The following is a 133,117-nucleotide window of genomic DNA, read 5'->3' as shown; positions in this document are numbered from 1 at the left end:
CAATTCCTGGATATCCTTGTTAACTTTCTGTCTTGTTGAGGTGTCTAATGTTGACAGTGGGGTGTTAAAGTCTCCCATTATTATTGTGTGGGAGTCTAAGTCTCTTTGTAAGTCTCTAAGGACTTGCTTTATGAATCTCGGTGCTCCTGTACTGGGTGCATATATATTTAGGATCATTAGCTCTTCTTGTTGAATTGATCCCTTTACCATTATGTAATGGCCTTCTTTGTCTCTTTTGATTTTTGTTGGTTTAAAGTCTGTTTTATCAGAGACTAGGATTGCAATCCCTGCCTTTTTTTGTTTTCCATTTGCTTGGTAGATCTTCCTCCATCCCTTTATTTTGAGCCTATGTGTGTCTCTGCATGTGAGATGGGTCTCCTGAATACAGAAACTGATGGGTCTTCACTCTTTATCCAATTTGCCAGTCTGTGTCTTTTAATTGGAGCATTTAGCCCATTTACATTTAAGGTTAATATTGTTACGTGTGAACTTGATCCTGTCATTATGATGTTAGCTGGTTATTTTGCTCATTAGTTGATGCAGTTTCTTCTTACATCGATGGTCTTTACATTTTGGCATGTTTTTGCAGTGGCTGGTACCGGTTGCTCCTTTCCACGTTTAGTGCTTCCTTCAGGAGTTCTTGTAGGGCAAGTCTGGTGGTGACAGAATCTCTCAGCATTTGCTTGTCTGTAAAGGATTTTATTTCTCCTTCATTTATGATACTTAGTTTGCCTGAATATGAAATTCTGGGTTGAAAATTCTTTTCTTTAAGAGTGTTGAATATTGGCCCCAACTCTCTTCTGGTTTGTAGAATTTCTGCCGAGAGATCCGCTGTTAGTCTGATGGTCTTCCCTTTGTGGGTAACCTGACCTTCCTCTCTGGCTGCCCTTAACATTTTTTCCTTCATTTCAACTTTGGTGAATCTGACAATGATGTGTCTTGGAGTTGCTCTTCTCGAGGAGTATCTTTGTGGCGTTCTCTGTATTTCCTGAATTTGAATGTTGGCCTGCCTTGCTAGGTTGGGGAAGTTCTCCTGGATAATATCCTGCAGAGTGTTTTCCAACTTGGTTCCATTCTCCCCATCACTTTCAGGTACACCAATGAGACATAGATTTGGTCTTTTCACATAATCCCATATTTCTTGGAGGCTTTATTAATTTCTTTTTACTCTTTTTTCTCTAAACTTCTCTTCTCGCTTCATTTCATTCCTTTGATCTTCAATCACTGATACTCTTTCTTCCAGTTGATTGAGTCGGTTACTGAAGCTTGTGCATTTGTCACATAGTTCTTGTGTCATGGTTTTCAGCTCTATCAGGTCATTTAAGGGCTTCTCTACATTGGTTATTCTAGTTAGCCATTCGTCAAATCTTTTTTTCAAGGTTTTTAGCTTCTTTGCGATGGGTTCGAACTTCCTCCTTTAGCTCAGAGAAGTTTGATTGTCTGAAGCCTTCTTTTCTCAACTCGTCAAAGTCATTCTCTGTCCAGCTTTGTTCCATTGCTGGCGAGGAGCTGCGTTCCTTTGGACAGGGAGAGGTGCTCTGATTTTTAGAATTTTCAGCTTTTCTGCACTGCTTTTCCCCCATCTTTGTGGTTTTCTCTACCTTTGGTCTTTGATGATGGGACGTACAGATGGGATTTTGGTGTGGATGTCCTTTCTATTTGTTAGTTTTCCTTTTAACAGGAGCCTCAGCTGCAGGTCTGTTGGAGTTTGCTCAAGGTCCACTCCAGACCCTGTTTGCCTGGGTATCAGCAGCGGAGGCTGCAGAAGAGTGAATATTGCTGAACAGCAATTGTTGCTGCCTGATCATTCCTCTGGAAGCTTTGTCTCAGAGGGGTACCCGGCCATGTGAGGTGTGAGGTGTCAGTCTGCCCCTAGTGGGGGGTGTCTCCCAGTTAGGCTACTCAGGGGTAAGGGACCCACTTGAGCAGGCAGTCTGTCCGTTCTCAGATCTCAAACTCTGTGCTGGGAGAACCACTACTCTCTTCAAAGCTGTCAGACAGGTACATTTAAATCTCCAGAGGTTTCTGCTGCTGTTTGTTTGGCTATGCCCTGTCTGCAGAAGTGGTCTACAGAGGCAGGTGGCTGCCTCCTTGAGCTGCCATGGGCAGCTTCCTGGCTGCTTTGTTTACCTACTTAAGCCTCAGCAATGGTGGGCACCCCTCCCCCAGCCTCTCTGCCACCTTGCAGTTAGATCTCAGACTGCTGTGCTAGCAATGAGGGAGGCTTCGTGGGCATGGGACCCTCCGATCCAGGCACAGGATATAATCTCCTGGTGTGCCATTTGCTAAGACCCTTGGTAAAGTGCAGTATTAGGGTGGGAGTGACCCGATTTTCCAGGTGTTGTGTGTCACGGTTTCCCTTGGCCTTTGCACTTCCCCTTTGCACTTCCCCTCCCCTTTGCACTTCCCGGGTGAGGCAATGCCTCACCCTGCTTTGGCTCTCACTCGGTGGGTGGCACCCACTGTACTGCACCCACTGTCCAACACGCCCCAGTTAGATGAACCCAGTACCTCAGTTAGAAATGCAGAAATCACCTGTTTTCTGTGTCACTCACGCTGGGAGCTGGAGGCTGGAGCTGTTCCTATTCAGCCATCTTGGAACAGCCCCTAACATTTTATACTGTAGAATATTATACACATAAGTATATTAAGTATAAATGTACAATTCAATGAATTATGACAAAACAATCTACCCACCATGAATTCAAGAAGTAGAACATTGCCACAGTCATAGAAACCTCCCTCATGCCCCTCCCCATTACTAAAACTTCTCTCCTTCCCAAATTTAACCACTTTTATAACTCACAATATGATAGTCTAGTTTTGCCTGTTTTTGAAATTATTGGTTATATATTCTTTTGCGTTTTAGTTTTTCACTCAATGAAATGTTTGTACTGTTCATCCATGATGTTGTGATTACTATGGTTCATTTATGTTTATTGGTGTATGTATATTGGATATGTTTGTGTATATGTGTGGTATTGTTTCCAGTTTGGGACTACTATGAATAATGCTGTTACGACACATCTTAAACATGTCTCTTGGTGCATGTGTGAGTGCATTTCTGTTGAGTATGTGCGTAGGAGTGTAATTTCTGGGTTAGATGATATGTAGGTATTCAACTTTAGTATGTCAAAATATCTTCAAAATGAATACACAAATGCCAAAATATCTTCAACATGAATACACAAGTTTACACTTCCACCAGCAATGTATGAGAGCTTCTATTGTTCCATATTCTGGCCAATACTTAGTATCATCAGTCTTTTTAACTTTAGTCATTTTGGTGAGGGTATTGTAGAATCATGTTGTAGCTTTAATTTTCATTGCCTTGATGACTAATGAGATTAAGTACATTTTAATATATTTGCTGGAGATATCCTCTTCTGTGAAGTATCTGTTTAAGTCTTTTGCCCATTTCTCTATTCGGTGTGTCTATTTATTGTTTACATGTAGAAGTTTTGTGTACATATTTTGGTACAAATCTTTTGTCTGCTGTATAAATTGGTAATTTATTTTCTTCTCTATGGCTTGCTGTTTCACTCTTTTAATGGCGTTTTCAATGAAAATGAGTACTTTTAATGTAGTTTAATTTATCAATTTTTTTAATGGTTAGGGCTACTTTACTATGTAATGTCTTTCTATAAGAGGACATTACTGAGGTCTTCCACTTCTGTCTGGGAGGTAGAAAGCTGCAGGTGAATGTTGTTCCCATTCTTAAAACAATAACAACAAGCTCAGGCAGCCTGCAAAGGCATAACTTTTCATAAATCCATCAGAGAGTTGAGGTTGCATGGCAACCCAGAAACACACAAACTATTTTACCTTTAGCGAAACACAGGAAGAAGAGGAGGCCACCATCTAAGTGGGTAAAAAGAAATCAGCTAATATTTTCATAAATTCCTAAAAGCTCAGTTTGGTCTAACATATCAGTCGGGAATAACTGAGAGTTCCAGATACGAATTTGCACACACTCACGAGATTCTCCATGGTTCTTCCCTGGGTGCTCATTAGAAAGATGTGGCAGAACAAGAGATCAGAGAAGCCTCCCTTGGGTGGTGCAGACATGCAGAAGGTGATTGGCTATGGCTGAAACACCAGCTATTCCCCTCATCTCCTATCTTATACAAACCAAAAGCCTGAAAACGTTGGGATGAGGCAGCAAGCCTTCACACCCCTGTGCTATTAGAGGAGGAGTAGGAACATGTCCTAGAACAAAGCACGCTCTAGACCTGCCTTGTAAATGCCTAAAATCAAGCCCTAATGAGATGCTTAGAGGGAACAGAATTTGGAGGTTGAGACCCAATAAATTAGAAGGACTTGACAAATATCTGGGATTTTTATAGATTTTTCCTGACAAAGTATATAAAACCAAGCCTACATAGGTTCAAGGTGGTCAGCTAATAAGTGAACCACCTACTAGAACAAAAATCACCATTCTTTAGATGATGATAGCAGAATCTGGAGTCTCTACAGGATAACATTCATAATATCCAACAGACACTAAAAAAAAACTAGAATAGCAAAGGAAAAGGAAAATGTGACCCAAAGTCCAGAAATAAAAGTAATCAAGTGAAATTGACCATGAGATGGCCCAGATGTTGGATTTAGCAGACAGAAAATTTAAAGTAGCTATTATAAATAAGGAATTATAAATTAAAAATAAGGAATTAAAGGAAAATATATTCAAACAACTAAATGAGAATATTATTTTAATGAGTGAATAGTTCAGGAATCTCAGCAGTGAAATGGAAGTTATTAAAAAAGGATCAAATTGTATTTCTGTAAGTGAAAAATATGAAAACTGAAATTTAAAAAATCACTGGATGGTCATAAGAGCGGGTTAACAGAAGATGACAGAGCAATAGAAATTATCCAGTCTGAGGACCACAGAGGGAAAAAAATGAAGGAAAATGAACAAGACCTGTGGAATGTATCAAATGGTCCAATATGGTTAATCACAGTTCTAGAAGGAGATGAGACTAAATACGGGCTAGAAAAAAATATTTCAAGATATAAGGCTGAAACTTTCTCAACTGAAAAATAACTCAGTGAATCCCAAGCAAGATAAAATAGCCCAGTGAACTATAAATATAAATAAATACATAGAGATAAACATAAATAAAAGATAAATATAAGAGAATATAAATAAAAGCACACTTAGGGACATCATGTCAAACTGTTGGAAATCAAAGATAAAGAGAAAATACTGAAAGCTGCTAGAAAACAAAAGATAACAAGACACATTGCATACAGAGATCAGTGACATAAATGGACTGCTAACTTCTTAGCATAAATAATGGAATGACATTTTTAAAGTGCAAAGGAGAAAAACTGCCAACCCAGATCTTTATATTTATATCCAGTAAACAACATCTGTCAAAAATAAGTTAAAGTCATTTTCAGGTTAACAAAAGCTGAGACAATTTGTCACCATGAGAACTGTGGTGCAAGAAATTCTAAAGGATGTTCTTCAGGCTAAAGATAAAGGATTCCAGGTAGAAACTTGGATCTATGGAAAGTAATGAAGAAGGCCAAAAGTGGGAAGTAGTAATCCAACTCTAAGTTTAGTAACTTTGGTAAATAGTTTAATATTTCTTTTATAGTCAAATATATACTCACCATATGATCCAGCAATTCCACATCTAGGTATTTACCCAAGAGGAATGAGAACATGTCTTTAAAAGGACACTAACACAAATGTTCATAATGGCCCCCAAACTGGAAGCAACCCAAATGTCCATCAGCAAGTCAAAGGTCGAAACATGTAGATATATGGTATTTATACAATGGAAAACTACTGAGTAAAATGAACTTGGCACCAAAAACAGAATTCATAAGAGGAAAAATTAATAAATTGGATCTCATAAAAATGAAACTTTTTGCTTTGTGAAAGTTCAGGTGAAGAGGATGAAAAAATGAACTATAGACTGGGCGAAATAATTTGCCAATCACATATCTAACAAAGGACTAATATTTACAGAGCATAAAGAACTCTCAAAACACAACAGTTAAAAAACAATGTAATTAGAAAATGGGCAAAAGATGTGAACAGACATTTTACCAAAGAGGATATACAGATGGTAAATAAGCACATGAAAGATGTTCAACACCATCAGGGCAATGCAAATTAAAACCACAATGAAATGTTACTACATATCTATCAGAATCACTAAACTAAAAGGGTAACAATATCAAATGATGGCAAGAACACAGAGAAACTGGATCACTCATGCATTACTGGTGAGAATGTAAACTGGTATTGCCACTCTGGAAAACATTAGCAATTCCTTAAAATATTAAACATGCAATTATCATATGACTCAGCAGTTACACTCTTGGATATTTATCCCTAAGAAATAAAAACTTTTCTTCCCACAAATACCTACGTACAAATAGTCTGTTTTATTCATTATTAGCCCCAAACTCGAATCAGCCAGATGTCCTTCAAGAAAAGAATGGTTAACATAATTCTCAGCAAACTAATATAAGAACAGAAAACCAAACACTGCATGTTCTCACTCATAAGTGGGAATTGAACAATGAGAACACATGGACACAGGGAGGGGATCATCACACTCCGGGGCCTGTCAGGGAATGCGAGGGTTAGGGAAGGGATAGCATTAGGAGAAATACCTAAAGTAGATGATGGGTTGATGGGTGCAGCAAACCACCATGGCACATGTAAGAAACCTCCACGTTCTGCACATGTACCCCAGAACTTAAAGTATATATATAGAAAAAGAAGTGAATGGTTAAACAAACTGTGGTACATCCATACCATAGAATACTACTCAGTAATAAAAAAGAACAAACTACTAATACATGCAACAATTTGAATGACTGTCCAGTGAATTATTTTGATATTGAGTGAAAAAAATACATACCATATGATTATATATACCATCTATTATGTATACCACTATATATACTATATGGTCTCCTCATTACCATACATCTTCTCCCCAGGGAACCACTGATCTGGTGTCTATCACTGTAGATTAGTTTTGCCTGTTCTAGAATGTAATGTAAGTGGAATCTTAAGTATGTCCTCTCACCTTAAGCCTTCTGGGTGAGATTCATCCATGTTTTGTGTGTGTGTGTGTGTGTGTGTGTGTGTGTGTGTACATTCTAGAACGTACCTTCTAGAAAGGAATTTTAGAAAAAAAGGACACATTTTAGAAATGAAGGATAGGTTAGTTACATTTTAGAAATGAAGGATAGATTAGTGTGATTGCCAGGGGCTAGAGATGGGGTGGAAGGGGGCAAGAGGAAGGGAGGTGAGTGTGTTTATAAAAGGGCAACAGGAGGCTGGGCGCAGTGGCTCATGCCTATAATCCCAGCACTTTGGAAAGCTGAGGTGAAGCCTGGCCAACATGGTGAAACCCTGTCTCTACCAAAAACACAAACATTAGCCAGGTGCGGTGGTGGGCGCCTGTAATCCCAGCAACTCGGGAGGCTGAGGCAGGAGAATTGACCCTGGGGGACAGAAGTTGCAGTGAGCTGTGATCAAGTCACTGCACTCCAGCCTGGGCAACAGAGTGAAACTCTGTCTCAAAAAAAAAAAAAAAAAAAAAAAGGCAACAGGAGAGATTCTTATGGTGATGGAACTCTTCAGTATCTCCACTGTGGGGGTGGATACATGCAGCTACACAGGTGATAGAATTGTGTAGAGCTATAGGCACACACACATATTTGCACACACCAATGAGTACAAGTAAAGCTGAAGAAATCTAAAATAAATGGATTGCATCAATGTCGATATTCTGGCTGCAATGTTATAGTGTTGTAAAATGTTACAATTGGGGATAATTAAGCAAAGTATACAAGGGATCTCTCTATATTATTATTATTATTATTATTATTATTTTGAGATTGAGTCTTGCTCTTGTCGCCCAGGCTGGAGTGCAGTGGTGCGATCTTGGCTCACTGCAACCTCCGCATTCTCGGGTTCAAGTGATTCTCTTGCCTCAGCCTACCAAGTAGCTGGGATTACAGATGCCTGCCACCACGCCCAGCTAATTTTTGTATTTTAGTAGAGACAGGCTTTTACCATGTTAGCCAGGCTGGCCTCAAACTCCTGACCTCAGGTGAACCACCAACCTCGGCCTCCCAAAGTGCTGGGATTACAGGTGTGAACCACCATGCCCGGGCATTACAAATATCTTGTGGAAAATTAACCAAGCATAGGATAGTTAAGATAGTATTTTCACTTTTTCAGATAGTCTTATCAGCATTTTTATGTGAAAACTGGAAAAGCAGACACTAAATTTTTGCCTTCATAGAAACTTAGATGATCTGATTGTCATAATCTGATCCTACTTAAGAGACTACCTATGGATATAATGGAAAACAAGAATATTCAACAGGCAGTCTTCATGATAAGCCTTTACTAGGTTCATTCTACAAATATGTGACTTTTAAAACTACCTATTTTATTAGATATTTAAGATGTAGTAAAATCATTTGAAACACAAACTGATGGGCTTAGGCCATTTGAAATAATGATTTCATGACTATTAAGATGTTCATAATGTAAAGATTTAAAAATGATTTTTTATTTTTATTTTATTTTTTTGAGACGGGGTCTCACTGTCGCCCAGGCTGGAGTGCAGTGGCGCGATCTTGGGTCACTGCAAGCTCTGCCCCCCAGGTTCACGCCATTCTCCTGCCTCAGCCTTCCGAGTAGCTGGGACTACAGGCGCCCACCACCACGCTCAGCTAATTTTTGTATTTTTAGTAGAGACAGGGTTTCACCGTGTTAGCCAGGATGGTCTCGATTTTCTGACCTCGTGATTCGCCCGCCTTGGCCTTCCAAAGTGCTGGGATTACAGGCGTGAGCCACCGCGCCTGGCCAAAAATGATTTTTAAAGTTAAAATTCATTTTGCATGTGGGGTAAGGAATCAACTACTGATTCATACAACACCATGGATGGATCTCACTCAAAAGCATTCTGGTGAGAGGACATACTTAAGATTCCACTTACATTAAATTCTAGAACAGGAAAAACTAATCTACCATGATAGATAGCAGATCAGTGGTTCCCTGCGGAGAAGTGTATGGTAATGAGGAGACCATAAAGGAGCAGGACAGAACTTATTTGGGAGATGGAAATGTTCTGTATCTTAATTTGGATATGGAAGTCACATGGATGTCACATTTATCAGAATAAATTGACTCTATTCTAAAAATATATTGGCTGGGCACGGTGGACTCACACCTGTAATCCCAGCACTTTGGGAGGCCGAGGTAGGTGGATCACTTGAGGTCAGGAGCTCAAGACCAGCCTGGCCAACATGGCAAAATCCCATCTCTACTAAAAATATAAAAACGAGCCGGGTGTGGTGGTGTGCATCTGTAATCCCAGCTACTTGGGAGGCTGAGGCATGAGAATTGCTTGAATCCAGGAGGCTGAGGTTTCAGTGAGCTGAGATTGCACCATTGCACTCCAGCCTGGGCAACAGAGCGAGACTCTGTCTCAAAAAAATAAATAAATAAATAAATAAATATAAAAATAAAAATATATGGATACTATTGCATGTAAATTAAACCTCAAGATGATTGATTAAAAAGTACTGATGATGCCAAGTTTTCAAAATGATACAGAGCAACTGACTTCTCCCACACCAGTGGGAAGCATTAAACGGCATGACTTTGGAAATAGGCAGTTTCTTATAAAGTTAAATGTACACATAACCTGTGATCCGGCAAGTTTTGCTTCTAAGTATTTCCCCAAGAGAAAAGAAAACATAGGTCCACAGAAAGACTTGTGCACAAATGTGTACTGCTTAATTTTTAAGTAGTTTTATTCATAATAGTAAAAACATTATAAACAACTAAAATGCCAAAAAACAAATGAACAGAAAAACATATTTTGCCTAAATGCCAAAAAATAAATGAACAGAAAAACAAATGATGATCTATTTATCCAATGAAATACTGCCCGGCAATGAAAAGGATTTGAACTACTTGTACACATAGCCACACAAATGAATCTCAAAAACATGCAAAACAAGAGAAACCAGATACAGAATGTATTATATGACCCCGATTATATGAGATTCTAGAACAGGTTAAGTTAATCTATAGTGAAATAAGGCTTATCATTGGTTGCTTGCACAAGGAAGGAGGATGGAGTGAGGAGGTAGGGATAGTATTATCTGGAAAGAGGTATCAAGAAATTTTCTGGTGGTCATGGAAATGTTCTATATCTCGATTAAAATGGTGGTTGTATTGTTGTATACATTTGTCAAAACTCATTGAACAGTAAGTAGGCTTAAAATTAATGCTTTTCATTGTTCATAAATTATATGTCAGTAAAGTAGATTTTAAAAAGTCTTTTTAAAGCTTATTTTCTATTGCCTCCAAGTTTTTGGTCTAATCAACTAAGGTTGGAATGCCATTAACTGAGACAGGAAAGACAGGAAAGTCAGTGAAAGGAGGTTTGGGGAGGACGAGGAGCTCAGTGTTGGACTTCATTCTCTAGCAGGCCACAAGCAGTCACCTGGCGATCACCCTTGTTCCGCACATCTTCTGCCCATCCATCCTCAAGTACGGCCAGTCTTCCCTGGTCATTATTTCTCAAACAGCCTTTCTTGCCTTCTGGGCTTGTCTTTTCCAACATCCACCTGGATTTCTGGTGTTTTAACTTGACTCTTTGAGGTGTGTGTGTGTGTGTGTGTGTGTGTGTGTGTGTGTGTAAGTTTTAAATACCTACAAGCGCCAGGCAGATGATATGGGAACCGCAGCTACCCCGAGAGGACAGGGTCCATCTGAAGGACTGCCCTCTACTCAGCTCCGATCCATTGTTTTTGGGCTGGAGTGCTGCACCAGGGTTTTTCAAGAGAAAACTCGAGTCAAACTCTCCCAGTGTTTGGAGCTAACTTAAAGACATGTAAATATCTTGTAGGCCAACTGGAACCCTTGTGCTGGGCCCAGGCTCAGCCAGTTTCCAATGCTTGTTTTATAACAAGGCAAGTTCTGGTGCTGGGATGGGCTCCAGCATGGCCTTTTGCTAACCCCGCATTCTGCGCTGGCTCAACCTGGCTGCCAGGAGCCTGTGGGTGCCTGGGATGCTCCTGCTGCTTGCTGGTCCTGCCCTTGGCCCTGACGTCTCCCACTCTAGTATCCCAGTGACCATAATGACAAGGAGGCCTCCCTCCTAAGGACTTTTGCCAGCCAGGTTTCCTCTTCCAAGTACACATGTAGCCCCAGTGGCCTTTTACACCCTGAAATCTGGTTCTATCTTGCCGCTGTTAAAAGTCTGTCAGCGACGCCCCATCATCCACTGTTAGTTACTAAAGGAGATGTGCATGATACACTCTCCCTCTAGAATCCACCTTTCACCATGCTCTGCCTGAGGCACCTTGCAACTGGGGGCACTACTTACACCGTGTCCTCCAGGCAAACACTGGTCCAGCTTTCTCACCTCTGAGTCTTCACTCCTGTAGTCCCCTCCGCCCAGAACACCTTCTCTAAGGCCCCGGTCAACAAACTTACCCTATCCTTCAAGGCACAGTTAGAGTTCACCTCTGCTCCAGATCTCCAATCCCCTAGGGAACGGGCCTCTTTCACCTTTGTTAATCCACCACATACACCCGCTTCCCCTGCATTTCCATGCAGGCTTCTGTCTGTCTGTTTGCACTTCTCCTTCATGGCACTATTGCACCTGTAATTGATCAGCCAATTGCAGCCACAGTTTGGATGCTTTCTGGGTTGTCTATCTGCCTTCTGTTTGTCTTGTTCACCCCTATAGGCCTGGTGCCCAGCTTGCTCGGGTGCCTGAGTCTGTGATGGGGTGGGTACCTGCCTTTCCCGGGGAAGACAGTGCCCGGAATGCTGACATCAGTTTCTTTCTGACATGCACGCCTATCTCAGGGCCAGGCCCCCAGGAGGTGCTCTGGTGAAGGTTTTGGGAATTGGAAGAAGGAGGAAGCAGAGGCTACTGAGCCCCCTGCAGTGGCTGAATAATGGGTCCCAGATGGTGCCAGTGATGCAGTGGGGAGGCTGACAGCTTCTGGGTGCAAATGGCCCCACAGTGCGGCCGGGGACCACCCTGCCCACGGCCGGTCTGAGAGCCTGAGGAAGCCGCGTGTGCCCGCGGGCCCTCTCGGTACCTCGTGGCACCTTACCCTCTACTCCCCTTGTTCTCTAACGCGTTTAATACACTTTCGTGCTGAAAATATAAACAGACTAAACGGTGCTTTACCCCGGGGAGGCAGACAGGAAGTTTCCTCGAGGCCGTGTCCCGTGAGCAGGCGCCAGTGGGTTCAGTCCCCGGGCTCCGGGTTGGCCCGAGTAGGGGGAGGCGTGCGTGCGGTGGGCGCGGGGAGCCCCGCAGGCCGGAGGGCGCCCCGGTGGGGTGGGGAAGAGGACTGTCCGAGGCGAGCTGGGTGGTGGGAGTACCGCCTGGCTCGCTGTGGGGCCGCAGGGGGAGTCCCGTGTCGGGCTGGGCGTGGAGCCTCCGAGGTTGGCTTCCCCGGGCCGCGGCAGGGCGGGGGGCGCCCCCTGGTGGCCGAATGCGACTCCAGGGCGCGAGGGGCCGCCCACCCCGCCTCGCCCACCTGGCGGAGACCCCTGCGCCTTCTCTGAGGAAGCCAGAGGAAAGGAGCCGAGACCGCAGTCACCTGGACCTGTTTCCTCGTCTGTGGGATGGCATGATAATTGCATCTCACAGGGCTGTCGTGAAGATTCAAGGAGCAAATGTATGTAAAGCGCTTCGGATGTCTGGTACATTCTGAGCCTTCAACCCACCTGAGCTGTTGTAACTCTGGAATTCAAGCGGCTCGGGTCAAAGAGGAACGGTGTGACACCTGCCTCTGTCCTTTCCAGTGTGGACTCAAGGGAGAGCTTGTGTCTCATCCAGACCCCCCAGTCTCTCTTTTGTAAGCTGGCGGTCATGAAATGTAATGAGGACAAAGGTTTAAACAAATGTTGGTCCCTATCTGGGACCTCTGAAGTCACTTGTAATGGATTTGGGGATTTGACAGATTTAAAAAGGGGTGCCTGCTGTGTGGCCCATTTATAGACCTGTAGAGCGAAGAGAAGGAGATTAGTCACACTGGGGGCCGGAGTAGAAGCCGTTTTAAATTAGCTGCCCCGCTCTGCGTTGAGACTGAGACTTTCTGACTCTCACTTTCACGCTTGGGTTCCAGCACCCAGATGAGAAGAGAGAGAAGGTAGAAGAGGAAGGAAGGGAGGGAGGGGATAGAGCAGTGGCCACCACCTCTCCCTGAGCGGGGGCAGAGTGGGTGGTTCTCTCCAGGTGGGCAAGGTGGGGGCCCCATGGGTATGCTGGGCAGGGGTGGAGTGTGCTGGGAGCAGGCGGAAGGACTGCGCCTCTGCTCCGCCGGGTGTGGCGCGGCCCACTCAGGAACCCCTTCCAGTGGAGACTCCAGGAGGGTACTCTGAGCTAGGAATGCCTTCCTGAGCCTGGTTGGCGGGGGCTCTGAGGCCGTTCCTCCAGGCCCTGAGTGGGCAGAGGGGCAGGTGAGCACTAACCCAGGAGCCAGGACTCGGCTGAGCCCACTACTCACAGCCTGGGGTAAGCCAGCCTCAAGACCCTCCAGGATGGTCTCAGCCTGGATCCGACTGCCTCTCCTGCCTGACCACTGTGCTCCTTCACAGGCCTCTGACGGGCAAGTTCTCAGGATGTGCACAGGTTTTCCTGCTTCCTTATCTTTGCACACCTTTGCTTGTTCCTTTTGCCCAGAAAGTCTTTCCCAGCACACTTGACTCTTTTGAAACCCAGTCTCTCCCACATGGCTAGTATCAAGCCCCTTCTCCCATCACTCATCAAATGAACTCAGAGCACTGGTACTTTGCCCTGTGTTAAGGTCTTGTCCTAGCTCTGGATTATATGTCCTTGAAGGGTAGGGGCCATGTGTTTGTCACCTCTTGTCCTTATACACATCAGGTACTACACAAATGAAGGGAGGCGTGAGGGACAACTGGAAGGGGCCTCGTTTTCTTCATGTGCAGGATGGGACTAGTCATAGCGGCCCCACAGGGCTGGTGGGAACTCTGGTGCGATTCTGCAATCAGAGTCACCCCATCTCCTCCTCGCCCACAGGGTCTCGCTCTGTCAGCTGTCCTGTTGGACTCTGCAACCTCCCCATCCTGTGGCCCCCTGCCTCAGCAAATCTCTTCCCTCTGAAGCCATCCTTTTCTTGACCCTGCATCTCTCCCAGCCACCACCCCATCTCTGCCTCCTCTGAGCAAATCATCTTTCCCACCTCCCCAGCCCTCTGCAGACTGCCTCGGCCTTGCGTGGGCATCATCTCCTCAGCTTTGGGGTCCACAGTTGGTGCTTCCTCCATTGGGAAATCTTTCCAGACTGTGTTTCCCAACCCTGACAGTCCCGCAAAGCTGGTTTAAGTGTCCTGGTGAGCAACTGTGTCCACCTAGGTTCACTACCCACAGTAGAGGGTTTTAGCGCTCAACCATATCTGCTCTTTCCTTCTTCTGAGCACACAGAATATTCTGTCCTGCTCTTGCGGCAGCTAGACTGGGAGCAGAGTGAAGAGTGTTACTTTGGGACAAACCATTGCTTAGCAGTGCGGGATCTTCCAGGACTTTCTTCCCCTGCCCCATCAATCATAGCAGCTTATAATGAAATGGAGGTACCTCAGGTTCCAAACAGTCTGGGTTACTGAGACACTGGCTGTGGTGGGGCGGGCTCTGAGGCCATATGTCCAGGCCCTGAGCAGGCAGAGGGGCACTACTGAGCCACTGACCTGAGAGTCACCCAGATCACCGCAGGTTCTGTGAGTGAGATATCTTTTGTTGTGTCAAGTGACTAAGATTAGAGAGGTCTGTTACTACAGCATAGCCAAGCCCTTCCCCACTGATTTACCGATTAAAGAAGTGTTCTAAATGGGTTAATGGCTTGGTAAACTGTAAAGATCTGTGCACATTTTAGTTATTATTATTGCTGTCAAGTTGTAGCAGGGCTGGAGACGTGATGTGGCTAGGAGAGTGGAGGAATGGCCAGGGTATGTCATGGAGAAAAACCCTCTCATTTATGATTTGCCAAGGGCTTGCCCAGGATCTGTTTCCATATTTAATCTCTGATGAAAGGTTATAATGAGTCTGGTATCTGGTGCTACTGACAGAAGATGGACCTTTCTTCCCAGTATTTAATTCCTGTGGTTGTGAAAGATAGGATGTATTTCTCCTGGATTTGCTATAATATTTTAATATCAATTTGATACGGACTGGCTTCAGACTCCAGCTTAACTGTATCTCTCCATCTTTGAGAGTGGTTGAAGAAAATCACATGACTTTGTTTCTTGAGCAAGAATCTGCTAAGCAGTCACCAGATGGGGCTGTTCCCTTGAAGGCCTGTGTGCAGGATTCTCAGGGCCTTTTCTTCTCAAAACCCTTCCCTCTTTGTCTCTTTTCTCCACAACTCTCCTTTAACTCATGGTGCTATAGGGATAAATTGCCGTTTAATGAATAGTTGTTGAATAGAAGGCAAGTACATGAACTGTTACCTGGTTCTCCTGCCTCCTTTACCCACTTTAATTGGCCCTCAAGAGATTCCCCCACTTCCGTCCCATGGGCCAGTGAACATCAGTGGGAAAAGAGGGCCCTCTCCATCATTTTAGTCCACGCTGACTCTTCAGAATGACTCAGCTGGGGAGATTGGGCTGGACCAGAGAGAGGTGGACAGCCTGGTTTGAGTCTAGGCCTGGCCAGCTATTTTGTGAAACTGTCCACAATGGTTGCTTCCTCAGAATCAGATTCCTCACCTTTAAATGGGACATCCATCATGGAGGATCACCCCAGAGGGCTTTGGGCCAAAGGATAATTGATAGAGATATGGTATTTAGTTATCACTGTATTTGTACTTTTTCCAAGAAGCGTCAAAGAAGGATGGACTATAAAAGGTTCCTGCACACTCTTCCTTTTCTGGCTTTTTTGTTCAGCCCTTGAGGGGCTGGATTGGGTGAGGAGAGGGAGTGGTGCAGAGGAGTGGGCTTCCTAGGACTGGGGCTGGGAGAGGGCATGGCTGCAAGTGTGCACAGGGAGGTGGGCCTAACCCTGGGGTCTAGGTTTTGTAGGATTTCCAGGCTCAGGTGAGAAGCAGGGCCATTAAACAGCCTCAAATGGGAAAGGGACCAAAGACTCACAATGGCACCCTTGATTCAAGGGTAAGTGGCATCCAAGGACCTTCAGATGGCACTAGGAGCCAGAACCAAGCATGGTTGATACTGAATTTCCAGCCAGACAGCAGGATGGGGGGTTTTAAATCAATAACTGATTTAAAGAAATAAGTGATTTTTTTTTCTTTTTGCACATCCAAGCTTGTGAAATGAGAATGTCTGTCTTAGCACTAATAAAAGCCTCATATAAATGTGAGCTCTCAGATTGTTTTTCATGCCCACTCACTCTTGGCTGCAGTCATCCAAAAAATCAGATTCACAGGCGTCTCTTCACAGGCATCTCTTCACCTTGTTATCCTTCACTCACCTTTGAATATACCAAAGGCCTATCGAGCCTCTACATTTCTCAGTGGCCTAAGCACAAATGGGCATCCCCCAGGCTCCACTGCACTGACAGTCCACCTTACAGGGTTTGGGACCCACCCACATCAATCTCATGAGAGGCCATTAAAAGTGCCATTCCTGGGTCCCTCTCAGACCCACAGAAGTAGACTCTGGGGCTGGGTGGAAGGTGTTGGGAATTTGCATTTTAACAGCATCCTCTATGAGTGTCACACACTCAAGAAAGTTAAGCTTTGCTCTAGAAGTGAAATGAAAGTGACACTATGATATTCCCTGCTGACAGCTGAGAAGAAAGATTTTCTGGGGAGTAGTAGTACTGGTTGTGACCATATGATCAATTATGATTATGGTATTAATTCTGTTTTGTGCCATGGACTTAGCTGTTTGCGTCCAACTCCCCTTCTGGATATAAACCCAAGAGCAGTGATCTGGCCTCCTCAGAGCCCAGCAGAACTACACTTAAGGGATAAGCAGTGTCTGGTACCTGCCTGATACCAGGCTAATGGGTTGACAGTTGCATTACCTCTAATCCTCATGGCCATGGGCTCCTGGGGTCTCTGTCATGAGCACTTTCTCTGTTTACAAGATGCAGATGCTGGCAGGGCGCAGTGGCTCGCGCCTGTAATCCCAACACTTTGGGAGTCCGAGGTGGGAGGATCACTTGAGGTCAGGAGTTTGAGATCAGCCTGGCCAACATGGTGAAACCTTGTCTCTACTAAAAATACAAACATTAGCCAGGTGTGGTGGCACAGGCCTATAATCCCAGCTACTCTGGAGGCTGAGGCAGGAGAATCTCTTGAACCCAGGTGGCAGAGGTTGCAGTGAGCCAAGATTGTGCCACTGCACTCCAGCCTGGGTGACAGAGCAAGACTCCATCTCAAAAATAAAATAAAAATAAAATAAAATAAAGTGCAGGTGCTATCTGTTCTCTGACAGATGTATATGACAACATAAATTCAGGACCAAGTTACCTCAATAGCAAAATTAGAATATTTTAATAGTAATATAATAGAATAAAGGTTTGGGAGGGCAACCATAATCTTCTAGAACCTGAAGGTTGGCATTCATTGTTCATAAACTCAGCTGAAGGCAGTGCCTTCCAAATTTGGTTAGATTGCTGTGGGAAAGACCAGGGTTAGTTGCAGGGAATCATTTTCCAAGCAGAACCATTTCAAATGCTAAAACTGGCCCCTGAGGTTATATTGAGCCTCCCTTCCTGAGTGAGATGTTTGGAAATGAGGTGGCTTTGGAAATAAGCCTGTCTGTAACAGTGGTTTCCACAAAGACGTCAGTCTCATGGCATTGGATATTGTTTGGACACTGACATGAATGTTTTGGCATATCACCATATGAGGCCTTTCCAGAGGTGGCTTCTAGTATGCTTCTGGAGGGGGTCTTCCAAGAAGAGTGGCACTTAAGGGTCATGTATGGCCATGACCCATGCCCAGTTGTTCCAGAAGACATGGTGAGACAGAGCTGTCTGGCAAAGGGCCAGGTGCAGAGTCAGTCTGGGGGCCATGGATGGCATGGATAGTGAGGTCAGGATCCTTCATGCCAATCTGTGGCTGCTTGCTGTCCCCACCTCTCCTCCTGCTCTCACCAACTCCCATGCCCCCAGTCCCACACTGCCCACCGAGCACACCCTGGGAGGAGGCCCTAATGTAAATGGAGGGAGGTGAGGTAAAAGCTGAGGGAAGCTCCTTGGAGAACCCTGTATTAGCACTGCTTTGCATAAAGTCGGTCTCCGATAAATATATTTGTGTTTTTTTGTTTTTTTGTTTTTTTTTTTTGAGATGGAGTCTGGCTCTCTCGCCCAGGCTGGAGTGCAGTGGCCGGATCTCAGCTCACTGTAAGCTCTGCCTCCCGGGTTTACGCCATTCTCCTGCCTCAGCCTCCTGAGTAGCTGGGACTACAGGCGCCCGCCACCTCGCCCGGCTAGTTTTTTTGTATTTTTTAGTAGAGACAGGGTTTCACCGTGTTCGCCAGGATGGTCTCGATCTCCTGACCTCGTGATCCGCCCGTCTCGGCCTCCCAAAGTGCTGGGATTACAGGCTTGAGCCACCGCGCCCGGCCTGATAAATACATTTGTTGATGAATGGCCTCCTTTGTTGGCTTCTGTCTCTCAACCTCTATCACATGGCAGCGATATCTGTCAGCCCAGGCACCCACCTCTCTGGAGGCAGCGAGAAGAGGCTGAGAAAATGGTAGTGGTATGAGCACATCTGAAACCAGGAAAGCCACCCTGACTGGCTCTGTTTTGTGGGCTGCAGCCTGCTCTCCAGCTTGGTGGCAGTGGACATCCACTCTGCTTCGTCACTTGCTTTGCTGACATCTCTTCTGCCTCTCTACTCCTCGGAATACGGGCTGAAGTCCAGACAGGGAAGTGCATGTGAAGCCACCTCATCTGCTGCCAGGGAGATGTGGGAGGTTCTTCCCATTACTCTGAGATGAGGGGGTCTCGTCCCCACATTGAAGGGGTGGGAGGTTGGGCATCAGGACCATTTCATAGGCCTTCCTTGGGTCTTCACTATGCTGTAGCTTTCTCAGTTTGAAATGTACCCCAGAAAGACAGGGATAAAATGTGAGGATCTAAGGACAGAAAGTCCAAGGTTCATATGGACAGCACTTAGATGACCCATCCTTGGGGTTTCTCAGTCCCTGCTCTGGTGCCTGTGTGCAGGTAATGGGCAGAGGCTGTACTTCCCAACATGGCAGCATCCAGAATGGCCTCTAGGTATAGGAAGTGAGGATCTGAGGGGGAGGGAGCCAGCCCCTCCCATAGTCTGTGCTGATGCCAAACCCAGGTGCAAAGGGGGCTACAGTCAGGCTCCCCAGTCTCCCAGTGGCTCTGGCTATTAATAACTCAGCCACTTCCTTCTTCCTCTCACCCCTGCCACTCTGCAGGGTGTGGGCAGTCAACGGGAGCGTGGAGCTGCCTGGCAAGAAGGGCAGATACCCTTTTTCTCTCTCTGTTTAGGATTCCCCCCAGGGCTGGTGAGGGCCCTGGCTGCCTCAGTGGGCATCCTCGATGGAGGACTCAGCACTGAAGTGAGCCTGGGCATCTGGAGGCCCCTTCCAAGGGGCCAGGGAAGACTCAGCCACAAACTCTGGCCCATGCAGCCCAGGTGCACAGTGGCCCTTAGGAACTGTGGGGAGGACTCTGGGAGGAGGAGGTAGGGAAGGCAAATGAGGACTGGGGTTTTCTTTCTTGTTTAAAAATACAAAAAGGAAATGACGTGTTAACATTAGTGAATATAGGCAGGTGTGGAAGAGGCACGGTCCGCTCTCTGGAGCAGGGCAGTGGCCCGGGCGGGGGTCAGATGAGTCCTGCCGCCTTCTGCACATTGTACTCCTTGTTCTTCTTCACCCTCCAGCTGATGAAGCAAAGCAGCAGCATGCCCAGTGCCTTGTAGCCCATCTGCAGGCCCAGGTACCTGCGGGCAGGAGGAGGCAGGACTGGTGAGGGAGGGGGCTCTGCAGCCCACATCCCAGGGCCAGGACCACCGGGAAGAGCCACGTCATTCCCACGCTGGCCCACGAAGGGTGTGGGCACCATCCAGGTGTGGATCACTTTCCTCATTTCTTTGACCCAAAAGGGAACAAAGCTGCAGGGAAGCACGCAGGGAGTAGGCATGGGACTCCTAATCCGGGGCTCATCATCCCTCCACCGGCTCTTTCCAGAGGGCCAGAGGTGACCCAGCTGCCCCAGCCAGCCCCAGAGGGTCCTGTCAACCAAGCAGAGCCAGAAGGAGAGGGGCCTCTTCCCATTGCCCTATTGACCTGTCCCTTTTGCGGCCTTCTCTGCCACTCCCATACCATTTCCAGCCCCTGCCCAGTCCCCTGAAGCCCACCTTCCTGTGGTTTCTGGGCCATATGACAATGGCAGCAGGTGAGGTGGCTGGAAGGGGTGCAGAACCCAATGGCGCTGCAGCTGGGCATGGCCCATTGAGGCAGGTTGGTCCGCCTGCCCTGGACCTCTGCCAGGAGCCATGATATAGCTCCCTCTGTCTCTGAGCAGCAGGAGGCTGCCCCATTGTTCCACAGCCATGGCCTCTTCCTTGGGCTCCAGCCATCCCCACCCTTTCTTTCTGCTGCTGCCCCTTCCAAACGCTTTCGGGTCATGGAAGTCCCTGGACATCTCCCTGTGAGCCCTGAAATCCCTGTTATAGTAGCCCCTGCTCCCTGTCCATGGCAGGGCCGCAGAGCTGGCCCTTCATGTTCTCTTCTTCAGAAGCCTGACAGCCCCCACAGTAGCCATATGACTACTGTCATCTCAAGCCCAGGACCTGGCTCCGAGACACACATGCGTGTTGGGCCCTCACCTGTCTCGGAGAGCATCATTGTCGTAGTAGGCGCAGGCCCCTCGCCTCCCTAAGCACAGCGAGTTCCACCGGATGCAGGAGTGGTCAATGGTGAGGCCATAGAGGGCTGGAGATGGCAGCCAGGCTGGAAGAGGGTTCGGAAAGCCCTGGTCAGATGGAACTGCAGGCAGAGGTGCCTAGCAGGGATGTGGGAGCCAAGTCCCCTGCACGGTTCACATATATGAGAATGGCTCTGCTGCACCCATAGGACTCACAGTGACTCTGGAAAGCAGAATAGCTTTCAGTGAAGCCTGAATTTCTCTTTCACCAGAAGGCTTAGAAGAGAAAAGGGACCTGGGCCATTGTTTCAAGGCAGAGTAAGTCACAGGGATCACCTTGATGCCGGCTCAGACATCCCACATAGTTCTGAGGTCAGCTCGGAGTGGAGACACATGGGCCTCCACTGTGTGGCAGGAGGCTCTCCAGGCATGGACTTCTCAGGTCCTCACACTGGCCCCGAGGTGTGGGTGCCCACTTTTTAGTGAAGAGGAAGGGGTTCTTGGCTGGGACACTGTAACATAGCCAAGAGAAGTCAAGGCAGGACTTTGAACCCTGGTTTATGGAGGTTCGAATCCCATGCACTTCCACCACACCAAGCTGCCCTATTGGATTAGACAGTACCCCTCTGCAGACCTCCCAATACCTGGCTTCTCAGAGCTTCTTCTCCGGGCCCCCGAACTTGCCAGCAGCTGAGTGCTAAGATTTGGCTCGGCAGGGGCTATGCCTTCCTGGCTGTTAAATATTCTGGACGCCTACACTACCCGTGCGTAGTGTACCACTAGCTACAGCTCTAGGCAGTTACTGGACTGGGGAGGGGCTTGTCCAGGATTTACACCAAGGCTGGCCCATCCCAGTCTCAGAACCAGGGTGCTGAGAACAACCTCCCAAACTTTGTTTAGGGCCCTGTGAGAAACTGCTTCCAGAAGAAAGACAGACAATATTCCACTTGTGGCGCTGCCCACAAGTGGGAAACTACAAGAAGCCTCTCCACTCAAATCCTGCTTACTCCCAAGTCTCCAGGTGAACAGAGGGATGAAAACTGGCCAGGCAGAGTGACATATGACACTTCCCTGCATAGAAACAAAGTCCAGAAACATTGTCGACCCAATCCCAATGGTTAATTTAAAACCTGTAATAGGAAGTCCTTTTATCTACCCAAGAGTGGATTGTGTTCTTGGGTGATACATGGAACCCCTCCAGTCCTGGGTTTTCTCACTGTGGTCCCACATTGAGTTATCTGAGCTCAAATGGAAAAACAAAAGCAGCAAGTGCTTCGAGCAGTGTGAGAGAGTTGAGAGAGTCCTTGTTTTCAAGGTCATTTTCAAGGTTGCTGGAGGAAGCAGGAAAGAGCTCTTTAGAGCCTGTCCTAGTTGCTGGATGGGCTGAGAGGAATGTGAGGTCTCCTTCCCAGCAGAAGTTTTAGAGAAAGTTAAGTTATAAAGGAAAATAAGGAGCTCTGATGACAACAGAGCCTCTGCTGGGAGGACAGGTAGATCCTGCCGCCCTGCTTCCTCTGTTTATAATGCAGGCAGCAGGAGCAGGGCCTAAAGAGGCTCTGCAGGGACTAGAGGAACAAGAAATCCCACTGAAAAAGCTGGTTCATTCCCATCATCCAAACACTTCTCCCAACCTGGGGTTGGATTGGGCCCAGCAAGGGCTCCCGCTCACCTGGCCCCAGTAGGAACATCACCAACACATCTCAAAATGGGGATGGAAGCCGCTGCTCTCACCGCAGGGTGTGGTGTTGACTGAGGCACAGTGGGCTATACATCATTTCAGCATTTATGGTCAGAAATGACACCTTATAGTAACTGAAGTTCCTCTTGCTGGAGTCTCCACATTCCCCTCTGTAGTTTGCACCCTTAATTAATACATCTTCAGTTCAATTAGGTCCCTTTACTTCTGTGTGCCTGACCTTACAAGGATCCCTCTATTACTGCCTTGTGTTAAGTCTAGTGTACAGATGTGTCAAGAAGGAACAGCCAGTGTGAGCAGTCCAGGAACAGACCTGCATTGTGCCCCCAGCCCTCGGCCCAGGCACCCCGGGAGAGCACCCCTGCTGTCTCAAGCAGCTCGCCCTCCCGCGGGGCACTGTTGATCACTTGTGCACAGCGCCATTCCTTTGGTGGGCTCTGGACTGCTTGAGGGCAGGCAGGACTCACCAGCAGAGGGCCCCACGTGGAAGAAACATTTGCTGAATAGTTTTAGGAGGAGTGAATTTTGTAAATGGAAAGGAAGCCAGGGCTGGGCTCAGCCGCTGCTCTGGCTTGGCAGGAATGCAAAGTTTTGTTCCTACAGTGAGTTTTGGGAGAAAGATTTAAAAATACCTGCCTTTAACACTCTATTAGGTATTCTCAGCTGTTCACTTTTAATTTTTCTTACATAACTTAGTTAGGAATGAATGCCATAGATGGAGTCTTTCCTAACCTCAAGCAATCTGGGAAACCGTCCACATGGATTTTGGCATCTGCTGTTGATTATGCACAGCTTCTCTTTGCCATGGAGATGAGATGGTGCTTCCTCCATCGCTACCTTGCACCCATAGCCCTCGGATGCCCCATCGCCTGGGGCCACTTTTGGGAAGAGGGGTCTTAGACACTTACCCAGCAAGCGCATCAACAAGAACTGCACTCCGATGGCAAATGACTTTTCCTCCTGGTTCACCACACTGAAAAGACAGACAGCAAATCAGCAGCAGGAGGATTCAGGGCTGCACGATCCCTTGGGTAAGGGACAGCCAGCCTCAAAGCGGGTCAGAACCAACCCTCATGTGGCCTGACGAGCCGAGCCCTCTGGTGATTGGGTTCACCTGGGCTGAATGATCTAGTTCTTTACATCAGTGGTCTCAAAGCGTGGTCCCTGGATCATCAGCATCCCCTGGGAGCTTGTTAGATATGCAGATTTTCAGGCCCACCCTGGACTTACTGAGTCAGAAAGTCTGGGGATGGGGCGCAGCAATCTGTATTTTACCTCCAGGAGATTCTGATGTACCACTGAAAACCACTGGTCTGTGTGATTTTCAGGGCTGCCCAGAGCCCCCTTCAAGAAGCAGAGGGCAGTAGACGCTAGGAGTGGAGAGAAGGATGCTGTGGGTGTGTTGATAGCAGCAGGTCTGAACAACTCCCACAGAATATCTTATACCAGTAAAAGACAGCCCTGCTGCAAAGTGTAATTAGAGCCCTTGGGCTGCAGGCTTCTGTGCACAGCTAAAAGAATTCCCTACCCCGGGCTGGCTCTGGGTGTGTGCATACAACTCCACCCTCAGAAAGGTCCCATGTTTGGCTTAATGCTCTGCTGCTGCTGTCTGGAAATTCTTAATTTTTGAGCCAGGGGCTTTACATTTTCATTTGCAATAGGTCCTACAAATTAGGTAGCTGGTCCTGCCCCTAACCATCTTCCTTCAAGAGAGGAAAATGTGTTTGGCTAAGGAAGGAGATTCAGAGAGAGCGGGGGACAGCCCTGCCATCCCAGCTGGGGAGTGGAGAGAGGGAGAGGACACCCCCACACAAGGTGGGGAGCCAGCAGCTGGCCAGCAGAGGCACCTGATGAGTGACTTTACTCCAGGACTCTCTGTGCTCTGAGCACACACACTCCCAGTGGATGCTTGTTGGGAAGAGCTTCCAGTACTAGGGGACAGTGAGGAAGGGAGCTCAGAAGTAATCCCCAGGCCTCTACCTTTGTTTTGTTTCACCACCACCATCACAGTTCCGCTAGCAAACTGGATAGTGACCTTTGCCCAGCCCCTGAGGGATGGTCCCGTGAGAGAAATACTCACTGGGGCAGGGGAAGAGGCACCCCTTGGGGCCCCCCAGTGTAAAGTGTCTCAAATCCTGTTGTGCCTACAGATCCCTTCAGTGGTCCAGTTCATAATAGATGCCTGCCTTGTCTTGGCCCTTGCCCTGGGCCCACTCATTCTCAATGAAATGGGACTTGGCCACCCTAATTTGGCTTTTGATTGAGGTCCTGGGCCCCTTCTAGTCTCTGTCCCATGTGGCCCTGAATGAAAGCTGGCTTTCTGACCTCTTTCTCCTTCCACATTTTCAGCTAGCCCTCACTTCCAGCTTGTGTTCCCATGGCTAACTGGGGGCCAGGACTCATACAAATAATGCTTGGGTCACCTACAAAGTCATTTTTTTTTTTTTTTCTGAGACAGAGTCTCATTCTGTCACCCAGACTGGAGTGCAGTGACTCAGTCTTAGCTCACTACAACCTCTGCTTCCCAGGTTCAAGCAATTCTCCTGCCTCAGCCTCCCGAGTAGCTGGGACTACAGGCGCCCGCCACCACGCACGGCTAGCTTTTGTATTTTTAGTAGAGACAAGGTTTTGCCATGTTGCCCAGGCTGGTCTTCAACACCTGACCTCAGGTGGTCCACCCACCTCGGCCTCCCAAAGTGCTGGGATTACAGGTGTGAGCCACCGCACCCGGCCTACAAAGTCATCTTTAAGCCTCTCCTTCTTCACACTAAATAGCATCAATTCTGTCATGTTTCCCAGTGGGATTTATCTTTAAATCGTTGTGGGATCCGGGGGCCTCCTCTCCACCTCCTACCCCTGCTCGACCTAGAAAGGAGAGCTTTTTCTAGAGAAGCCCATCCTGTGGTTGAAATGATGCTCTGTTCTTCCTGACTTCCTCGTCCTCAGGATTTGACAGGAGTCCCCTGGGAGGCGATTTGACAGGGATCACCCTTTTCCCTGCTGTAGAGGGACTTGCCAGGGAGATTTTCTTACCCTGGCCCATCTCCTCATCACGACCTTGTGTAGTTTTATGTCAGGGCTAGAGGGTCCACTGTGGTCCATCTGACCCAAGGTACAAGAAGGGAAGCCTGCTGAAGAGTCTCAGGTGAAGGTGTCAGTGCTTTGAATGTGCAGGATGGGGAGCAGCAGAGAAGGGAGTGACGGTGGCATCAGGGAAGGCAGCACGCTGTGGGTTCCAAGCATCCCTGCACCTTCTTGCTGAGTAAGCTCAAAATGCAAGGTCCTGACTGCTGTTTTCCTGCACCGTTTCTCAGAGTTGTAGTTGCAAGGAGCAACCCTGAGGCATGAGTTAACGTTTCCTCCAAGACCAGGAGCAGCATTGCTCACTGGTCACCGTAGAAGTGGCGGCTCTTCTATGCTCAGTGTTCTTACAAAGTGTGCACCTGGGCCTCTCTGTGTCATCCCTGTAGGATTTGGGGGGCAAGGATAACTGACACACCCTAAGTTTTGTGCTTTCTGTGCTGTCATAAAGTATTTTGTCTTTGACCCAGGAGTCTCACCTCTTCTGCCAGCATCCTTGAGATAGTATTTGATCTGATAGCTTTCAAGCTAACTTGATAGCTCACTTATAAATAGGGTAAAATCCCAGATCCCAACAAGTGGCTGCATCTGCTCCTTCCTTTTCTCTGAGCCTTCTGGGGAAAATAGGTCATAGACACCTAGCTGGCTGTTTATTATTATTGTTATTTGATTAATAGTGATAATTAACCAATATATAGAACACCTTATATTTACAAAGCAATTTACCATGTAATCCTGACACCAACCCTTTGAGGTCGATAATCATTATCATCATTTCATGAATGAGGAGACTGAGGCTCAATGAGGCTAGGCAACACCCTAACACAGCCAGTATGTGGCAGAGCAGGGACTTTGATCCTGGCACCGGGAGTCCAAATCCTGTGTTTTTGCCCTCTCTACTTGTGAGGTGAGTGAGGACAGGAGGGAGGGCAGCAGGGGTGGGTTAGGTGAATTTGGTACAACTGTTGTTTTCTCCTTGCAGCCAGTGAGGTGAAGAGCGGGTCATTCCCAGTGAAAAGCTCAGAGGCATTCATTGCCAGCTGTAACGGGACGCCCTGCTCCTCCCCTCCAGCTCTGCCCAGCCACTCCCTTCCTGACCTGAGGACTTGGTCCTGGAGCCAATCATACCAGGATTTTCTCATTTTCATCCTTTTCCATAGCCCTCACTCTGACTCTGAAACTTTCCACATTTTCCTGCCTTGCTTTTATGCATCCAACTAAATTCTCTTTGCTCTTCTCATTTCTTTTAGAATTTAAAAATAAGCAAACCTACAGGCGTTTCCAAGGTGTGGAGCCAGGCAGCCTGGCTTCAACAAGTGGCTCAGCCATTCACTGGCTCTGCCATACTAGGCTAGTGATTTTTTTTTAAATTATTATTATTTTTTGAGACGGAGGCTCACTCTGTCCCACGGGCTAGAGTGCAGTGGCATAATCTTGGCTCACCGCAACCTCTGCCTCCCAGGTTCAAGTGATTCTTCTGCCTCAGCCTCCCAAGAAGCTGGGATTACAGGCACCGGCCACCACGCCCAGCTAATTTTTGTATTTTTAGTAGAGATGGGGTTTTGCCATGTTGGCCAGGCTGGTCTTGAACTCCTGACCTCAGATGATCCGCCTGCCTCGGCTCCCAAAGTGCTGGGGTTACAGGCATGAGCCACCGCGCCCAGCCTAGGCTTGTGATTTAACCTCCAATGTTTAGAGTGGAGGCGCCAACAGGGCCTGTGTCACACGGACGCTGTGGGACTGAATGAGGCCCTGCAATGAGGAGCTCAGCACAGCGCCTCCCAGGGCAGGGTTCCCAGCACTGTTGCCATTATTATTATTTCCCCTCAGCAAAAGAACATTGCACATTGTCATTCAAAGGACTCTGAGGGCGAGGAAAGGGGGGAGAAATGAGAAACAGGCAACTAAGCGCAAAGTCAAAGGGAGTTGTGGGGAAGGAGAAGCCACGCCCCAGACCCCCAGAGGTTTGCCACTCACCGCAGAACCATCATGTAGAGGGGGTTGTGGGAGATGCAGGCTATCAGGGACACGAAGGAGATGAGGAAGATGGCCGGGAGCAGGAAGTGGGCACAGGGGATAGGGCACGATCCTGTCTTTGCTGAAGCGGATCCCCCAGTCACACAGCTGCAGTTCAAATAGATCTTGAAGAAGAAGGGGAGGGGAAAAGGGGAAGCTTTGTGATTATTTCACTTTCACACACTTCAGAGGTCTGCACCAGCTCTTGCTGGAGACTTAGGTTTCAACCCTTGTGTTCTCTGGATCTGGTTCCCAGGGAAGCTGGGTGAGGCTGAGGAGGCCAGGTGAGGATTTCAAGCTGGCCCAGGGGTCCCACCTCTGTCACTGTTTGGGCAACAGAAACCATCTTCTGGGATGGGCTGGGCTCCTCCAGAAGTCACATCTGCCTCTGGATGCCCGGGAACACTGCCAGGCTAGGCCCCCCACCCCCAGCTTGGAGCCAGGGGTCCAGGAGGGCTCTCCTTTGGGCCAGGCCTCCTGTGCCCAGCAGTGGCGGTTTTGCAGATTGTTGTTTTTGCTGTCTGTGTGTTTATTGCAGAGGTAGGCATAACCAGTAGGAGGGCAACGGGAACACAGTGGCATTCCCTGAGTTCTGATGCTGTCAGGCCTTTGCTGGAGCTCCCTGCCTGAAAGAAACTCCTTCTGCCTAGAAGGGACTCCTGAGGAGGCCCCTATCTCAAGTCTGCAAGTCCATATGGCTCAATACTGTTGTCCAACTCACTTTGGTGGCCACTGCCCTTGTCTGGTGGTCTTCACCTTCCTTCGCTGCCCTTGTCAGATGGCCCAGCCTGTGACAATTTCAGTGTCCAAGCAGTTACAGGACTAATGTTGGAACTAATGGACTAGTATGTTTCCTTCTGCCAACAGTGGTAACTATGCACCCTCTTCACTTGGCCCCTAGGAAATTCCAAAGTTAGTTATATACAATATGGCTATTACGCTCTTCGGTCTAGATTTTTTTAAATAGAAACTTTTTTTCTTTATAATTTACTGATTTTTTTCTTGATATTTTGCTAATGGATTTTTGTCTTGAGGTACGTATGCTATTATGGGAAACTTGCCAAGATTATTTCTGGAAGTAGGTGACTCAGAGGTAAGTTAACAAAGATAAGAAAACCACAGAAGCCAACACAACTGGAAGGCAACTCAAAGAGCATCTTGTCCAAGTTCCTTGTCCTTCCTCTGCCTGGGAGCCACGCTCCTTTGCCTGCGGAGGTGGCAGTGGCAGCAGCCTTGCCCTGTCCTTTCAGAGGAGGTTGGTAACTAGGTGCTAGCCTTGCCCATCTCCTCCATACAGGCTTAAGGGAATAAGGCATGTTCCTAGCTTACGTTAACTGCACAGTCTTCTCATTGCTCAGCAGTTCCTAAGCCTGGCCCGCCTGGCTCTGGTTCCTGCCTGCTCCCTGGCCAGCTGGGCGTGACACTCCTCCTGCAGCACCAAGCCTGGCCTTTTCTCTTCTTTCCTACAGCGTGCCCAGTACATTCATGCCCACGGGACTTGTACTTGCTGCTTGCTCCCTTTAGCTGGAATGCACTGCTCCTGGTGTGCATAGAATTCTGTTCTGATTGTTCAGTTCTAATGTCACCCCCTCCGGGAGGCCCCTGGGAACTCTCCATCCTATTAAGTCCTTCCATGGCATGGGTTACTTTCTAGAATTACCCTGTGTGTTTATTTGATAGAATGCACACTCCATGAGAACAGGGACCTTGTCTGATGGGCTCACTATCACATCCTCAGCACTCACGGCTGTGCCCAGTGTTCTGTTTATTGAATAACTAAACAAATGACTCAAGTCAGTTTGCTGCTGGCTGATCCTAGGAGGTGTGGAGCCACAGAAAAATGGACTGTACTTTGCCAAGCGAGTCCAGTGAATGGAGGCTGCCCAAGTGGAAGGCTGGTGGCCAGAAGATAAATGGCTTTGAATAGAAGTGCCCCAAACTGAGGCAGAGCCCTGCGTTCAAGTCCCAGGTCAGCCCGAAATAGCTGCATGACTTCAGGCCAGCCATGTGGCCACACCTGGGAGTTGAGGGGTTGAACCAAATGCCCTCAGCTACTGCTTCTGGCTCTACCCTTCCAGGTCCATGTCAGAGAAGGCTAATGCCCTCAATTTATCTGGGCCACGGCCAGCCTGCAGGACCCAGAGATGCCCGTGAGGATCCCTCAGGATGGGGCTCAAAGGCCTCAGCTGAAGGAGTGCTTTGACTGGTTTCTGCTCTGAGTAGTTAGGCCTCAAGAATGTGAATTTGTTGGAGGTCGGCCAGTCTTTAATTGACTGTGGGCTGTCGGCATCTGGTCATGACCCCAGGGGTAGGGAGGTAGAGAGAGGCTGGATGTGGCTCAGAGGAGGCCAGGATGCTGGTAATGAGTGTGTGTGTGGAGCCCCGCCTATCCTGGAGCCGAGAAACCGTCTTTGAGGGCATGCACTGAGCTCCGAGATCCTGTGGGGCTCCTCTTGCCTCTGGACCCTGGCTGCCCTTACCAATTGCTTGGAGGTTGCAGAGCTCATGTTGATGTTTCTGCAGCCAGCGTGGCAAGGGGAGAGGTACTCGATTCCATTGTCCCCACAGACCGGGTGGAAGATAGAATCTGGGCACGAGCAGTCCCTGCGGCAGGCAGGAGGCTGCGGATGTATAGAACTTGATGTGCTGCCAGCAAAAGAGGAAACAGGGAGTCAAACAAAGCAAGACCAAAGAAAAACCCTACCCTCCAGCCCAGTGTGAGTTCCTGGCCTGATGAGTGTGTCTGTGCATCTTTATTTATTTTGGGCCAGTGCCACCCTGGGATGTGGATTATGCCTGGTGGAGCCAACAGTGAATTTGCCACTGTTTAGTGGTCACGGCATCTCTCCATTTCTTCTGCCACTGGGAGCCCAAATCCACTAATTATGCGCTGGGAAGGCCTGAGTGGTGAATCCCCTGCCACAGTAGGGATCAAGACAACCAACCAATCAGAAAGGGCAGCTGCAGTGGGCAGGTCACAGACAATATTTGCCTTCCCTCTTCTTCAGCCTGAAAAACAGTGGCTGGGACCGCTGAGGCAATCCAGGATTTAGTTAGCTCTCTGTCTCCTGGCTTAATGTAGACCTTGCCTAGGTTACTGCATCCCCTTGAGCTTCAACCAGAGCTTTCACTGGTTGATCTCACTGTTCCCCGGTATCTGACATTCATGACCTTCTTCAGGGAGGGTTGGGAAAGGGGCTGACAAACCACTGTCCAGACATTTCACTAGTATAACTGTACAAATGAGAGTTCATCTCATGTGCCAGACGCTGTGCCCGGGGGCACATGCATAATCATCACAATGAGTCTACAGTGAATTACTCGCCTTCTGTGGATTAGAAAACCAAAGCTTAGAGAAGGTAAGTAACTCCCCCAACTAGTAAGGAGCACTGGCATAGAGTCCAGGCCTGTCTGAGGACAAAGCCATGTGCTAAACTCCCAGTGGACGCTGCCAAAAGGCCCAAAGGCTTCTCGACTTTTCTCAGTCCACAGTCAGCCTGCAGAAGTGCCGTACAGACCAGGGGTGAGCTCCCTACCCCAAGCAACCCTCCCTTCCCTCAAACCCCTTCTCTCCTTCACCCACCAAAGACAGAGGAGGTCATTTCAAAGAAAAAAAAAATAGAGAAAATACCAGGGCTAAAAGGTACAGCATCTCCAAATGTCGCAACTTTATTAGGCAAAGTCTAAAAAAAAGCTTGTTGACAGGTGGCACCCAGGAAAAAAATAATAAAATGCCCCTTGCTTGGCTTCATCCCCCTCACAGGGCTCTGAAGCTCTTCCTGAACATAAAGCCCAAGTTAACACTGTGACCCATATGGCTGTCTGCAGACCCACAGGCAGACTTCACCTGCCCTCCTCCTCACCTGCCCTAAGTTTTCAAGTCTGCCATCACTCTCATTATTCTTCTCCAGGTCTTTTCAAGTCTCCTTTCATCTCTCTTCAGCAGCTCAATGAAACTGAAATTCTAGCCAGCACAGAGCTGATGCTAAACATAGCTTATTTCCTGGTTCCTGTGGCTCACAGCCCTACAAATTCATCCTGAAATCAAACAAATCAGTTTTTGGTGCTTCTTAAGAAAACAGAACTCTAACCCTGATTGCTGGTGGCCCAGTAAGAGCCTTTGATCTCTTCGCATAATGGAGCATACCATTCAAGACCTGATTTTCTAAGTTGCCACGTGAGAGATCAGATCAAAAGTGGGCCGGGCGGGGTGGCTCACGCCTGTAATTTCAGCACTTTGGGAGGCTGTGGCAGGCAGATCACTTGAGGTCAGGAGTTTATGACCAGCCTGGCCAACATGGTGAAACCCCACCTCAACTAAAAATACAAACATTAGCCGGGTGTGGTGGTACACACCTGTAAGGCCAGCTACTTGAGAGGCTGAGGCATGAGAACTGCTTGAACCTGGGAGAAACACTTGAACCTGGGAGGTGGAGTTTGCAGTGAGCAAACTCCTTGAACCTGGGAGGTGGAGAAACACTTGAACCTGGGAGGTGGAGTTTGCAGTGATCACGCCACTGCACTCCAGTCTGGGTGATGGAGCAAGACCAGAATCTGTCTTAAAAAAAAAAAAAAAATGTGTACAGCAGAGAAGAGAGTTGAGGAAGCAGGAAGGAAGATGTATAACAGCCAGATCTAGGCCCTGGCCTTAGCAAAGGGGATCTCTGTGCCCCTTATTCCCATTACCTAGGGGGGTAGACTTCGGCCACAGTTGGGGTGGAGCATCCCATGAAGAACAGAGGAACACAAAGGATCATGGAGATGGTGATGATGGTGGTAGCTACGCGGGGAATGGTTTGCAGAGAGAAAACAAAGCGCTTCATGAGGATTCCTCCAAACAGCATCCCCAAGGCTGCAGCAGGGAGGTTCACAGCACCTATAAGTGAAAAGAAGCAGGTGATCCAGGTGCACAGGCCTGGGACTGCATGTGGGCTACAAATAGTGAGCTGGATCACTGAGAAGGAAGCATGGCTTCAGGAAGGAACATTTGGTATGTTAAATTGTAATATAAATAGCTGACATTAATTGAGCATCTACTGCTTGCCAGGCACACCTAGAGAAATATCTTGAGACAGGATTGCCTTGCCTATACAAAGAATATAGAAGTGGGGTTCTTGCAGCTTAAGAGATGTGGGTTGAATATGCATTTATTAAGCACCTTTCATTCCTTGGGGCCTCTTTGCATGGGACCACATGAGGTTAGCAACACGAGAGTGATGACCCCTATGTACCTGTCAGAGATGGAAGGCCTGAGGGGTAAAGTCACAGCCAAGGACCAGCCAGGGGATACACGGGAGTCACCCTCAAATCTCATGCACTGATCACCTTGCCAACTCCATATGGTTAAACTCACCTGTGAGTTGGGCCCAATGATTTCCTAGGGTACTTGGTGGGACCACATCTGTAGTTCTCAACACAGTTGAAAAAATACTAATGCTGGGCCCCACCTCCAGAGATTCTGGTTTCATTAGCCTGGGGTAGGGCTGGGCATCTGTGTTTTGTAAAGCTCTCCAGAGGAGCCTCTGGTGCAGCCTCGGTTGAGAATCACTAAACCGTGTACTCTCTAACCAAAGCAAATATATTCAGGTCCCTGGAGAAGAAGAGAAAACCCAGGAGGCATTTTGTCTAACCTCAAATTCAACCTTCCCTCTTTTCCTGTGTTGTCCCTGATGGTGTCAGGGCCGTTGGGAAGCTGTCAGACTTCCAGCCCCTTTACAGGGAGGAAGGCAGCCCCCAGCCTCCACCCACTCCTGACTGGAAGGATAGGAGTCAGAAATCTGCCAAGAACTTTCTAGATTGCCAACCAGGAAAACTGTCCTTAAAATTCTTTCTCCTGGGCAGTCCTCCTCTGGCCCCTGCCTGTGTCTGGTCTGGCCTGCACCCATCCCTGAATGGGTGGCTGGAGTGCCTGCCTCCTGGCCCAGGCAAGCCCCGTGGCTCCTGCGGTACCCTCTGGACTCACCAATGAGGAAGTTGGCGTAGGCCGCTGAGGTGCCATACTGCTTCTCCAGGAACTTGTTGAGGAAGGTGGAGAGGCCAGCAATGACGGAGGAGAAGGTGCACTGGGCCAGGACCACCAGCACGAAGAGTGGGTTCATCAGGAGCCTCAGAAAGATGCGGGGAAACTCTGTGAACAGACCGTCGTCAAGAGCCGGCTTCTGTGGCAGCCAGCATGGGGCACCCCTTCCTGCCCCCTCCTTCTGAGCAACTCTCTTTTCTAGGAAGGGGCAGACTCTGAGCACCAGGATGTTCTGTGACCAGTCTAGGGGCATACAGCCACTCGAGCCCCCTCTCCACATGCTCATAGTGCCTAAAAGAAACCAGGTGGCAGGCAGATAGAAATAGGACTAACACTGGAAACAGTCTCCTCACATGCCTGCCACCCCACAAGAAGGAAGAGGGGAAGTGGGAGAAGAACATGGGACCAGACCGCGGGGTGGCCACGTGACTGATCCAGTGCAGTTTGGGTCTCCTGGTACCTGCAAAGCAGTGGTCACCAGGATCCCTGGCAGAACCCCTGGGCTGCAGGCACACCTAGGGGATGGGCCAGTTACAGGCCATCTGCTCCTACTGCCCCTTACCACATACAATACCACAGGGGCTGGGGTCCCCTGGCCATTATCCTCTCCCGTGCACTGTGCCAGCCCAACCAGGGCTGCAGGGTCAGTTACGTTTAATGAAATCCACCAGGGAGCCTCTTGACTTGGCCTCCTCCAACTTCCTTGCTTCGTCTGCTGTGGCAGGATTCCTCTGAAGGCAATAAAAGGGGTGAATGTTCATGGCTCAGGCTCACTGCAGCTACCTTTCCCTGGGCCCTTGAGTCTCTGGCCTCAGAGGCTCAAGGCTGGGTGGAGGTGAGCCGCCCCAGGCATGTGTGCATGGGAGGGCATCCAGAGAATGCTCTCTTGAAGCAAACAACACCTACATTTCCGTGAGCCCGGTGTTTTGGCCGACAATCAAAACACATCTATGTCAATGCCTCCCACGATACCTGTGGGCATATTATTTCATATCTAACTTTCCCATGACTGTTGCCAAAGGTGTCTTCCTGGACCCCACTCCTCACCCCCATCTGTCATGGCTACACTTCTCCCCTATGCTCAGATTCCAGGGGATACTGGCTTCTGGGATACTCTGGTCTAGAATGCCATCTGTTTCCAGTCCCACCCTCCTCCCCCTCTCTATCTCCTCTCTGGGATTATTGCTTCCTCCTGAGCCTAAAGGTGAGTGCTGCTCAAGGCTCTGTCCTAAACCTTTACCTGCACTTTCTTGGGTATACTACCCCAGAGAACCTTCGTACCTCTTCTGACCTTGTCAGCTCCAGCTTAAGGCCCTGCAGCTCTGAACTACCTTTCAGATGTGAGGCCCCTGGGCTCTGACAGCATTAGGATCCTGCCGGGAACTCATCGCCAGGAATAGGCTCTCCCATTCACTGAGTGCTTACTCCCTGCTGGGCCCATGCCCAGTATTCACATGCTTTGTCTCATTCCTCACAACTCCTTCCCATATCGCTACTCTAATTAGCTGGAGCACTGTAAAGAAGAGGAAGCTTAGGAACAAAGAAACTTGGCAAAGATGACTCAGCTAGTTTATTGCTTTTTTATTTTTTTAATTTTTTTTTAGAGGCAGGGTCTCACTCTGTCACCTAGGCTGGTGTGCAGTGGTGCAGTCATAGCTCACTGCAGTCTTGAACTCCTGGGCTCAAGTGATTCTCCCACCTCAGCCTCCCAAGTAGGTGGGACTACATGCACTCAACACCATGCCCAGCTAAGTTTTTAAAATAAATTTTTTTTTGTAGAGATGGGGTCTTGCTATGTTGCCTAGGGTGGTCTTGAACTTCATTCCTTCCCTACCCACCAATCTCAACCTGGGCTCAAGCAATCCTCCTGCCTTGGCCTCCTAAAGTGTGAGATTACACACCTGGCCAACTCAGCTGGTTTATAAGAAGAAGAGCTGCATTCAAACCCTGCCTGACCCCAGCACCTGCATGATGTGCAGCCAACCTCTGAAATTCTTCCCCAAGACAAGCTGAGGTCCTCCCATTCCTGCCCCTCTTCCCCGAGCTGGGCCTAGATTTTATATACCTCATTGTCAAACATTGAGCTCTATTTTGGGGCTTGAAGCCTAGGCATAAACTTTAGCTCCTTCTTCTCCTCCAAGCCAGCTCACTGCTGAGCCCTTCTGGGCATCCCCCCTAGGAATGTCTATCCTTATCCTTGCCCTGTCCCAGCTCTCCGACAACCATTGCTGCATTCCCCATCTCTCACCTGGTCTCTGCACTGGCCTCTTCAGATCTCCAGCCTCCATTCCTTCCCTACCCTCTAAACTCAACCTAGCTGCCATATTGCCACCCAAGTAGCCACCCAGTCACTGCAGTGCCCCAGAACTTCATGAAATTAGAACAATCTTTAGACCCTTCAGCTTGACATCAAGCCCCTACCCAGACTTCTCTTCCTTGCTCTCCATTCTCATCCTGCCCTGATTCCTTTCCCCAGTAGGTATGACGAAGATGCTCAGAAGGTCCCCTGCTCAAAATATGCTCCAATCTCAGCCACCCTCATACTCTTCAATGCTAGAAATCCCTCAGTTTTTCAGGTTCAGACATTGATAGGCCCTATTAAATGTAAAAGTTGACTATACCAGGTCGCAGACTTGGCTTTTATTGGCTCTTAATTCTTTAGCTCAATTTAGATAAGCTCAGTGTTTCCCAAACTGTTCCCTGGAGGTCTCCTGATCCTCAAGATGCTAACATGGTAAGGGAACATGGAGGAGATACCACCTTTTGGAAATTCACCAACACCCTCACCTCTCAAAGCCTCTGGGAGGTCCTGCATCATGAAATTTGTTTAGATTTTACCCTGGATTTGCTTAACATGCTGCAGCTTTTTAGCTCTATTTATTTTCTACCCCCACATCCCTTTCTTAAACTTCAATAGGTAGAGTCATGGGCTCTTGGAACCTTACCTTTGCTCCTATGGGCATTACTCGAGGGAAGAAAAAAAAGGGGAAAGACGTGAGAACCAAGAAGACTGAAGAAATAAGCAGGCCTAGCCACCAGGCTCCAATCCATCGGGGGTCACCCGGGACCAAGTTAACTGCAGCTGAAGAGAAACCAAAGGGTGCAAGTGTTTGTTGAATGCGTGATCTCACCTTACTGGAAACAGAACCTCTGATCAGAGGGAGTTTTATTGATTTTCTTCCCAGGATGGAGAAGAGGCAAGCCATGAGCTAGATTCTTGGTCAAAACAGCATTCCCTCTCGTAGCTATTGGTCTTCCCAGAGGACCAGGGCCACTGCACATGAAGCAGAGCATCAGAAAATCCCTGGGCAGGAGGGAGCAGTACCTTCACCTCCTTATTCAACTCCCAGCCCGTGGTAGGAGTAGTGAAGAAGGGAGCTGACTCTCACTCACAAGGGTACACCATGGGCCAGACCCTAGACCACGTGCTTTCCATCTGTTTTCCACTGGGTTCTTCTAGCAAGTCTGCCCACCTCTCACCAGTCAAGAAACTGAGGATAGAAGGGGTTAAGTCCCTTGCCTCAGGTTAAGGCTAGTAAGTGCCATTTCATTGGTCAATTTCAAACCTATGTCTTCCTGATATGCAAACCTGCCCTCTTAACCATTAAACTACTGCCTCCCAACTTTATGGATCCCTAACAAAGGAGGCCCCATAATCCTTAGAAGCCTAAAGAAACAGCCATCAACTGTGTGAGCTGCCTGGCTTCCAAAGGAGCAGCTTTCTCTTGGCAATTCTCTTGCACACATGTAAAAGTCTGCCATTGTGTTTCTCTGTGTAAAGAAACTATCCAGGCATAAAGGGAAGGAGAAGGTGGCAGAACGGTTCAGTCAAATCATGACAAGCATCCCTGGGCACTGCCCTGAGTGGACTGGGCGCTCAGTAGCTGGTCTCTTTGGACAACCAAGAGCCAGGAACCAATTCAGGAAGTGCCAGCAAAAGGACAGAGATGGCTTGATTCTGAGACATAAGACACCCCCTGGCTTTCCACTTTCATTTGAAGTACAGCCAAATGACACCATGCAGATGGCACTGTGGTCTGACAGTCCTAGGGATGGGAGTCTAGGCTCTGGCAGCATGGTTGCAACTAGCACCTGCCAGATATCTGTGACCTGACCTGTGTGCAGGGCACTGGTGTGGGTGCTCTTCCTGGAGTCTGGCTCGGTCCTGCCTTTCAGCCACGGCTCCAGCTGAGCTGGAACTTCGTATCCCACCCACACACTCGCCACACTCTCCACCCTACAGCACTTTGCCTGTCCCTCTGTTATGGTGCTGACCTTCCCCATCTTGTGGGAGACTGGGTAGTGTGGGACATGCTCACAAAGGCGGGAAGCCCTTGCTTGATTCATCCTGGGGCTGGCTCCCTGAATGGTTATCGCAGAACTTATGCCAGTGTCTAGGAACTATATCTTCTCATCCATACCACTTGTTGAAGAATACAAACTCATACTGTTGACTTCTTAATATACATCAGGCTTGTTCTGATCTTTACAACAACTTTATTTTACTGTCATTAGCTCCATTTTACAGACGAGGAAGCTGAGGCACAGAAAGACAAAGTCGCTTGCCTAAGATCACTTGGCTAGTAGGAGATGGAACCAGGATGAGACCCAGGCAGTCCCATCCCAGCACCCACACAGTCAAACACCATGTTATACCCTCTGGATGTGAGTCATCATCCATGTGTATATTTTATATGGTGTTTCTTTTTTTCCTCAAAAGAGCTCTTATTAAATCTTGTTTCTTTTTAAAAAAAGAACTAGCAATATCTTAGAATCAAAGAACCATAGGAATATTTTTAATGCCACCACCAACATGGGTGCTGTGGTGGCAACACCTGAGGTCCTGCCCTAGGTCTCCAAACTTCTTAAGGACAGAAAGTGAGTTCGCTTCAGCAGGTTGTTCCCCACGGTAGCCAGCGTGGGTCCTGAGAGAGGAGGCGCACACTGTCTGCTCCTAGCTGTCTGAGGGACTGCAGGGATGAATGAGGACGTGGCAGAGCACATCTGGATCTGAAGCTTCATTCTCTGTTCTGATTGAATGAGGGGGCCGGGGGCTGCTTTATTGAGCTGGGGATGGGAGTGGGTGTCCTCTGCACACACTCACCTGTGTTGACTCTGCCGTAGTCCACATAGATCTGCAGCATGACAGAGCCCAGCAGGTACCCGAAAGCCGGTCCAAATACAGAGATGGCAAATAAGATGGCTGGAAATGGAAGTAAGGGGAAGGAGACTGAGAGAAATGGAGAGAGTCTGGTGGTGCTGGGCTCCCAAGCTGAGGGAGAGTCTTGAGATGTCACTCCATCTGTCCCCAAGCCTGATAAGCCCACACCTATGGCATCTCCCACCAGCAAGGCCAGAACCACTCAAGATTCCAAGACATATAGAACCAAGGATATTTCTACCTCCAGCCAACTTCCAAAGAGACCTGCTTGCCAGGAAGGAAACAGGCTCCAAAGCATTTAAAAATGCCAGGTGATGCTCCCTGTGGGTGCAATGCTGGGGGCCCTCGGAGGAGCTTGTGGTGCCAGAGCCTGTGGGGTGGTCCGTCTCATCTGGAGTATAGGCCCTGAGGATGCTCAAAGTGGCTTGTTCTATTTTTTTTTTTTTTTTTTTTTTTAGGTGGAGTTTCACTCTTGTTGCCCAGGCTGGAGTGCAATGGTACAATCTTGGCTCACTGCAACCTCTGCCTCCAGGGTTCAAGTGATTCTCCTGCCTCAGTATCCCAAGTAGCTGGGACCACAGGTGTGCGCCACCGTGCCCAGCTAATTTTGTATTTTAAGTAGAGACGGGTTTCTCCATGTTGATCAGGCTGGTCTCGAACTCCCAGCCTCAGGTGATCCACCTGCCTCGGCCTCCCAAAGTGCTGGGATTACAGGCGTGAGCCACCATTTCCAGCCCAAAGTGGCTTGTTCTAAGGGAAGGATTTGGGCATTCACATGGTCATCTGCTATCTGCTTTGCATGGGCTTCTTTGAGGCCAACTTTCCCCTAAGTGGATGTCTCAGAGAAGACATGTGTGTCCTGGCCTGTGCCTGGAGGACTAGACAGCAACAGTAGCTGCTGTTGGTTTAGGGTCTGTCCAGTGCCCAACACCAGCTAAGTGGTTACATATGCCATCTCATGTATCCCACAGTCATCCAGTGCACAGATAATATCAGCTTCCTTCTAGAGGTGAGAACCTGGGGCCCTGGGGTTCAGCCACTTGCCTCAGATCACATAGCTGGGAGGTAACAAAGCTGACATTCAAACCAAATCTGTCTGATCCCCAGGCCTTTGAATTCATTTGCTGGTTGTAAGCAAAGAGGGTGGGACCTCAGTTTAATCCCCCAGGGCCTCATTAAGTGCTACATCAGGACCTCACCCCTCCCCAAAGCCCTCTTCAAACCAGTGACTCACAGATATACAGGGGCGAGTTGCTGGGCTCTGAGAAGTCGTCCACATAGGAGATCCCAAATGGCTGAATAGGCACTGTCCCGATGCCAGCCAGCAGCTGGGCAACCACCATCAGGCCCCACATGCTGCTGGTCTCCTTCTGGGGGTTCTGGGTGGTGCTGTGGCACTTACTGGGAGGCAGGTCCTGCCAATGCTTCTGGCAGAGCTCAGCCTGCAAGTGGCTGTTGTTTCCTGCAACGAGAGTGCTTGCTGGTCTCCAGGTTCCATCGGCTGGCCTCTAAACCTGGCCTTTCTCCCAGGCCCCTTGGGGAAGGACCAACTCTGGCCAGAGGCTGTGCTAGCAAACAGGACATGGCCCCTGAGGATCACGTCCTTCTGTCTGGCCAGCAGGAGGGACTCTAGAAACTAAGGTGAGAGAGAGGTAGAATGTGGGCTCCCCGGCACCAGGAGCTGCTGTTTCTCAGGTGGAGAGGAATCTTCCTCTCGTGAATGTCCATGCCTTGTCCTCCATGGGCACTGGTGGGCAGCAAGCACGGAGAGGCCAGTACCTTCATCCATGGAGGAAAGGGGCACCCAGCTGGAAAAGGGGGTTCCAGGGTCAAAGCCCAGGCCCGACGGCCTCCAGCACCCTGTGCTCAGCCCTGGGGCTCTGGGCCTCCAGGGTTCTTTTCAGCAGGACAGAGGTCATGCTGTTGCACCGGGTTGGTGTCACCTATAACCTGGGTTGCATCCCTGGTTGTGACTCCCAGAGCCTTCACTTCTTAGTGAACCCAGCACCCAGTCACACTGGAAGACCTACTGCCAAAGACTTTTAATATCCTTGCCATTCTGGGGAAGCTCCCAGAACTTCTGATGCTGGAGGGGCTTTAAGACCCTCTAGTTCAACCTCTCATATTACAGATGGGGAAGCTGAGGCTGCTTCTTGAAGCCCTTCTGTGAGGGTCCCAGACACCCTGGGTGAGGCCCGTGGGCGCTGTGGTTCCTGTGGCTGTGGCCCTTGCCAGGCTGGGCTGCCGCTTCCACGCCTCTGTTTTTAATTTGGCCCACCCCAAGCAATTAGCATTGTCAGCTCTCCAAAGCCTTAGGGGTTCTCCAGGGCTCCTTTCCATGAGATCCCCTTTTCCTGTCTCATTCAGGCTAATGGAAACCGCTGACGTCACTGATCTCACTCACTTAACACTCATGGGATTCTGTTTAATTCTCACTTGTGCTGCCCTGAGCTAGGTGAGCCTAAGTCCCACAGAGAGGAAAACCGAGCGCCGTAGACTAGCCCTGCTCCTCACACTGGACTGTGCCGGTGCTGTTGGGCTCAGGGCTGCCCTGGATGGTGGGGCTGGGGAGAGGGGTCTGTGCTCTTCATTGCCCTTTCCCCTCTCCCCAGTTGCACACCCCTTGCCCAGCCTGGCCCCCCTGTTGTCTGCCCTCTACATGGTGTCTATGCAGGACACATTTGAAAGTTGCTGTCATGGGAGCTCCCCCATCAGTCAGGGAAGCCTGTCCCAGGAAAAGGAAAAGAAGCCAAGGTGTCTGTTTGGTCAGGGTCATCTAGACCTTCAATAGCTGTGTTCATGGAAGGAAGCATCCAGGCAAGCAGCCAGGGACTGTGGTCAGGGTCCCTCTGTACCTCCCTCTTCCCACTCCATGTTCATTATCCTGCCTTTCAATGGCAGAATTCAAATAGAGTGGCCTGACCACATGATGACATAATACGCAACCTTTTAGAATTAGGGTGAAAATATAGCCTTTTTTTTTTTTACATGGAAAGACAGCTGGAACAGCTTATTAGAATAAAAAAATAGTAACTAGTAGATTGGAGAAGAATATGTTCCCTAATTTATAAAACGTTTGTGGACTACTTGAATATGCACAGAAAACCTCTGGAAGATAAAGGCTTTCTCTGGGTCATGAGACTGTGCTGATCTTTTTTTATTTGCCTCATTTTGTGGGGAAAAGAAAGAGAGATCAGCCTGTTACTGTGTCTATATAGAAAGAAGTAGACATAAGAGACTCCATTTTGTTCTGTATTTGAGATGCTGTTAATCTGTGACCCCACCCCCAACCTTGTCCTTGCAAGAGACATGTGCTGTGGTGACTCAAGGCTTAATGGATTTTGGGCTGTGCAGGATGTGCTTTGTTAAACAAGTGCCTGAAGGCAGCTTGCTGGTTAAAAATCCTGCCCGTCCCTGGGCAATGGAACATCTCGGTGTAAAACCCGATTGTATGCTCTGTTTACTGAGATAGGAGAAAACCACCTTACCGCATAAGGTGGGACTTGCTGGCGGGACTTGCTGGCACAACGCTGCTAAAAGGTTTATGGAGATGTTTGCATATGCGTATCAAGGCACAGCATGTTCCTTTGAACTTATTCATGTCACAGAGCTCTTTATCCATATGTCTTACTGCTAATTTTCTCCCTTCGATGATCCTATTGTCCTGCCACTCCCTTATCTTTAAGATGGTAAAGATAATTATCAATAAATACTAAGGGAACTCAGAGACCGGTGCAGGCGTAGGTCCTCTGTATGCTGAGCGCCGGTCCCCTGGGCCCACTTTTTCTTTCTCTATACTTTGTCTCTGTGTCTCATTTCTTTTCCCAAGTCTCTCATTCCACCTAACGAGAAACACCCACAGGTGTGGAGGGGCAGGCCACCCGTTCATCATTTATTTTGTAATTTGTCTGAAATGAACACATGATACTTTTGAAATAAAGCAACAAAGTTTTTAAATTCAAAGTTTTCGTAAATAAATATATCCAAAGTTTAACAACGTCTCTCCCATTTCTTCTTTGTCCCATTCCCATTGCCCTTCTTTCTGCTCTAGGCTCTAGGCCTGCAACAGTGGAGCTGAGTCTCTGCCCACCCCCACCAACCACAACCCACCACTGACGTCACCAATCTCACTCACTTAACACTGATGACATTCAGTTTAATTCTCACTTGTGCTGCCCTGAGCTAGGTGAGCCTAAGTCCCACCACACCCCACTACCACCTCTCCCCTGTGGAGTGCTGGGCCTCTCTCTGATTGACAGGCTCTATGGTAGAGACCCAGGTCCTAGCCCCAGAAATGTCAAAGCTCCATGTACTACTGGGCCAGGCCCTGTGCCAAGGTTGTGATGTATGTGGTCTCCTGCCCACAGGGGTTATTGTGAGCAGGAGACTACATAAGACCATACCTAAGCGGCTGGTTTGGGGGTAAAGCTGGGATCCGAACCTGCATATGTGTGACTCAAAGTCCAAACTGAAATCAAGTCTGATGGCAATTTGAAAAGACAGAACACACATTTTTCAGGGATGGAAGAACACGGCATGGGAAGATTTCCTCCATCCCCAGCCACCTTCAGACATAGGAGCTCTCTGACCTCTGTAGGTGGCTGGGATCTTACACCTACTTCCTGTCAGGAAATGGGCTGGCTGCTGGAATGTGTGCTAGAATCTGGGACAATAAGATGAAATAAACACAGTACAGGGAGTTAAGAAATTGGCTTTATCCCTAGGTAAGATAAAAATTGGTTTTATCGCTATATATTCTTGAGCAAGTTTCTAAATTTCTCTCAGCCTTAGTTTCCCTTGGCGTAGTGGCTAGATAGAAAGATTATCTGTGTCATTAAAGAGGTAGAAGACTATGGTTCCAAAAAGAGACCCAAGCATGAGGAGTCAGACCCTGCCAGTCCCACAGCAGGTCTAGTGGCTGTGTCTGCCATTTTGAAAGAAGGCTGGTGCAGCTCAATGATGCTGCAAGGGTCCTGAAGCACAGAATTGTAAAATGCTCCTACTGAAAGACCACAGGGGCTGTCTGGCCCACCCTCCCACTCAGGAATCCTTGTATCAGATGGACTATTTCCAACACCCAGAACTGGGTGTGGCACTGGCTGACTCCTGCGAATCCCAGGGTGAGGTCAGGGTGGCGCCGAGTGGGTAAGGCTAATAGATGTTGGAAAGCCTGGACTGGGAGCCTGGGACCCAGATTCCTCTGACCCTGAATTCGTGGCTCTCTATGTGGTGATTTTGACTTTGAAAGATCTCAGAGGATTCCAGGGAGGGACCAAGCACAGCAGAGGGTGAAAGGCTGCTGGTGGATCTAGTGGGCAGAGTGTTAGGCTCACCGGTCGCTCTCCCAGCGCAGCAGCCAGACAGGACACCTGGGGCTGCTGCCCCAGGTGGATAAGGGTTTCCATGCACAGGCTATGCTGGTCTTTGGAAGGAGTGAGGGACAGGTAACATGGCTCCATGCTCTTCTCAAGACCAAATAGGCAAGTAGGGGAAAGAGAGCTAAGCCAGCTGCTCAGCTTGGGAAGTGTTCAAGCACTTATACAAACCCATCTTGACTTGGCATGGCCAACTGACTCAACACGGCTGTGCAGTCACTCAAAGAAATCAACATGCACACTTCTCTGCTAACTTCTCTGTGCCAACTTTGACCAAACTGATGCATTTCTGAAGGAAGAACATATACTTTGCATCCATAAATAAAAGGGCTGCTGCCACATTTCCAAGTGGGTATTTATTTCTGAAGATTCAAACAAATCTTGGGTACACTGTGTATGGAGAAATGAACAAAGTCTGAATTCCCTAAAACCTCAGGCTGTTGTCATTCACAAGTGTGCTTGGCTGAGCCATTCCCCTCGGTGTGACAGTGGCTCTCTGTGGCACATTGTCTCATAGGCTGCGGGGTGGCAGTAGCAAGCTTAAGTTATATGGGAGCACGGTTTAAAGCAAATCACAATACCTGGAAAGACATGCAAAGAATCAGCCTCTGTTCCCAGTTCAGCCACTGAAGGACCATGCCTAGATGCCTAGGTCTGAGCAACTGTCCCCTCAGCAGCAGTGTGATACCTACGTCACAGGGGAAAAGGAGAACGTGGAGTCCTGAAAAGGACCTGGACCCGTTTCATTCATTCTTCACTCAGTTATTTGGTTGATAGTGGTGGGTGGGCACTCTGCTTGGGTGGGAGATGTGGGTATGACTGAGAGGCACAGGCACTGCCCTAACAAACCCTTTGGTCCACTGTGGTACCCAGAGCATCAAAAAAGCAACCATAATGTTGCTTTATCAAATCAAAACTACAATGAGGTATCACTTCATACCCATCAGGATGGCTATTACAAAAAAAAAAAACCAAACAAACCAAACGAGTGTCGGCAAGGGTGTGCAGCAATTAGAACACTGTGTATTGCTGGTGAGAATGTAAAATGGTGTAGCCAACGTGGGAAGCAGAAGGGTGGTTCCTCAAAAACTTAAAAACAGAATCATCAACGCTGGGCGTGGTGGCTCACACCGGTAATCCCAACACTTTGGGAGCCAAGGTGGAAGATTGCTTAAGCCCAGGAGTTCGAGACCAGCCTGGGTAACATGGCAAAACCCTGTCTCTACTAAAAATACAAAAAATTAGCTGGGTATGGTGGTGTGTGCCTGTAGTCCTAGCTACTTAGGAGGCTGAGGTGAGAGGTTGGCTTGAACCCAGGAGGCAGAGGCTGCAGTGAGCTGAGATCGTGCCACTGCCTGGGTGACAGAGTGAGACCTTGTCTCAAAAAAAATAAATATTAGTAAAAATAGAATCATCATATGCTCTAGCAATTCTACTTCTGAATATATACCCCCAAAAATTGAAAGCAAGGACTTAAAGAGATATTTGTATCCCCATATTCAGAGCACTATATTCCTGATAGCTAAAAGGTAGAAACAGCCCAAATATGCATCAACAGATGAATGGGTAAGCAAAATGTGGTATATGCAATGGAATATTATACAGCTGTAAAAAGGAAGAGAATCCTGACACATACTACAGCACAGATGAGCTTTGAGGACGTTATGCTAAGTGAAATACACCAGACACAGAAAGACAAATGCTGTGTGATTTCACTGAGATGAGGGATCTAAGAAGTCAAATTCATAGAAACAGAAAGTAGAATGGCGGTTGCCAGGGACTGGGGAGAAGGGAATGAAGAGTTAGTGTTTAACAGATACAGAATTTCAGTTTGAGAAGATGAAAAAGTTCTAGGGGGGTGATGATAGTTGCACAGCATTGTGAATGTACTTAATGCCACTGAACTATACACTTAAAAGTGGTTAAACAATAATCTGTATGTTATATATATTTTGCCACAATTTAAAAATATTGCCCAGGACACGTGAAGCTGGGACAGAGTGCCAGGGAGCATAAGAGAGAGGCAGCAGACCCAGTGTTGTAGGAGAGGACATTCTAGAAAAGGTTTCTCAAGAAAGTGGCCTCTGAACTGAGAAGAATCGACAGGCATAGATAGAAGATAAGGGTAGGGACTGGGGAGGTATGGAGGGGAGAAAGAGCATGTGGAAGGGCTCAGAGGTGGGGGTGGTACATTCCACAACATGAATAAAGTTCAGTGAGGCTGGCGCTCAAATACAAGCCCTCCAGGGTGAGGCCTGGCTGCCCTTGGAGGGCTTGTGCATGATGGGAAGGGGTCTGGATTGTATCCTAAGGAAAACCCCAGAAGGGTGAAGATCATGAGGGGGCAGTGCAATGAACACACTAGAGGGCTTAGGAGTAATGGGCAAGGCCCTGTCAACTGAGACGGATAAGGAGGGGAGTTGATTCCATCAAGAAGCAGCTGTGCATAGTATGAGAGGCAGGGCTTAGTGGCTGTGAGGATGATGAATGCATAGTCCAGAGGGTGTGTGCATAGACAGACAAGGCCAGGCTGCTGTAGGAGAGCAGGGGCGTGACGTGAGAAACATCACCGGGGAAAGAAAGGGCCAGAGAATGTGTGGGTTTTTTGAATGCTAGTTCTTGATTCTACTGATTCTCATTAATTTACTTAATACAGATTTATTTGAACATTGTTGCTGACTTGACTAGCAAAATCATTTTTTGCAAGATATTTAATGGTCATCAAAGATGGTAAACACATTGAAGGACTTATTAAGTCTTCATACGGCATGTTGCCTGCTGCACCGAGGCCACAAAAATCCTCATGAAGTTCATCTCATGCGGTGTTCAGGAGATGAAACTTTCTGGGGCTTGTTTAACGGTTACCACTAACTTTAAAAATGTTGGATTACATGTCAGAAACTGCCTTTATTAAAATACGTATTTAAAAATAATCAATTGGCCCCAATTACATCCAAGTCTACTGAGTTCCTCTTGGCCTATTCTACATTCCAAACTGATTCAAGATCTTGCAAAGAACTTTCTTCTTTATGCCAGCTCTGAATAGGGCCCAAACCCATCCCACATCCCAGATCAAGTTCTGACACATGTAAAAAGGGAACAGCAGTTAAATGCAACCCCCGAGGTCAGTGCTGTCAGAGAAGCAGTGACCCACTAACAGAACTGGCTTTATGGGGGGACAGGTGTTTATGTCAGAGACAGACATAGTATGGGCTTCCTAGACAATCAAGCCTGAGACACCCTTGGCAGCGGGTGGCCCTGGCTGGCTCATTCTGGTCAGAATAGAGTCTTCTAGAATTTATTTTTATTTTATTTTATTGTATTTTTAAGAGGGAGTCTCGCTCTGTCGCCCAGACTGGAGTGCAGTGGCGTGATCTTGGCTCACTGAAACGTCTGCCTCCTGGGTTCAAGCGATTCTCCTGCCTCAGCCTCCCAAGTAGCTGAGATTACAGGCACATGCTACCACACCCACAAATTTTTGTATTTTTAGTAGAGACGGTGTTTCACCATATTGGTGAGGCTGGTCTCAAACTCCTGACCCAGGTGATCCACCTTCCTCGGCCTCCCAAAGTGCTGGGATTTAGAGGCGTGAGCCACCACACCCGGCCAAGTCTTCTAGAATTTAGAACATTAAGCTCTTCCCTTATAAAAATAAGAGGACACAAATTTAAAAAAATAAACAAAATAGGAGGACAGGGATAGGAGTTCAAGGGGCAGGAAGAAGGGGAAGAAAAGACCTTGTATGAGGACCATCCCCGTGGGCAGCCTCTGATCTAGTGACATTGATGGACAGTCCCTGGCAGACAGAACGCAGGACTTGGCTCTCTTTGCATCACTCCACCCCTCTCCTCCCTAGAGCAAAAGCTCCAACCTTTTTCAGGAACTCGGGTGCACATTAGGGAAGAAGCAGCAACCTCTCACTGCTTCACAAGCACTCTAGCAAAGGCTGGAACACAGCTACTCCATTTAACTTATAGCAGCATAGCAGGTTAGAGGTTGCAAACTCTGACCTTTCCACCATGTCGAATCCTGTGGTAAGGTCAGGAACTTGCCTGTCTTTTCTAGCCACCACAGCCTCCAGAGACTGCCTGCCCAAACACAGCCACCTGCCCCTATCTTGGAGGGGTCTGGAGGAGGGAGGGGAGTCTATTTCTTAGCCAGATATTGGTCTGTTTCTCATCTTCCCCCAGGCAACCTTCTGGAAGGCTCAAGTTCATCAGAGCACATTTTTTCTTGTAGGACACCAGAGGCCCAGCTTTGCCAGTCTAGTTTTCACAGGGCTGTGAAACGTTAACTAGAAACAGACTGGACCTCTCCCCTCCTTCAGCTCCCCCAGCCCCACCCCACCAGCACGTGAGTCAACCCTCTGACTCACCCCACCATTTAAATATGCAGAATTTCAGTTCTAAATTCTGGACCCTCAGCAGTTTTAGAAACGTAGGAGTCTCTGTCAGGAAGGTCTACTTCCCTCGAAAGGGACCTCCAGAGATGTGGCAGATCTGGGGCAGGCCAAGTTCTAGCCATTCCGCTGTTCGAGGCCACATGTTTCAGCACTCTGTCCCACCCCTCAGAATGGCCAGGCTGAGGCCAGCCTTCCAGCTGTCAAGGGAATAGTAAGAGGCTTTGCACCAAGGTCTAGAGCTGGGGTAGGGAGAGGACCCTAGAAGGACCAAGCAACACGAGAAGGCCATGGCAAGTGGGGCTTTCCTTTGACTAGTCATTCTGATCATTCTAGTAAAGCAAACAGAAGAGACTTCTGCCAGCAAAGAGGAGGGCTTCTTCAAGCCACGGCTCTTAAGAGCCGCCCATCCACTCCCTGCTTAGAAGGAGACATGGCTGTCATCTGGGAGTGTGTGGGTGAATAGGGTCAAATGGGGAAGAGGTTAGCAAGTCCCAAACTTCAGAAGCAATCCACAAGAGAACAACAGAGAAAGGCAGGCGTGTTTCCAGAGAGTTATCTGGAAGCATGGCCAAGGTGCCAAGCCCTTAAGCTATCAGCACAACTCCTGGAACCTCATTCAGAATGTTCCACTCCGAAGGACTTATTTCCTCATCTCCTAAATTCAGCTACTCTACAGTTCCTCCCGAAACTCTGGTAACACCTACCGGCAGGCTTGGAACAGGCTGTCCCAAACTTACTCATGATCTGAGATCTCAAAGTCGATTGTAAATTGGGTTGTTTGCAAATCAGAAATGATTGGGTTTCCAGTGTAGTTCACAAAGCCTAATTAATCCATAATGCTCCAGTAATAACATATGTTCTCTTCCAGCTAAACCAAGCCTTCATTTATAAAATAATTCCTATGGGCAAATGCACTCAGTTTCATCTTGGAAAACTAGGAGAACATAGTCTTCTGCCCCAGTGGAAAAAAAAGAGTTGACATTGACAGTCTGGGGCACATTGTGGGGCAATGGAAGAAATTCGCACCTTGAAGCCAGACAGAGCAGATTCCAATCTTGGCTCTACTACTTGATAGTCAGAGGCCTGTCGGAATGAACCTCAGTGTCCTCATCTTCAAAACAGATAGAATACCTACCTTACAATATTCTTATGAGAATTAAAAATAATGAGTTTATTATAACCTGGGACATAGTGAGTGATTATGCGATGAGATCGATTTTCATACAAAGAGATGAGTAACTGTGAGAAACTCAAATAGATAAAGAGAAATGGGAGAAACTTGGAGACAGGCAATGTTGCCCAGGCCTTTAAGAACTTGGAAACTGGGTCCAGAAACTAGATACCAGTAAGATCAATGCTGGTCACCAGCAATGGATGGATTATAATAAGGTGGTTACAGGGCAAGTGAGTGTGCTTGGAGAGGTTCACATCTGTGGAGAAAAAGGAGCTCAGGGCAGTGGAAGGAGGAACTGCTCTGCTCCTCTCTCAAGACTGGGTTTCCAAGACTAGTTCTGAGACTGAGGCTGGATGTCCCTTCCCATACTGCCACCTTGGCACTAGAGGGGGCCCTAGGGAAAATGCTTACTTGTATTGAGGAGGTTGTGCCATGAATGAGTTGGGCACAAGACGGTAGGCTCACTGTGCATGCCCAACAAGGCAGGGCACTATATTGCTGGCCAGGGGCTTTCTCTTCCACTGCCCACATCCCCACACCCCTGGCCCAGCACACGGTGTGGCACCAGCACCTGGCTCAGTTCATCATCAGAGCTGGTTCTTTAGTTGACGAAGGGAAGGAAGATATACCTGAGGGAGCAGAACGCAGCTCAGAGCCATTTAATTTTAACATTCAAAGAAATATGAGCTTAATTAGTACTCCCCCACCCCCATGGGTGTGAGGCAGAATTTATTGTTCACAGATTTATTCAGTAAGCTGATGAGAAGCTCTTTGAAGGGGGAAAAAAAAAAAAAAGTTAACGGAGCCAACATGAGCTCATCAAAAGCCAGTCTTGCCAAACCAACCTCATTTCCTTTGTTAATGGGGCTCCTGACCCAGCAGGAAGCCATAACATGGTGTTACTTGACTGGAAGAAGACTTTTGACAAAGCCTGTCATGATATCCTGCTAGACAAGATGGGGACACGTGGCTGGGGAGTCCTCAGGGAAAACGGGCTCAAAGCATGCCTGGCTCGGGTGCCCATGGGCCAGCGTCACCCAGAAAGAAGCTGCTCTAAGTACATGCCACTCAACACTCGTCACGGACTTTGGAGAAAGAAGGAAACTGCTTACAAATGTGTGAATGACGTGGATGACACGAAGCTGGGAGGATTAGACAGTCCAAAGGCTGATAACTCAAAATTAGACCCACGGCTATAAGGAGGGACTCCAACCAAGGAGAATGATTCCTATGGGGAGAAAATATGAAACTGGACCATAGCTTCAAGGAATTCAGCTAGTCAGCAGTTGGAAGGGTGATACCTGGCTTGGCACAATGTATGGGGACAAGTCCCTGGTGTTTTGACCACAAGTTCACAATTCCGGCCTGTGAGGAGGACCCTCAGATTCAGATGTGAGCCTCCCTCTGTCTTCTTCCCAGGGAGACCACCCTGACAGCACCACACTGGGCCCAGGCAGCTTGGGCCCCCAGAAGGCTGGAAGCCTTATTTTGTGGGGAAGAGTGAAGGCCAGCAGCTCAGGATGCAAAGGCTCTGGGATATGCGATGGCTGTTTCCACCACTGTGAACTGATGGGCTGGTTCTGCATGGTTCCAGAAGACTGACCTGGGCCTGATGGAGTAGAGTATAGGAAGACAGAATTCAGGGAAATCTAGGAAAATGAGTGACATGGGAGAGAGGGAAGGGCCATGACTGTCCACATCCAGGCAGCCTTGAAGTCCCCATCCTTGGGCTTCAGCTCCAGATGCCTGAGGGCAGTAGTGGGCCTGGCAGAGGGAACTGTCTGGTCCAGAGATTGGCAAACCACAACCTGTGGGCTGCGTTTAGTTCCCAGCCTGTGTCTATCAATAAGTTTTATGCGGACACAGCCATGCCCACTGCTTATCTATTGTGAAGGAGAACTTTCGTGCTGCTACAGCAAAGTTGAATAATTTCAGCACAGACCTCATGGTTCACAAGTCTGACATATTCACTACCTGGCCTTTTACAGAAAATGTCTGTTGACCCCTGGTCTAGTCCCATGGTGTTCAAACGCATCAACCACCAAATCTTTCTGCAACCAATGCTTCTGGAGAAGCACAATGTATGAGACAGACAAAAGCAGGTGTCATCAAGACAAAACGACGAGAGGGGAGTAAGGAGTCCCCTGCTCACACCTCTCCACACTCCAACCCCAGGCCAAGAAGAGGCCAGGAAGGGGCTCTCCAGAACATTCCAGAACACCAGACAGCCCCTTTAAGTCCTGGTTTGTGCGTCAGTCCTCTGTCACGCTAACTTCTCTTTGCTGTTTTCCTCTTTTAGATTTCTGAGCCTCACATCCTCTCTGACTGTGTCCAGTCCAAGCTCTCAATCCTGAGAAGTCCTTTTGTTCCTGAAAGAAAGAAACTCTCCTTGTTGTTTCCAACCTCCTGGTGGGTAGTACGCTGCCCAGTCGGGCCCAGTGGTTCCCATTTCAAGGCTTCAGGGCCACAAGAGGTGCCTGTGCACACAGTCAGCGTCCCAGCTCTACAGCTCTACTAAGTGTGGCAGGAAGAGCAGAAAGGTCCTCCCTGTCTCCCTTGGGGATGCTTGGAGAGCTCAAGGCATCTTGCAGGGAGGATCAATGGTTTCTTTGAACTACATTTCCCCGTTTCTGTGGGGCTTTCCCTCATTCTCAGCATTGTTCCCAGGATGCCCAAAGCCACTGGAACAGTAGCCAGCTTTCCTTTTTACCTGGATACTAACTCCCAAGGAGGTCATCCTCCTGCTGTAGGTGGGCCCAAGACATGGTCGAGGTCATCCTCCTGCTGTAGGTGGGCCCAAGACACGGTCTGCCAGCCTTCCCAGAGAAGCGACTCTTGGTGGAGCAGGCTGCAGCTTGCCTCCGGGACCCTTCCCCCAAGCAGACCTGTCACTCAGCTTTGTTCCTGAGCAAGGGAAATGACCAGGCATGCCTGAGGGGCCACACTCAGGTCTCCACCAGGCCTGTGCTAGAGACGCAGAACAAAGGGTCCAGTTTCCAGGCGAGCCAAGGGGAGTTGTGCTTTGCCCATAAAAACAGATGACAGAAAAGCCTGACAGAGTCAGCTACTTCTATGTCACGGCTCAGGCTCAGGCCTTCAGAAAGGCTGCCGCGCCATCACCATGGAGCGCAGAGCTCTCCCGCCAGTTTCCAGCCTCGCTCTTTCCCGGGCCTTCTCCACCACAGTCTAGTGTTTTCTATCATTTCTCCATGTGTATTTCTATTCTTTCCTACACCACGCATTTAAAAAATGTTCCACATCAAATCGCATTAAGTTTTGTTCTGCTCATCCATTCAGGGCTCTATTTCTCTCAGTCGAATTAATAACACCCATGTGTTTTGTGATTTTCTCTGTTGTTTATTTTATCTTTCTTTTTGAGTTAAATAGATCCACTGGCCAGGTTGTGCAACTCCCACTAGGATGGTCCACCCTGCCCTCCACCAACACATACACCCTTTCTCCTCCTTCCTCGCACATCTGCCCATCCCCACCCTCCAACCACCTACCACCCCACTTGCTTCCCCCTCACAGGCACCCACCCTACCTCCATACCCCCCACACGCATGAATACACGCTTCCCCCTCACAGGCACCCACCTCCATACCCCCCACACACATGAACACACGCTTCCCCCTCACAGGCACCCACCCTACCTCCATACTCCCCACATACTTTCCCCGACATGTACCCTACCCCACCTCCATACCCCCCACACATGAACACACACTTCCCCCTCGCAGGCACCCACCCCACCTCCATACCCCCCACATGCATGAACACACGCTTCCCCCTCACAGGCACCCACCCCACCTCCATACCCCCCACATGCATGAACACACGCTTCCCCCTCACAGGCACCCACCCCACCTCCATACCCCCCACACGCATGAACACACGCTTCCCCCTCACAGGCACCCCATGCCACCTGCATACTCCCACACATGCACACACGTTTCCCCATCACAGGCACCCCACCCAACCTCCACACATTTCCCCCATACCACCTCTTCCCTCACACCTTCCCCTTCACATACACCCCAACCCTCACCCCACAACTCCACTCACACATCCTCATACTTTACTCTCCTCTGCCTCCTACCCCAGTCTTTCCCATCCCCACACACCCCCAACATCTCCACATACGCCTACGTCCCCTCCGCACCCACACACCTCCTCCCCACACTCAGCTCTCTACTCACAGACACGCCTCCCTCACATACACACCTATACACAATTACCCACAAACGCACTCAGGCTGCCCAAACCATGGGTGCCCCTCTTGTTCCTCCAGGGCTTCCTAGCACACCCATCTCACACCGTAGGTGGGTGTTCACTGTGGAAAGGCTGAGCTCCCTGTCCTGACCAACTCACTCAGGATCTGAGGCTCCCCCGCCCTGTGCCTTCCCACCACCTTCTTTCCCAGGGACACCCTTGGGATGTGCAAGCCCAGGTTGGGGATGGCAAGTTCATGAATAAAGGACTGGAAAGTGACTCTTCTTTTTCTTTTTCTTGCCTGCTCCAAAAATACAGTCATCCCCCGCCCCTCCTAACCTCCAGGAAGCTTCCTGCCTGCGGCATCCATTGTCTGCATGTGGGCAGACTTCCCTCTGGACTTGGCTGAAGGATCGTTCACAGGTTACACCTAGTCCTACCAGACACTGGTTTCCGAAGCCCCTTCTCTTATCTCCTGGGAGGACTGGTCTCACGTTGGCCTGTTTCCCATAGAGGAAAACCTCTCTGCGCCTTCCAGACATGGTCTTAGAGGCTTTGGCTGAATAGCTCGTCTTTTCTCTAAAGGCGCCAGGGCACATTTCCGGACCCCACTGACATTTAGAAAATCTAAATATCCAAAAATGTCTTCATGGCCTTTAAAAGAATTAGCAATTAGTTGTTAAAGGTCTCTGTGATTCCCAAAATGTTTAGCCTTTCTTTAACTTTTTGTTCCTAAAACACATTGCTACTCTTCATTTCCCATGCTCATTTCTGGAGCAGCTTTACTCCAAGAGGAAGGAATCAGTAATCAACACAAGAAATAGGTCTGAGTAACAGATTTCAAATGCCACAACGAGGGCAGGCAATTAGAAATATGTTGAGCAGGCCGGGCGCAGTGGCTCATGCCTATAATCCCAGCACTTTGGGAGGCCGAGGCGGGTGGATCACAAGGTCAGGAGTTGGAGATCAACCTGGCCAACATAGTGAAACCCTGTCTCTACTAAAATATAAAAAATTAGCTGGACCTGGTGGTGCACACCTGCAGTCCCAGCTACTTGGGAGGCTGAGGCAGGGGAATCGCTTGAGCCTGGGAGGCAGAGGTTGCAGTGAGCCGAGATCATACCACTTCACTCCAGCCTGGTGACAGAGCCTTGATTGCTGTCCAGGCTGGAGTGGACTGGCATGATCATAACTCATTACAGCCTCAAACTTCTGGGCTCAAGTGATCCTCCCAGTCCAGCCTCCCAAGTAGCTGGGACTACAGGCATGTGCCATCATGCCTGGCTAACTTTTTCTTTTTCTTTTTGTAGAGATGGGGTCTCACTGTTTGCCCAGTCTGGTCTCGAACTCTTGGTCTCAAGCAATCTTCCTGACTCAGCCTCCAGAAGTGATGGGATTACAGCATACCTGGCTTATTTCATTTTAATTTTACTCTCAGAACACACTGAAAGTCAAGGTATTCTTGCTCCCATTTTATAGGGAAGGAAACTAAAGTTCAGAAAGGTGAGGGAGCTTGCCTAAGAAGACTTGGCAGGTAAGTGACTGAGCTAGGATTCAAATGTTGAAGTCCATATGGAGGTGGGGTCGGGGGCATGTCCACCCATCACACCAGGCGCCACCAACACGAGGATCTGGGAAGAGAGCACAACAGCAACCTAAGCTTCCACCAACAGAAATCCTAAGGACTCACATGTAAGGATGCAGCAGGGACTGTGCCAAGGGAGGTGCCCTGCTCCGGAACAGAGCAAAGGACCTATGATGTAGACCAGAAAGAAGCTGCCTTCAGATGCCCCCAGGCCACCCAGCCCATAAGGGGTCACACTCTTCACAGGAAGTAAGGTGCTTTCTCCTTTGGGATCCAGAGAGTCTACTAGTTTATACAACATCACATATGTATTGTCCCTACCACCATGGGGACAAGAGCCACCACTCAGTGATTACTGCATGTGACAGCCAACGGGCTAAATTGTGAACATGCATCTTCTTCTCAGCCCCTGCAGCCCTATGAGGGCTATAAAATAGACACTCAGGGATGAACTGAAACTCAGAGCAGGGAGGAAGTGGCTCGAGCCCACTTGGGAGTCCCAAAGCCCAGATTCAGACTGAGGACTGCCTGGTTCCAGTAGACCATTCAGATTCACACCCCCACTCAGAGTGGTCCATTTAATGAAATGCATTTGTTCCTGATGACCTTGCATGATTCAAAACTAAAATTCCCATAAGAATACGTTTGAAGTAGGAGTCACATTTTAAGCTATTCCCATGAAGTAAGACTTTATAAATATTTTTATTTGCACACATTAGCATAGCACACTCATGTGGTGCACTGGTACCCAGTGTGCAGCCCCAGCTAGATCGCATGGATGAGGTTCCTGGGCCAAAGTCCTCCTCATCCCACCCCCTGGCACCAAGAAGATGCCTGAAGGTAGCTCAGCTCTGAGTACTTCCAGCATCTGCTTCTATCCCAGCCAGACTGAGGGAGACTGCTGTGCCCTATTGTTGCAATTAGAATTTGCACCAATGAACAAAAACTACAAAAGAGCCCACTCTTCTGTCCTTTGGTGCCCCCCTGAAGCTCTGAGAGGCAAGCTGTGGTCTTTTCAGGGCACTTCTGTCCTCTATCAGAAGATTTTGGCTTAGAGCACTGAGGTCAAGGCTGGAACGGCACAGTGTTTCCTTCTGAGCTGAGAGGGTCATGGTGGGTTGAACCCAAACTCACTGATTATTCCTAACAAGGAGCAGAGTGAAGCCATCCTAACCAGTCTCCCGTGGCTGCTCAGTGTGAGGCAAATGCCACTGGGATGTGGGCCCAAGCTGCGGGAGCTGACTTGCCAGACTGAGCAGGCCACGATGTGTGGCGCCTGGCAGGAGGCCCTCCCCTCAGCCTGGCCCCAGTGCCCCAGGCTCCCTTGCTGATTTCATTATCCCAGTCTTCACGTGATGAGGAAGGGGAGGGATTGTGGCTCTGGAAAGAAGACAGTGCAGCCAGCCTGGCCACACTGCTCTCCAAGAAGATGGCCAGCAACTCCTGACTCGCTTCAGAGCTGGTCTCAAGCTCTCATTAGACCAAGCGGGAGAAAGTGTATGGCAGGACCCTGGGGCTTGGATCTGTCCTCATCCTCTGCCCACTTGAAGCAGGATTCAGCGCCACAGAGTCCATACATTTATGAGAAATGACCAGTTCACTGGCGATTTATAAAGAGGTGGGGGAAAGAGTTCCATGACCAGAACCCAGGAGACATTTCATCATTAGACACCCCCGTTCTTGCCCTATTCTTTTCCTGTCCCAGGCACTTCGTTCTCTCCATCATTGGCCTCACAATCTTAAGGGATGCCCTCTATTATTCTAAGTGGTTCATCTCTTGAACCTGGTCTACATATCTGGTTGAAAAAAATAGCCTGTTTTCTAAGCAAAGCAGAATCAATTATTCCCTCAGCACCTCCCTGAGTGGCTCATTTAACCTCAACTCCAGTACAGTGGACTAACGGTGAGCATATATGAACTAGTCCCCTCACCAATGTGCATCACAAAACCACAGTCACTTTCCACAGTCCTTAAAACAAGTGCAAATTCATCCTAAGTCAACACATTAACATAAAATTAGTTCCAAAGCAGTGATTGTCCTGGGTGCTGAGTAAATGTAAATGCCAAACCACTCTGTAGGGCTATTTCCTAACCCTAGTCCACATACAATTTCTACAGGGAAAAAAAGCCCCTGCAAACGGCTCATGGTCAAACATAAGGAGGTAATCCACCATGAACAAGAGCAAGCAGACATAAAACAATGGGAGAATTAACATTCTTAAAACTTGAGCTAACAGAATGATCTGAAAAAGAGTATAATATACATATATTTAAAATAATTGAAGATATCAATAACAATACACAAGAAATCATAAGGAAACACCAATAAACTGTGTCAATAGGGCAGAGAGATTTGAACAACTATTACAAGAACTTTAGAAATTAGCAAAATATGTAGTGCCATTAAAATTTATAATGTCAAAAATGGGTCTGACACCAATGAACAAAGCTGGAGAGAGACTAAGTAAACAGAAAGTCGTACTTTAAGGAAATCACCCAGGATGCAGCATAAAGCCCTGAAAACTATGAAAGACAGGTTAAGAGACAAGGAGGCCAGAAATGAAAATGTGAAGCCATATGTAAAAGGAGTTCTAGAAAAAAGGATGAAGAAAATAGGGGTGTGCAATATCAGGAATGTTTTTGGCTGAAAATTTTTCAAAATTAAAGAAAAACTCTAATTTTCAAAAGAAATAGCATATCAAACTTTCTAACAGATAAGTGAAAATTAAGCCATACTCAGATACCTTATGGTAGACATACAGAACAACAAAGAAAAGAAAAGAACAAATATTAAATAGAACTAGAGAAAAAACAGGATACCTAAGAAGTTATGACAATTAGACTAATGGAAAAGTCCCAACACCAGAAGACAGAGCCATGGTACCTTCAAAGTGTTGAGAAGAAATAACCATTGATTTAAAATCTTGTTTGTAGCTAAACTGTAATTCAAGAGCAAGGGTAAAATAGAGGTATTTTTAGACAAAGAATTAGAGATTTTCTTACTCATAAGCCTACTGAAAGTAACACTAAAGGATATCCTTCAGGAAAAAAAAAATAATCAACAGCATGGGTGAAATGCAAGAAGCAATCAATGGTGAACAAAGAAACCAGTAAACTTGTAAGTACATAAATAACCACTCACTTATTTATAAATAACAGAATAGTAACAATTTATAATAATGACCACTGTGGGGAGGTTAAAGACAGGTAGAACAAAAATATGGGTCAACGATAAGTGGAAAATGAGTGAGGACGGTGGGCAAAGAAGCATCTAGGATCCTTATTTTGCTCTCTTGGAGAATAGAGACATTCATGAACTTCAGTGGTTTTTAAATCATATGTCAATGTTAAATATAAGGGTAATAGTGGGTATCCTATGTTCATGGATTGGCAAACTCAACATAGTAAATATGATCAAATGAGATCATTGTACAAGTGCACTGTCACCTAAAGACAGAAGAATGTACAAATGTCACAAAGTGCTACGATTAAAAGTGGACAAAATCCACAGACTTCATAATGATTAATGCTTTGACCCTCCTTCTGCCAAGCCCCATTGCAGAAACTACTCACAGTGTCCCCGGGAAGGTAGAGCTTGGGTCACTCCTGGCATAAAGCACAGGGAATCACAGCAGGAGGTGAGCCATGCACTGCACACTTTCCTGAACAAACCAGAGTTCAACTGCTCCATAGCTCTACATACTTCAGTATATTCTAAGCTTCATATGTCCTCTTCCTGGAGTGGTATCCACTGCCCTAGGAGTATCCCCACTAATTTTGTGAGATGCTCACCCATTCCTTACTCCCTTGAGGCAGGGGTTGGAGGCCACTCACCAGTGCTAGCCAAGGTGTACTGGTAGGGCTCGGAGAGGAAGTGTGGGAGGGTGAGGATGAAGGCACCTGCAGCCAGGAAGAGACCCCCGATGCCAATCAGACGTGGACGGTGCACCCGGCTGCCAAAGTAGCTGACAAAGATGATGAGGATGGCATTGCTGATCTGAGAAGAGAGCAGAAAGGCTGAGTGAGACAAGAGGCCCTGTCCTCACCCACCCACAGAGAAGACCTGACCATATCTTATCCAGGAAAACTGGAGAGGGAGGGGGCTGCCCAGTGTCAGCTGGGGCCCAGGCAGAGTTACAGTGTCAGCTTTTCCCAGAGAGCTTCACAAGGGGGCAATCATAAGCAATTTTGGTTTTCCCTTTGTTATCAGAAACCCTTCTGGGTCTCCATCTTCTAGACCAGATCAAAAGAAGTATCTGAAGATTATGAAAAGCTCAAAACCTAAACTTTAACCATCTTAGAATCAAACCTTTTTGGGAAAAAGCCAAAGAAACCTCTAATCCTGCCTGGCTCCTAGGAATAAAACATGCCCCTAATTAAACTTGAGAGTTTGTACCTAAAGTTTAGCGCAAAATCCCAAGTTTAATTAGGTACAAATTAAAGGACCCAAGGACCCTGGCTTGGTGGCCAGAATAACAAGCGAGCAACATGCTTATCTCATTTAATCATGAAACAATTCTCATTTTACCTGACAAAACTGGGGCTCAGAGTATTAAGTAACATGCCCATGACCATGAGGTTAGGGAGTGGCTTGAACCAGTCTTGCCTGACTCCAAAACACCAAGGCTTAACTAGAGTTGTCTGTCACCTCTTGGAGAAGAGGGTTTCTGCCCAAGCAGCTCTGCTACTATCCTGCCCCTTCCCCTGCCTTGGTTTGTTTTCAATTCTGTGAAATGAAGGATAAGAACTAGAGCACCCCAAGGCCCTTCCAGCTGGAAATATGAGTAACTCCATGCTCCTAGTGCTCCCTGGAAGATGTGCTCTCTGAGCCCCACCTAGAACCAGGAAAGGGAACTGAAGGCTCCAGCATGGGGAGTAAGGTCTTCAATGGTAAGGGGATGTTGCCAGGCCTTCTGACCACGTCTCCACCAAAGATGGTCCTCTCCTCAGAGCACAGTTCACCTGGACTGGAGGAGCTCTATAAATCTGCAGCCATAGCCCTGTCTTGTTATACCCCAGTTTTCTCCTGGCTGGAGAAACAGGTGCTCCTATGTCAAGAAACAGAGGCTAGAGCCTCAGAACACGGCTGTCACTAAGGTAGCCAGTGGCCTCATTGGCAAATATACTGGTCAATGCTCAGTTCCATTTGACTCAGTTGACCATTTCTTTTTTCCTGAAACACTTCCTTCAGAGTTCCCATGACACCATCCTCTCCTGCTTCCCTTCTCCTGTCTGCTCTTTCTCGGTCTTCTTGGCATATTCCTCTTTATCTGCCCGGACTCTCAACATTGGGCCCAGAGTTCTGCCCCTAAGTGTGTCCAGTTCCATGGCTATTTATGCTCTGTGTGTGCTTCTACGTCCCATAGTCTCAGTTCATCTAAACTCTCACTCCTCTTCCTCCCTCCAAAACCCTAGTCCCCTGTCCTGGTCCTCCTTGTCTCAGTAAATGGCACCTCCATCCTCCCAGTGGCTCACACAAAACACTCCAACATCATCTTGACTTCTCTCACACTCATATGTAATCCATCAGCAAATCCCCTTGGCAGGACCTTCCATAGCCACCTGGAAACCAGTGACTCCTCAACCTCCAATCCTGTCTGAATTACTGTGGCAGCCTCCTAATGGGACCTTGCCTCCATCCATGTCCTGCTACTGTTCATTCTCCACCCAGCAGCCAGAGGGGTCCTGCCAAGTATCAGACCATGTTCCCTCAGCTCAAACCCTCCAGTGTTAAAAGGCAAAGGCTGTCCCAGAGCCTCCTGAGCCCTACACAGCCTGTCTCCAGTCACCTCTCAGGTCTGCACTCTTCTGCTCCTCTCCCTCCCTCTATCCAGCCACACTGCCCCCAGCTGTTCTTTGGCCACACCAAAGAACAAAGGCATTCCCCCAGTCCCCTTTGGTTATTGCTGCTCCTTCTGACTTTAGGTCCTTAGGACTCAGTTCTTATCAACCAGATTCAGGCCTCTGCTCAGATTGAATCATCTCATGAAGGCCTTTCTCTGACCTCTTCATTTAAAATACACCCACATCTCCACCACTGTGGCACCGTGTACCTTTTCCCATCCGTGACTTTCTCTGTCTTCATTACACTCATCATAACCTGATCAACAGTATGTTTTATTTCCATAAATATTATATTTATCCTTAGAATGATATATGAGCAGAGATTTTTGTCTGTTCATTCCTGTTTCCCCAGCACCTAACAGTGCCTAACATATACTTGGTGCTCGTTAAATATTGTTGAAGAAATGAATGAATGAGTAAATGGTAGACTTTTTCTGGAGGAGGACATAGTTGCCCGGGAGACCCATCCGGCATGGCCAAGAGTGAGATGGTTTATGATCTACAGAGAAAGGGGGTGTGAAGGTGTGTGAGGGGCAGCCCCTGCCACAGGTGGATCTAGGACATCCTGAAGCCCACACCTGGAAAGAGAGTTTGATTCTTCTGCTTCCTAGATTTCGTTTATTTCCTTCTTATTTCCCTATTGCTTTTCATAAAATGATTGTAAATGCCAGATCATATCAGCTATGCTGACTGTGGCTGACTTTAGAAGTCTTGGGTGAGGGTGGGTGGAGGACCCCAAAGGGGCTCTCAGGGAGGAGGGACAGAGGAGAAGCTCTTCTGTACTCTCTAGGGGCCTGCACTTGTTTCTCTGTGGGAAGTTGAACCTCCACAGGTGTTATGGCTAATGCTGGCTTAAGACCTTGTTCTCAAACTTTTCTTCAGCCACAGAGTCCCTTTGAAAAAACTGTTTTTCCCTAATATAAAACAAACCCCCCAAATGCAGCTGTTCTGGCTGAGAAGAGGGCCTCAAGACCTCAGTCTCCTCAGCCCTGGAGCAGCCCCTGAAATACTACCATGGACTTGCTGTGAGACTCTTTGAAAGCTGTTACAATGCCCATTGTGATATGCCCCTGCCCTTCAACATCTCAAATCAAAGGGGAGTAAGGGCCATTGGTGGGCGGCATGAAGGACAGGGAGCCTCTAGGGCTCAGCCCTGGCCTTTCGTAGTGGACAAGAGAAGCTGCTGCTTCAAGCCAATTTGCTCCATGTCTTCTCTTGTTAACTAAGTTCCTCCTCCTGCTGCTGGCCTTTTACGCCCAGCCTGTCAAAGGCTTCACATCAACTCCTGGGCCCACAGAAGGCTCTCTGAGACTGGGAGCTACAGACTGCAGAGTCAGGCTTCCTGGAGGTTCGCTGCACACTCCATGACCCAGATAGCCTCACCTTCCCCTTGGACCAGGCCGGGCTCTCTTCTCACATCCCCCCAGGCTTCACGCATATTCTGTACACAGGCAGACACATACAGAGTTGCACACAAATACTCAAACATACACAGACACAGATACACACACACACAGAGGGTTATAAGGTCAGAGGAATGAACTATCTGATGATATTTGCTTCAAATCATGCCCACAGGCATGAGCTGAAGTCAGATTCTTGAAAAGTTCATCTGAGACTGGGAAAGATGTTAATGGGTGAATTTTTTTTTATTTTTTGATTGAACTCTATCCCTGGGAAAATAGTAAGCTCTTTCATTGCCTAATCAAACTCCTGTCTTAAGCAGATCCTGCTACAAGTCCTAGCTAGCTACTCCCAGCCCATTGAGGAATCCAATTGTTTCTGGGCCCACATTTTTGTTCCAAGCATAGGGTCAACATTTAACGAAAATTTAACCATGGGAGATCACAGATTTGGCTAACACCTGGGCTGAGGTGAAAGAGAATATTCGCCTCATATGCCAGCTCTGACTTTGGTTAGTAGCAGGACTCAGAATACTGTGTTGAGAAGGATTCTGAGGCTGTTCATGAACTCAGCAGGAAAGGGACATGGGTAATTAGTGATGCCTGCCAGGGCCACGGAACAGCACCGTAGTGACGCAAATGTCAGACATTTGTTTTTCCTGATGTCCATCATGAGTGAGGACAACATGTGCCAGGGGCATTGCCAAAGTCACAGGTCAACATCGATGAGGGTCATTCTGTGTGAACGCAGGGCAGGGACACCAGGGTGCTGTCCTGGAGGAGGAGGCAACCACACAGTCAGGCAGATCTAGTCACCAGGCATCACCAGGAAGCTCAGGATAGCAATACAAGCAGACAGACAGAGACACAGGCCCACACACAGACTGGTACACAGACACACACCTGGCACAGAAAGCAGGGAAGGCACACATAGGGGCCTGGAAGCTCAGAGGAGGAGGTCTCAGGCCAGCAGGGATGACTTAGACAGGCTGCAGGACTGTGCGTGTATATGTGCATGCATGTCATATGTGTGAGGAAAAAGCCCATGGTGGGGGGGGGGGCCATGAAGCGAGGGACACCAGTGAAGATTCCAGCAATGTGTGTGGAGGTTGAGACTGGCTGGAGCAGTGCTTGTGAGCAAGAGACTGGAGGTGCGGTAGAGAAGACAGGGATTCAGAGAGGAGGCCTTAGCATGCAGCCCTCAGACAGCCCTGGGCTCAGACCCTGGCTGCACCATGCACATGACGGGGCTGACCTGGGTGGAGTACTCAGGCTTTCTGAAGCAGGGTTCCTTGTCTGAGAAACGTGACTCTGAAGAGCACCTCCCTGCTGGGACTGTAGAAGGGACTGGCACAGGAAAGTGGTCCTGGGGTCACTGCTATGTGAACCATCAAGGAACGGGGAGGGGTGAAAGAGAAAGCCTTGTTCCAGCAGGAGAAGGCTGGGGAGAGGAGATATCTGCCTTCTTTTACAGTTCTGTTTCGGCCAGAAGCTGCCACGGGACAGGGGCGCAGGCTCTAAGTGATGGCAACGACCTGAATTTCACTAAGTCAAGGGAAGACCTCATGACGCTCCAGAGGAGCAACCGGCTCTGGGGGAAGGGACCACTGCCTGCCTCCATCCAGGAAGAGTGGCCCTGGGGAGAAGATGGAAGCCAGCCCGGGAGCCCTGTCTCCAGACTGTGGAGACAGGAGGAAGGGGTTCTGCTGCCTCTGCTCACTCTCTCTCCTCAGCTTCCAGTGGCTCCTGGCAGGCCCTGCCCTCTGACCTCTTACCTCCTCTGGCTTCTCGGCCCACCCTGTCTTCCTCTAACTTTAATATGCAGTCACTGAGAGACGGCGGGAAATGCTAGGAGGCCATAGAGCTCTGATCTCATCTGGGAGTCAAGGCCATTAAGAGCTCTGGCTCTTGTGGCCCTCATAAGACAGGAGACGCCTGGGCCCAGGGCTGCTGACCCACCTGAATGCCTGAAGCTTATCCTCCCTGGACTACACGTGGAGCAGGGGCCCCACAGGCTGGCAGAGTGCACAGAACTCAGTTAGAAGCACAGTTTGAGGGCAGACAGCCCTGCACACCTGGAGCAAGCCACTTGTACTCCTGAGCCTCAGTATCCTTATCTGAACAGAATACCTGCTGGCAAGGCTGCCATGACGAGGCCCCAAGGTCAGGCGTGGGAGGCTCTCAGCTCAGTACCTGGCACAAGTCAGGCCTCAGGAAATCTAGCTGCTCTTACTGCACCCACTGGATCTTTGCTGTTTCATTTGCTGTTACCTGGCAGAAAGAAACATTGCACCTATGTGCACATCTCAGTCCCCTGTTACTCTGCTTCTCCTGGATCCTGTGGTCAGAGTGGTGCACAAGTGGGGTCTGATGGACCAGAACCTCCTGCTTACCTCATTCAGGCTGGAAATGAGACCCGATGAAGAACTGGAGAGCCCAAAGCGCTTCTCAATGGTGGTAAGGCTGCTCTTGAAGTAGGCGCTGTACAGGAGTTGGCAGAGCTGCAGGAGGCCTTGACAGAGCACAAACACCTGGGGGAAGAGTGACAGGCACGTGAGGTCTCTGGACGACAAGCCCTGGTGCCCTCCCAGCTATCTGTTAGGGGCCCCAGCAGGCTGACCTCTGTTTCCTCACCTGTTATCTAGGAGCACTCACTTCCTAGGGTCTCCAGGATGAAATGTCACCATTGCAACATTGTGTTGCAGCCTGCAGGAAGCACTCCAAAAGTGCTAGCCATTCCTGTTATTACTGCATTCTCATCACTGTTGTGATATGTGGCCCAGTGAAACCACAGGGTGTTGAAGATATGACAGGGTTGGGGACTCATCCCCAAGGGAAGGGCCTAACTGCTCAGCTGAGCATCTTGGATTATTCCCCAACAGTACCACAGTGCTCCCCAGGCTGCACGTCTGCCCTCCTCCTGTGCCCTGTGAGGGCTGAAGGCCACTCTCCATCCAATTCAGACCACTCTTGGGAGATGAACAAGCCTGAGCCACGTGGATCCATCTCTCTTGACTTGTCTTCCATTCCCCACACCTGTCCTCCAAGGCCCACCTCTAATGCCTCCAGTAAGGCACCATAATGCAATCCCCAAAGCACCTGGTTTGAATGAATGTCCCCGTCCACATCATCTCTTATCAGGACTACCTTGGCCTCTCATCAGGAATGTCTGTGACTGATTGTGCTTGCTGCCTGCTCAATGGATGATCAAGGCCCCAAGGAAGGGACCGAGGCCATTTACTTCTGTATCTCACCTGGCCTCACACCTGGTCCCAGGGTACTGAGTAAATGTGAGTTCCATGGTGGATGGGGACAGATAACACATCAAGGAGGGTAGGAGAAGGGTTTCATGATGTCCCCATTTGGCTGCAGGCTGAGCTCTGGGCTCCCCCAGGTTCTCAGCTGTTGTGCTAGTCACCTGATGCTTAATGTGAACCAGGTCTGGATCTGCCTCTCACTCAACAGAGAAAGCTTAGCCAGAAAGGGTCTTGTCTCTGTCTAGAGACAGAGTTTGGAGGGCATTAGTCTTTAGGGAATGGTCAGAGGAGGAGGATCTGGAGAGGCATCAGAGGTCAAATTGCCTCTTTCGTAGGTCTGACCTGGACCAGGGAACAGTCTGGGCTTGGGTGTGCTTTTCCCCCTTCTGTGCCCTGGGTTTTCCCAACTGTGAGGTAATTGGGCTAAGTCAATGGTTCATAACTCAGCTTTGATTCAAAATCTCATGGATGAGGAGGTGGGAGTGCCTTTGAAATATAGAGGCTAGGCCCAAGCTCAGACCTAGTGAATCAAAATCACCAGGAGTGAAGCCACAAATGCGTTATTTGGGAAACTTCTACCAGCAGAGTCTGGGGGGCAACATGGTTTCCAGGCCGTGGGCTAGAGGACTCTTTCTGGCTCTGACCATCTGTGTAAAGGGTAAGATGTGAAAGATTAGAAAAAGAAAAGCAAGGCCGGGCGTGGTGGCTCACGCCTGTAATCCCAGCAATTTGGGAGGCCGAAGTGGGCAGATTATGAGGTCAGGAGTTCAAGACCAGCCTAACCAACACGGTGAAACCCCGTCGCTACTAAAAATACAAAAATTAACCAGTGTGGTGGCACATGCTTGTAATCCCAGCTACTCAGGAGGCTGAGGCAGGAGAATCTCTTGAACCCTGGAGGTGGATGTTGCAGTGAGCTGAGATTGTGCCACTGCACTCCATCCTGGGCGACACAGGGAGACTCTGTCTCAAAAAAAAAAGAAAAAAAAAAAAAGAAAAACAATCCTAGAAATTCCCTAATCCATAGGAATTGCCACTATAAGGTTGAAGGAAAGACAAGAGCCACAATATAGGTTATAAGTTATAGGAAAGCAGCACAAGACAGTGACAGTGATGGGGATGGGATTTGTTAACATCCTGTCATTTTCCATGGAAACAGGGCACCAAAGCTCACTCGAACCCAGATTGTTCCCTGGTCCAGGCCGGACCTAGGAAAGAGACAATTTGACTTCAGATGCCTTGCCAGATCCTCCTCCTCTAACCACTCCCTAAAGAGTAATGCCCCCAAAGCCTGCCTCTAGACCCCTTCTCTGGACACAATCCATTCTGCACCCGCTCATAGGCAATCCCATTTGCCATAGGATGATGGCCTCCAGTCTCAGGTCTTCACCCAGAACTTTCCCCAGAGTTTTACATGCAGGTCCACCCCACTGTCTGCTGGATGTATGGATGTATCCACCTGGACACTTGTAAGTCCCTCAAACCAATCATTTCCCAAATAGGACTCATCATCTTCCCCCATAAACTGCTCCCCTTTTCCCTTCATTCCCCATCACCTTCACTCAGTTTCCCAAGCCAGAAACCAATACTCCTTCTTGATGTCCCTCCTCCTCACCCTCTGGCATTTGCCCCCTCCCTGAGTCCCGTGGTCTCTTCTTGGTGTCTCCCATGTTGAAGCCCTGCCTCTTCTCCAGGTGTGAGCCTTGACTCAAGCCCTCACCATCCCTCCTCAGATCACCGCAAAAGCCTCTCACAGGTCCCCTGCCTACCCCTCTCAAATCTTCCACCACACCACCCCAGAGGGAGCTTTCTCCATCATAAATACGAGCAGGTCACGCCTGAATTAGCCTCTCTCACTGGCGCCCCACTTTCTGTAAGGTAAAAACCAACACTCTAGGAGTGATAGCCAAGATGCTACAGTCCTGGACCCAGCCTGCCTCCATATTTTCTGCTGAGACTGATCGTATTTTGCCAAGATGGCCATACCAATCTCTGCCATCCACATACACCTCTTACAGTGACACTCCCTCGAAGGGTGGGGTCTGTGTTCTCTCCCTCTGAATATGGGCCAATCTTAGCCCCTTGCTTCTAATGAAGAGAAGTGATGCTATGTGACTTCCGAGGCTGGTCCTAAAAGTGGACAAAGAATCTGGCTGGCTCTTTCTCCCCTGGGACCCTGAGTACCCTGACATTACACTGTAGGGAAGCCCAGTCTTCCTTGCTCATGGTGAGGCCACATGTTAATGTTTCACTGATAACTCCGGTTCAGATTTTGGTCTTCAGCCAGTGTCAACCGCCAGACATGTTACTGTGCCAGCCTTCAGATGATTCCAGCCCCAGCCCTCGATGCCAAGCAAAGCAGAAATGAGCTATCCCCAAAGAGCCCTGTACAGATTGCAGATTTGTCAGATTTGTCAGCAACCTAAATGTGGCCATTGTTTTAAGCACTAAGTTTTGGATTGTTCTGGTATGCAGCACTAGACAGCTGTAGCACCTGCTGCCACCTTGCCCTTCAAACACATCAAGGTCACACTCTCGGAGTTCCCCAGAGGCACTGTGTCAGTGCCTTTGCTCACAATCTTCCCCTTCTTTGACTGAATAACTTCCCCTGCCCTTCAGGAGCAGCGTGGGGCCCAGCATGGGGCTCAGTTGTGTGTCTAGTTCAAGGTGGCTTCTAAAAATCCCAGCACCCTGTGCTAACTCCTGTACAGAAGCATCTGAAGGCTTGGCACATGGCTGGTGGCAAGAGTAGCATCTAGCAGAGGAGTGAGGGCTGTCATAACAACTGTGGGAGAGACGAGGGCTGACTGGGGTAGTGGGCTGTGGAGAGGCACCAAATTAGAGGCTCTTGCAAAGGCTGAGTTGACACGGCTGTCACTGATTCAGCGTGAAAGAAGAGAAGGGGCAATGTTTCCAGCCTCAGGGCCAGGAAGAGGGCAAAGCCATGCATGCCTGGAAACGGGGGCGGGGGGATGGGGGCAGTGTCCAGAAGGAGGAGCATATAAGCAGATCAAGGGATCAAGGACCATGAGTTCAGTTTTGGAGCACTTGAGTTTCTGATCATGAGGCTTAGAAAAGACCAGTCTCCCCATCCAAATTAGTAATGAATTAACAGGAGTGACTAATCACCACCAACTTCCCCAGCTGTCTCATGAGAGGAAGATAGGGATGGTGGGAGAGGAAACTTGTCTCAGATCTTTTCCTGAAAGACATGCCTCTAAGTACAGAAACTCCCCCACTTTCCCCCCCTAGCTCCTGGTTGAAAGACTCCAGCCAGAGCTGGCTCCTTTCCACATCCCCCACCCCCTCACAGAGCCAATCTGGCCACCGGCTGTTGGCCCCTGCAAGCCCTGTCAGGTCTGGGTGCCTCATGGGGTCCCTGGCAGAGGTGTTTGTATATATCTGGGCCCCTCAGTTCCAGTGGATATGGAGAGGGATCAGACTGATGGCTGCAAGGTAGAAAAGGGCAGGGAGAAAAGGCAGGGAAAAGGGAAGTAAGTTGATGGATGATTCTATCAGGGTCACTCAGGGTCACAACCATCTGGCCCCATATACTGAGCTTATGTGATGGGAGCATGACTTTGGCTGCTCAGACTTACCATATACCTCCTATATGGCCAGCATGAGACACAGCAAGGAACACTCGACACCGTGCAGATAAAACAAAAGTTTATCCCTCGAGGAGGACACGGGTTCAAGAGTATATGGAGATGCATTGGTGGGAGTAGGAAAAGGTTTGCTAGTTGGGTTGCAACCTACCCTTCCCCCTTATTTAGGCAATAAAGTTTTACAGTTTTTGATTATTTGAGTTTTGGAGTCAAACAGGTCTAGGTTCAGGTCTTGACTTTGTAAGCCACAGTGTGACCTTTGGCTACCAACTGGGTCTCCTTGAGCAGCAGGTTTTCCTATTAGCAAACGGAAATTATGATAACACCTGAGTTGCAAGGCTTGCACCACAAAATGTTGCAGGCCCCTGTCACCTGCCCAGCACACACCCTGCCTGGTGAGTGCTCCACATCCTGGAGGGATATTCAGTAATTTGAGGCTTCCTCCACTCCCTCTTCTTGCCCTCCGAGTAATTTAACTTCCCGGTTGCTTTCAGTTCTCCTATAGTCTGAGAACCCTAGAATAGAATTTCTCACAATGTGTTACACAGAACATCACTTGCTTAAGATGCTCTAGGCCAAAACAACTCCCTGGAGAAAAAAAATTGGAAAACATAACATGCTACAGTCCTCCCTCATGAATATGTGCAATCACATTAGCATATTAAAGATTCTGAGTTCCATAGTAAAGACCTAGTTAATGTTGTTGAAGCCAACTTTTCCATGCGCCTTTAACTATGTAACTCCCCATCCACACACACACATCACCACTACTTTATAATAGATGCTAGCACTCTCCGGAACATACTTTATGGAAAGATAACATGTGCCTTTTAGAAAACACTTTTGGTAGAATTTGAGTCTTGCAATTTCTTCACAAAAGGAAAAGAAAATAAAGATGGATTACATGGGCTGCATCATCTTCTTTAAAATGGTATATACCATCATTTTCTATCTCTTCACTCCACCTTTTTTCTTTACTCAGCAGGTATTGCTTCCCCAAATTACATCATGCATTTTATTTCTCATTTATTGACATTTTCTCCCACCAGAATAGAGACTTCATGGTGGAAATACAATGTGTGTTTTTTAGAACAAATCCACAGTGCATGAAATGATGCCCAGTTCGTAACTGGAGCTCAATTGTTGTCAAATGAACAATATGTCTATAAAGCACTCTAAGTGATAAGCCCAAGCTCCAGAACATACATCCACCACAGCAGCCATTCTGGGAGGCTGCAGATTTGTTCCCATGGTCTGTCTTCAATCATTTATACATTGCTCCTTTGGTGCTGCTTTTGATCCGTCTACAAGTCACACAATTTACAAGGCACAAAACAGCATTTGTCAGTTCAGCTGCCCTACTTACTCACTTGGCTAAACCCAAACTAAAATAAGATTTGCAGTCATGTATGAAGGGACTTTCTACTGTGATGGAAACATTCTACATTTTAATTTTGTGGTGGTATTTATACAGGTTTATACATTTGTCAAAACTCAACAAATGTTTAAAGTGTGTGCATTTTATTATATGTAAACTAGATACCTCAATAAAGTTGGCTAAAGAAGAAATTCATTTGAAAAAAGATTTGCAACCATGAGGTATTCAAAATAATGTTCTGGGGCTTTGAAGGAAATTCGACAGTTTTTTTTTTTTTTAATAATGAGCATTGGCAATGTCATTGGAATACCTTTGTTTATTCAAGAGGCCTACTTTGACAGGTGCAAAACCCAGGTAAATATCTAGGTTTGTGTGTGTGTGCTAACCTAAACATCTAGGTTGACAAGGGCTGTGGTGTGTGTTACGGTAAACACATCACTTGAGACACATCTTATAGAAGGAAGCTGGCAGAGAAACCCCATGGAGGACGAGCAACATTCTTGCAGGGCAGGGAGGGCAGGAGGCACTCAGGCTTCTAACTGTCATGGCCATACTCACGACAGCCTCATTCATTCTCTAATCCTAACAAAAATAAAGAGGAAGGAAGCGCAGAAACTGGAGTGGCCATGAAGATCTTTAATAAAGAGAGAACTTTTTACCACCTGTGTCAAAGAGCTAAGAAAGGCTAAAAAGCTACTGAGAGGCAAGGTAAAGTTGGGGGTGTGGGGGACTTGGCCCAAGCCACGCTTCAGTGATGTAAGTGAGATGACCATGGCAGATAAGCCACAGGACAAGGAGGGAGGCCCCCATAGCTCAGGAGGAAGGAGAAAGCATCAAAGGACAGTCTAAACATGGCTTTTTTGATCTACATGTTCATGCCTCTCTTTTCCAAACTAAACATCGGAACTATGATCTAACCATTTTTAGGTCACAGTGGCATCTAACCGTGGTTATAGCAACACCCGCGGAAGGTCTGAAGTGTGATCCCCATAGGGTTATTATGACTGACTGTGCTGTCAACCCACTCTGATGTTTTCCACACAAACCCCAGGGAAGGAAAACTAGAAAATTCAAATGATGTCTCATGTCCATGTAAACCAAAAATAAAATTCAAGCCCCCCTCCCACCCCCACCCATCTCCATTGTGAATGGACTTCCTCCTCAGCCAGAGTACTCTTAAAATTTAACCTGAAAGACTGGTTCAGGTCTCGCAGGATGTGGGGGTCAGACAGGCCTCATTATACCTCTCTGGCATTAACATCAACACAGACCTGAAGTCTGATAAGAAACATGTAGAATCTACTCTCTCTGAAGCCAGACGGCTACCTGGAGGCTTCATCTGGCTGATAAAACTCTAGTTTCCACAACCTCTTATCGCAACCCAGACATTTCCTTTCTATTGTTCCCAGGTCTTTAGATAAACTCAACCAATGTCAATCAGAAAATTTTAAATCTACCTATAAACTGGAAAGCTTCCCCCCCTCCCCACCCACCGCCACCTCGAGTTGTCCCGCCTTTCTGGACCAAACCAATGTATTTCTTAAATGTATTTGATTGAAGTCTCATGTCTTCCTAAAATGTATAAAACCAAGCTGCATCTCAACCACCTTGGGAACATGTTCTCAGGACCTCCTGAGGACTGTGTCACGGGCCGTGGTCACTCATATTTGAAGATATTTGAAGAATAAATCTCTTCAAATATCTTACAGAGTTTGACCCTTTTCATCGATATCCACTAGGATGCGACTTCTCTGAGGTGATTCAATGTACTGAAAGAGTCCAGGAGTCGGAGGAAAACCATTCAGAGCAGGAGATGGGGCTGGACTGAGATACACAGCCGGTGACCTCCCAGTTTGAAACAACTGCTTCTGTCCCTAAATGGCAGCTATCTGCTTTCCCAAACAGGACTCTGACAGGGCAATCTGAATGAAACAATTCTTCCAAGGAAAGAAGAAAGGAGGAAGGAAAAGGGAGAAGAAAACAACAGCACAGAAAAACCTTATTCTCACCCCCACCAGGTATAAACCAAAAAGAAAATTCTAAGTATTCCCCCTCACCACCCCAACCATCTGAATGGACTTCCTCCTGGTCAGGACACTCTTAACCTGAGAGACTGTTTCAGGCCATGACGGGAAGTGAGAGTATAATGAGGTGACGTGACATGCCTCATTATATCTCTCTCTCCAGCATTGACATTGACACAGTCTTTAAGCCTGGTAAGAAACATTTTACAACCTATTCCGTCTGAAGCCCACTACTTGAAGGCTTCCTCTGCAAATAAGAACTTGGGTCTCCATAATCTTTTATCTTAACTTTACCCAGACTTTCCTTTCTACTGGTCTCAGGTCTTTAGGTAAACTCAACCAATTGTCAATCAGAAAATTTTTGAATCTAACTATAGGCTGGAAGCCCCCACTGCAAGTTGTGCCGCCTTTCTTGAATGTATTTGATCGAAGTCTCATGTCTCCCTAAAACGTATAAAACCAAGCTGCACCCCGACCACCTTGGGCACACGTTCTCAGGACTTACTGAGGGCTGTGTCACAGGCCATGGTCACTCATATTTGTAAAGTATTTGAAGCGATGTATTTGGAGCCAGAGTTTGACTCTTTTCATTGACAACAGGATGCAGGGAGGGAGAGTTGGGGGTGCTGAGGGCCATGCTGCAGTTCTCTGAGAGAGGGAGGGGCATCCAGGTGCTGCTGGCTTTAGTCCCTCCCAACCTCTGAAAGTGAATTTGGCCTCAGGGGACATTCTGCTCCTCTGCTGTCTAGGCCGAGTTGACAGCATACCAGACAGGTGGGAACACCTGAGACAGGAGAACCGAGTCTGGAGACAAGGAACTTAAGGCTAGTTTGTGCTAACTTCCTCAAAAAAAAAAAAAAAAAAACACCAAGGTCTGGGGGCAGGGAGTCTAATGCCAATTAACACAAACTTCCTAAAGCTAAAGCAAAAGGGAAAACCCCATCTCCCTACTCTGAGTAACAAAGGATCAAAGGCTACTCTCCTTGCAACGCTCCCACTTCCACCACAACTCAGATGGAAAAGGAGAGTGCCTTGGATTCGCCGACAGGCCCAGCAGGAACCTTCCCTTTATCTGCATAAGATGCCAGTTCGCCTCAGCCTTTAATTAGTCACAGGCCAAATCCTTCATCCAGACAAAGGAAAGAACCTCAAATGGGTACTTAAAGCCCAGAAAACTTCATAACTGGGCCTTTGAGCCACTTGCTAGGGCCCACTCCCACCCTGCAGAGTTCTTTCTTGCTTTAATAAATTCCTGCTTTCACTGCTTCATGCCTGCGTTTCATTCCTTCGGTACTTTGTTTCTGCATTTTGGTCAATTCTTTGTTCAAAATGCCAAGGACCTGGACAACTCAGAGTCAAGACCCTCCAGTGGTAACACCCCTCTGAGACTGACACTTCTCTTGGGAAGAAGCATAACTGCACAACCACACTGACAGCCCCCCCGGATTTGAGCAACAGTGGGCAGGCATCCAGTCCTCCCATTCCACAGTTAACTGGAACCCACCTATGGAATTAAAATCCATTTACATTTCTTTCCACATTTTATTTTTTTACATCAGTGTAACACGTGCATATGTTTAAAATATCAAGTAGTGTGGAGGAGCTTAGAATGACAAAGCCCAGCTCTGCACTCAGGCCGGCCCACCACCAGTACTGCAGGTTGGGAACAACCATCTCTGCTTTTAGTTTTTAGTTTCTCTGTTGATGACATCCACACATCTCAAAATAATACACTTGTTCTGCAGTTTCTTGACTTACCATTTGATGGTGCCTGTTACTATAGAAGAGGATTTAGCACACTTATACTTGCAATGCTCCCTTCTCCCTACTCCTCCCAACTCTTAATAGTTCTATCAGTATCTTTCTTATCAGATCACTTTGTAGGAGGCAAACTGGGAGCCAGAGGAGCAGGGCTTCCCTCCCGGGCATAGACCTTTACAGTGCCTGATAGTTCCGTTAATTCTAGGAGAGAAGGTTGCTTGTGTTTTCCGTGGGGTAAAGCGCTGTTCTATCTTAATCCCTTAATCCCACTTCTTCTTCTGCCACATTTGCCAATTCTAAATCTGTTGCCTCTCCAGGCTGTGCCAAGCCCGCGGGCTCCCTGCTACTGCAGGCCCCGTGCACGCAGTTGACCACCTGTCTTCCCCCATTCTATTTCATCCATCAACACTTCCCAACCACTGTCCACCCTGCTGAAATTATTGAAATCTTTCATCAATTCATAGTCTCTCTCCTTCAGTTTTTTGTCATTGATTTTTCTCCTTTTTCTTCATTAGTTTCATTATAATAAAGGTGTCAGGGAGGAGGGGAGACAAATGTGTTCAGTTGGCCATCTTGAATCATAAACCAATCTATTTCCTGGTGCTAAACCTAGCAGACAAATCATTTTGTCCCCAGTTTTTCAATGGGAAAGAGAAAGGCTTCAAGAAATATGTGTTTGTCAGTAGACTAGGCTGTCAAACCAAAAAATATACCAAATCCTTCCTCTCCTCCCACTACACTCATGAATCTTGATACCACCTTTATTTTACTAAGTCTTCCAAAATGGCTGGTGTGTCTCCAACAGATGGCAGGTGGTCTGAGGGTGGTGCTGGCTCTGGGTGTATGCCCATCTCCACTGCTCCATTGCACTGTCTCCATTCACACAACTCATTCTTGGTCCTGGCTGGCAGTTCTCCTCACCTGGGAGGTGAGGCTTGGGGCTCAAGAGGCCCTAATGCAATAAAGATAAAGAAGTGAACTCAGAAGGGTGACTCCTGGCTGCTTCCCAGTGTCATCAGACATGCAGGCAACTGGCCAAGCATAGTGGCTCACGCCTGTAATCCCAGCACTTTGAGAGGCTGCAGCGGGCAGATCATCCGAGGTGAGGAATTCGAGAACAGCCTCGTCAACATGGTAAAACCCGATCTCCACTAAAAATACAAAAATTAGCCAGGTGTGGTGGCAAGGGCCTGTAATACCAGCTACTCAGGAAGCTGAGGCAGGAGAATCGCTTGAACCTGGGAGGCAGAGGCTGCACTGAGCCAAGATCGCACCACTGCACTCCAGCCTGGGTGACAGAGCAAGACTCCACCTCAAAAACAAACAAACAAACAAACAAACAAAAAACTGCAGGCATCTGAAGGTGGGAAGGGCTTCTAGGTTGGCTTCTCTGAAGTGCATCTGAAAGACCCTCAGAGCTGAAGCAGGGAGTAGGATCCTTCTCCCTGCCCCCAGCCCCTAAAATGAAGGAAGCAAAGCACGAGTCCAATGCATTCTAGAATAAAAGCCCTCCATCAGTGGTCGGCCTGCTCACCCCTCCTGTCCCTTCTGCAGGGTGTGGCTGTGAATCCAAACCATGGCCCAATGCCCCAAAGGAGAATGACTCTTTCAAGAAGTGATTCAGGAAATCCAGTATTTTCCCACGCAGGAAGAATGCCTGCACAAGATAAAGTTCAGAGATTTAAAATAGTCAGCCTGGGGTCAAAGTTGGTGATATTCCTCATAGCAATGACAAAAGGTACTTTAGTATTATTCATTTTATTATGAATTAGAAAAAGCCTTTGATAAGACATGGTCCTGTGGGTCACTGGAGATATAAAAATCAGAACAATCTAGGAAGAAACACATAGATTTCCATCACAGCTTCCTTGTTCCTTAAGAGGGGAGTAGCCAGGCTGTGGAGCTGGGCCTGAGACCCTACCTGGGAGGGGAGGCTGCAGGGGGCTGGAGGAGCCAGGCCTCCAACAGATCTCTCACTGCTCAGTGTAACTCTTTCCCTTTCTTCTCTCCTGAGTCCCCTTACCAGCCTTTACTGCCCACAAAGTTGACCTTACTGTTTGGCAGAGTTCCCCAATATGACTGAGCAAAGGCACCCTCTGAGGCCTAATGAGAACGGCTTCTGGGAGGACTGGCACATGCGTCCTCAGTGGAGGCCACAGGAAACCACAACAGGCACAGAGAAGCAAACTGCAAGGTGGATTCTCTTTCCACCTTTAACACTGCCTGGGGGACTCTGGTTAAGGGAACTAACTCTCTGAGCAAAGTCTCGACTGAATTGGACCTGACCAGGATCTCTTGACCACTTTTTTAGGTTAGCATACTCAACTTCAACAAAAATCTCACTTGAAGGTCATCATATAAGATACAATTTAAATGGACACTGGAAATGCCAATCTGCATAATTTTGTAGTGTTTTGTTGTTATTTTGTATTTTTGCACCTTGTGTTACTATGAGCTTAAAAAAAGTCTTTGATAAGAGAGGCTCCTGGGGGCCCTTGAAAGGACAAAGGTCAAGACAATCTGAAAAAGAAACAGATTTCTACGGCAGCGGCCTTGTTTGAAGGAAGATAGAGCACAAGAAAGGGAGGTAGACAAACTTCTTAGCTCCTAATAACACCAGTCATCCTAAAAAGCTTTGTATTGTGGTTGTGATAGGGACAGGAGGCAGAAAAATTCCATGCAGGCAGAAGAGGGCAGGTCCCTGGTGAGGGCCCCACCCTCAAGCCTGGAACTGTGGCCCAAAGTGAGAACTTACATTCCTGTTTTCCGACTTGAATGTTGCCTTTTCCACAACCACCCATGGCCCGCCCTGCACCCCCATCCTGAGCCCATAAAAACCCCAGGCTCTGCCAGCAGAGGGAGGAGAAACAGCAGGACATCAGAGACTATGGTTGGATGTTAGAGAGAAGCCTCTTGACTTCAGAGGGACAGTCTGACAATGTACCTTCGGAGAGGTGTCCGTCCAGGGACAGCTGGACTCCAGGGAAGATTACCTTCCTGCTCCCTTTTCAGCTTCCCTTCCAGCTGAGCCACTTTCATTGGCTGTTAAATCCCCCGCATTTACCATCTTCAATTCGTTCGTGCAACCTTATTCCTCTTGAACACTAGACAAGAATTTGGGTGTCACGAGTGTGGGTGCAAAAGGCTGTCACGCTGACCCTCCACTAAGCTGTTAATACTTAAGCCATCCATGGACAGGCTAAAAGGGCACTGTAATATTCCTTCTGGGGCTTCAGGGGTCATGGGCACCCCACCTCCAGATGCTGCCATGGGGCCCACAAGGAGTTTTGCTCCTGCTGGAGCCCAAAAGCGCTAGCCCCAGCTGTTTGCACCTGCTGACCTGTGCTCCCCGTCCACAAGGAGTGGAACACAGTGGACTTGAGTGAGTGGAGTTCATCCTTGCCAGTGCCGAAGCGACCAGCTAGGTCCAGCGCCCGTGCACTCCAGTTCCCGCCCACGAAGGGGTAAGGGAAATATCCTGCTTCAGTTGTTTTGTGTTGTGTTTCTTTCCTAATGGTGCCCTATTCAAAGCTCAGTAGTAGGAATGGAGCATGTGGATAGCTGGAGTGGTGAGGTCTGTGAAAGAAGGTGAAAGGGAAGCTCACAAGTGAAAGATTGCCCCACGGCAGGAGGCCAGGGGTCTGGGCTTTAGATACCATAGATTGAAAAAAAATTCTGGAAGAGAGGAAACATAAGCATGTGAGACAAGATGAGTTTTCCAGGTCAGCTGGAAGCCTGGTTTCCCAGAAAAAGAAACACTTCAAAACATAATTATCACAGATATTTATGTAAATATGTGCCCAATTTCTTCTTTAGAAATTTTCCAATTGATTTTTTTTTAAGCCAGAAACATTTTCATCAAGTGCCATCTTGTCTTTCTGGAAAGTTGGCAGTAATTTGTTAGGTTGAAATCCATTTATGGCAGGAATAGGACATTCAGACCTATTAGACATTATTCAAACATCAATATGGAAACTTCACTATTTTATATTCTTCCTACTCTGTTCTAATAATAGGATGGGATGTCAATATTTTTTCTTGCATCCTGGAAGAGTTTGAAGATTAAGCCCTTCTCTTCCTGCCTTCAAGGAAAGAGAAGCTAGTTTTTCAGAGTGAGAAAGTGGGGTTTGGGGATGTGGTATCAGAAGAGCTAGGATGTTAGAAGCTGACCCCAAGGAATCTGGTCAGGAAAGGAGTGACCCCACAGTCCAAGAAGGTTGGGTGATGGCTGCAGGGAGGGAAGCATGGGGGGCGCTTATTTCCTTCACATCAACTCATTGATTTACTTATTTCTGTCTCCCCACTTGTCACTCTTGGTCACTCTGTAGTTTCTGTGTCTGACTGACTATCTAGGATATAATAAATGTTTAATAAATATTTGCTGAATAAAGTTAATCCTCATATCAGCCCTAAGAGGTACATGCGATCCCTTTTGTTTACAGATGAGGACACTGAGGCTCAGGGCAGAGTTGGCAAATAGTAGTAGGCTACTGATGCCAAATCCATCACCTTGCTCCACCATGCTGCCTGGGGTGAGCGGGAAGGTGCAACTGAATTGTTTTTACCAAGACTGCCAGTTATCTAAGTGCCATGTCCAGTGGGCCCTCCAACAATGGCTTTACCTATCTCCTGCAGGGTTCCCCTTGCCATTTGTGATGTCACTTGCTGTCCCTGTGTTCTAGCTCTCTCTCTCTCTGACTGTTCCTTCTTTGAAATCCTTGTGGTAGCCTTCTTCCTTCTCCCCACCTGATGTTGATGGTGTCTGGGTTCTGTCGTTAGCCCTGTGCCCATCTTCCCACATGCCTCCCATGGGTGCCCTGCTCATGCACCCTTGTGGGGATCCTGGGCTTCACACTGAAGTCTGCTAGGCCTCATATCAAACTTCATCCTACACATTTCAACTCTGATTTCCCCTCAGTTCCTCAAACCCATGCCCCCAACCACTGTCTCCTCCCCATTCCAGTTCTTGCCCTGCTTCTTCCAACTCCAAACCAAGTCCCAAGTCCACTCTGCACGCTCCACCTGCTTGGTCACCTCCAGTCCAGGTCCCAGTAAGCTCTCACCTGGCCCACTATCATGACTTCCTACCTGTTTCCTACACCCACTCTTTTCTTCTGATCTATTCTTTAACCAACAGCCAGAGTAATCTTTCAAGAACTTTACTGACATATAACACTCATCTTTTAAAAATGCATACATCATAAGAGTACAGCTTGAAACATTTCACAAGCTAGGTACACCCGAGGGACTGGTATCCAGATCTAGAAAGAGATCATCATCAGCTTCCCAGAAACCCCTAGAGCCCCTCTCAGTCACCACCCACCTCCACCTCCAGGGGAGCCAGTCTTTTGATTCTAACAGCAAAGATGAGTTTGCCTGTTTTGTACTTTATATAAATAGAATCATATAGTACGTCGGCATGATCTTCAAAAATGGAGATCAGAGCCTGTCACAGCCCTGTAAAAACCCTACAGTGGATTCCCCCCACCTCAGATTAAAATTCAGGCAAAGCACCTCCAGCCCTCCCAATGTCGCTGAGCTCCCCACCACCATGGCCACCTCTCCGGTACCAAGCTACCTACATCATTGCTTGAAAATAAGCAGTAGAAATCTGTAGCTGAGTGGAAAATGCATGGCCCTCCTCAGGTGATGTTTTGTCTCGGAGTCTTTGTGGGTGCGGGCCATCCCTTCTGCCTGGGGTGAGCTTCTACTTATCCGCCTTCCTGCTGGTAAAGAAAGTCCCTCCTGTTACCCGGTCTCTATTGTTCCTTCAGGGCACTGAGCCCAGATTGCAATTACAACCACCATGAGTGTTTTGGGCCCCACAGCAATCCTGTCACCCAGGACACACCTGTTGTGCCAGCAAGGCAGAGGAGGGAAATGACCAGAGAAGCAGGGAGTAATCCTCTCCACAAACAATGACAAATGATTTCAGAAGAAAAGAATAAATGTCAGTGAATGACCCCACTGGTTACGTAGGCACTCATAAGCCATAAGTGAGTAAATATAAAATTAACAAATTGGGTTGTAAATTCATTGTAGAAACAGGCATTTTCCTTCTATTGTATCCATTTATCTCCCCCCAAATTTCTGCAGGAATAGTAAGTTATTCAGCAAGCCCTTGTCAATATTTTAGGGCCAGCTCCATACCAGAGCTCCCAATACAACCATCTCCATTTGGAGAATTAGAGCCAGTTTTGACTCTTGGCCTTTTCAAGGTTTTTCTGTAGCAGACAAGAGACTAGAGTCTCCCCCCTCTGTGCAGTGAGGAGGAGACGGTGTCCTTGGGGCTGGTGGTGAACAGCCCGAGGAGGTTTCATCGAGAACAAGTCAGTGTCCTGGCAGGACAGGGAAGGAGCCCTCATCTGGGGGAACCTCTGCCCAGGGGTGGCCTGGGCCCACCCATCACCTTTGGCAGCAGCTGCTCCAAGAAGACCTCCCGACAAACCACAACACACCCGGCCTGTTCAAAGCCACAGTGGGGGTCTAAGAACAAAGCTTCGAGAGTCTGTAATCAGACCCAAAATAACAGATGCTTAGAAGCAGGGCGGGCAGGCTGCCCACCCCCATGAGAGCAGAAGGTAGGATGGACGTGCATGGACGCCTGTCGGCTCTCCCCAGTGCTCCGCTCTGACAGTGGAATTGCTCCTGAGGCTACGGCATTCCAGAGTCACACATGCTACAGACAGGCTAGCTTAGCCTCTGGCTGAACCTCATGACACTGGGACACTGGCAGAGGCGGCAGCTCCCAGCCTGCTGCTGGCAGACACGCCTTCTGGCATGGGAACATTCCCACACCCCAACCTGGTCACCCTGGCATTCCCCTGCCTGCCGAGAGATCTAGGATTCACGACCACAGGTTGTCTTCCAAGACCCCATCATTCTAAAAGTGATGAGCAGCCCCCTGAAAACTGGGTCCCGTATACAGCAAGTCTTTGGCAGCCAGGATAAAGTGGTCAAATAAACAAAAGAAAAACCCAGCGTGCAACACGGTCGGTTCCCTCCACACAGGAAAATCGCACACTTCTGTGGTCACTCCTCCCAGTTTTTCTGGTGGCAGGTAGAAGGATGGCAGCAGGAGAAGGCTTTGTCCAAGATTCACATCTCTCTGTCCTATGGGATACTTCCAGAGAAAGTCCTCCCTAAGTGCTAAGCTCTGAGCACAATTCCAGATTCCTCCTGTGGATCATAAAAGGGTCACATAACCCACCGTCTTGGCTTACAAATGATCAAGAACAAAGTACCAAAGATACAGACCTGAAGGGCCACATCTCCTGGAGATGTCCATGTCCATCCTCACCACGCCCTGGGGTCCTCCACTTCTCTCCCCAGAGTGCCTCTCACCTCCAGCCCCGAAAGCAGCCCCCAGCACTCTTGGCTATGATCCCCACGACTGGTCTCACACCTCTCTCCACCCTACTCCCTCTGCCTCTGCAACTCAAAGCAAAATGCTGAGGACATTCTCTGCCCCTAGTCTCCTTGCTGTGTATCACAGGCCAAATCATGCCTCCCATAAAGATATGTGGCAGGTTTAACCCCAGTACTCATGAAAGTGACATTATTTGGAAATAATAGGGTTTTCACAGATGTAATCAAGTTCACATGAGACCATGCTGAAATCAAGTGGGCTCTAATCCATTGCCTGGCATTCTTACAAAAAGAGGAAATTTGGATACAAAGACACACAGGGAAGAATACCATTTGACAATCAAGGCAGAAGTTGGAGTGGGGTGTCTGCAAGCCAAGGAACACCATGAGTTTCCAACAACCGCTAGAAGCGAGGAGAGAGTGCTGGAATAGGTTCCCCATCAGAAGGAACCAACTCTACCAACACCTTGCCTTTGTACTTCTAGTCTCTAGAACTGTGAGAGATTCCATCTCTGCTGTTTTAAGCCACCAAGTGTGTGGTATTTTTTAAATGGCAGCTCTAAGAAATGAATATCCAGGCCAGAAGTTTGGCCTGAAGGCGAGGGTAAGGGCATGGGCTTTGTTGAGAGACCTGAGTTTGATTCTTGACTTTGCTCAGTATTACAGACAGTAAAATGACAGGCAAGTTACACTACTTATATTAAGCCTCAGTATCCTCACCTGTGAGGTGGTGATAACAGTAGGGACTATGAGCGGCTGTCTAGGAGTGTTTGGAGACATTGTAAAGCCCTAGCTCACAGCCTTGCTCACAGTGCCGGGGAGGCGCTGGCTGTCTCATGCCAGGGATCGCTCATCAGAAAACCTGCCTTCAGCAAGAGCTTCTCCCTGCTGTATACAGGCCGGCTCCAGGAGGTGCACAGCTGCAGCAGGAGACACGCCATGGGATCCCCTTGTTCCATGGCAGAATCCTGTCCCTTCCAGCACAGACTTCCTGTTTCACCTAGGCCCACCACACATTTCCTCCTCCACCTCTGGGGAGAGTCTGCTTATCCTTTTCTGGCTTTCAGGTGACTTAGGAAGCAGTCACTTTATTTTCATATTCTTCAGTCCCTCCAAATTTGCCCGCTATTTCCTTAATTCATCTATTACTCAGTTAGTGTCTGCTGAGGACAGACGCGGGGACAGTCAGGCCTCCTATGCCTGCCGCCCATGTCCTTCCTTCCCCTGCTCCCACCCCTTGACCTGTCTTGCCTTTGGGCTCCACTCCCCTGCCTGGGCATCCTCTTTTCTCATTCCCAGGCTCTCCTGTCCACCCTCGCCTTTTGTCCACACGTGGAGGGTTCTGGCTGTTCATGTCCCATGAGCATCTTCCTCAAATGCACAGACCTCTGTGTGAGCCACATAGCTACAGGAAGCCCACACACACTGAAGGGGGCCTTTCTTTCCCCTGTAAGTCAAACCTTTTCCTCTCCTTCCTCTCGAAGCTGTCGTACAGAATGGTGCGCTGCCTTCTCTGCTGATGGCAAATCCTTGCAACCACCGGAGTGGGTCTACAGACATTTCTCCACCGACCAGTGAATGCCTCTCCACCGATTCTTCCAGATCTTATAAAGGACAAGGCTCCAGATTGATTTGCTTTTCGAGACTCACTCTAAACCTGTGCCTCCCAGTACAAATCCCTGGAAGAGGCATCCTCCCCCTGCATGGCGGCTCAGGAAGGTGGTGGCAGCTGTCACACTGACGTTGTGCCCTACCTCTATATCTGGATCCTGACTCCTTGTGTATTCTCTCCCTCTGCCTAGAGCACTCTCTTGTCCCCTCTCTGGCCTTCTTGCCTGCCTAGCTCTGACTCCATCGGCAGCTCTGTTGGAACATCGCCTCTCCAGGATGCCTTTCCTGATCCCTTCTCTAGGCTACTCCTCGGCTTACAGGCTCCCCCAGGGACCTGCGAGCCTCTCTCTACCATCACACCTGCGATTCCAGGCCAGGTGTGGCTTACATGGAGATACACTCCTGAAGTCGCAGTTCAAAACACACACTGTTCAAGACTTATCAGGAAATGGATGCTGGGTCTCCCTGTGGTGACTGAAATGGTGCTTCCCTCTGGCAATGGTGCAGACAGTTTACAATTCCCCTGGCCTGCCAGCTTGGACAGATTTTATCAGGGGCTGTGTGTGAGTATGGGTGGGTGTATTGTTGCTAATTTTGCCCAGAAGGAACATTTGAGATTATATAGTAAGCAAATATTTATTGATTATTATTCTAGACCAAGCACATTCACAGGAGACCAAGGGCCAAGCAGGGCTGCCTCCCCCAGCCCCCAGGAGCATACTATTACTAAGATGAGGCACATGCACACAATAGTGGCAGCTACTCTCAGGGTGATATGGCAGATGCCAAGGAGTGGTACAAGTAGTGGTGCCAGAGGGGCTCAGAACATGGGAGCGTGAGGAGAGGTCCCTGGAGAAGTGACGCTGGAGCTGGGGTTTTGAAGACAAGGAGAATTTCAGAAAGTGGAAAGGAAAAAAGGAGTCATCCCTAGTCTTAGGAGACAAGATGAGGAGGGGAAAAACGTAAGGGTGATTAGAGGTCTGGAAAAGATCCAGTTAGTCTGAGAGAGTTCCAGGGAGGTGAGAAGAGAAAACCAAGTCAGAAAGAGGGTTGGTGCCTGAGAGAAGCTACGAGTTTTATCTCCATCTGGCCATCACCGAAGACTTCTGAGCAGAGATAATGAATGTCAAACATTTCAGAAAGAGAAATCTGTAGCAGGCTAAAGGGGGAGAGGCCACGTAAGGTCTTGGGACAAGGCAAAAAACAAAAAACAAAAAAAAACCCTCCAGTCAGGTGGTGGCAGTGGCCAGGGGATGGCAGCGGGAGAGACACTGAGGGGAGGCAATGGCCGATGACTAGGAGATGTGGGGGATGACGAGTGCATACCTGAGTCCAAGAGAAGGGAGGGTGACGTCAGGGAAGCAAGGAGCTCAAGAAGCCAGGGGGAGCTGGGCGAGTGCGGGGAGGCAGCTTGAGGCCTTGGGGCTGGGAGACCAAGTAGAGACGCCCAGGGAGGCACTGGGAGTGTGGGAGCAGATGCAGATGCAGTCAGGCCAGGGGCACAGGTCTGAGTGGTCCTCTCTTCAATTCCACAGAGAGGTCACTGAGGAGAGGGGGCAGGGAGGTAGGGATGGGGGTGCCTACAGCAAAGGGAAAAGGGTCAATGGGAGGTGTTGAGAGAGAAGCTAGGCACTTTCTGATCACCTAGCACAGTAAGACCAGTTCTCTCCAGCCTTGTAAACAGATTGTGACAACTTGAGTCACACACCTGGGGAGGGGGGTGCAGGGGGCTGACTGGCAGGAGCATTAGGAATAGATCCCTGGGTTTTAGCCTAGGGAAACTCCAACTCCAGGGAAACTTTAACTCTAAGGAAAGGCAGCCTCACTTCTGCCAACTATTCAACCTCACATTCTGGAAGAAAAGATAAGGTCCCTTCTGGTGCACCTGGAATCCAAGACCAATCCCCAATTTAAAATGGCAATCCAGTAGCAACATTTGGGATTTTGAAATAACCCCTCCTTGGGCTTTACACAGTGCTGGAGCTCCCTGAGCCTGAGCTTTCCTTAGCCAGCTAAGGAAAATGTCTTGTCTTATTATGTCTGCTACCTTTTGCTTCTGCTCCCTAAGACCGGAGCTTCATGCCTTGTCAAACTCTGCACATCTGCACAATTCCCTTGCTAAGACGGAGGGCTTGCCTGAAACACAGCTGCAAGGATACCTGTTCCTAACAGAACTTCACTTGCTAAATTAGCAAGAAAACAGGAGGACAAAGGCCTCATCACTTGGCGAATGTTCTAATACATCTGATCTCTGGCTTCTGAGAGAGCAAGGATCTGGAGCCCCATAGGGGCTGTTGGTGGGTCCACGGAGTCTTTTGTCTTTTTTTTTTTTTTTTTTTTTTTTGAGAGGGAGTCTCACTCTGTCGCCCGGGCTAGAGTGCAATGGCACGATCTCAGCTCACTGCAACCTCCGCCTCCCGGGTTCAAGGGATTCTCCTGCCTCAGCCTCCCAAGTAGCTGGGATTACAGACCCATGCCACCGTGCCCAGCTAAGTTTTGTATTTTTAGTAGAGATGGGGTCTCACCATGTTGGCCAGGCTGGTCTCAAACTCCTGGCCTCAGGTGATCCACCCACCTCAGCCTCCCAAGGTGCTCGGATTACAGATGTGAGCCACCACACCCAGCCTTGTCTAGTCTTTAGATGGGAGGAGTCTGCTTTATCTCTGGAGGCTGCACCAAGACTGGGCTTTTCTCAGTAGAGCGCTGGCTGCTCCTTCTGCGAACTCACCTCTTTGACTTTTCCCTGTGTCTCCCAAGGCATTTTCTCCTCCCTTTCCCCTCTGCCTTCCCCCTCTCTCTACTCCTCAGATCAACAAATACAGGCAAAGAGGGAGAGAAATATCTGCAGGGTCTGGGTAAGGAAAGGTGGGAGAAAGTGAATGAAAGATGAGAGTTGGGGGCTTCAGTCAATGCCATAGAAAATACCCAAATCCCTTCTCAGAAAAGCTCCCCCAGGTTCCACGCTGATGTGAGAGAGGAAAGGAAACTGTTATATGCACAGGTCAAGGCAGGAGGTCAAGAAAGGCATGCTTGCTCCTCTCCCATCAGAAAACCATGTTTAGATGATAGCAACCAGAACCTCTTCTCTTCCACCCCACCACCATGACCCCAGGGAACAAGGCGAGTAGACCACAGTGATCGCCACCCTTGTGAAAGGGGTTAGTCACTCAGGACATCAAGGTCTTCTCTGCTTAACTGAACATGAAATGTTCAGTTAAGGCATGGAAAATAAGGGCAAGAGTAGCCACAAAAGGGACTGCATCAGCCGATTTCTCAAATTCCTTGCTTACCTACAGTATTTAACTTGAGCCTATAAACATCATCAGTGAGAACACTCCTGACCTCAGCCTCCCAGAACATTTGCTTTTTCCAAAATATCTGGGGGCAAAAAGAGACAGAAATGGAACTCAGCCTAGCACAGCAAGCGCGTGTGCTATGAGCACTCCTACAGACTCTTCAAATTCCAATATGTGGTGGTCTCTCCTTGCTAAGAAGGCTCCGCCCTCAGCACCCTCCTGCCTCCTGGCCCAGGGGTTCTCAGGGACTGAGGTTCACAGCCCTCAGCTTTTGCCCCAGGCCACGGCAGAAAGCTCTGGGAGGCCTTCCCTGGCAAACCTAGGATGCTCCTGAAGTTCCTCCCATCAATTATAGCTCCTGCATTAGAAGCTCATGTTCCCTGGCAACCATTTAAGTTGAATATCCGTTACTTCCCGCCAATCACTTTAATGAATACCTTGGCCACCAGAATATCACAGCCACCTCAGTGACTGCTGTGTAGGAATCACTGCCCTGAGATGTGTTTGCCTCAGAGCAGATGTTCTTGAACTTTAGGGTATGTTAGAATTACCTAGAGGGCTTGTTGGAACAGTTTTCTGGGCCCCATCTCCAGTTTTTCCTTCAGTAGGTCTGGGATGGGGACCAAGAATTTGCATTTATAATAAACCCCCATGTGATGCTAACACTGCTAGTCCAGGCACCGTACTTTAAGAACCACCACCTTAGACTCAAGTAGGTCTTCCTGAGCTGTAACCTAAATCTTTCCTTCTTGATAACTCTCGGAAACAAGGCTAAACCTCTTGTGCAAACCTATTGTATAAAACAAGGCAGCTAAAAAAAAAAAAAAAAAAAGCCTTTCTCTGGGGTAAAATTGATTCAATTCCTTTATTTCTCTGTACTCCCCTTGGCCATCTGCCCATCTGGGCATGGGAACTCCACACAGAGGGTCTGGCAGCACTGTTGGTGTGGGCTGAGAGCATTCCAGGACTGATCCGCTTCCCAACTACTTTGAACATTCCGCTTCCCTCACCTAGAGTTCTCAAAGGCAAGTGCAAGGGAATGTGGTTTCATCATCTACACCTGGTTTGTTTTGGCTGGGATTTCTACCTGCATGTTTCAAGAGTCCTGAATGAAATCATCAATAAGCATCTTTAGATGAGGAAAGATTAGCTAAGCAAATACTTGACACCTACCAGTTGCAGTCCTAGGAGAAGCAGACATGAGCTCACCTACCTTTCCAGCACACCGGTGGATTCATGTCTGCAGCCCAGGGTCTGTGACCTTAGCAGTGGGTCACAGAACACATACTGGTAAGCCACATAAGGAAGGGACATCTACATACTGGTGATATGCTGGGTATCTGATCTTTATGGCTTAGGCAGAATTTGTGGATAGGAGAGAAGCAGACCCCTCATGGGATTTCCAAACTGTGGGAAGGCATAGACAGAATGCCCCGTTCCAGGTCTCCTTGCAGAAGTTTACCCCAAGCATGCCTTCCTCCTCCCATCGGTGACTTCAGTAAAATATCTCTGGCTCCCCGCATCCCTCCTTTTGGGGTTTCCTATTGCTCAATGATGCTCACCATTCCTGGAGCCCTCGGCCTGCTGCTGCCACATTCTGTCCTATACCTATCTTGAGTGTCACTGCCCTTGGTCCCCATGGCAGTCTTTTTGATGTGGCAACTCGGCTAGGCCACAGTCTGCAGTTATTCAAATACCAGTCTGGGTGTTGCTGTGAAGGGACTTTGCAGCTGTAATTAAAATACATAATCAGTTGACACTGGGTAAGAGAGATTATCCTAGATAATCTGGGTGGGCCAGACTCAATCAGTTGGAAGGCCTTTAAAGCAGAGGTTGAGAGACAAACAGAAGGCGAGAGAGGGAAAAAAACAGAGAGAAATTCCCCCTGTGGACAGCAGCTTTGGCGCTCGTAAGTTCCAGCCTGCCTGGGATCATCCCTTCCTGACTGCCTGCCCTGTGAATTTTGAATCTGCTTAGCCAGCTCCTCAAATTATGTAAGCCAAATTTTGTAATAAATAATAAATCTCTTCGTGTGTGTGTGTGTGTGTGTGTGTGTATATATCTTCTACTGTCTCTGGTTTGGTTGAACCTTGTGTTAAACAAAATAATGGCCTCCTCAAATGTCTACACCCTAATCCCCAGAACCTGTAAATAAATGCCTTATATGAGAAAAGGGATTTTGTAGACGTGATTAAGGATTTTAAATTGGGAAATTATCCTGGATTAGCTGGGTGGTCTCAATTTAATCACAAGAGTTTTTTGTTTTTTGTTTTTTTTTTAGACAGAGTTTTGCTCTTATCACCCAGGCTGGAGTGCAATGGCATGATCTCAGCTCATTGCCACCTCCGCCTCCCAGATTCAGGTGATTCTCCTGCCTCAGCATCCTGAGTAGATGGAACTACAGGCATGCACCACCATGTCTGGCTAATTTTGTATTTTTAGTAGAGACAGGGTTTCGCCATGTTGTCCAGGCTGGTCTCGAACTCCTGACCTCACGTGAACCACCCACCTCGGCCTCCCAAAATGTTGGGATTACAGGTGTGAGCCACCGCTACCGCTCCCAGCCATAAGGGTTCTTAAAATAAGGAGGCAAGAGTCCAAAAAAATAAAAAATAAAGGTGAAAAGGAGAGCAATTCAGATGGTAAGATGCTAGTTTTGAGGATGGAGGAAGGGGCCACAAGCCAAGGAATGTAGGTGACTCTAGAAAGTGAAAAAGGCCAGGAAACAGAGATCCTCCACTAAAGCCTCCAGAAGGAACACAGCCCTACAAACACCTTAAGAAATCAAGGACTTCTGACCTCCAGAACCATTAGACAATAAATTTGTGTTGTTTTAAGCCACTCAGTTTATGATAACTTGTTACAGCAGCAATAGGAGACTAACAGCAAATTTGTCAAATTGGGGGCTTTCCAGTGAAGGAAAAGAGGAATTTCTAGTTGCCAAGCATTACTCAGCCATGGAGAAGACAGAGGTTTACAGTGGAAAACAATGACCATGACTTTCAGAGAAAAGTATAGAGGGTAGGGCGAGCCCAACTGGCATGCCAGTTCAACTGTCCAAATCCTTCACACATTTCCTATTAGGTTTCTTGTAGATTATCAAGATTTCCTTGTGCATTCTATATATTCATCCCTAGTCAGTTTTAGACACTGCAAACATCTCACATTCTGGTATTCTTTTTGCTTTAAACACTCTTATCTGTTTATTAAAGTAGATAAATCAACTTTCTTTAGCTGGCATTCTTCTGTTATATCTTCTTCTGTCCCTTGATTTTCAATCTTTCTGTGTCATATTGTTTTAGGTGTCTCTTTTAAAGAGCATGTAACTAGATTTTATCTCTATTTTAATCCAATCTGAGATTGTCTAGCTTTGAAATAATGAGTGGTCCATTTGCATGTATTATAATTTTTGATATATCTAGATTTGCATCAACCTGATTATATTTATATTGTGTTCCTATTTACCATGAAGCTTATTTTTGGCTTTTTTATTTTTTACCATTTCCCCCTTCCTTTCCTAGGCTTTTATTGTTTAATTAGGTTTCTTTATTCTTTACTGTCTTCTGTTTTAGAAGGTGTGTTCAGTGTCTTTTGTCTTAATGATTACCCATATATTTTAAAAATTGTGACAAAATGTGTGCAACATAGAACTTGCCATATTAACCTTTTTATTATTATTTTTTGAGACAGAGTCTTGCCTAGGCTGGAGTGCAGTGGTGCAATCATGGCTCAAAGCATCCTCTGAGGCTCAAGCAATCCTCCCACCACAGCTGGCACATGTCACCATGCCTGGTTAATTTTTTTAATTTCTTTTTTATATTTTTTGCGGAGATGAGGTCTCACTTTGTTGCCCAGGCTGGTCTCAAATTCTGGGCTTAAGCAATCTTCCTGCCTCAGCCTCCCAAAATGCTGGGATTACAGGCATGAGCCACCAGTGCCCAGCCCATCTCAAGTTCAGTGGCATTAAGTACATTCACATGTTGTGCGACCATCACCATCATCCATCTCTAGAACTCTTTTCGTCTTGCAAAACTGAGACTCTATACCCCTTGAACAATAACTCCCCATTTCCACTTCCCCCTAGCTCCTGGCAACCACCATTCTGCTTTCTGTCTCTATGAATTTTACTATTCTAGGTGTCTTATGTAAATGGAATCATACAGTATTTTGTCTTTCTGTGACTGGCTTATTTCATTTAGAGTAATGTCCTCAAGTTTCATCCGTATTGTAGCATGTGTCAGAATTTCCTTTCTTTTTAAGGCTGAATAATATTCCACTATATGTATATACACATTTTATTTTTCCATTTATCTACTGATGTACATCTGGGTTGTTTGCAACTTTTGGCAATCGTGAATGATGCCACTAGAAACATAACAGCACAAATATCTCTTTGAGACTCTGCTTTCAATTATTTTGGATGCATACCTAGAAGCAAAACTGCTAGATCATATTATGACTCTACTTTTAATTTGTTCGGGAACTGCCATACTGTTTTCCACAGCAGCTGCATCATTTTACATTCCCACCACTAGTGCACAAGGGTTCCAATTTGTCCCCATCCTCGAAAACACTTGTTATATTCTGTTGTTTTGTTTTTTTATAGTAGCCATCTTAATGGGTGTGATGTCACATTGTGGTTTTGATTTGTATTTCCCTAATGATTTGCAAGGTTGAGCATCTTTTCACGTGCCTTTTGGCCACTTGTGTATCATTTTTAGAGAAATGTCTTTTCAAGTCCTTTGCCAATTTTTTAATTGGGTTTTTGTTGTTGAGATGTAAGAACCTTTTATATATTCTGGATATTCATCTTTCATTACATATATGATTTGCAAACATTTTCTCCCATTCTGTAGATTGCCTTCTCATTCTCTTGATTGTGTCACTTGATGCACAGAACTTTTAAATTTTGATGTAATACAATTTATTTATCTTAACTTTTGTTGCCTGCACTTTCAGTATCATATCCAAGAAATCCTTGCCAAATCCAGTGGTATAAAGCTTTCCCTGTGTTTTCCTCTAAGAGTTTTATAGTTTTAGTTCTTACATTTAGATCTTTTATTCATTTTAAGTTAATTTCTATATAGGGAGTAAAGTAAGCATCACTATACCGTGTGGATGGCATAAATTCTGTTTCTGATTCTATGTGATATAGCCTTGGGGTTTTAGCTTCTCACAGGAATTTTTTACCCAGAAATGTTGTTAGAGACAAACCCCTGCTGACCCTGGAGTAGTGGGCAGGGTTTTATTAGTTCCCTTTTCACCAAGGCACCTAGCTTTATGAATGGGTCTGAGTTTCAACGCCCCATATCATCGTTGGGTACCTGTGTGAGTACTAAATTCCAGCATCCATTAGGAGTTCCTTTAGCGAATCCTTACTGGTCTAATCACACCACACACATTTCCTCCTTATTTCTTGCTGCAAGGTCAACTGGTGTCCTCATTTTTCCTGGGTTCGATTCATTCTTCATTTCTTTCACCTAAAGATTTCACTTTCTTTCTTGCGAGTTCTGCCATGTATTTAAATCTCTGGTGCTGTTCTATTTTATGTGGTGTTTGTAGGAGGAGGGATTCCACATGAACCTGCCACGTTGATGGAAACCATAATTCATAATAGCTCCTTATGGGTCATCTTACCCCACCTAACCACAGCCTTTGGAAGGAAGATAGGGACCTTGTCTGATTCAGTCATGTTCCCCATACAGAGGTTCTATATGAGAACCACAAAGGTGACTTGTTAAAATTCAGAGTCCATGACCCCAGATGCATTAAGTAGAATCCAGTTATGTCTCCCACAAAACCAAACCCCATTCTCTCTCACAAAACCAAATCCTTTTTTCTCTCATATGATGTGCTTTGTAACTGTATTTATTTGTGATCTGTCCACTGTCTATCTCACTCATATGGGCATAGTTCACTCTGTTTTATTCATTATTGGATCTCCAGTGGTTGATGACAGAAGGTCAATAAGAATAAATGAATGAATAAATAGGTCTCTGGCATCCATCCCAACACCACTCTTGGCCTCAGAATTCAGAAACGCCTGCTGTTTACACTAGTAGAGTTTTACCTTTCAAACAGTGGATGGTCAATAAACTCTCTCCAACGAGTGGGTGAAAACCCACCCAGGAATGTTCCCCACATCCTCCCAGGCTCAGGACCAGACCCCTCATTAGCACCTAGCAGATCCCATCCTGGCTTCTGTCCTCACCACCTCACCATCAGGCCTACTCTTCCTACATGGCAAGGAGCTGATCAGATACATTTGCTTCTCTAAGATGTTTGGCCAAACCTTAGGGCGAATTCCTACACTCTGAGTCAGCCCCTGGGAGTGGGCACCAGAAGAGCAGAGAGCACGGATTCCTGGACAGAATCACTTCTTGATCTTCCCAGAAAAGAAAAAACTCCACATTCTTGCCTCCCTTTAAGACTTAAAGTATTGTTATCTGACTTTGCCTCAATTTCTGGAAAGCCATGACTCAAATGTGACAACAGATGGAAAAATGCAGTGGGAACAGTGATGGCATTGCAGGGGTCAGTCCTTCTAGACAACCCTATCCTCTTGGCTGCAATCCCAGCTGCATCCTTGGTCCACCCTCAGGTAATTGGAGAACAGCCACTTCCATCGTATGTCACATTTTAGGGACTACAATGAGATGTCTTAGTACACCTGCCAAAGGAAGCTGGGGCGTGACCATAGACTGTAGGGCTTTTTAACTAAGAGATTTTTCTAAGTATAAATACAGGACATGTTTACTGTAGAAAATGGAAAACACTGAAATTCACAAAGACAAAAACAAAACCATTTATAGGTTTCACACACAGTATAGGTACATGCCCTTCAAGTCTTCTTGCTCTGTATACTGTGATTTTGACAAATTTGGATCATCTGTACATATGCTTTTCTATCCTGCCTTCTTCAGTTAACATTAGAGAATGAACTCTTCCCCCAAATTTCAACTATCCTCCATAAGACTTTTTAAAAAACAATTTGTACATATTTTATAGATGGATGTCCCCATGATTTATGTATTGACTCTGATTGCTAGATATACAAGTCAGCTCCTCACTGTAAGTTTCTGAGAAGGTGAGTCATATGATAAAGCACTGTGCAGCTGACTGGCTTCCCATTTATTCTTTCACTTACAAATCAAGAGTTTAAGCCACTTGATTGCCCCACACCCATGCAGGGTGTAAATGCTCAAGTGCCACACAGCTGGAGTGTGAGTCTAGGCTCACAACCATGGGTCAGGGAATGTGCAACGAAAGAGGAAACTGAGGAATGAAGACCTTCAGGACCACCATTGACGAACTTGGCTTGGAAAAATACAGCAATAGATATAAATAGGCAGTTCTGGTGGGTCTACTGGTATAAAGTAATCAAATAGCAAAGTCTGGCTCAACAGTTTGTGGTTTGTAGTGAAGCACATAGAGGAAAAAAATCTTAAGACGGGGACTCCCAGAGAGTCCCAATTCCAGCTCTGTCACTGTGGAATGTGGCAATTCCCATGGGCTGCCTCCCAATGTCCTCCACTTAAAAATGTGGGCAATGCATACCTCACAGTATGGCAGGGAGGGTTTAGTCAGGTAGTGTTTCTGAAAGGGCCTACCCTTGTCCATATTATCTCAGTAAATTTGGTACATAATGGGTGCTCCCAGCAAGAGACCTCAAGTGTATTTGCATTCACAGCTAAATATCCATACACTGCCCTATGTTTCACCATATGTGTGTCCTAAGGAAATGTGCCCATATTAGTAGCTCAGAAAATTATAATTGCTGCTAAAAATGTGTTGGTGCTCAGGGTGGTGTATTAGTCCGTTTCACACTGCTATAAAGATACTACCTGAGACTTGGTAATTTACAAACAAAAGTGGTTTAATTGACTCACAGTTCCACATGACTGGGGAGGCCTCAGGAAACTTACAATCACGGTGGATGGTGAAGGGGAAGCAAGGCATATCTTTATAAGGCAGCAAGAGAGAGAGGCAGAGAGAGCGAGAGCGAGAGCGCAAAGGGGGAACTGCCAAACACCTTAAAAGCATCAGATCTCGGCTGGGAGCGGTGGCTCACGCCTGTAATCCCAACACTTTGGGAGGGCGAGGTGGGCAGATCACGAGGTCAGGAGTTCAAGATCAGCCTGACCAACATGGTTAAACCCTGTCTCTACTAAAAAAATACAAAAATTAGCTGGGCATGGTTGCATGAGCCTGTAATTCCAGCTACTCAGGGGGCTGAGGCAGGAGAATTGCTTGAACCTGGGAGGTGGAGGTTGCAGTGAGCCGAGATCGTACTGCACTCCAGCCTGGGTGACAGAGTGAGACTCTGTCAAATAAATAAATAAATAAATAAAAAGCACCAGCTCTCCTGCGAACTCACTCACTATCACAAAAACGGCATGGCGGAAACTGCCCCTATGATCCAATCACCTCCCACCAGGTCCCTCCTCGGACATGTGGGGATTACAATCCATGATGAGATTTGGGTGGGGACACAGAGTCAAACCATATCAGGTGGGAATTCTAAATATTTGTGATTTTAAGGCAAACAAAACAGGCTTGACTAATGCCCAATCCCAGTCTTTATAAATTTTACACATTTACACATTAAATTTTATCTTCTTTTTTTGTTTTGAGATGGAGTTTCCCTCTGCTATTGCCCAGGCTGGAGTGCAATGGCACGATCTCAGCTCACTGCAACCTCTGCCTCCTGGGTTCAAGCAGTTCTCCTCCCTCAGCCTCCCAAGTAGCTGGGGTTACAGGTGTGCATCACCACACCCAGCTAATTTTTGTATCTTTAGTAGAGACAGGGTTTCACCATATTGGCTAGGCTGGTCTCGAACTCCAGACTTTGTGATTCACCCACCTCGGTCTCCCAAAGTGCTGGAATTACAGGTGTGAGCCACCGTGCCCAGACTACACATTAAATTTACACATGGATTCAGTGGGCCCATGATGTGGCAGTCCTGGGACTCTGAGGACCGAAGAAGGAAGCTTGAGCTGCTGTGAGGAAGATCTCAGCTGTGCAGAAGGCAGCGTCCTGATATCAAGCACAATTTCAAAATGAAATTGACAACCACAGCCCTGTGAGTTCACTTTCCAAGTCAGGGACATGTTACAGAGGTGGAGTAGGTGCCATATACAAGGCTGGTTCTTCATTAACTTGGACCTGCCACATACCAGCCTGGTGTATGTGGGGTACAGCCCTGGAGCACAGGCTGGGACCCAGAAGACCTGTTCCTGCTAGCACTGGGCGAGATGCCCTGTGTGCGGGGTCTGTTAGCCCTCTGGCAATGAAGCCAGGGAATGTTGTCTCCAGTGAGCCCCTTTTCTACTTCCTCCAGAGAGATGTTGTCCATTTAGAGGCTGGAGGGTGGAGTCAATGACCTGTCCAGGATACTCCATGAAAGCTCCCAAAGTTGGGGAGCGGTGAGAGCTGGGGTGTGAGAACAGAGGGAGGCAGGGGTAAGAAGGAGGAGTGTGAGAGATGACGTGGGCACAGGTCTGGGGGCTGATGAGGGCATCACAAACTTGCAAGGCCTAGTGCAGGGGGCATCATGGGAGGGTCTTTGTTGGTTCCACGGGTCCTGGGCCACTTTCCAGCTGCTGCCACAAAGCCTGAGACACTCACATGAGTGGTACCAGGCTCCTGGCAGTGACCAGAACCAGCAATGAAACCTTTGTGATCTGGGACATCAGGAGTTGGGGGCCACACAGGTCCCAGCAATGCCCACCTTCAGAGCTTAGTTTGGCTTTCAGAGGAGGGTGGCCCTAACTACCTGGTTTTCTCTTTCAACCCTGCTGAGCAGTGCACAGTTAGAGGGGCTTCTGGGAGAGGGGAGACAGTATTCTACTAGAAACAGTGAATCAAGTGACTCGGGAGTAATGAGTTCTGCTAGCTTCACTCTGGGAAACACACATGGAAGGGCAGGTAAAGATTTTAACTCCACACAAGAGAAACCTGGTAAATGTGCTACAATGTTCTGGGTCTGCCTTGTGCTACAGTGAGCTCCCCATCAGAACTCTGCAAGCAGAGGCAAGCAAAATGATTCCTGCGTCTTTGAGCCGATGAGCTTTCTCATCACTGTCTAGTCCGAAATTCAATAATTCCATAAGCCAGGAAGCACCATCTTTCAATAGCTCAGCTTTATCATCATTTATACAGATTCTATACAATAAGATGTTTAAAAACACTATAAAAATCATGACCAGCAATGAAGGTAGGAAGCTAGGTGGGAGGACTTCTACATAGAAACCAGAGAGGGCACTGAGCCCCACCACCGTGCAGAAGCCCAGCAACTGCCATCCTGGCTCTCACTGCTCTCTGGAAGTTCCCCATTTCTTCTCCCCGTAGGTCCCTAAGGTTCATTTCCATTCTTGGACACCATCCCTGACTCTCCTCGGCACCTCCCCTGCACCACAGTTAGAAGGTGCAAGTTTGTTCTTGTAAAATGTCATAGCAAGGGAGGCAGTGAGGTGACCAACTCCTTCTAATTTGCTCACAACTTTCCCAGTTTCAAAACTGAAAGTCTGGTGTCTTAACCCACTCAGTCCTGGGCAAATGAAGACATTTGGTCATCTTGGAAGGCAGGGAACTTACAGGCAATTTTTTCTTGGAAACCTGGGAGACTTTCAGGGAGCCAGGTATAAACAGCAACACCTAGTAAAGAGCTTCACCCAGTAGATACTCAATACATGCTTACAAAATAGACACTCAATAGATGCTTACAGTAGACACTCAATAAATGCTCACTGAGTGAGTGAGGTCCTGGCTCCACATCAGTCTGAGCTCCCAGACACGTATCCCAAATACACTGTAAATCAAAGGTACAGGAGGAAGTTTTCAAAAGGGCCTGTGGCACTAGGAAGAATGACTTGTAAAACAGTCTGAGAAAGAGATCAGTTTAATCCTATTCTGCAATCTCTTTGGCAGCCAAACAAGCAGCAGAAGTGTGACTCTGGAAGCCTGCTTTCCCTCCACCCTTCCCTTCCACTGCTGTCCCTATGCCCCAGGCCAACAGGGCCTCACTGTGCTCTCTAGCTGGTTCTGTCTGGTGGTGTCCCATGGGGCCTGGACCAGGAATTTTCTGATGTCCACGCCTCACACACCTGTCCCACTTAAACTGTCTAGGTACCGTTCCCTCTGCACTTGACAAGCTGACTGGGTAAGCCAACCACATAAACTAGTTCCAATGTGAGGTCTGCCTGTGTTGTATTTTCCAAACTCAATTCACTCTACCTGGGAGTCCATATCTGGGAGAGCCGAGTTAGACACACACACCTTCCTAGAGCATCAATGTTACTCCAAGGTTTGGAGAGAAATATGACATATTATTTGGAAACACATAGATCGTGGAGGACAATATATCATTCATTTGATTTTAAGATAAAGTATAAAAATATATCAAAGAAATGTAATACTCAGGAGTCAGGCCACATCCCCAGACATCTCCCCTCACTCACCTTATCCTACCCCTGCATGGAAACTTCTTCATTCCCTTCTAGAATTCAGGGCCTCTTGGTGGGGCAGTTTGATAAACAGTAGCTCAAGGTAGCCCTCTCTCTGATAACACAGGTATTTTAACCGAGGCTGTCTGTGCTCTAGGCCAGCATTTCTCAAGGGTGTTGGATGGAGCAGTTTTTAGACATAAACAAGTATGACTGATGTTTGGGTAAACAAAATGAAACTTGTCATCAGGACTCTCAGCTTCCTACAGGATTCCAGTAGTTTGCCACATTTCTGAAGGTAGGGGTCAGCCCTGTTTGGGGGTGGGAGACAGTGCCAAATGCTGACCAGACTGAGTTTCTGAAGGTCACAAGTCCTGGGGTTAATGCTCTGGCTGTGTCTGAGCCTCCAGTGTATCCCTGTGAGCCTCCATAGCCTTCCCCTTCAGCAGGGCAAAGAGGCTGGAAAGACAGGCTCAGGAAGAGAGCTGCTGGCTGCAGAGTATCATCCCATCCTTCAACCCCTCAGTGCAGTCTCAGACTTCCTGCCTCAGTTTCATCTCCACCCCTGGGCAAATTTAATCCATCCCAAACAGTAAGACACACCCAGGGAATCAAGGTCCTCTCAACTTGAAAGGACTGGGGATTGCTCAAAGACAATCTGGGTGCTTTTGCCAGGTTTCATAACAGGTCTCCTACAAGAGTCCAGACCTAACTGGCCCTGCTCCTAGTCTCATCTCAATCAGCAACTTAAAATCATGAGATAAGAATCTAAGAGTCTGAAAGGACCTCAGAGATCACTGAGCTCAGGCCCAAATGCTGGTGGACGAGAGAATCCAGAGCTGAGAGGCGTTCTGTGGTCATGGGAAGAATAGGAGCGAGATGACCAGGTGGGAATTCCTGCTTTGCCAGTTACTGGATATGTGGCCTTGGATGAGCCTTGGTTTCCTCAACAGTGACATGGAGATGCTGATACCTCTCTTGCAGGGCTGTTATTAAGATTAGAAAAAAATTAGGAATATAGACTTGAAAATCAGCTTCAAGGGGGAAAAAAACATACCAATCAGCTAAGGGCAGAAGAAAAGCTGGAGCACATAAATACATAAGATCCCACTCACTTACCAAAAGCAAGCATTAAACCTGCCCTTAAATCTTCCTAAAAGCCAGAATAGAAGGGAAACTGAACAGGTAATAAAATTTGGTATCTGTAAGATAAACACATACCGTTGCCAAGTAAAACCAAGCTTTTATCCAACTTCAGGACTTGCTCTACATTACTCACAATAGCCAAGGTATGGAATCAACCTCAGCATCCATCAGTGGATGAATAGGTAAGGAAAAATGTGGCATGTATACACATGGAGTATTATTCAGCCTTTAAAAAGGGGAAAATCTTGTCAGTTACTACAACATGGGTAAATCTAGAGGACATTACGCTAAGTGAAATAAGACAGGCACAGAAAGACAAATACCTCATGATCTGACTTAAATGCAGAATCTAATAAAGCTGAACTCATAGAAGTAAAGAGTAGAATGATGGTTATCAGCGGTTGGGGGTAGGGTGGGAGGGGGGGAATGGGGGGTGATTGATTCAAGGTACAAAGTTTCAGATAGACGGGAGGAATAGATTTTGAGATCTGTTGTATAGCAGAGTGACTGTAGTCAACAATAATGTAATATATATTTTAAAATAGTAAAGAGTAAATTTCCAGTGTCTCAACATAAAAACTGATAAGCAAGGTCATGATACATTAATTAGCTTGATTTAATCATGCCACAATGCACACATATATTAAAACATCACACTGTACTCCATAATGTATACAATTATGCCAATCAAAAACTTGTCAATCAAAAACAATAATTTTTTAAAGAAAATAAAGATGGGTGGGCTCATCAACTAAAAAAAAGACTTGCTTTAGCTTCAGGAATGAAGACAGACTGCTATCAGCAGAAAAATATACACATAGATCAACAAAACGAAATTAAAAACCCGGAATAGATCACACAAGTACAACCAACTGATTTTAGACAAAGGTGCAATGGCAATTCAATAAAGGATAGTCTTTTCAAAAAAAAAATAGTGGAGAAACAACTGGATAGCAATAGGTAAAACAACAAACAAACAAAACACCTTAACCTAAACCTTCCACCCATTCAAAAATTAACTCAAAATAGAAAATAAGTTTAAATGTAAACAAGAAAAAGCTTTTAGAATGAAATATAGAAGAAATCATTTGGAAACTAAGGTTTGGAGAAGAGTTTTTAGACATGACACCAAAAGCAGGATCCAGAAGATTGAAAATTGATAAATTAAAATTCATCAAAATTAAACATTTTTCTCCGTAAAATACCTTGTTAAGAGGATGAAAAAATAAGCTACAGTCTAGAAGAAAATCATTTCAGACTGCATACCCAACAAGGGACTTGTGTCTAACATATATAAAGAACTCTCAAAACTCAACTGTTAAAAAAAAAGATTACAATTAGAAGATGGGCAAAATATAGGAAAAAAAATTTCAATGAAGAGGAAATACAAATGGTAAATAAGCACATGAAAAGATGTTCAATATTACTAGCCATTAGGGAAATGCAAAACAAGACCATGATGAGGTGTCACTATTCATACCTGTTAGAATTGCTAAAATAAAAATTTGTGACAATACCAAATACTGATGAGGTGTCACAGCAACTGGGTCTCTCACATATTGCTGGTGAAAATGTAACTGGTGTGATCACTCCAGAAAACAGTTCAGCAGTTTAAAAGTATCTCACCATGCAACTAACATATAACCCAGCAAACACACTTGAGCATTTACGCTAGAGAAATGAAAATGTCCACACAAAATCCTTTACACAATTGTTCATAACAGATTTATTTGTAATAGCCCCCAGATGGAAATAATCCAAATGTCCTTCAATAAGTGAACGTTTAAACAAATTATGGTACAGTCATACCATGGAATACTACTCAGCAATAAAAAGAAACAAACTATTGATACACAAAACAACTTGGATGGATCTCACGGGCATAATGCTGAATGAAAAAAGTCAATCTCAAAAGGTCACAGATTGTATGACTCCATTTATATAACATTCTCAAAGTGATAAAATTATACAGGTGGAGGGGACAGATTAGTGGTCGCCAGGGGTTAGAGATGGTAGTTATGGAAGTGAGGGGACATGACTGTTAACGGGTCAGCACAGGAGAAATCCTTGTGGTGATGGAATAGTTCTGTATCTTGAAGTGGGGGGGTAGTGGTTACACAAATCTTCATATGTGATGCAATGGCACAGAACTATACACACACTTGATAGCAATGTCAATGTTCTGCTTTTGATATTATACTGAAATCATATAAGATGCAACCACTGGCAGAAACTAGGTAAAGCCTACACAGGACCTCTAAGTACTATTTTTCCTATGAATCTATAATTATTATAAAATAAAAAGTTTTTTAAAAAATTCTAAATCAATCATTTTGTTTGGCACTAGGAACTCAGCTGACTTTCTCTATGGTGGCTCATGAGGCCCCAGGTTCTGCAGTGACAACCATCTGTGTTGATCCTCTGGGATACAGACAGGTGCAGATTCACACAGCTGTGTCTTCATGTCCTTCCTCAACAGAAACAGAATGGGATGGCCAAGCCCGTGTTAGTGAACTTAACTTCAGAACAGGGCCCAAACTAGCCTGGCCCTGTGCAGGCTTCCTGATGGGCTCATTTGCCCTGGGAGCATCCCTGGCTGCTTAGTTCCACCATGACTGGCTCTCAGGCTCTGGCACATAACTGGTCTGAAGGCCAGCGCCACCACAGGCAGAAAGGGGATTGAAGTGAATGCTGGGGCTGGTTAAAGACATGGGGCAGGATAAAACTAAGTGGGGGTTGAGAAGAGGGAGAATGAAGAGGGGCAAGGCCAGGGGACTCCCTCCATTCCTCTGCATACACCCTGGTCTATTACACAAGCAAGACAAAAGAAGGCAAAGGGAAGCCATGTGCCCCTCTCAATGTTCCAACATCACTTCTGGATCTCTCAGAATGGAAAAAACAGGTAGTCACTGTCACAACAAAAGACAATGATCAGAAAGAGGTGAAATCAGCTATGTATACTGCGAAACATACAACACTGTTCCACTTGTTCCATGTGAGTACCACCAGAAGACAAACTGAAAGCTAAGGAGGGCTTTGAGCATCATCCAGGAAGACGAGGTTTGAGTGACCCATGGTCCACCTGACTACCCATTCCAGTTGTTCTTCCTTTCTCCCTACAAGCAGGGGAAGCAGGCCTCTCAGGAGGCAGATGCCTAGGAACAGAACAATGCTGTCCTCAACGTTAGAGAAACACCACCCCTGGGGAGGAGTGGGCATATCTTAACACACTGGAAGGAATTCTTGGGTTCAGGGGATTCTCTCGAGAGTGTTTTCCTGAGCATGAATCTGGTTGCTGGGATAGAGCACTTTGCTCTGGAAACTGATTAGTTAAGCAAGCCCAAGATGCCTCCCCATCGCTGGGGGTCAGAAGCCTCAGGAAGGGATGGACATAGGCCAAGATAAAGTAATTCTCCCCCACTTCTTGGTTCTCCCAGGCCAGAAGTCACCAGGGCCACTGAAGCCAAGCTGTGAGGTTTGCCTTTCCCTTCTTCCCACTATTCTCCAGCCCTCAGTCTCCACTGGGATATTCCCTCACTGATTGGATATACATTACTTCACTACACTGGAGCTCTGGGTGTGTGATTTCCTGAAATTTGGTAGCAGTCACCAACCACTCCTTCTATAAGATAACCTCAGTTTGGTCCCGAGGGCAAGTTTTATTTTAAGGAGAAACAGAGCTTCCTGAAGCCGCCAGGATAAGTCAGCTGCAAAAGCTGCCTCCCACCCCCACCCTCAGGATTACTAAACGAACCTGTTTTTAATTTAGCATTCCGGACACCGAATGCTGAACAGTGATTGTGGAGCAGATCTTTGCTTCTTAAGATTCCTGACTGGGCGCAGTGGCTCACTCCTGTAATCCCAGCACTTTGGGAGGCCAAGGAAGGTGGATCACCTTAGGTCAGGAGTTCAAGACCAGCCTGGCCAAAATGGCGAAACCCCGTCTCTACTAAAAAAAAAAAATACAAAAATTAGCCAGATGTGGTGGTGGGTGCCTATAATCCCAGCTACTCAGGAGGCTGAGGTGGGAGAATTGCTGGAACCTGAGAGACAGAGGTTGCAGTGAGCCAAGATGGTGCCAGTGTACTCCCCCTGGGCAACAGACCGAGACTCAATCTCAAAAAAAAAAAAAAAAAAAAAAAAAAAAAATCCTGTAAGCCAGAGGCAACAGAGACTGTAAATTAAATCTGGTTTACTACCGCAGGAGAGGAGACACATAAAACCCACCTGAGAGCTGCCACACTCTGGAGATGAGAGTTATGAAGAGGGAAAGCGTATCAGCCCGTTAGCCATTGAGAGCATCCATCCTGCAGCCACTGCCGCTCCCCTTGGTCACAGCTGGGATGTGTGTGTCACCAGGGCCCAGAGAAATCACTGGCCACTGGGAATAAGCACACCCCTGCTAAACCAGTGTTAACTAGCATAGTGTTGATGGTGAGGGCCAACTTGAACAAGGTTTGGGTCTTTGACTCTGAAGTGTCACATACCTGGTTCCTCTATAGTCCACCCCTTTCTGGTTATGAGAACAATTTCACAATGCCTTGTTTTCCTCATTACTAATGAGGACAATAATAGTATCCACTCGACAGGGTTGTAATGAGGATTAAATACAGATAAAGTATTTCCATAGTTCCTGGTACACTCATACAGCTCAAATACCGTTAGCCACTATTATTTTAATCATCATTATTATTATTAAATGTAGTTTTTCTTAACTAATAACTATGCCTCATGGAATTGGTGGAACAATCATTCCTAAATGTTTGAACATGAACAAATCCTATTTGTTGAAGCAAGAATTGATCTCAGATGGGTACTGATCCTGAGAGCACAGCATGGTTTACAAAGCCCTTTTCCTATGCCTCATTCCACATAATCCTCATTGAGTCCCATGAGCTGGTTATTGGTCAATTACCAGCTTTTTCAGGTAAGGACCCTGAGGCCCTGGAAAGGTAAGAAATGCTTCCCTGCATCATCCCATTAGTAGGTGGCTGGGATGGGACCTTGGATCTGAGTCTTCTGGCTTTATCCACTTCCCCTAAACTATATGGTTTGTGGGTATTTGCAGGAATGTCCAAAGTCGATTGGTTAGTCTGTCCAGCAACAAGGAATCTAGACAAATGACAGACCCTCTGGTCGAGTGTCCCCTGTTCCCACTATGTCATATATGCCCCAAGATATGTGCAACCCATCCCCCACTGCGAGGTGGCAGGGCTATGACAAGCACTCTCACTGAGAGGAAATATCCCTTCAAATAGCAGAGCTTCCAGTTATTGCCCCAGGAGGGAAAGGTGCAAGTGAATTTAACTGATGGAATTTGAGATTCAAGATTTATCTTGGACACCGTAAGCTATCCAACCTTGTATCTGGTTTCAGACTGATGAGTGGAGTTAAGTGGAAGTCGCTCCAAACTCTGGTCTTACAATTACTGTGGATCAAAGGAGGTGATGACTAACAGAATCTCATTTTTAGAGTCAAGAAAAACTTTTAACTGGCATGAGCACTTAACTCCTTTAGGAGGCCAATTGGCCTGAGCCCAGCCCTCAGGTACATGTGGATAAATCATCGACACATGAGAAATCATCTTATTTATATAGATCTCCAAAGAAATTGCTGGCATAAACAGTTATTTTAGGGAACCAGGATGGGTTCTAAACGGATCAATCTCATTCAGCCTTTCCCTCACTGTCAGGAATCTGTCCTGGACACCCATCCCTCCTGCCCTTCTTGGTGAAAATGAAGGGAGGTTGCCCCACCCTAGTTCCTGTAGAGGCCCCTTTCTTTAGACCATCTAATCCTAGTCCCCACCCTTTCCTCTCAATTCCTAATTTATAAATACCAAAGGTTCCAAAATTCCCTGATGAAACTTCTCCAAAATGGTGGAACCAAAACTGCACACAACATTTCCATCCAGGTCTGGCCAAAAACGAGGAGATTTGGAGATTATTTTAAACTATCTCAAAATTTCTGTTGCTTATCCATATCCAACTACAAAATCAATTCAGCCTGTATTTATTGTGGTGCAGAAAGAGCAGAAGCAGGAGTGGAGATCCCAACTGAGTAAGTATGCAGGTGAGATCCACTCTGACCTCCAGATCCCTTTCTGTTGGACACATATAACCAGTCCACCATACCCCTTCCACAAAAGGATGACACCATCATCCCTTTGTGTAATCTGGCTTCCCCTTAATTGCACCACTGGAGGCTTTATCCAGTCCCATCTGACTGTATGGTTGTGGGAAACAACCTCTCTACACCAGAATCCCACCCTGACCAGAAGAGGTCTTGATGCAGTCTCTGCAGTCTCCCACACCCTCACGGCAGCAGCTCTACCCTCTCAGGAGGTATCTTCCATTGTTACTTCTGCCTAGCCAGAATGGGCAAAAGAGCCCGAGTGTGGATTGAACCATTCCAGGTCCTCCTGGACCTGTGAGGGAATGGAAAGCCATTTCCGCCCTGGGTAAGGTGCTCTCATCCTAAGAGCTGCCAACACCCTATCTTCTCACCCGTTCCGCATAACTTGCCTGGTGAGTGGCACCTGCTTAGACCTTACTGAACCGTGAGAGCCGTGGCCTTCCTGGGGTCATTTCCAGATCAGGGAAGCCAATCCGAGCACGCGGGTTTGTTGCCAGCCTGGGGGAAGCTGCCCGCTGAGAGAGAATTCTCAACATAACCGCGAGCGGCACAGCCAGGTAGCAGAGCCCCCCACCCCCGTTGGCGGGAGAAGAAAGCCTGGGGAAGGAGAACATCCCTTAGGCCACCCACCCCAGGACGAGGGGGCTGGGACGAGACACAGTCTGTCCCCCAACGCGCGGGTGTCCCCCTGGCACCTCCAAGCCCATCCCACTGACGAAGTAACCGCCCGCTGGAGGCCGAAAAAGGGTTCCTCGAGGTAATCTTTTTCAATCACCGAGCAGGACAATTCTCTCGCTTAAAACTCTGCCTGAAGTTGTCCCAGTAAGCAGCAAGCAGGTACTTCCATTGTCCCATTACTTAACTCCGATGAAGGCGTGTGAACACACACACACACTCGCACACACACGCACACAAGCGTGCGCACAGACACACACACTCGCGCACACACGCCCAGCACGCGTCGCCCGGGGATGAGATCCGAGCGCAGCACGGGAGGGAGCTCGGGGCTCGCAGCGCCTCCTGGCTCCGGCAGACAGACGCGGGTGCCCAGCCGAAGGTGCGCCCCGCGCGGCCCCGGCCCGGACGACCCCGCGGACTCCGCTCACCTTAATGTTGCCGAAGACCGAGCGGGCACAGCGGCCGGCTCGGCTGGAAGAGGCGTCGCTGCCCTGGGGCGCGCCGAGCTTGGGCAGGAGCCCCATGGCTGAGGGCGGTTGGCCGGGCGCGGAGCAGCGCGGGGGCAACGGGCCCCGGGGCTAGGGACCTGGCGCGCGGGGGCCGGGGCGCCTCGGGCTGGAGCGGCTGGGCGGGTGAGAGGCGAGCGCGGCGGCGGTGGCCGGAGGAGATTCGCGGAGCGGAGACTGAGCCAGGGAGTGCGCGCCCAGAAGTTTTTATAAGTGGCAGCCGCCGATGATGAAACGCGCTCCAATAAGAAAGCTGTCTGAAACCCTCCTCCCTCTTTTACTCGGGTGTCAAAGGCGCTGCGAGCCCCCGCCCCGCCGCCGCCGCCGCCGCCCCCTCAGACAGGTGTGACGCCGCAGCGACCCGCTAGGCTTGACTGCCCCGGAGAAGATCCCGCCTGCCAGGAGGCGGAGAGGGAGGGAAGGAGGTGGCGGGCCCGGGGAGGGGAGGTGAGGGCTGTGCGGGGGCAGGAGGCTGCAAGGGGGTGGAGGCTCCTGGGGACTGGCGAAGAGAGGGTGGGTGAAGCGAAGGTGGGTGACTGGAGGGGATGGAGAAAGAGGTTGGCAGGGCTGGGGGGCAGGAAGGCTAGGGTATGAGGAGGCCCGAGGCGGGCGCTGGAGGGGCCAACGGGATCCAAGGGGTGGAGGGGAGCCCCGGCACCCCTCCCGACACTCTTGGGGAGATTTACGGAGCCAGTCTCTGCTTGTTTGCACTCGCAGAAAACCTGGGCCCTCAGTTCCGGTGATGGCTCTGAGACTCGCTGCAGCTCTGTTTGTGTTGAGGACTGATTTATATTTAAACTGCTCTTTGCGCTGGAGAGGGGGCTGGGTAACAAGGTGAAAAGGTGGGGGCTGGGCCCGAAGTCTCTGGACCTGAGCCAAGGTAAACTGCAGGGGCTGGGCATGGCTGGGTCTGGCCTGGGGTGCTGGGGGGAGGGGTAGAGGGGGTGGGAGGGTGTGGGAAAAGGAGACTCACCCCACTGACCTCCTTCTCAGTGCTGGAATGAATAGTGGGTTTATTTTTTCCCCAAGATTTTTTACCACCAGGATTCCAAGCGCGGAGAAGAGACAGTGAGGCTTCTCAAGGGAAGGATAACAAGGTTCTTCCAAAAGCAGCTGCAGTGAGGAATCCAGCTCTGGAGGCGTTTTTCCAGCTCCCTCATTCCTGTAGTCCCGTGCAGAGGGAACCTCTCCAAGCTCACCCCAAACCCAGGAAAAGATGCCATCAATATCCAGGAGGCTTTGGCTAAGACAAAGGCCTCAGGACAGATGGACCACATAGACTTCTTATTTCTACCCAAGATCTGATACCTTTCTGGCCCTGGTCTGGCCTGGCCTGGGTCTGGGGGCTTCTGTCCACCTGCGACCCAAGGTCCCTGGACATGGCAGCATTCCAGAGCTGTTGAACAGTGGGCAGCCCCTGGCCACTTCACTCAGCCATAGAGCAAGGTATACCCAGACAGGCTTCCCACAGCTCTGTAGCAGCCCCAGCCTCAGGGCAGGCATTAATTCCAGCTCCCATCTGTCCACTGGGAGAACATGGCACGCAAGGACACATACTAGCATGGAGCACTTGGTGTGTGCTGGGCATACCAGGCCCTCTGCTGAGCACCCACATGCAGGATTTCATGAAGCCCCAACGTTAGCCCTACAGGCATAGGTACTATCAGAGCCTGGACTCCACAGACAAGGATGCTAGAGCAGTCCAATAAGAGAGCTGTCTGAAAGCCACAGCTAGCAAGTGGTAGAGCTGGACCCTGAATTCAGCCTTGTCTGACTCTGAAGCCCAGACTTGAAGCACTATGCTTTCTGATCAGTTGTCTAGTCCAGCAGCCCCATTTTGCAAGTTGAACTAAACAGGGACCAGAAAACCCCCAGGCCAAGGTCACAGGCACCTTAGAGCTACCATGGCTGGAGCTTCTTTCTCAAACCCTGAGACCTCACTATGATCCTCTGGTAGAACCCCTGGAGGATCAGCCGCTCCGGGCCTCACCTAGTCCTGTTCCGTTAATCTGGCCCTCTGCCTCCCGTCAGCGCCAGCATCATCTCCAAAGGAAAAGCCTATTCAGAAATGCTCACAGATGCTTATCTTCCTTCATTGACCTTTACTGGGTGGAGTTCAGCTAAATGTAATGGAGAGCCAACCAAAATGACTTAAATGAGATTTATTTGTCTCTCATAATAAGAAGTCTGCTAGTAGGTAGTCCAAGGGTCATGACCTAGGCCCTTCAAGATTCCTTAGCCTGTGGTTCCCATCCCCATGGCTGGCTCATTGTCACAAGATGGCTGCTTCATCTCCAGCCTCCTCTCCTAATTCCAGGAAAGACGTGGAAGACAGGAAACAGGAAGGAGCCATGCTGACATCAAGGGAGCAAATCTCTCCCTTGCATGCACAGCTGCTTTTCCTTAAGTCTTCTTGGCCAAACCTGGGTCACATAGCTACCCCCTGCAAAGGATGCTTAGAAATATAGTTGACACTATTGCTGTCCTCTGAACAAAATTGGGATTTTATTAGGGAAAAAGAAATAATATTGTGTTTTACATTTTCAACACCTGCACATGGAGTAACCCATTTGCTTTCAAGAGCATTCCCGGAGTATGCCTCCCAGACTTTCCATCCTTAAATTTCGGTAAATATTTCCTAGCACTGAAAAAATACAAAAAACAGGCTGGGCACGGTGGCTCATACCTCTAATCCCAGCACTTGAGGAGTCCGAGGTGGGCAGATAACTTGAGGTCAAGAGTTTGAGACCAGCCTGGCCAACATGGTGAAACCCCATCTCTACTAAAAATACAAGATTAGCCAGGTGAGGTGGCAGGTGTCTGTAGTCCCAGCTGCTTGGGAGGCTGAAGCAGGAGAATCGTTTGAACCTGGTAGGCAGGGGCTGTAGTGAGCCAAGGTCATGCCACTGCACTCCAGCCTGGGCTACAAAGCGAGACTCTGTCTCAATAAATAAATAAATAGATAAATAGATAAATAAAAATAAAACAATAATAATAATAATAATAAAAGCTAAACCACAAGAATATCTCCTGACCTCAAAGACTCTGTGGTCTCAGGGTGGGAAACAAGAAGAGAAAGTGTGGCTTTGATGTAGGAAGAAAGCTATTGTGCACAGCTGCTATGGGAGCATGGAGGTGGGGCCCTAATTCACCTTGGACAGCAGGAAGACTTCTGGGAGGAGGTGATTGTCAAGCTGAGCCCTAAGAACTAGTAGGATTGAGAGTGTTAGGGTAAAGAGGATAAACCTACTCCATGGTTTCAGTCTGGCTGGAGCTCAAGACCAAGCACATACCCAAGGTATGTGGGTATGAAGCAAAGAGGCTGAGAGTTTAGGCTCTCCCCAGCACAATGGGGAGCTGTTAAAGGCTTCTGACCAATGGTGACCTGGGCTAATTTGCATTTCACATGGACCTCTCTGGCAGCCAGAGTGGAATTGGGCAGTCTGTGGAAGGAACCCCAGGAGCTATGATAAAAGCCTGCATGGCAGTAGTGGGATGGTGGTAAGAAGGAGAGAAAAGCTTAAGAAATGTCAAAGGGAGGTGGCACCCACATATCAGTGAGAGGAGAGATGTTAGTGATGACTCCCAGGATCTGGCTTGGGCAACTAGCATTGGTGATGCCCACTCCTGACAGAGGGGGCCCAGAAGGAGCAGCCACTATTGAAGGAAGCCAGTGAGTATCCTGGTCGCATTCTGAATTCAAATTTCCCAGACTACACCCAGGTAAGGATCTTCAGGAGGCAGATGGGTATGTGGGTCCAGCACTCAGGGTGGACACTGGGCTATTGATACGGGCTTGGAAATCCCACGTGGAGGCGATGGTTAAGCCTCAAGAAGGGATGAGTCTCCTGGAGAGGCTGTGTTGATGAGAAATAGGTCCAGGATGGGCCACAGCAATATCAAGGCGGCACAAGGGATGGAACCAGAGTGGAGGAAAGTAAACCAGGGGAGGAGATGTTGACAGAGCAAGGGTACTCTTTCAAAAGGGAGGAGGGCAGGCACATGGCCAGGCTGCTAAGGAGGCGAGAGAAGGCCTGAGGAGTGGCCACCAGGCTGGCAACGCTGGCACTGAGGAACTTGGCAAGAGTGTCTGCAGCGGGTGATGTGGGCAGGAGGAACTGGAAAGGAGAAAATGCAAATAGAACCCATCAACTACTTTCTCAAGGTTGCGGAGGGAAGGAGAAAGATAGGGAGCAGCTGAGCAGCTCCGGGCTCTGCTCTCTGCCTGAATTGTCTCCAGCTGTCTTGGCCTGGTGCTGGGGCAGTTAAATTCATTCCCACTTCTGGGCTTTTGCTCATGCTGTTCCCCTGCCTGCATGGCCTGCCTTGCAATGCTTGGCTTCTTTCTTCAAGGAGTGGTTCATGTTATTATTGCCTGTTCTGGGCCCCATAACAACAGTAGAATCATGTCTTGCAGTGGTACAGTCCTGTCACGCACAGACCTTGTAGTCAGACAAAATCGCTGACTACCTTCAATAGCTTGCTTAACCCATTGGATCTGCGGTGCCTTCTCTTCATGATGAACTGTTGCGAAGTGCATATGAGATGATGCATGGAGTGCCTGGAGCATAGCAAGGTCTCAACGCTGGGAAGTGCGTTGCTGTGGGGGTTGGTGGTATAGATGTTAGTAAACTGCACTCTAGGTATCTTTCTCCAACTCAGCTGTGAGCTCTTCAAGGGCAAAGGTTCTGTGTCAATTCTCTTTATCTTCCCCATTTGACCTAACATATCCTGTTGCTCAAAAATGTTTATTAAGTGCTATTAAGCAGAAATGAATTCTAAAAGGGCCCTCGTGACTGGAAAAGGCCTCATTGCTCCTAGACCTCCATGCCATTGTTCTCTCTGCCCAAACCCTGTTCCTTCTGCCCCCTGGAGGCCTCTGGGTTGTCTCTGGGTCTCAGCCTTGTCTCTTCTCACTGGTGGCTGGCCATGAACTTGGTGGGCCACATTGCCCACTCCTGCAGCAGCTGATGAAGCTTCCTTGGCAATTTAGATACCCAAGTGTGATCATGGGTTAACTCTCAACAGTGACTGCCTCTCCTGAGTCAGAGGCCATGTTTGCAGCAAGGGCTCCACTGCTGCTTTGTCACTGTCACTGGGGGCAGCTGTTCCTCTGCAAGTCACCCTGACCACTATTTTATATTTTTATTTAACAGTGCCAACAGGCTGTGCCTGGTTCTAATACAAGGTTGATTCTTTCTTTTTTGAGATGGAGTTTCGCTCTGTTGCCCAGGCTGGAGTGCAGTGGCGCCATCTCGGCTCTCTGGAAACTCTGCCTACCAGGTTCAAATGATTCTCCTGCCTCAGCCTCCCAGTAGCTGGGATTATAGGTGCACACCACCACACCCGGCTAATTTTTTTGTATTTTTAGTAGAGATGGGGTTTTACCATGTTGGCCAGGCTAGTCTCTAACTCCTTACCTCAAGGGTTCCGCCCTCCTCGACCTCTCAAAATGCTGGGATTGCAGGCATGAGCCACTGCACCCTGCCAAGGTTGATTCTTTTAATCTTCAAAACTACCAAATGAGGAAGGTTATTTTCATTAGTTCCATTTTACATGAATTTCAGCAAATATTTCCTAGCACTGAGAAAATACAAAAAAAAAAAAAAAAAAAATTAGCCACAAGAACATCTCCTGACCTCAAAAACTCTATGATCTCAGAGTGAAAAACAAAAAGAAAATATGTCTGTGATGTAGAAAGAAAGCTATTGTGCACAGTTGCTATGACAGCATGGAAGAGGGGTCCTAATTCACCTTGGGCAGCAGGAAGACTTCCTGGAGGAGGAGACTGTCAAGCTGGGCCCTAAGAACTAGTAGGACTGAGAAGATTAAGATTAGAAACTGAGGCACAGAGCGGTAAAATAACTTGGTCAGGCACACACACATGCACACACATGCATACATACACACAGGCACACACATGTACATGCACACACATATGCACACACACGCACACACAGACATGAGCACACACACAGGCACACACACGCACTTGCACACACATACACACACACACACACTCTTGGCAGGCAGGGTTCGTTAATGCTCTCTTGGCATTTCCTGGTTAGAAGTGCTCTCCTTGTGTCCTCACCTTACTCGTAGCAGGGTCAGCCCGTGGAAGCTGCAATGAGGAGGTTCCCTGCACATCCTTATTTGTTTTCTGGATTCCCCACAATGCCTGTATCACTTGTATAATCACTCTGGGGCTCATGTGCCCTGCCCGGGGTCCAGCCCCTGGTCTGGGCCCATGCTCCCACCTGCCCTGGCCTCACTTCTGGGAGGGATCTCTTCTTTCCTCAGTCTTGCTTCTTGGGCCTCTTCTCTCCCCTCTCTTTATTTGCCCAGGTTTGTGGCTTCCTCATTTATTGAAAGGCCCCAGGCTCCCTATTTCCTGCCTTCCTGCACCTCAGCCCCTGTCCACAGAGCCTAAGGAATACGTATTGAGCCCTATTTTTCTCTCACCTGGGAAAGGGAGCGGGTGCCCTGCATTGCCTTGCACACGCCCTCTCTGCACTGTTTGGACTGACCCCATATCAGGTAGATTGTGAGCCTTCAGGGCAGGGACCAAGTACAAACACAAGTGCAGATAGCAGGATGCCACCGCCGGAGACACAGCAGGGCTGATTTGTCAGAAGAGCTTGCCTCTCCCCACCACTGCTGCGCGAGGAGCTGATGGGAGACGCACGCAGTGCATACCTTATTTCCCAATTGAACAAAGCAGGGGCTAAGAGCACTGGGGCTGGGCAGCGGCTCCTGGCTCCTGGACCACAGCCTCTCCCTGTGCTTGGCCCCTGCCCTAGGCCAGCCTGGCTCTCCCAGGCCGCGTCAGTTCTGCCTTCTCTGCTGTAAACATCAGGGCCAATAAAAGTTCAGTGAGACCCTTTACCTGGGCCCTGGTCTGCAACACACCCTGGACCCAATATGGTGCTCTGAGTCACCTGGTGAGGTCACTAGAAGTCAGGCCTCCTCCCTGTTCATGGTCACAGGGAGGGAGTGCCTGGAGGTGTGGCTCCATTGCAGGGCACTCAGGAAGAGAATGCTCCTTGCTTCCCTGTGCAGGCAGCAGGCGAGGAGGCCGAGGAGAGTGACCAGGGAGGACTCTGACCTGAGGACAGTAAGCCCATGGCTCTCTCACACCAGGGTGTGGAGACTAGATACACGCAGGGGCTCCTGGCCTCACCAGCTCCGAGAACCTCCCTCCAGCGACAGTAGTAGGAATGATGGTCAGCAAGGTAGACCTCTTCTGTTTACTCCTCTCCAAATCTGTCCCTCTTCTCTCGAAAGTTCCCTGACCTTCCTTCGGGATCCCCGCCCTCCCTACTCTCAGGTTCTGAGGCCTAGGTAAGCTGACACTCACTGGGGCAGGAGGGCATGGGGCCTAGGCCTGGCCACTTGGGCCCCCTGCTGGAGCGACCAGGACAGTGTGCTCTCTCCTAGGGCCAGCGTCAGGGCAGGCGGCCGCCTCCCTCAGTGTCAAGGTCTAGGGAGCCCTGGGGAGAATTTGCCCCAGGATGTGGCCACTGGAGGAACAGGAGTGTGGGCCAGAGGTCACCGAGGCCCACGGCCACATCCTTTAGGCTGTCAGTCTCAATGGGCCATTGCATCTGGTCTTTGCAGTTCTGTGAGCCAATAAATTCTTTTTATAGTTTAAGTTTTGTTGAGCTGGATTTCCTGTTGCTGGCATCTGAAGAGTTCTATTGAATCCAATAAACCAAGTTTTCAACAACACTGGGCAATTCACACAGCAGCCTCAGAGCCAGCATCTCACTTAACCCATGCAGCTACCATGAGAGGTGGGTCTGGTTGTTGTAATCTATGTTTCAAAGAACAGGAACTAAGGCTTGGTTATTAAGGGCTCCCCAGTCCATGTGAAAGGTTAGTGTGACCTGGCACCCCCGCTGTGAGGTCATTGTGACCTGGCACCTGAGACTTCTGAATACAGACCTTGTCTTCCTGCTGGTTCCCAAGGAGCTACTGTCACTGCTGGGATCAGGCCCCGGTGGCTAAGAAGGTACTAAGGGTGGAGGTGGGACTACCCAGCACCTTGGGGAGATGGTGGATCTGCCATCCCCGTTGACCCTGCCTTTTGGGGGGTTCTTCCCAGTCAAACTCAGCTGGTCTGTAAGGTTTTGTGGGGAAGTTCACACCAAGGGCATTGGAAGGGACATTTTAATCAGGTCAGTGCAGTGGATAACCCACATTTTAAGATTCCCCTGCTGATCAGCCACCTTCCAGCACTCCTTTTCTCCTGCTGGCCTTATGAGCAAAAATTACAGTCCATGGAATTGTAATTGGCTAGGTCTTTGGACAAAAACTACTTAGGGTAATCTTAAACTTTGTTGGCAAAAATGGGGGCTCCTTTGAAACTCCAAACTTGCCTATTTGCGTGCACAATTGGAACAAAGAAAATACTGAGCCTCCCAGAGAAAATGGGAAGGAAGCCTAAGTCTCAGTTGGCCCTTTGAAAGTTCTAAATGGAATCAAGAGGCTACCATTGCCTCCATTAGAGAAAATAATTCCAAACTGAGTGAGTGCCTTAATGAAACAGAAAGAGATAGTTCTTGCAAGACTGAAATTAAAACTGTTAAAACACCTTTGAAAGACCCTTCTTCCACTAGCCCCCTTGCCCACCTCTGCCTGACTTCTGCACCTTTTTCACCATCTCTGCTCTATTGTTCACTCCCTCCTTCCTCTTTCACTCTTTCAGCTGGTTATCTTGAAAAGGTTCCTACATTTTCTCTAGGCTCATTTGCATGTTTCTTTGTAAAATCGTGTGATAAATTGCTATGATTTATGTTACCTTGGCATGCATTTTAATCCTCCTCTAGCACACTTGAACTCCTTCTTGAGAAAACTTAAATTCTCTCTGTGCTTGAGATGTAAATTTGTACCTGTTTTATCTGAAATTCAGTAAAGGCTTTGGCCACGGGGGACAGATAAATTTCAGCCTATTCCATTTACAGAAACACAGTTTGAATCCAACTGTCCTTTTAAACTAGTGAGTTTTAAAATTAAAGCTGTAAAATCTTTGTGTCTTTTTGTATTTTTGTGTATATATGTGTATACATATCTGTTTGTATATTGTCTATGCTACCAAATTGGTTTATAAATGAATGAGTACTCATAAATTAAGCAAATAAGTCCAAATGCTTGTCAAGTTCATGTAACTTAGTAATCTTTTGGCGGGTGGGACTAGTCTAATATTGTTGGTTTGGTGGGAATCACTATGTCTTCTGAGTTATTAGAAAAATATGTATGTATTTAACTTTAGGGTTCTTGCTTTTATGATACTTGCCTGGCATGCAATAATGTAAATTTGACTGATGAAAAAATTTAGCTTAAGATGGTAGCTAGGTTTGTCTAGAGCCTCATGAAGTTTTCCAAATATAATTGTTAAAAGTGAAAGAATTGAATGGATGTAAATGAAATAAAAGTTCGTAAATGAACTGTTGATAATGGTTATACTTTATATGTTCACTCGAGAAGATTTCTCAAATGCCTTTTTTTTTTTTTTTTTTTTTTTTTTTTGAGATGGAGTTTCACTCTTGTTGCCCAGGCTGGAGTGCAATGGCACGATCTCCGGCTCACCACAACCTCTGCCTCCTGGGTTCAAGCAATTCTCCTGTCTCAGCCTCCCAAGCAGCTGGGATTACAGGCCACCACACCCGGCTAATGTTTGTATTTTTAGTAGAGACAGGGTTTCTCCATGTTGGTCAGGGTGGTCTCGAACTCCCAACCTCAGGTGATCCACCTGCCTTGGCCTCCCAAAGTGCTGGGATTACAGGCGTGGGGCACCGTGCCCAGCCTTTCAAATGTTTTTAGTAATGATATCGTTAGGGTTTCTAAGCTAAGTTAAGTGATGGATGCACATTGAATGTCTAGATCATTTTCAGATAAGACGTAATGCTGAGACATTTGCTGCTGAATATTTTGGGTTTAGGTTCATATACTTTTGGCTTCTTATTTCTGAGAAACATAAGTGGATCTTCTAGTAAAAATATCCTGTTCCATATTAAAGAGTTGGTTCTATTAGAAAGTATGTGTTCCTGGAAATTGTAAAATGTGTATTCATGGATTGTTGGTACATGATTGATGGTTAAAAGCTGCTTACTTTCTAGGTTTTTACTGAAAATTAGGGTTGTCAAGAGTTAACATTGTAATTAATGTGTGTGATTAAACCACTGTTGATGAGAAAGACTGTTCTGTGTGCAAGCATATGAGGAGGGTAAGATGTATATTTGGTAAGGAAGATGAAAAGAAAAGAAAAAAGAAAAGGAAAGGAAAGGAAAAAGAAAAAGAAAAGAAAATAATTTTATATGAGAAAAAAATCTTGGGTGCTGAATTTCTGTTCTAGATTAAATGACTGATTATTCATGAAAGAGGAAGTGTAGGACAAACCAGAAAGTCCAAGCACGTTGTTAATGATCTAAGTAAATCATGATAAAGTTTATGAAAAGACAATTTATAAAAGGAATTTTCTGTGTGATCAAGTGAGTTACAATTGGAAGGAAATTGTGTATGAGCCTTTCTAGAGATTGATGTTAAAAACACACTAATACAGAATGTAAAATGTTGGTCCCCTATGTTAGAACAATGAGGTGTTTCATAAAATGTTGATTTACTTTTAATAAAATTGTAAGAAGTTTTGATTTTTGGTTCTGAAATCTGTTTCTTAGCAGTAATCCTCTAAACTACAAATAGTTTCTATTTCTGCCACATTTCTTTCTGAGCTCTATCTAATTTCCCTAGTTTCAGGTTAGAAATGCAACTCTCCTTCTTTCTACCCTTGAAAAGGTCTATCTTTTTGCTTGGCTGGGTTGATCACCCTCTCCTTCAACATTTTTGCCAAGTCCTGTAACTTTTTCCCTGGTTTTAGCACAGCTGTTACAATTTGTCACTAAAGTGTTTATCGTTTTTTTTTTTTTTTTTGAGACAGACTTGCTCTGTCACCCAGGCTGGAGTGCAGTGGCACAATCTTGGCTCACTGCAACCTTCACCTCCTGAGTCCAAGTGATTCTCCTGCCTCAGCCTCCTGAGTAGCTGGGATTATAGGCATATGCCACCACACCCAGCAATTTTTATGTAAGTTTTTATCTTGACGGTCTAGGAAAGCAGTGTTTCCTCTAGTACAACTTGATTTTGTACATTTTTTTTTGAGATGCAGACTCACTGCAACCTCTGCCTCCCAGGTTCAACCAATTCTCATGCCTCAGCCTCTTGAGTAACTGGTATTACAGGTGCCTGCCACCACACCTGGCTAATTTTTGTACTGTTAGTAGAGACAGAGTTTCACCATTTTGGAGAGGCTGGTCTTGAACTCCTGACCCCAGGTGATCCACCTGCCTTGGCCTCCCAAAGTGCTGGGATTACAGGCATGAGCCACCATGCCCAGCCTGATTCTGTACTTTTGACTTTTCCTGATATGTCTGAATTGTCTCATGTAACCAAGAAATTTCCTATGTTATTACTAAGCGCCAGACATTCTCTTGTGCAAGGTACCAGTTTTCTTGCTTACATTTCTCTATAACATGGAGTACATTCATAACCCTGGATGCACACCTCCTGTGCCTGATTACATTCAAGTACCCTTTTAGTTAGGCTTAACTTCCAGGTTATCTAAAGGGACATTGTATAAATAAAAGCAATCACACTACAGGCAGTTTTCTTTCTTCTTTGCCCTTTAGAAAACTGGCCTAGGAAACAAAGATTCTATGCTTTACCAAGACAATTTCCTGTGTTGCATGTTATCTTTATTGAGTTTTTGATATTTAGGAAAACTGAACTTTAAAAAGGTTAAGGCTTTTATATCCATGTAACTTTCTGTAGTGCTTTTGAAGTATTTTGATTACCACTCTAGTTAAATGAGTAACTATTATTTAGCAGTGACCTATGATTCTGTTCAATCAAGTACCTTAGACTTTTTGAAATCTTTGGTAGATTTCTCCAGGATCAAAATACAAAATTAAATATTTTTGACCTAAAATTAACTTCAGGATTTTCCAGTTGGGCTCCTGGAGAGCCTCAAAGAATGTATCTCTCATCTTGCATAAAGATTAAATGATTAGGCTTATTGAGAAATCACAGGGGAAGCATTATCAATTAAGAAATGATATTCAACTTCCTTTAAGTTATATTTATATACACGTGGTATTAAAATATATTCCAAAATTGTGTGAGATTTCTAAATGTCATGAGATTTCTGATATGTCATGACATGTACCATCAGACATGATCAGGCTATTATGTTAAATTTTTATAAACACAAATACAACTAAATTTTCTTGTCCACTGTTCACTTTCATCAGATGTTTGAGCATGGCGGTTTTAGGTTTTTGTTACCCACAGTTATTGTTTTAAATTTTTCTCAGGAAGCATTTGCAACCATTTATAGTCCAAAATTGCTTTTCCTGGAACTGCTAATCAAAATTGAGCAAAACAACAGCAAAATTAATTACATGAAATTAAGTAGTTGATAATTGATAAGGTTGATTTTTTCCTCTAGTGCTTACATAAGGAGACAAGGATGGTTAGTTCCTTACTTATGTGCTCTATTTTTCAGATTCAAGGAAATTTTCTTTCATAAATGATTTATAGTCTGCTAGAGTTTAGTGAAATATCCTTTCATGAGCAAAAGTAGAAGCATTTGATTTTTATACCTATTTGATTCCTCCAAAATTCAGAAATTATTTGTAAGTATTTTTATTTTTATTCATGTAAGTTCAATAAAAACCTGCTCTCTCTTTATATGCAAGATAAAATTGGAAACCTTGGTTATATTGTAAAGATTTTGGTGGAAATGTCATATTTAAGAAGGTACAAAAATGCCTGGCTTCAAGAATTCCTGGCCTTACAGTGAATGCATAAAAATCATCACTTCCTGGCAGGCCCAAGAACCTGAAGATTGTAAGCAAAATCTAAAGCCTCCCTTGGTATGGCTTCTTAGCCATAAGAGGTTTTTTAAATCTGAGATTTCTATATGATCAATGTGGAGAGAAAAAGTCATGTTTCTGGGGAAAATAAAACACTAAAGTATACCTCTTATCAGATTGTAGCCCCGTCCATTGTTTTCAAGTTGTAGACTGGACTAGATCCTGAATTCTTCTAATTTCCTCCAATATTTGGCTATGACTACATGTTGATAAAGCCCCTGGCTCTCTTCTCTCATGCAAAACTAGAGATGCTTCAAGGACATTCAAGGGACATTTTTCCCTACTTGAAATTAACCAACCAGGAGAATTGGATATTAAAATTGGAGACAAACTAATCAGAGCTGTGGTTAACACTGGAGCTATCTTGTCCATCCTTAACCCTGATATGCATTCAATGAGCCCTCCTCCCCAGAGTTCTGAATTCATCCAGATAGTCAAGGTGGCCTATCAGCCTACAATGGTCCCTAAATCTCTACCTATCCCCTTCCAAGTAGATTCCTCACTGGCAGTCATTGCCTTTTGCTTGTCCTGTTGGTCCCCATACACTTCCTGGAAAATACTTCTAAGAAAGTTACCAGGCTTGTATTTCCTTCCTCCCAAATGGGGAAATAATGCTGAAGTTATCCTCATCAGGAGATTTTGCCACAGAAATGGCTTTTACCCAAATTTCCATCTTTTCCATTAGCCTCACCAATGCTACCTGCCACCCTGCTCTCCAAGAGCTAGCTAAGAGTCTTTGGGCACAATCCAGCACCAATGATAACCCTTCAGATCATGAAGATAATAGTTGTGTGGACACTCTCAAGGACACTCTCATTTACCTGGGAGTGATGGGGAGATTAACCCTAGTGAAGTAACTAGATGGGTTTGGCTTGAACTAGGCCCTGCTTGGAATGAATATATATGGTCAGAGAACTTTCCCACACTATTAACAGAATTGCTTGCTCTGCTGCCTGAAGCATAAGGACAAACCAGAGGTCCCTTAGATTCCCTTGCTTATGTGGTCATAGACAATCACATTGCTTTAGACAATCACTTCACCACACTGGGTGGTGTTTGTGCTGTTACTAACACTTCTTGCAGTACCTGGATAAATACTTCCAGTCATGTTGAACTGTAAACATCTAAGAGCCTAAATCTGGTTAAATCTCTGAAAGGGACATCTTCAGAAAGCCTTCTGGCTGGACTTACTGGACTAGATTTCCAATTTCCAGATATTTTCAGCTGGCTTTGCCCTGGTACAGGATCCCTTATGCTTTCCACCCTACAAGTATTAATGACACTCTTCCTATTTGGGCTAAGCATTTGGCTCCTCTTTAAAATTGTTATAGCCTGTTTTAACCTCCACCAGGATTGTGCTAACTTGACACCATGAGACTTTAAACTTGCTCCATCCAGACCAGAACCAACTTAACTCAAGAGACTTTATTCAAATTTGACAGGTACCTGAGTACCTCTTATAAGTAAGTGGCTCTAATTGCTCAATTGGTCACTGTCCTGACATTAGAATTCCTGCACAGGACTAGATGAACCTGGAACATGTAGCCAACCACTCCAGTGCCACAATGATTGGTTGAACCATCATTGATGATTGAACCAACCTATTCAATCATCAGCATGTCTGCCAACAGGTTTTGATCAAAATGGAAGAATGTGAACAAATGTGAACCTGTAAGAGCCAGTTCTTCAAGATGGATTCCAAGTGGCTAATGGGGCCTAAATTTTAAATAGAGCTAAGTGACCATTTGCTGACTAGAGGTCATACTACTCTGAGTTTCCCTGAAAACCCACATCTCTGTCTTAACTCTGGGATTTTCGGATCTCAGTTGTATCAACCAATCAGGGCTCAGCTGTATTGACCAACCAGAACTCAGCTATGTTAACCAATCAGAACTAAGTAAGTTTGAATCGTTCACTTGCATAGCTAGACCTGATTGGGAGCCCGGGCAAGCACTTTCTCTATAAAAGCCAAACCCAGAGGGGCATGGTAGCTCCCACCTGTAATCCCAGTACATTGGGAGGCTGAGGTAGGAGGATCACTTGAGGCCAGGAGTTCAAGACCAGTCTGGGCAACATAGTGAGACTCAATCTCTTTAAAAACAAACAAAAAAAAGAGCATACTTGTACGTGCTTGAAGTCCTAGCTACTTGGGAGGCTGAGGCAGGAGGATTGCTTGAGCCCAGGAGTTCAAACCTGCAGTGAGCCATGATCATGCCACTGCACTCCAAACTGGGTGACAGAGTGAGACCCCATCTCAAAAGTAAATAAATAAATAAACACCAAACTCTTCATTTGTTCTCTGGAGTGCACCTTTATTTTACACTTTAGGCTGTGTCTCCCCAGTTTGCAAACTGTTCACTGGAATAAAGTCTCTTTCCTCCAAATTCCTTTTCAGAGACCTTTTGTTTATACCTCTATTCCAAAACATTCCTGGATAACTTGTTTATTTGTCCCTCTCACAAATATTTATTAATCATCTGCTATGCACAAAACACAATTTTTGTTCACAAAGGAGATACAGAGGACATATGAGAGACCAGCACACCCCAGCAACTCATACCACGGCTCAGCAGTCTCAAAGGGGTGTGTGTGCACCCTCGTGGGAACATAGGACCATTTCTTGGGCAGTGGGCAGAATATATCACAACGTTTATTTAGAGGTATTTGCTGCCATCTCATAATTTTAAATTTATACTTTTTATGCATTTTATAATATACATAATAGATTGCTATAGTAATAGCCACATAAAACATATGTGACAAATCTTTGATTGGTGTGTAATCAAAAAAGTTTAGGCCGGGTGCAGTGGCTCATGCCTGAAATCCCAGCACTTTAGGAGGCTGAGGCAGGCGGATCACCTAAGGTCAGGAGTTCGAGACCAGCCTGGCCAACATGGCAAAACCCTGTCTCTACTAAAAATATAAAAATTAGCTGGACGTGGTGGTGGGCACCTGTAATCCCAGCTACTGGGGAGGCTGAGGCATGAGAATCACTTGTGCCGGGGGGCAGAGGTTGCAGTGAGCTGAGATCACACCACTGCACTCCAGCCTGGGTGACAGAGCTAGGCTCTGTATCAAAAAAAAAGGAGACCCACCAATTTTATTTATGACTCCCTATACATAGAACTATAAAATAAAAATGCAAGGTTATGTGGAGATTAAAATGAGACAGAATATAGTAAGAGTTCAAGGTTCAGGGATGCTCAAGAAAGACTCTCAGAGAAGGTGGGACCTGAGTTAGGGTGGGTGGGCTTTATTCAGAGAGAGAGAAGAAGTTATCAAAGGCAACAAGAAACAGTCATCAACAGAGGCTTGCCTTTGGTGATGTATGGGCGTAACTCAGGAAATGTGATCACAACACTGGCCTGGGACATGGCCCCAAACACAAGGTTTTCAGTTTCTGATCCTCTGCCTCCTTCACCCCTTAACCCCTCTATGCTTCCTCCCAGACCCAACCTCCCACTGCCCTGCCCCTTCCAACCCCTTCCCAGCCCCCTGGATCCCTGGGTCCATGGTCCATCCCCCACCGCCTCAGCCTCTGCCATCTCTGCTCTTGCCGCCTTCGTCTCTGCTGGAACCCAGCTGCCCTCAGGGGCCCTGCTCCCTGTGTCCTTCTGAGCAAAGGCTGCTCTTTCTCCAACATTCAGGGCCAGGAAGTGGGTGGGTGTGGGCTTTCACCTGGCTCTCTGAGGCCCCTTCCCACACTGTTTCTTCATCTCTGTCTGTGAGGCTCCACACCCCACCCTTTCCCTGTTTGCCATGAATTCCTCTCCAGGTCCCTCTCCCTCATCCTTCCAGGCTGAGGCTCTAACCTAGAGCACTTCCCCTCAGCCTCCACTCACACCACTGCCACACTGGGCAATGTCTACGTCCACAGGGACCACCATCTTTTGCCCACACCGTCACTCCCTTGACTTCTTCCCTTTCGGAGGCCGTCACCTCTAGGCCACATCAGTCACCTGCACCCACACCCAGGGGCCCGCCCCCACCAGGGGGCACCCCACATCTGAAATGCCCACACTTTGCTCTCTGGCCTTATTCCACCTGAAGCTGGCCTTGCACTTCGTGGAGCCACGCAGGGCTTTGGCACCTTCAATTCTCCCATCTGTTTGTCCCTCCTATTTTCACTTCCTGTCTGGCCTACAGAGAATTCGGTGGAAAGACAGTTCCCCCTTCTTGACTAAGGGCAGCCCCTTGAGCTGTGCTCTGGATCCATTCTCCTCATTCTCCTTTCCCCAACCCCCTCTCTGTTTCTTTTTCTTGAACCCAGAAGGTGGAAATTGCAGTGAGCTGAGATCATACCACTACACTCCAGCCTGGGCGACAGAGTGAGGCTCTGTCTCAAAATAAATAAATAAATAAATAAAACAAAAAAAAACCACCCAACCAAACAAAAAAACTCATTCCATCGAAGTCTGCACTTCCCCCGGACGTTACCAAGTTCACATTTTCCCTCTCCTTATAAACTTCTACAGACTCTGCTGTGGGGTTTGAGTCTTCACCATTCTCTCTTTGTACAGAAGCTTCATTAGGTTAAAGGGAAGGAGACATCAACTCCTGATGACAGAAGATGGTGGAAAGCTATCAGAATATCTACTCCAGCTGCAATTTGCTTCTCCCCCTTTTGCTGTGCCTGAAGACCTAAAATATATTAGGGGTAGGTCTTGTGCCAGAGGTAATTCTTTCCAAATTACAGGAGATTCATACCCTCAAGTCACCTAACTTTGATCTTACTATGCAATCAGGCCATCTGTCTTTCCTCTGACCTCGGTTTAGCTTGCAAAGCTCTCCTTCTACCAGTCCCTTAGAGAAAGCATCATAGTTGTATGGAAGGTGGGCCCATCTGGTCTCTAGAGGAGCACATATTGGGTTCCAATTGTCTCTGCTGCTCTGTGTTCCTCACTTCCAAGGAATTTCAGTAAACATTGGTGAAGAGAGAAGCCCATGGGCAGCAGCAGGGTCCTGAGTTCAGAGACTCAGGCCACTCGCCGAACCTGGGGATCTGGCTATTCTGCCCCGGAAAGTCTGTGTGGAAACACTTGCCTGGCCTGGTGTAGGTGGCTGTGGAGAGATGAAAGCAGGGTGCCCATGGAGAGCATTGGTGCTCGTACTTGGGTGTGCATCAGAAACCCTGGAGCTTGTTCAAACACATGGCACAGGACCCTGCCCTGGGGTTTTTGATTCAGTAGGACTGGAGTAGGACCTGAGATTCTCCATTTCTTTTCTTTCTTTTTCCTTTACTTTTCTCCTTCCTTCCTTCCTTCCTTCCTTCCTTCCTTCCTTCCTTCCTTCCTTCCTTCCTTCCTTCCTTCTTTCCTCCTCCTCCTCCTCCTCCTCCTCCTCCTTCTTCTTCTTCTTCTTCTTCTTCTTCTTTTTCTTTTTTTTTTTTTAGGGTCTGACTCTATTGCCCAGGCTGGAGTACAGTGGCATGATCTTGGCTTACGGCAACCTCTGCCTCCTGGGTTCTAGTGATTTTTGTGCTTCAGGCTCTTGAGTAGCTGGTACTACAGGCGTGCATCACAACACCAGCTAAGTTTTTTTTTTTTTTTTTTTTTTTTTAGTAGACATGGGGTTTTGCCATGTTGGCCAGGCTGGTCTCGAACTCCTGCCTCAAGCGATCCACCTACCTCTGCCTCCCAAAGTGCTAGGATTACAGGCATGAGCCACTACACCCAGCCTCTGCATTCCTTTCTAACAAGTCCTCAGGTGTAGCTGCTGCTGCTGGCCCAGTGATCATGCTTTCAGAACCTCTGTTTTAGAGGAAAGCACCTTGTCCTGCCCCCACTCAATGCATACAGTAGGCTCATACACAAGAGGGCCCACTCCAGCCTGAGCTAGAGGGATGGTGTGGCTTACTGGCAATGGCGAGTCCCTTGATGCTGGCTTGCTTCTGTGCCTGGACTTTCTTGGCTCATTTTCTAACTTATTCTTGGTCATTGTTGCTGTGGCTGAAGAGCAGAAAAAGGAGTTAATGGTGTGCAAGGCCTAGGTAAGTGGCAGCGATGGCCATCAGAAGGGCGATCTCCCTGCACCACCCTCTCCTTCCTCAGCATCAGACATTCCTTTTATGCTTGTTCTATTTTCTCTACACCCCATTCATGTATGTTTTAGAGGACACAAAGCCACACTTTTGCAAAGGCCTAAAAATGTTATGAATTACATCCAGAATACTTTTCCAGTTTCCTCTATGCTCCCTGAGCTCCCCCCAGCACCCACATTCCGGACTGAGAGTCAGAAGGACTTTCCACATGCGGAAGATGCCAGCCCTGGAGAGGAAACGGAATAAACACATTTGCTGATGTAGGAGCAGGAGGACAGCCTCCAAAATGAGGTCAGCATCGCTCCCCAGGGGCACAGCCTCAGAGCCACCCTGGCTCCTTCCTCCTTGCCTGTCGTCTGCCCAGGGACTAAATAGATGGCTTTTACCTTGAGCTTCTTGCCAAATGTCTGCCCTGTTTTCCATAGCCGGCTAGGGCTGATCATATCTGCACAGGAAGAAGGGGGCTCATTCTCCGAGGGCTGAAGACGTATATATGCATGACTGTGTGAAGTGGTGGAAGAAGGGGTTGCGTTTCTATGAACAAAGCCTAAATTATATATGCATATACATTACACTGTAATAAATGGTCCTCACTTTTCTACAAGACCCGGAGCAGATTTAATCATTCAAAACAGCTACACTTTAATAAAGTCACTGGTGCAGGGCCTGGGTCACAGCCTGGCCCTCCAAAGGTGCTCATGAATATTTGTTGAATGAATGAATGTGTTCATCTCAGGATTATCTATCCTGATTTGAGAGGATCTGATATGATCCTGGCTACTCTCATTTAAACTGAGTTCCTCTTTCTTTTAAGGTTCTCAAATGAGGCATTAAACAAACCATCTTTCATTCTGCAGCTGGCTGCCCGGGGACAATGGAGTGGTCACTCGGCAATACAGAAATTTCAAAATTCCCCGAGCATGGGCTTCCTGCCCATTTGGAACCCAACCAGCCCTCCACCCCATTGTTCCTGATATGGTCTGGCTCTGTTTCCCCAACCAAATCTTATCTTGAATTGTAACCCCCACGTGTCAGGGGAAGGACCTCATTGAAGGTGATTAAATCATGGAGGCGGTCCCCTCATGCTGTCCTTGTGACAGTGAGTGAGTTCTCATGAGATAGGTTGGTTTTTATAAGGGGCTTTTCCGCCTTTGCTCAGCTCTCATTCTCTTTCCTGCAGCCCTGTGAAGAGGTACCTTCCGCCATGATTTTAAGTTTCCTGAGGCCTCCCCAGCCATGTGGAACTGTGAGTCCATTAAACCTTCTTTCTTTATAAATTACCCAGTCTCAGGCATTTCTTCAAAGCAGTGTGAGAACAGACTAATACACTCCCAGTCCTACCCCACTTTCTGATGGCTCCCCAATGGGATGCAAGCATCCAGGGCTACCTGCCCTTCTCTGGATGTTTATGTGTCCAGGAATCTGCAAGGGGAGGGCTGTCCTGTAGTGACTGTGAAGGCATCCCTACCCTTGTAGATCCCTGAGTCTAGGGTCCCTTGCCAGTCCCCAAGCCTCAGAAGATTTGGGGCTTGAAAGACAACTAAAGAAGGGCCAAGGATGGAGGCCAGGGGTCAACAAAGAGCAGATGAAAGATGTTTTTAAAAAGATTGATTTGAGCACCAATATGTAAAAACCAATCTGCCTTGTCCAGGGCCAAGAGTTGAAAATATGCACTTCCAGCTATGCTTCTTTTTGTGCCTGATTCGCCTTGTTTATTGAGCTCTCTATGCCAGATCCAAGGGGATGCCACAGAAGTTTAGGGATAGGTCATTTCTTTAAGGAAGTCACTGTCTCCCTGGGGAGGTAAAGCCATGTTACTTAAAATGGTTAATTAATATGATGATGTGGCATAGGCTGAACAAATCACTCTGCAATATACCGTGATATAATAAATGATTATTGTTGATATTAATGTCACATTTTTCTAGTTTACATTAAAATAAATCCATAACCATTCACAAAAATACTACAGTTTGTCTGTGTATGTAAAACCATGTCAATTACCCTCCCCCTGCCCCCATGGGATGTACTGTTTCTTTGTGAGATGTTGCCAATGGCCCTGGAAGGATTCCCATGTGTTGCTTCAGCAGGTGAGTATTGTCTCCCAGGTCCAGCCAGGTGGAGCATAGTGAGGGGCACAGCTCATGCTAGATGGAGTTGGGCTGTGCTGCCTGTCTGGATTACATGGCCCAAAGGCAGAGCCCCAGGCTTCCCTCTCTCTCTCTCTTTTTTTTTTTTTTTCTCTTGAGACGAACTCTCGCTCTGTTGCCCAGGCTGGAGTGCAGTGGCAAAATCTCTGCTCACTGCAGCCTCTGCCTCCTGAGTAACTGGGACTACAGACACATGCCACCATGCCCAGCTAATGTTTTGTATTTTTAGTGAGAGGTGGAGTTTCACGATGTTGGTCAGGCTGGTCTTAAACTCTTGATCTCAAATGATCCACCATCTCAGCCTCCCAAAGTGCTGGGATTACATGCATGAACCATTGCGTCTGGCCTCCCTCTCTGAACTCAGATGCCAAAGTCATTTATCAGGGCAGAGCCCCAAGGGCAGAGTGGACAGGCAGTCCATTCGTCAAGTCTACCAAAGTTGGGGTCTGCCTGCTGCCCTCCCATTCTGACCCTTTGCCTACATAAGTAAAAGGCAGTGTGACCCCTTTATTCTCTACTGGCTCTTTCACCATCTGAGCTAGCTCGTGGCCCAGCTTCCTTGGGGAAACCACTTCAAAAAGAAATGCGAGGCCCCCAGCAGATTTCTGAGTCAACCAGCCAATGCTGCTGTGGAGGGAAATTGTGGCTGCTGACCCTCTCCAAGCTGAGGAGTGGGAAGCCCACAGCAGACTCTCTGAACCAAGGGAAGGAGCTCACATCAATGACCCCCTCCCAGGGCCAACCCAGGTATTGACACATCCCCCAAAAGTACTGTACAGGCATACAGGACAGAGTGTGCTACAAACATTGTATTATGAAGCAATATCCATCCCAAAGAATTTCACAAGCATGTAAATAAACAAATCAGTCAAAAATCTGACACTTTACAGGATCAATGAACAAGGTTAATCTAAGTTCTCAAATGTTGAACATTTTTCAATAAATATTGATTTTGTTTATATGTCTTCAATCCACACGTATTATTAACAAGTCTTAGAAGGGTTATTGAAGACTAAGAATCAATACATTTTATTTATTATTTAATTGACTGATGTGTATCAAGGTGTCATTAACCTGAATAATGTTATGCAAAAGTCCATCTCTGCCCTTTCAAAGACAGTCATGGTGTCATCCTTGCTTGCGTGCAATGTCAAAAGGTGGATGCTCTCCTCATGCTGTCTTCACTGGGCTTGCCTTCCTCCTTTCCAAAAATGTATTCATGGGCCAAGAAAAGAAAGAAAAGCAAGCGACTGTGGAAGTGTGAGCTCAAAGTACCATCCAGCTAGAAACTGTCCTATAAGGCCCTGCAATGACAGCTGGGGGCCTGAGGGCTGGGTATCAGTGGGGGTGACCAGAGGTAATCCCACTCTCTAAAACCTGAGACAGCGAAGTTACTGCCAGGAGAAGCCCTAGTACACACTCTAATGTAGACCATTGACAAATTCAGCTCTTTGCTATGGGGGTTGCAAGTTCCTTGCACAGCCTATGATGTGTGATGGCTCATGCCAGTGGGTGTAGGCACTAGATTAGGACCACCAGGTCAAATGTTGATGCCTAGTTCAGTTTGAATTTTAGATAAACAACCATTTCTTAGCATAAGTATTCCATACTTAGCAAATATTCCATACTTGGGATATACTTATGCTAAAAAATTATTTCCTGTTTATCTGGTATTGTTTACTACATTGAGCTGAGTGCCTTGTATATTTTCACTTGCTAAATCTGGCAACTGTACACCAGGTGGCTTGGGGCCATTGTGGGACACATCCAGGATGCTGGTGACAAGCACCCAGCCTGGCCAGGCCTCCCCAGACAGTTGGGGAAGGGTAGTGCCACTGGTCAGGTGGCCACTTGCGTGACCTCCCAGGTAACAGGCCCATTTAATTCATTCCACGAGTGAGATGTCATCATGCTGGCATTTAATTTCAGACACAGGAAGCATTTCAGTTGGATAAAAGTAAACACCAGCCAAACGTAATGTGAAGATTAAGGTTGGTAAACTGAGTCTAGATGCTTTATATCAAATGTGTGATTGTTTCTTGGTTTGAGGCCACAGATGTCAAACATTTAATGGACTTAAAAGAGAGAGAATTTTTACCATTAACTTGATTTCTCCTGTGAATTGGGAAAGACTGTCATTATTTTATCTGAAATGCAGAACATACTCATTCTAACTGGAAGAGTGTCAAGAACCTACCAGGACACATCTTGTTAACACAGGCTGGAAACGCAGATGGTGGCCCGGGAAGGTGATCTGGGGGAGCCAGCAGGGCAAGCTTCAGGCAGAACTGAACAGTTGATGAGGGCCATGAGACAGGACAATCAGCGGAGCAGGGGAGGGCCCAAGGACGCACAGCACTTATAAGAGGTGAGAGAGCGTGAGAGGGCATGTGTGTGTGTGAGCATGTGCGAGAATGTGAGTGTGTGTGGGTGTGTGAGAGAGAGAACAAGAGAGCGTGTGTGTGAGCGTGTAAGTGAGCTTGTGTGTTTGAGTGTGTGTGAGAGACAGAGACAATGAGAGTATGAGCATGTGAGTGTGAGTGTGTGTTTGAGTGTGAGTGTGTGTGAGACAGAAAGAGAGCAAGAGAGCGTGTGTGTGTGTGTGGTGTTGGAGGCACTCTGGAGCATGCAGAGTCCATTATGAGTGTGCAGCAGGTTCCAGGCACACTGAAACTTGGGAGCGGGGGGAGCTGGGAATCAATAACCCAGGGGAAAGCTGGGTCTGCTACCATGGCCTGTGCACAGGAGGGACCCTACTGGGAGCAGGCAGGACCTGTCTGAAAGGTTGAAGTCTCAGGCTGAGAAGCAGGGGCTGATTATCCTGGCAGAAGCCTGTCAGATGAGTGGGGCCCAATTGGAAGTGGTTGGGGCCTGCCTGGTTGGTTGGGGCCTTCTTGGCACCTGATCAGGCATGAAGGGACAGTGAGGGCAGGAATAAAGTGGCCAGGGAGGGCCAGGAAGGCATCTCTGGGTGGACAGAGGTGCTGGGAGCTATGTTGTCTGGCATAGGCTGTTATTATGCAGGATGGAAATTTAGCTCTTACCTCTACCTACTGTTGGCCAATCAGCCAGATGTCTCCCACTAGGCCTGACAGCTGGCTTTCGCACGAATCATATCTTTTTGGACGAATCATCTCTCTTCTCGGAAGCTGCTTTCTCATCAGCCCAAATGACAGGACCCAGACAGTTACAGTTTGGTGTGCTTGGGGAAGTCACAGTCTCTTTCCTGGATGGGCTGGCTGATCACAGCAATTGGCATGGATCCACAGGCAGTCCCTGAGCCTAGAATGTCTACATGCAGGATCACCTGCCTTGGCCCTGCACCTCACGGTAGTGCCCGAGACTTGGGCACACGTCACACCAGTCCTGCCTCACCTTTCTCAGTGTTTAATCAAGGGAGTCTGAAAGTGAAAATAACTGGCAAGAAAAGTGAAACTGCCTCTCCTCTCTCCCTGGGGGAAGGGACAAGGAGCAAGCAGCAAGCCTAAGTGGCGGAGGAGGCAAAGGTCACTTTGTGCCCCTTGAAACGGAAACCCAGAGGAACCTTTGTGACTTCCTCATTCCTAGTCTCATCAGTTGTTCCTGAATGGCTCTGGTTCCTGGAACACAGCAGGCCCCAAAGGCTATCATTAGAACCCTGTCAGCCAGGTGACCCTGGTGGCCTGCCCCGCCCATTCTATATGAAGGTCAGCTGAGCTGCTGAAGGCGAAGAGAGTGGCCGCACACACGAGCCACGGGCAGAATCACATACACGATTGGGCATGCGTGGCCATGCACAGGATCACACACGCCTGTGTACATGCATCCATCCTCAGGTGTACACAGCTGGGGACACCCTCACCCACAGCTCTTCGACACCCACCCCCCCCCCACACAGCTTTCCCTAGGTACAAGCCCACACAGACACACATAAACATGCTTCCCCACCGCCAGCCCTGCCTGCGTAGCATCTCTCCTGGCACAAACACACAGGTGCCCATGGCCATGGGACATAGGACGCTCTTCCATGTACACCTTTTCCTGTCCACATACACGCCCACTTGCTCAGTTCACAGACACATAGCCAGCTGCGCAGCTTCACTGCTGCCATCAAGCCACCGGGGTGCTGCTGTGACTTGATGTCAGCAGTGAAGCTGCACAGCTGGCTGCGTGTCCTCTGGACAAGAACACCAGCTTCCCCCTCCCCTCCAATCCTGAAACGGCCTCCACCACCTCTCTGTGGTTCAGCAGAGCAGTGCCCCATAAATGCATTTTGTCCAGTTTGCACTGACCCAAAGGGCACTTGAGATCCAGGCCCTTCAAAGCTCAAACCAACCATTTGCCAGCTGCTTTTCCCATGTGGATTTAAATGCAGAGTGGCTACCTGGGCTCTCTGGTATTGAGAAAGTTTTCATTTCCATGCTAGAGAGGCTCTTCCAAGCTGCAATAAACACAGGCACACTCTAGTTGCTTTGAGTCATGAATGTTTATTGTAAAGGAGAAAGGACAGACAGGTGGGCAGGACACCATCAGTGCAGTTAGGACCTAGGGTTTAAGATCCATTCATAGGCAGCCTTAACAATGATGATAGCAGGCAATTGTTGAGCACTTTCTCTTCCTGGGTGCTAGGCATGCGCCAGATACTCTGTGTGCTTTATCCTGGATGCTGGCAACAGTCTTACAGAATAGGTTGTCATCATCATCCCAATTTGAGAAGGACGTTGCAGCTTAGAGAGGTTTGTAACTTGCCCAAGTGCCATAGCTAGTAAGTTCAGGGCTAGGGTGCAAACCTAGCTGTCAGGAACCCATCAATGTACCCCAGGAAAACCGCTCTGCAGAGGAGACCCCTCCATCCTGCTACTGCCCAGATGCTGGCATCCACGGCTCCTGCCCTGGGGGATCTGCCATTCTTATGACACAGCTTCCCTCTGTATCTCTCTCTGCTTCCCACTCTCCTTCTCTGCTCTCA

At 47.5% G+C, this 133,117-nt stretch overlaps 2 protein-coding genes across 2 annotated transcripts; both read right to left on the bottom strand.

The window, feature by feature from the left end:
• Positions 1 to 12,982: 12,982 nt before the first annotated feature.
• LOC103241648 (chromosome 15 C3orf36 homolog) lies at positions 12,983 to 14,319 on the bottom strand. Its single transcript, XM_073023808.1, is given in 3 exon segments — positions 12,983 to 13,205; positions 13,207 to 13,779; positions 14,236 to 14,319. Coding segments are annotated over 3 exon segments (777 nt in total). The 3' UTR covers positions 12,983 to 13,085.
• Positions 14,320 to 17,481: 3,162 nt separating this feature from the next.
• SLCO2A1 (solute carrier organic anion transporter family member 2A1) lies at positions 17,482 to 107,229 on the bottom strand. Its single transcript, XM_008009077.3, has 14 exons — positions 106,973 to 107,229; positions 65,231 to 65,368; positions 59,425 to 59,587; positions 40,077 to 40,304; positions 38,786 to 38,884; positions 36,627 to 36,763; positions 34,334 to 34,412; positions 33,625 to 33,789; positions 32,349 to 32,538; positions 30,143 to 30,308; positions 27,624 to 27,787; positions 23,474 to 23,538; positions 20,832 to 20,955; positions 17,482 to 19,943 (listed from the first exon to the last, which is right to left on the bottom strand). Exons 1-14 carry the CDS (start codon positions 107,066 to 107,068, stop codon positions 19,826 to 19,828), a joined length of 1,932 nt encoding a protein of 643 aa, XP_008007268.1. The 5' UTR covers positions 107,069 to 107,229; the 3' UTR covers positions 17,482 to 19,825.
• Positions 107,230 to 133,117: the final 25,888 nt, after the last annotated feature.

Source organism: Chlorocebus sabaeus, chromosome 15 (assembly GCF_047675955.1).
Source record: "Chlorocebus sabaeus isolate Y175 chromosome 15, mChlSab1.0.hap1, whole genome shotgun sequence".
Classification (NCBI taxonomy): domain Eukaryota; kingdom Metazoa; phylum Chordata; class Mammalia; order Primates; family Cercopithecidae; genus Chlorocebus; species Chlorocebus sabaeus.
Note: the sequence above shows the minus strand (reverse complement) of the source record. Positions and strands in the feature narration are given on the sequence as shown.

What these genes read in the sequence shown, in the direction of transcription:
- SLCO2A1 (XM_008009077.3), bottom strand. Translation starts at nt 107,068, where the DNA reads ATGGGGCTCCTGCCCAAGCTCGGCGCGCCCCAGGGCAGCGACGCCTCT. An exon ending in CTACGGCAGAGTCAACACAG is followed by an intron (nt 36,764 to 38,785) that starts GTGAGTGTGTGC and finishes GTTTCTCTTCAG; the next exon opens with CTGCAGTTAACTTGGTCCCG. An exon ending in CCTGGTGGATTTCATTAAAC is followed by an intron (nt 33,790 to 34,333) that starts GTAACTGACCCT and finishes GTCTGTTCACAG; the next exon opens with AGTTTCCCCGCATCTTTCTG.